This window comes from Carya illinoinensis, chromosome 4 (assembly GCF_018687715.1).
Source record: "Carya illinoinensis cultivar Pawnee chromosome 4, C.illinoinensisPawnee_v1, whole genome shotgun sequence".
Taxonomy (NCBI): Eukaryota; Viridiplantae; Streptophyta; class Magnoliopsida; order Fagales; family Juglandaceae; genus Carya; species Carya illinoinensis.
In genome coordinates this window covers 26,592,187-26,736,365 of record NC_056755.1, presented here as the reverse complement: position 1 = coordinate 26,736,365, position 144,179 = coordinate 26,592,187, and the positions used below count along the sequence as shown (strand labels likewise).

General features: G+C 38.3%; 1 non-coding gene across 1 annotated transcript; it reads left to right on the top strand.

Moving 5' to 3' along the window:
- The first annotated feature begins 14,830 nt into the window (after positions 1 to 14,830).
- LOC122308626 lies at positions 14,831 to 14,938 on the top strand. The gene has a single exon (XR_006242145.1). It is a non-coding gene; the product is annotated as a small nucleolar RNA R71 (small nucleolar RNA).
- Positions 14,939 to 144,179: the final 129,241 nt, after the last annotated feature.

The following is a 144,179-nucleotide window of genomic DNA, read 5'->3' as shown; positions in this document are numbered from 1 at the left end:
TGGTCGTTACCTACAGTGTGGCACAGAACTAGGGTGTGTGGATGATCCCTAGGGGAGATCATGGTGCATGCATAATTGGATCGTTTTCGGATGCGGGCCATTTTTTGGGAAAATGACGAAGTTTGGTTTTGAGGTTTTGATCCATTTTCTGGAAAAATGGTGGTTTAGGCCGTTATCTGGGATAATGGCGAGACTTGGTTTTAAGCGATATGTTTTTGGGCCAAATGGGTTTTTGGCGTGCATGAAAAAATATGGTTTTAGGGGACATGTGCATTGGTTTTTCTTTCATGCATATTGTTTGAGTTTTATATGTTTTTATCTAGTGGTGTTTGGATTTTACTTACCTGCGGCACCATTTTTGGTCCGTAGATTTTGGTGCAGGGTTCAAGGAAGAGGAGGAGGCTGAGCCTAAGGATGCGGCTCCGCCGGAGTTCTGAGTTAAAGTTTAAGCTTAGTTGTTTGGTTTAAAAATATATTTGTGCTTTGTAATATTTTATTATGGATGTTTTGAACAGCTTTGTATTAAATTAAAAAAAAAATTTGGTGCTTAGTTATTGACTTTGCTATCCGCTGCGTGTTTCTCGTGTACATTCGTTGCTTTCACACACACTAGACACTCGTCGTTAGGATGGTGACCCGGGTTGTCATCATCCGGACGTCTCGATTTTCCCGTGTCCGTGCGTGGGGATTTGGGGGCGTCACAAATAATATCACTTTATTATTTATTATGTAAAAATTGATTTCCACTACATTTTGTATGTAAATTTTTTCAGTAGAAATTATAAAAAAAGATTGCAACACCATGCTAGCAATTAGGTGTTTCCTCATTGTCCAATAGTATGCACCCACATAGGTAGTGCAATAGCATCTCTAGTTGCAGCCATTGCCTGTGCCGATGCAGTCAACATGTCAGGAACATGAGATTGTTCATTGCTGTCCTAATCCATACTCATTTTTGGATAATCATTGGGATTGCTAAATGCCATTAATGTTTGATCATTAGGCGTAATGGTCCGGATGAAGTTATGTATCGCACAACATGCGATAATAATATAACATTGCCGAGTTGGATGGTATTCAGGCTTGTTTTTTAAAAGTTGGAAACACCTCTTCAACGCACCAAAATTTCATTCAATGACATTCCAAATGGATGAATGCTGATAATTAAATAGATCTTTATATCCTTGGAAGGTACGATATCCATGACGTTCAGATCTGTAGGATCTGTAGTACCTTACCCTTGGATACGACAACATATATCCCTCCGTGCAAGGGAATGTAGAATTTACCAAATAATAATAACCTGAGAATTCAATAGAACAGTAATCTTTTTATAAATATTGTATATAAAATTACCGCAAATTTTTTAGGTACAAATTAAATAATGTGTAGAAATTATTGTCTTGAGGCCACGGAAAATTGTTCTTTGAACACCTTAACGAATCGATTAAAACCCGAGCATCATGGGTTGTACCCTTCCACCCAATGTATACGAATGTGAATTTCATATTGAAATCACAGACACACAAGACATTCTGGGCAAGCTTCTAATACTGATTTAAATATGCATTAGTTACAGAACTCGGCACAGCTGCGTCGATCATGACCCCATCCATTGCACCATGACATTTCTGCAAATTTTGTTTTAAATTTGCATAAATTCTAAAATCGTGTATTGAAAACATTACGGCATTTGTAGAGTGCATTTTAATCTAAGTAAGTACATAATGTAAGAAACATTTGCCTCGAATATGGATAATATCTGGGATTTCCTTCAATATAAGGGATCACCCCCGTCGTCTGACTTGGTTTAATCACATGGCGTGTAAGGTGACATAATGCACGCATTACTATACACACGTGTCAATTCATAGTTTCAACTGAATGTTGAAATAGATTAGTTGAATTTCGTTGAACCACAACATGTTTGATGGTGTAGCAAAACATTCCCAAGGCTTCCTCAACCGTGACCTCTCAAATCGAATCACGCAAGGCCACATCTCTACGTAACCGATCACATAAGGCCCGGAATGCATATACCTCCATTCAAAACATCTCGAAATAGTTATTAGGATGTCCATTTAAGATTGCGATGATGTACTCCCTTCCAAGCAAGCCAATGTTATGTTGTGGCCTAGGCATATGATGTTGGGCATGGGATTGCTGCTCCTCCATCATCATGTTCAAAAGGGCCACCTCTTCTCCATGCGTTCCATTCTGCCCATATATTTTCATCAAATGTATTTGACACATTACTACTAGAGCCCTCCTCGCTCACCTCGGTGTTTATCTCATCATTCCACTAGCTATCATTTTCCAAGCTGTGCTTTTAAAAATATGTGGTACGTAAATATTTAGAAATTTTAAGTATTTTTAATAATAGGAATAAAAGGAACTCATTTTTGAATTAACTTAGCAAGTACATTTAAAAAAAAAACCACACCAATGTTTGAACTTAAATTAGCCCACATGAAATAAGATTGTTAGAAATCAACATACAACTAATAAAGTTCTAGATAAAATAAAAGTAAAATAAAGTGCCAGATAATTCTATAAATCCAAAGCAAGCCCAATATGTATGGTCAGAGTAGCGACCAGACCCAGTGCAATCTCAGCTCTGGAGTCATGGTCTAGAAGACATTGATCATATTAGGATCCATAAAAGCTTTTGCAGCAAACTGCATACACAAACTGCATGCTCTGGAGTCATGGTCTGGAGGCCTAATATCATACACAAACTACATACACTGTGCAACACTATTATAGCTTGCATCAGACCGTGTATTTGAACCCTCGCCTCTACTGTGCTTTGAACTACATAGGTCAAACATCTTTGCATCCAACTCTGCTCATGCTTTAGAACTGGCGGCAATTATTTTCAAGGCATTGCCAGATCTGGTGAGATTGATGGCCCAGCTACGTCCCTACATCGTCGTTGAGGAAACATCCGCTGCGGTACCCCTACTTGCATTTAGGGAGTGCTCTCGATGTCATCTAGATCAATGGTTGATTCTAATCTAGTGCCAATGCCAGGCACAGGATGCCAGGCCATACCCTCGTATAATTTCCTTGATTCTTGTGTCATTTCATTCCTTGTGTTTTCTCCTGCTCTTATTTCTTGGACCTAATTACTCGTTGGAATAAAACAAGGTTGTATTGCCTTGATCAAGTTCAATTAGTTCTTAAAGAACTTGAGTGGGAAAAATCTTGAGGTAAAAGGCAAGAGTGTGTAAGATCATTATCAGGAAAAAGCCAATTAAGAGTAAAATACAAGTGGAGTGCCATTATTTGAGTATAAAAACATAAGGAAGCGTGTGAGGTCATTTTCCACTAACATTTTTATTTTTTTTTGTGCAGTGCATACGATATCTCATAAAAGTGACTCATCACCAAAGGGGATTGTAGATAACTCATTTGTGTGACATCCCATTTTTACGTGTATTTTCAATGAAGGAGCATTTTAATTTAATTAAAATATTAGTTCTTTTATTTTAAATTATTATATTTAATTGGATTTAGTTAGTTGTGATATTTGTTTTGTGGAGCTTTCTTTATATTAATTATCCTTTTGAATTTAAATTGCTGTGTTATTTAATTTAGTTTGTTTTTTTATTTAAGATTTAGTTCTTAGTTTTACTAGTTATTTATTATATTTTAGTTTGATGTGGTGTTTAAATTAATTTAGTCGTTTTATAGTTTTTAAAATTGTTTTCGTCGAATCAGTTTCTGGACTCCAGAGGTGAGGATTGGACCTCATTTCTTTTCTCCATCTTTTCTTTTTCCTTTCTCTTTTTCTTTTTCTCTTTTCCTTATCTTTTTCCTTTCCTTCTTTTCTTTTTTTCTTCTTTTTCTTTCTTCTTCCCCGTCCGCGCGTTGCATGTCCTCTCTCTCTCCTCTGTCGCCATTTGCTTCTTTAGCCCAGATCACCACCGTCCGGCCACTGTGGCCTACACCACCCACCCAATTCTCTTCCCCTCCAGCCGGTGAACCACCCCACCAAGTTTCACCGCCGAGAGCCCCTCCAAGCCGCACGATTTTTATGCATTTCGCCGCCATTGTTCCACCTCTGGCCACCATCTCTTCACCACTTCATCACCTACCTCTTGCCGTCCTAAACCACCCATTTCTGACCCCAATCCGTTGCCGGAGCAGCTCCCACGAGCTCAACTCCATTTTGCCATTTTTTCACTTCCACCGCCATTTCCACTGTCATCCACAGCCAAATCTCACTTCCATTAGCTTCATAAACATCTCTAGGCCATTCCCCATCAATTTCAAGTCTTGGGTTGTCCCAGTTTGAAAACCCACGGCCACTGTGTATTTTACACTGTTACGTTACTTTTTCTCCACCGTTTGCAACTCCTTGATCCTTCAAAAATTATTATATAGCGCTGTAAGTATTTTCTAAGCTTTCTTTTAGATTAAAATATATATTTGCTTTAACGATAATTTGTGACTGGTTGGTTATTCCAGACTGAGTCCAAGGAGTTAGGGGTCAGATAGATTTCAGGATGGAGCTATTTATATTTGGTTGATGTTGATATTTGTTGGAGATTTTGTGCCTTGATGTTTGCATTGTATAGTGCATACATATTCATGTTTAAAAAGGGAAAACTGTGTTTTCGTGTAGTTGCATGCATGTACATGTGTTTGTAAAAATGAAAACTGGGCTTGTAAGCGAGAAATGATTTATGGTATATGTGAACGTTTGGATTGACTGGTTTGAGTCAGAAGCACGTGTAGGGATGGTGGTAGAATCCCACCTATGGTTCTCACCTACGGTGCACGCGACATAGGGATGGTGGTAAGCAGGGACGGTGGTAGAATCTCGCCTGTAATTCCCGTCTACGGTGCACGCGTAGGGACGGTAGTGAGTAGGGATGGTGGTAGAGTCCCACCTACAGTGCTCTGATGGTTTGGTTTTTGGGCCATTATCGGGGATAATGGCGAGATTATGTTTAAAGGGAATGTTTTGGGCCAAAATGGGATTTTTTGGCGTGCGTGGACAAATGTGGACTTTTGGGATATATGTATATATGGCATCATTTTCATGCATATTGTTGTGGCATGAATGTATTTCCTATCTTGAGGTTTGCTTGGTTTATTACTTACTTGCGGTACCATTTTGAAACTGTAGATTTTGATGCAGAGTTTGAGGAGAAGGACACTGAGCCCGAAAAATATCTTTATGTCAAAAAATATCTCTACTAGCTTTTATGCCTTGTATTTTGGTTTTGAACCAGTATTTGAGATTTGTGATATTTTATTATGTATGTTTTAAACGGGTTTGTATTAAACAAAAATTATAGTAGTTAGTTATAAGACTTTTATCATCCGCTGCGTATTTTTATTGTACACTTGTTGTATGTACACACACTTGGCACTTGGCGATAGGGTGGTGACCCATGTTGTCATCATCCCGACGTCTCGATTTCCATGTGTCCGTACGTGGGATATGGGGGCGTCACAATTTGTATTGCAGGCCATGCAACAATAGTTTGAGCGGTTGAACATGGTGTTAGGGGAAGTAAGGGATATGATAGATCATCGAGATATAGTGAGTAGAATCTACAAGGTGGGAGATATAGGAGGAGACGTGAACATGAGTATGAGAATGAAGGGCATGGTGAGTCTCTTATTGCCAGGCGTGTTCTCAATACACAGATTAAAATAGATGATATGGAGCAGCAGAGAGAGAATATTTTTTTATACTAAATGTCACATCAATAACAAGGTATGTAGTATGATCATTGATAGAGGGAGTTGTGCTAATGTGGCTAGCACTATTTTAGTTGAGAAATTGAATTTACCTACCTTGAAATACCCTAGACCATACAAGTTGCAATGGTTAAATGATTGTGGGGAGGTTATGGATAAGCAAGTGCCAGCTTCTTTTTCAATTGGGAAGTATAAGGATGAGGTGTTGTGTGATGTAGTGCCTATGCATGCTGGCCATATTTTTGTTGGGGAGGCAGTGGTAGTGTGATAGGAGAGTGATCCATGATGGGTTAAGGAACAATCAAACTTGCTCCTTTAACTCCAAGACAGGTCTATGAGGACCAATTGAAATAGAAAAGTGAGGTTACTCAAAAAAGAAAGAGTGACAATGAGAGTGATAAAAAAAGAAAGAGTGAAAAAGAGATTAAGTAAAAAAGAAAGAGTGAAAATGAAAATGAGGGAAAAATGAGAGAGAAGAAATGAGGGTGACGCTGAAACCTTGACTTGGTCTCAAATGTGCTTCCAAGTGTAGAAGTGTCAAGTTGTATCAAGGATAAGTCCAGAATCGTATTCCACAGGGACAATGGGTTATCAAAGCGTATAAGAGATTTGTGAGTAACAAATGAATCAAGTATGAGTGATGAAAATAAAATTCAAATGCAATGCAAAAAGATAATCGAAGTTGAAATTAGAGTTTCTTAAAAAAACAAATTAACGAACACTTGGGTTGGGTATGAGACTCTTTATTTCGGATTCTAGATAATTTTCTCGATTAACAATCCAGTCAAGGCATTGATAAACGGAAGATAAAAGGTTAAGCTCAAGTTTTGCAATATTTTCCTAAGGGATTCTCTACTTTACTAGTCAAACACACATTAACAAACAACTGAAAGAGGCCTTGATAGTTTTCAAGCTTTTGTTGTGCCTTACGTCAACAACAAAACAAGAGTAAGAGCCGCAATCTATTTTCAATTTAAATCCGACTAGTAACATAGTGAAATCAATAATTATCAACAAAATATTGCATCGATCTAGAATCCAAAACAAATCACGTCCCATTCCACAACCCAAGCTTAAGAAATTAGCTACGCATAATATTTCTAGCAATAAAAAGTAATCTAAGTAAACTCATATTAAAAATTAAAGAAAATACTAACATAGAATAAATCTTAAAATGCAAAATAGATGATCTATAAAATACCCAACAGTTCAAACGGTCAAAGCTCAAAGAAATAAAACAAATCAAAACTAAATAAATGAATAAAACTTAAGAAAATTAAATGAAGCTTAACGCTGCCCAAAGGAAATGAAAAGAACAACAAGCCAAATTCACTAACAAACCAAATAAAAGTTTTATCTAATCCAAAGAAAATGAAAAGTAGAGGTTGAAACAGCCGCCACAAGAAACGAAATAAAATAAAAACAAATAAAAACAAGAGAGAGTTCCACCGTCTGAAATGAAAGAAGATTGAAGAAAAATGAATATCTACCAACCAAGAACTTAAACGAACAGAAGACGCCGACTCAAATCTGTTCGTAAAACTTAAACCGTAAAACGTAAGAAAGTAAACTTAAGAACTCTTCTAGAAAAAAAAAACTAAAACTAAAAACAAGTTATGGAAATAAAAACAATCAACCAAAGTCTAGAAAGAAAACCACCGAAAGAAAATAAATTAATCTAGCCGACTTCACTCCAAACGAAAAGAGTAAAGAAGTAAAACTAAGCTACTCCACTGCTACTGCCTCTGTCTAAAAATGAAAAAGAAAGAAAGAAAAATAAATTACTTTGCTGCCTCTAGCTAAACGGAAAAGAAAAGAGATCATCATCTACTATACTGTGCTGTTGAATGTAAACCAAAAGGAAGCTATGAAAATCTGCTGCTAACGTCCAAAACAACAAGCAAGAATGAAAAAAATAAACTAGATACTAGCTGCCTCTCTTAACGAGAAGAAAAGAAATAAATTTCAAGACCACCTACTGCTATGAACGAAAGACTCAAACGAAAAGCGAGAAAAACTTCCAAGCTCAGCTACTGAACTGTCCCTCCTCCCCTCGGTGCTGCTGCTTCTAGCTAAATAAATAGCTGATCCCCTGCTGCTGCTGCTTCCCATTCTTCTCCTGCAATGTGCATGTGCATGGTTCTATTTTTGGTCCAGCACATGATTCCGTTGCTTTCTTGCGTGCTGTCTATGTGGGTTTGTTGCTGCACGTTCATCTGTGAGTTCCAGCATCCTGCTATCTTCAACGTGCTTCCATCTCTCAGCTTCACATGCCAAAAGCTTCCAACACATAACTGATCTGCTGCACGTCCAGCTGCTGCACGTCCGAGTGTTTCCCAGGTGTAGAACCAAAAAGCACTCCAGCATGTGTGAGTTGCTCTGGTCCGAATGATGCTGCATGTGTGCTGTCCATGTGGGTTTCTACTGCTGTACAGCGTGTGTGAGCTGGTGTGAGTGGCTGCTCTTTTTTCTACAACGTGCTGTGTTCCTGCATGTGTGAATTCGAATGCTCTGCTGGTCTGCATGTGTATTGCATGCTGGTTTGCATGTGTGAGCTGGTCCTATGTTTTCTGCATGTGTGCATTTTGAATGATTGCTGTCCGAAGGTTGCTGTCTTTGCACTTTTCTGCATGTGTGAGTCTACTGTAACGTGCTGCCCGAGTGGGTTTGTTGCTGCATGTGTAAGTTCTCTTCTCCTGCTGTAGCAGCTTGTGTGAGCTGGTGTGAGTGGTTGCTGTTCGAATGATCTTCTTTCTGCATGTGTGAGTTGGTGTGATCCGAATGATGTTGCATTTGATCTCTATTAGATGAGATTCCATAAAACCATAATCAATTTCTCTATTTTCTCATAGGTCCCATTCTTTCTTTCCTTCCATAAATGCCCTACGATATATAAATGAAATGATATTATAGTTTAAGTATTTCAAGGGCAAATATGAGACTTTGATGTGCAAAAATATTGGCATCAATTAATTTGACATTCAATATTAGAATTTGATGCATAATTAAGTGTTCAATCCTTATTTGATAAAATAAATCACTCATTTAAACAACTTAATTATGCAATTCTAACCCTTTATCACACCCCCCAACTAGCTTTTTGCTAGACTCTAGCAAATAAAGTGAATGAATTCATGCAAAGGTGAGATTTCCGACTACAATTTCAAAAGAAGTTCGAGAATCACATACCATGAAATAGACTTGTTGAGTTTAAGAACACTGGAGATAGATTAATCTGAATTTTGTATCAACTAAGAGATTTATACACAATTTAGTTAATCAACCAAGGGAATTACATGTAACAAAGCTTGCTTTCTTTCAAGTGCATGGAAATGGGGTTAGAATTCCAAGATCGACTACCAAGAGACATTAACAGTTTCAATCACGACAACCAATCTGAGAAAACCACATGGTCTTACTCTAATTCAAAACCATTGTAGTGGCGGCTTTCACGCTATTACACTTTCAAAGGCGCCTACTTTTTTTTTTTTTGTAAGGACCCCGGTAATAGGCAGCCTTTTCCACTACACAAATGTAATTTTTTTTTTTTTATGTTTTTAGATTTCCTAGTGGGGTAATCGGACCTATGAATGTGCGCCTACCCACACTTTCACAAGTCAGCCCTTACCACTAGTCTACCTAAAGGATTCTTCTCTTTTTTTTTTCTTTTTCTTTTTCTTTTTTTGATCCCTGGCTTGTCCCTATTCTCATTTAATTCATTTCAGATTTCTTCCTAAGCCATTAGGATATGGTTCATTAAAGTCTCAAACAATTGAAATGTAAATCAACCAACAATGACTCAATGTAGTCTTTCTAGGCCTTCCGGGTATGTGTTGTGTGTGTTTTAGCAAAACTTTTAATATCTTTCCCTTGGTTTAACAACTAAATAAAATGGATAAATCCCTCTTTTGACATATACTCTTATTTGCACTACATTCCACATGTTCCATGACCTCAACAAATCTCCTTTTTTTTTTTTTTTTAAGTGGACCAAAATATGTCGAAGGCATGCAAACAGAGAAATAAATTCTCTTCCACCCCCCAACTAGATTGTAGCATTGTCCTCAATGATGCAAGAGAAACAAAAGAATTTATACAAAGAGAGCAGTTAAGGGGCAAAACAACTAAAAGAAGAACCGAAAATTCAAAGAAAAACTGAAGGAAAGAGGAGAAGGAAGTACCTGGATAGCTTTGAAAGGAATGCAGCCAAAATAAAAATAAAAACTGAAGAACAAAAGAAAACAATGAAAAGAAATGGATAGATCAAGAACCATCAATTAGGATCAAGCAAATGTAGAGTAGATTCCTCAGGTGCAAAGTTGGAAATAAAAGGCTTGAGCCTTTGACCATTAACCTTAAAAATGTTACCATTGAGAGGATTCATTATCTCTATAGCACCATGAGGAAAAACAGTTTGTACCACATAAGGCCCACTCCATCGAGACCTTAACTTACCAGGGAACAAGTGTAACCGAGAGTTGTACAATAACACTTTTTGATTAGACTCAAAAGTCTTACGTTGGATGTGTTTTTCATGGAAGTTCTTCATTCTTTCTTTGGATAACTTAGAGTTGTTGTAGGCATCCATCCTCAACTCATCCAACTCAGACAACTGTAATTTTCTCACACAACCAGCTTTATCAATGTTAAAATTGCATTTGCTTAATGGCCCAATACGCTCTATGTTCCAACTCTACAGGCAAATGGCAAGCCTTACCATACACTAGTCTATATGGAGACATGCCCAAAATGGTTTTAAAGGCTGTTCTATAAGCCCACAAGGTATCAGACAATCTCAAAGACCAATCCTTCCTGTTTGGGTTAACTATTTTTTCACGAATGTTTTTAATCTCCCTATTTGCTAGTTCAGCTTGTCCATTGGTTTGAGGATGATAGGGAGTAGAGATTTTGTGATGGATACCATACTTCTTCATTAAGGCCGAGAAATGCTTGTTACAAAAGTGGGTGCCATTATCACTGATTATGGCTTTAGGCATGCCAAACCTTGCAAAAATGTTTTCTTTCAAAAATTTTCAGACAACTTGATGATCATTAGATTTGCAAGGGACTGCCTCAACCCACTTAGAAACATAGTCAACAGCAAGCAAAATATATAAATAGCCATAAGAAGAAGGAAATGGTCCCATAAAATCTATCCCCCAACAATCAAAAATTTCAATCACTAGTATGGGTTGCATAGGCATCATATTTCTCCTAGTGATTCCTCCTAATTTCTGACAAGGTTCACAAGTTTTACAAAAACTAAAGGCATCCTTGAACATGGTTGGCCAATAAAATCCGCTTTGAAGAATTTTGGCCACTGTTTTGTGGGCTGAAAAATGCCCACCAAAAGCTTCCGTATGGCAAAAATTGAAGACACCAGAAATTTCATCATTGGGTACACACTTCCTAATGATTTGATCTAAACAATACTTGAAAAGGTAAGGATCATCATAAAAGAACGATCTCACCTCATGCATGAATTTCCGTATATCTTGAGCGCTCCAATGAGGTGGTGTTTGTCCTGTCACCAAGAAATTTGCTATATCAGCAAACCAAGGCAAATTTTCAACTAAAATAAGATGTTCATCAGGAAAAGAATCAAAAATAGGTATCGGTTGTTTAGTTTTAGCAACTGTGAGCCTAGACAAATGGTCAGCTACCACATTCTCTACTCCTTTCTTGTCCTTGATGATAATATTGAACTCCTGGAGTAAAAGTATCCATCTAATCAACCTTTGTTTTGCATCTTTTTTTGTCAATAAATACTTGAGAGCTGCATGGTCAGTAAAGATGACTATAGGAGAACCAAGAATATATGCACGAAACTTCTCTAAAGCAAATACCACAGCAAGTAATTCTTTTTCAGTAGTAGAATAGTTTTTTTGAGCAAAATTCAAAGTTTTACTTGCATAGTAAATGACATAAGGAAGCTTGTTCCTACGCTGTCCAAGAACAGCTCCTATAGCAAAATCACTTGCATCACACATGATTTCAAAAGAAAGTGACCAATCAGGAGGTTGAAGAATCGGAGCAGTGGTTAGCAAAGTTTTAAGCCAACAAAAAGCTTCTTGACACTCGGGTGTCCAATCAAATTTTACATCATTCATCAATAGCTTACATAGAGGCTTAGAAGTAGAGCTAAAGTCTTTGATAAATCTCCTATAAAAACCCGCATGCCCAAGAAAAGATCTAATGTCTTTTATTGACTTAGGTGTAGGAAGTTTAGAAATCAACTCAATTTTTGCTCTATCTACTTCAAGTCCTCTAGATGAAACAATATGTCCTAGAACAATGCCATGTTGTACCATGAAATGGCACTTCTCCCAATTAAGTAGCAATTGCTTCTCTTCACACCTGGCCAAAACAGCTTGTAAATTGGTTAAACAACTCTCAAATGAATCACCAAATACACAAAAATCATCCATAAACACTTCTAGAGTGTTCTCAATCATGTCATTAAAGATGCTAAGCATGCATCTTTGAAAAGTTGCTGGTGCATTGCATAAACCAAAAGGCATTCTCCTAAAAGCAAAAGTACCAAAAGGACAAGTAAAGGTGGTCTTTTCTTGATCCTCTGGTGCTATTTCTAATTGATAGTAACCAGAGAATCCATCTAAGAAACAATAAAAGGCATGTCCAGCAACTTTTTCTAACACTTGATCAAGAAAAGGCAAAGGAAAATGATCTTTCCTAGTAGCGGCATTCAACTTCCTATAATCTATACACATGCGCCAACCAGTAGGAATCCTCGTAGGAATCGATTCATTTTGTTCATTTTTAACAATGGTAAGCCCGGATTTTTTTGGAACTACATGAATAGGACTTACCCACTTGCTATCCGAAATGGGGTAAATGATACCCACATCAAGCAATTTCAACACCTCACCTTTAACCACTTCCTTCATTGTGGGATTTAACCTTCTTTGCATTTCCTTAGAAGGCTTTGCTTCATCTTCTAAATAAATCCTATGGGTACACTCCAAGGGACTTATACCTTTTATATCAGCCATTGTCCAACCAATAGATTTTTTATGCTTCTTAAGCACATCTAGCAATTTATCTTCTTGTTCACTAGTTAAGTGAGAAGAAATTACCACAGGGAAGGTGCTTTGTGGTCCTAAGAAAGCATACTTCAACTCCAATGGAAAAGGTTTGAAGTCCAAAGTTGGGGATTGCTCCTCCGAAGGCTTGAGGGTTGATGTCAATGGTGGAAGTTGCTCAAATTTTGGCCTCTATGGTGGTGTAACTTGCTGACCTATTGAGGAAACAAGAGATGAGTTAGTAACATTATCAAATATTTTCAAATCTTCTTCAAATTCCTCTAAAGAGTCAATAAGTTGAAAGTAATGTGCAGAATTTTCATCAATGAAATTTTCCAGCAAATTCACTTCATGAACTTCTTCAACTTCTTGCGGTTTGCCTGCAAAGATTAAAAATATTTAGCTCCAATGTCATATTTCCAAAACTCAACTTTAAAACTCCACGTCTACAATTTATGAGTGCATTAGAAGTAGCCAAGAAGGGTCTTCCTAAGATAACAGGTGCTTGGAAAGTAAAATGATTAGTCAATTGCATGTCGAGTACGACAAAGTCTACTGGATAGTAGAATTTGTCTACTTGAACCAAAACATCTTCCACAACACCCCTTGGAATCTTAATAGACCTATCAGCCAACTGCAATGTGATAGAAGTAGATTTCAACTCACCCAATCCAAGCTGAACATAAACATTATAAGGCAATAAGTTCACACTTGAACCTAAGTCTAATAATGCTTGGCCTATTTTTGAGCTCCCTATCATGCAAGCTATGGTAGGGGATCCTGGATCCTTGTATTTGGGAGGAGTGTTGGTTTGGATAATAGCACTAACCTGCTCAGTAAGAAAAGGCTTCTTTTGCACATTCAATTTTCTTTTTACGGTACATAAATCCTTTAAAAATTTAGCATAGTTAGGAATCTATTGAATAGCATCTAACAATGGTATATTAATCCTAACTTGCTTAAAAATTTCAAGAATTTCCGCGTGATGCTTATCTTTGTGCAAAGGGGCTAACCTTTGAGGAAAAGGTGCAAGTGTAGTGCTTGGGACACTTTCAGATTTCAAAGGATCATGTTCCTCATTTTCAGAAGGAGGTTTAGAAGTGTTACCATTCTTTTCTACCTCTTGAGATGGAATGCCAATCACCTTACCACTTCTCAAGGTTGTAATAGCCTTGACTTGCTTGACATTTGAATCTCCTGCCATACTTTGAAATTGCTGGTTTTGGCCTTGGGGATTAGGCTGAGATTGTGCAGGAAACTTCCCTTTCTCTTGAGCACTCATGGTTGTAGTCAACCTTGTGACTGACCCAAGAATCTCAGCAATGCCTTGTGAATTTTGACTGTTGATAGCAGCTTGGCTTTGCATGAATTGCTGAAGATTGGTGGACAGCTATTGGAAGTTGGTGGATAATTGCTGGAAATTGTCTTCAAGGTTCTTTTTCTGGGCTGGGACCATGTGGTTGGCATATTGAGATGGTCCTGGACCTCCTGGGGTAGTGTAGGGTACAATTTGTGAAGGACCAGCTATGTTGGGTGCAGGTAAAGCAGCTTGATCACCTCTCCAACTGAAATTAGGATGATTTCTCCATCCCGAATTGTAGGTGTTGGAATAAGGACCTGAAAAAGATTTAGCAACCATATTAACAACATTAGTTTGGTCCAAAAGAACTTCTTTAAAAGCTGGAATGGTTGGGCAATCATTAGTTGAATGCCCTTGGCCTTCACAAATATTACAGCTCAAGGTAATCTGAGGTACAACTTGTACTTCATCCACTTTCTTCAGTTCTATGGTTTCTAATTTCTTAGAAATCATAGCCAACCTAGCATTCAAATCATCTACTTCTCTCAAATTATATTTCCCACCCCCTGAAATTGTCCTTGAACTTTCCAACCTATCATGAACATCAGATGTATCCCATGATTGTGCATTTTCAGCTAGATAATCAAAATATTCAAAAGTTTCCTCAGGTTCTTGGTTAAAAAATGCTCCATTACACATGGTCTCCACAAATTGTCTCATTTTTTGTTGCAACCCCTCATAAAAAAAACTAATGACCCTCCAATTCTCATATCCATGATGAGGACATGCATTTAAAAGGTCTTTGAATCGTTCCCAACAATGATAAAATGTTTCCACATCCTTTTGGCCAAAATTCATTATCTGTCTTTTCAAGGCATTGGTTCTATGCATGGGAAAAAATTTCTTTAAAATTCAGTTTGCATTTCTTGCCATGTCCCAATGGATCTTGGTCTTAAGGAATTCAACCATGTCTTAGCCTTGTCTTTTAAGGAAAATGGAAACAGTTTTAATCTTATGACCTCATCAGTGCATGTTCTATCCACGAATGTGGAACATACTTCTTCAAACTCTTTGATATGCAAATAGGGGTTTTCAGATTCCATACCATGAAAGTGTGGTAACAATGGAATCATCCCGGGTTGGAAATTAAAAGCATTTGCATTAATAGGTAAAATGACACAATAAGGTGTGCTAGTCCTAACAGGCTGAAGATATTCTCTAAGAGTCCTGTTTGGATTCTCCACTTCCCTATCATGATGCTCATTTTCAGCCATGATGCTGTCAGTGTCTGATGATGATTCTACAGAAGATGATGCAGAGCTAAAAGATGTCAATGATTCTGTCCTAAACAGTCGAGATGTAAGTCTCTAGTCCAACTAGTCATACAAACAAGAGCAGATAATCAAAGACCATGAAAAATAAACAGAGAGAAGGGAGAAAGATTAGATGTCACCCAGGCTGTGAAAAGGTTCACAGCTCCACAACGTCCTCTCAGCAGTTGAGGAATGCTCTAATAAGCACCAGTTGTCCCTGGCAACGGCGCCAAAAACTTGACTCGGTCCCGAATGTGCTTCCAAGTGTAGAAGTGTCAAGTTGTATCAAGGATAAGTCCAGAATCGTATTCCACAGGGACAATGGGTTATCAAAGCGTATAAGAGATTTGTGAGTAACAAATGAATCAAGTATGAGTGATGAAAATAAAATTCAAATGCAATGCAAAAAGATAATCGAAGTTGAAATTAGAGTTTCTTAAAAAAAACAAATTAACGAACACTTGGGTTGGGTATGAGACTCTTTATTTCGGATTCTAGATAATTTTCTCGATTAACAATCCAGTCAAGGCATTGATAAACGGAAGATAAAAGGTTAAGCTCAAGTTTTGTAATATTTTCCTAAGGGATTCTCTACTTTACTAGTCAAATACACATTAACAAACAACTGAGAGAGGCCTTGATAGTTTTCAAGCTTTTGTTGTGCCTTACGTCAACAACAAAACAAGAGTAAGAGCCGCAATCTATTTTCAATTTAAATCCGACTAGTAACATAGTGAAATCAATAATTATCAACAAAATATTGCATCGATCTAGAATTCAAAACAAATCACGTCCCATTCCACAACCCAAGCTTAAGAAATTAGCTACGCATAATATTTTTAGCAATAAAAAGTAATCTAAGTAAACTCATATTAAAAATTAAAGAAAATACTAACATAGAAAAAATCTTAAAATGCAAAATAGATGATCTATAAAATACCCAACAGTTCAAACGGTCAAAGCTCAAAGAAATAAAACAAATCAAAACTAAATAAATGAATAAAACTTAAGAAAATTAAATGAAGCTTAACGCTGCCCAAAGGAAATGAAAAGAACAACAAGCCAAATTCACTAACAAACCAAATAAAAGTTTTATCTAATCCAAAGAAAATGAAAAGTAGAGGTTGAAACAGCCGCCACAAGAAACGAAATAAAATAAAAACAAATAAAAACAAGAGAGAGTTCCACCGTCTGAAATGAAAGAAGATTGAAGAAAAATGAATATCTACCAACCAAGAACTTAAACGAACAGAAGACGCCGACTCAAATCTGTCCGTAAAACGTAAACCGTAAAACGTAAGAAAGTAAACTTAAGAACTCTTCTACCGCCGAATGAGAAAAAAAACTAAAACTAAAAAAATAAGTTATGGAAAAAAAAACAATCAACCAAAGTCTAGAAAGAAAACCACCGAAAGAAAATAAATTAATCTAGCCGACTTCACTCCAAACGAAAAGAGTAAAGAAGTAAAACTAAGCTACTCCACTGCTACTACCTCTGTCTAAAAATGAAAAAGAAAGAAAGAAAAATAAATTACTCTGTTGCCTCTAGCTAAACGGAAAAGAAAAGAGATCATCATCTACTATACTCTGCTGCCGAATGTAAACCAAAAGGAAGCTATGAAAATCTGCTGCTAACGTCCAAAACAACAAGCAAGAATGAAAAAAATAAACTAGATACCAGCCGCCTCTCTTAACGAGAAGAAAAGAAATAAATTTCAAGACCACCTACTGCTATGAACGAAAGACTCAAATGAAAAGCAAGAAAAACTTCCAAGCTCAGCTACTGAACTGTCCCTCCTCCCCTCAGTGCTGCTGCTTCCAGCTAAATAAATAGCTGATCCCTTGCTGCTGCTGCTTCCCATTCTTCTCCTGCAACGTGCATGTGCATGGTTCTATTTTTGGTCCAGCACATGATTCCGTTGCTTTCTTGCGTGCTATCTATGTGGGTTTGTTGCTGCACGTTCATCTGTGAGTTCCAACATCCTGCTGTCTTCAACGTGCTTCCATCTCTCAGCTTCACATGCCAAAAGCTTCCAGCAGCACATAACTGATCTGCTGCATGTCCAGCTGCTGCACGTCTGAGTGTTTCCCAGGTGTAGAACCAAAAAGCACTCCAGCATGTGTGAGTTGCTCTGGTCCGAATGATGCTGCATGTGTGCTGTCCATGTGGGTTTCTGCTGCTGTACAGCGTGTGTGAGCTGGTGTGAGTAGCTGCTCTTTTTTCTGCAACGTGCTGTGTTCCTGCATGTGTGAATCCGAATGCTCTGCTGGTCTGCATGTGTATTGCATGCTGGTCTGCATGTGTGAGCTGGTCCCATGTTTTCTGCATGTGTGCATTTCGAATAAGTGTTGTCCGAAGGCTGCTGTCTTTGCACTTTTCTGCATGTGTGAGTCTACTGTAACGTGCTGCCCAAGTGGGTTTGTTGCTGCATGTGTAAGTTCTCTTCTCCTGCTGTAGCAGCTTGTGTGAGCTGGTGTGAGTGGCTGTTGTCCATGTGGTGCTCGAGTGAGTGGTTGCTGTCCGAATGATCTTCTTTCTGCATGTGTGAGTTGGTGTGATCCGAATGATGTTGCATTTGATCTCTATTAGATGAGATTCCATAAAACCATAATCAATTTCTCTATTTTCTCATAGGTCCCATTCTTTCTTTCCTTCCATAAATGCCCTATAATATATAAATGAAATGATATTATAGTTTAAGTATTTCAAGGGCAAATATGAGACTTTGATGTGCAAAAATATTGGTATCAATTAATTTGACATTCAATATTAGAATTTGATGCATAATTAAGTGTTCAATCCTTATTTGATTAAATAAATCACTCATTTAAACAACTTAATTATGCAATTCTAACCGTTTATCAAACCTCAAGAAAAAAAGAGAGGGAAAAAGGAAAATAGTGAGGTGGCTGAGAGTCAAGAAAAAAGAGTGGAGGCTCGAGAGGAAAAAGAAAGAGAGATTGCAGAGAGAAAAAGAAAAACAAAAGTGAGTTTTTATACAAAAGTAAATTTTAATACTAATCAACTTAACGAATCTTTGCCTAGTGTTGTTATTTCTTTGTTGCAGGGATATGAGGTCATGTTGCCTAGCAATATTCTAAGTGGCTTGTTGACTCACTCAAAAATGAGTAGCACTAAAGCTATCCTAAGTGCAGGAGGATGTCGTGTAATAATTAGGAATAAATTCCTAGATCGTCTCCTCAGGGAAAGTTACTTAGAAATCAAACTCGTTGAAAAAGGTGAAAAACATCACAAAGAGAAAATAAAATGATGGTATGTGCAATGAATGGAAAAGGGTACTAGTCATGGACTAGATTCATGTTTTAGATTTTGATTGTTGGATTGGAATATAAAGGACTAATAAATTAAACTCAGAAATTAGTAAAACCAAATTAAGAATTAAACTAAATTAGAAAGTAATTAACAAAACATGAACTGAAAATTGAAAATGCCCAAAACCAAGATTCTAGAATTCATCTTTGTAATTAAATCACAAATTCTCAAAATAACACATAACAATTGTAATCACTATTAAATGAAAACTTAAGGAAGTGAGAAAAATAAATAACACGAAATAAGTAAACAGAAAATAAATTACCCTAACTTCTAATCTAAACAAATCTCAAAAGTATTCCATAAATTTTAAACTGAAGTTAAATAAAATAGGGAACGAAAAGTCTAAACGAAAACTTCCTTTCACTATTCAATTGAAATTCAGAACAAAAAGGAAACAACTTCTCACGTATCACTCTTGAAAAATAATCTCTAAACCTTTAATGAAAACTCTAGAACAATTCCTCTACTCCCCACGTATGATGTTTCAGAAAAATCAAAAACAAAAACAAAAGCTTAAAACCAAACCTTTCTTGCAATAAATTAAGGTAACACAATTAATTAAAACTTCTAAAACAATTTCTTTTATTGCATGAAACAAAATAGCACACTTGATTAAAACTTCTAAAATAATTTCTTTTTGTTGCATGAAACAAACTAGCAATGAAACAAACTAGCACACTTAATTGAAATTAAGGTATTACACTTAATGAAATAAAATTCTAGAACAATTCTTAATACACTTAAAAACTATAAAACAACAAAACATTGAAGCTAAAAGGAGAAACAAAATTGCCGAAAACAAAAAGGAGCTAATTCTTTCAAGTACATAACAAAGAAATAACAAAAGCAGAAAATTGTAGTTGTGTGTTGTAAGTTGTAGATGTCTAAGTTTGAGTTGTGTCCTTGTTGAGTTCGGACTGCATCCTTTTATAGCCGAACATCTTGGCTAGTTGCATCTCACATTCAATTGGTTTCACACTTCAATCTTGCATTCACACTTAATTGCATTCAATCTTTTATTTAATTTAAACCAAGCAACCAAGTCCAACACGGTTCTTCATGCCTAACTTCATGCCTGACTTGTTGAAAATTCATACACGGTTCTTCTTTGCCTCCAAATCAAATTAACCAGCCGACTTCTCCTATCTCTTCTCTTCAATCTGTTTTTTTCAATTTCAGCACACATCACTCACCCACCTACTGCTTCTCTCTACACGTCCAGCACAACATCTCAGCACAACATCTCTCTCTCAACTCACACTTAAATAATCTGCACCGACACAACCCCTTCCAGCACAACACAACTCCCTACACATCTCCCTCTCTATTTCTGGAAATTGCCCACCGATTGCCTTTTGACAAATGACCAATTCACTCCTTAATTCCATCCCCCTTTACGTAATACATGACCACCGACTACACATTTCAGCCAACACCGACTCACCTATTTAGACTTCTCACTCAAACCTTACTCAAACCAAATCAAACACGGCAGTGCATGCACTTTCTTCAATTTGTTTTTTTTTTCAATTCTGCCGTCCAGCCACTCTCACATATATATATATATATATATCTTTAGATGGCTGCCGCCCTTCCTCCAATCAATTTCATTTCAGCCGAAATCCATCTTCAATTCATCACATGTTCTCTTTCTATCTTCCTTCATTTTGGTGGACAAAGGCTGACTTTTTCAATGTTAAATTTGGTGGAGAGCAGCAGCCTTCTTCTTCCTTCATTTCGGTGGACAGCAGTTGGTGGACAGCAGCAGCCTTGTTCTTCCAATCCATCACATGTTCCTCATCTTAATTTAGCTGCACCAACCGATGTAAGTTAAGCCAAACAAGCAGCCTTCCAATTAATGTATAATTTAGGTGGGTTGGAAATGAGTTGGTGGATTTATTTGAGTGTGAAAAGGGGATCCGTGAGTTTTGAGGGAAATGAGGAATGGGTTGGAAGGCAAGTGGGGGCTAGGCTTTGGAAGTTTGGTGGCTTGTTGGAGGGCAATGGTGGGTTATGGTTTAAGTGAGCATGATGTGGGGTGATTGGTGTGGCCGTGTATGAGGTTAGATGGAGTTGGAAGTGTTTGAATGGTGGGAAAGCTCAAGACAAAGTATGAACAAGGCATGAACATAATGAACCATGGTATGCACGAAAAATGGAGATGGGGATTAAAAAGAAAACACTCAACAACAAAATAACATAAATGAAAAATTAGCTTGAGCAACTTCCATTCAAAGATGGCAAGAAGTGCTTCTATCTTTTGAGGTTCATGGATTGAACCCAAAAGATGGAAAGATAGCTCAAGAAACTTTATGAACATGAAGAACAAGAAAAACAATGGTACAAACGCAAATGATAATGGAAAGCAAGAAAAATTATGGACTAGAATGCACAGTAATCAATAGTTGGTAGAATTCAAGCAGAAATTCATGCTTTTAATCAATTAAAATCACAACTTTGATTTATCCTTATTAATCATTTTTCCATTTAAAACCAATAATAATGTCATGATGAATTTAAAATACATTGATTTTAAATGGCTAAAATATACAATATTTCAGCTCAATCACACCCCCCAACTAGCTTTTTGCTAATCCTTGAGCAAAATAGTGAAAATTAATTGAGATGAATATTGCATAAAGATCGAAATTCAAACAAAAACAATCGAACACAATTCTGAATTCTCACAAAAGTGACATGTTACTACTCAACCCCCAAGGGTTATACCCACCAAGACTATCTCAACAATCTTTCACATAGAATTAAGGCAAATATCTCAGGACTTAAATGTTGTGTGGAGCTAAACTGGTTGTGTGTTCCTCATTACTAGCCATGATTTGTCATAGGATTTTTTTTTTTTTCAATCTTAAGATTAATCATTGTTGATTCTAACTACATCAAAGCCCAAGGGACTAGCAGTTTTCACGCCAGCTCTGTTTTTAAAGGTTGGATACTCAACCCCCAAAGTCTTGGGTAACTGTTTCTAGCCCTTTTTACTTAGGAAAGTTCACTAAGTTGCCTTTATTATTATTATTATTTTTTTTTTCAATCCTTTCTCTTTTCTTTTCTTTTCTTTTTCTTTTTGGCATGGCTCGGTAGTCCTGCAGCTTACTTCTCCAGTATTAAATCAATGAATGGTAAATAAGGAATACTACAAGCGTAAGCATGTGCAAAATGTCCTTCAAAATTTGCCTTTCGTTCTACAAAAATTTTATCAAGTTTCATCTCAATAAGCATAACATCCTGGTGTTTCAAGCCACATATCAACAAAATATGATGCATCAAAAAATCATGCTCTATGTTTAAGCTTGAAAATAAATCTTCACAAATGATCCCGCTCAACTACTCCACCAAGATGCTCAAATTTCACAATTTTTTTTTTTTTTTATATATGTGCACACATGCTACCCCCAACTAGTGAGAGACATAGTCCTCAATGAATCGAACGAAAGAAAACAAAGTGCACAGAACTAAGCAAGCAAAACAAACAATGAACATGAAATATAAAACCAAAGCAAAAGAACAAATAAAATAAATGCAAGTAAAGAAAACTGTAAAGAAGGAAAAGCAACTTAAACCACTTCCCTGGGGTCTTGCACAAGCAAGATCTCATCATGTGGATCAAAGACCTTCAGAAATGACTTTAGACGTTGTCCGTTGACAGTGAAGCTATTACCATTCTTCAGATTGACAATGTCTACCGCGCCATGAGGATGAACAGTCTTTATAATGTACGGCCCACTCCATTGGGATTTCAACTTTCCAGGAAAAATATGCAAGCGAGAGTTGTAAAGAAGAACTTCCTGGCCAAGTGTGAAATGCTTTGGATGAATTTTCTGATCATGCAGAATTTTCATGCGTTCCTTTGCCAGTTGCGCGTTGTCATAAGCATTCCGACGAGCTTCATCTAATTCATTGATCTGCAATTTTCTCAGCCCTAAAGCTTTATCAAGTGACATGTTAACATGTTTTATGGCCCAAAGAGCTCGATGCTGAATGTCAACAGGTAAATGACAAGCTTTACCATAAACTAATCGATAGGGAGACATCCCTAGATTTGTTTTAAAAGCTGTCCTATAAGCCCACAAAGCATCAAGAAGCTTAATCGACCAATCTTTCCTATTAGGATTTACTGTTTTCTCCAGAATGATTTTTATTTCTCTGTTTGCCAATTTATCTTGCCCATTTGTTTGAGGGTGATAAGGGGTAAAAACTCTGTGTGTGATACCATATTTCTTCACAAGTGTAGAAAATGGTTTATTGCAAAAATGAGAACCCCCGTCACTAATGATAACCTTGGGCATGCCAAATCGAGCAAACAAAGATTGTAAAAATTTTAGTACAACATGATGGTCATTGGTTTTGCAAGTGATGGCCTCAACCTACTTTGAAACATAGTCCACAGCCAATAAAATATATGTGTTTCCAAAGGAAACTGGAAAAGGTCCCATGAAGTCTATTCCCCAACAATCAAAGATTTCTAAAGTAAGAATGGGGGAAAGGGGCATCATGTTTCTTTTGCTAATGGCTCCCAACTTTTGACAAGACTCACATGCTTTACAAAAATTGTAAGCGTCCTTAAACATGGAAGGCCAATAAAAACCGCTTTGCAAAATCTTTGCCACTGTTTTATTTGCTGAAAAATGACCACCACATGCACCCGTATGACAAAATCTCAATACTGAAGAAAACTCATCATTAGGAATGCATCTCCGAATCAATTGATCTGAACAATACTTGAAAAGATAAGGGTCATCAAAGTAGAAATGTTTTACCTCAGATAGAAACCGACGCTTATCTTGGGTTGACCATTCAGAAGGCATTCGCTCAGTCACTAGATAATTGACTATATCAGCATACCAGGGAGCTCTATCAACCACAAACAGATGCTCATCCGGGAAACTATCATCAAGAGGAAGGCTGACATTTGAAGAAGGAGATGATGACAATCTAGAGAGGTGGTCAGCTACCACATTTTCAACTCCTTTCTTGTCCTTAATGTTGATGTTGAACTCTTGAAGTAATAGAATCCAGTGAATCAAGCGTGGTTTTGCATCGTTTTTAGCCAACAAATACTTAAGAGCAGAGTGGTCAGTGAAAATAGTAACAGGAGAACCAAGAATATAAGCTCGGAATTTATCAAGTGCAAAAGCCACTGCAAGCAATTCTTTTTCAGTAGTGGTATAATTTTTCTGGGCATCATTCAAGGTTCTACTGGCATAATAAATCACAAAAGGTTTGTTATCCACTCGCTGCCCCAAAACAGCTCCTAAGGCATAGTCACTAGCATCTGTCATAATCTCAAAGAGAAGGTCCCAATGCGGAGGTTGCATAATAGGGGCAGTGGTAAGCGACTTTTTCAAGGTATCAAAAGCTTTTTAGCACTCATCACTCCAAACAAATTCAATATCATTTTGTAAAAGAGTGCACAAAGGTTTTGCAATGGAACTAAACCCTTGAATAAACCGCCTATAAAAGCCAGCATGACCAAGAAAAGAACGAATATCCCTAACTGTCATAGGGATAGGAAGTTTAGATATTAATTCAATCTTTGCCTTGTCAACCTTTATACCCTCAGAAGAAACAATATGCCCTAATACAATGCCCTGAGTAACCATAAATTGGCATTTCTCCCAATTAAGTAAAAGATTTTTTTCCTCACATCTCTGGAGAATACGTGCCAAATTATGCAAACAACTTTCAAAGGATTTTCCAAAAACAGAGAAATCATCCATGAATATTTCACAAATATCATCAATCATGTCAGAAAAAATAGTCATCATACATCTCTGAAAAGTAGCTGGAGCATTACACAAACCAAAAGGCATTCTAGTAAAAGCAAAAGTGCCAAAAGGACAGGTGAAAGTGGTTTTCTCCTGATCCTCTGGTGCTACAGCAATTTGATAATAACCAGAGTAGCCATCCAATAAACAATAATATGCATTACCAGCTACTCTTTCCAAAATTTGATCCAAGAATGGTAAAGGAAAATGATCCTTCCTACTGGCTGAATTAAGTTTTCTATAATGAATGCACATTCTCTAGCCAGTAACCATTCTAGTTGGAATCAACTCATTTTTATCATTTTTTATGACAGTTAAACCAGATTTCTTTGGTACCACTTGAGTTGGTCTCACCCACTTACTGTCTGAGATGGGGTAAATGATACCTACTGCGAGTAGCTTAAGCACTTCCTCTTTCACGACTTCCTTCATGGTAGGATTGAGCCTACGTTGAGCATCACGAACCGGTCTAGCATCGTCTTCAAGATGGATTCTGTGGGTACATACAGCGGCATCAATGCCTTTGATGTCTGCTATTGTCCAACCAATTGCACCTCGATGCTTTCTTAATACTTCAATCAACTAGGCTTCATCCTTCTGATTTAGCTTTGAGGAAATCACCACCGGAAACGTGCCTTCTTCAGGTCCAAGAAATGCATACTTTAAATCTTGAGGAAGCAGTTTCAGTTCCAACTGAGGAACTTCTTCCTCTGAAGATCTAAGTATGTCTGGTGGTGGTAGAGCTTCGAACTAGGGTTTCCATCTTGCTCCCGCAAATTGTACTTCAAGTGGTAAAGATGAATCTGCAAAACAATCAAAAAAATCAAAGTCATCTTCATTGATATGATCAATTTTCTCATCAAGTAAAAATTCAGGTGTCTGAAAAATATAATCATCATCAGAGAAAGGAGAAGTTGAGCAAATAAAATCTGTTGGTGTCAAACTCTCCACAGCATTCAAATCACTTGTGTCATCAAAATGTGCCGGCATCTTGCAAGCGTTGAAAACGTTCAACTCAAGTGCCATGTTCCCAAAGGTAAGCTTCAAAACTCCACTTCTGCAATTGATCAAAGCATTTGATGTAGCTAGAAATGGTCTTCCTAGGATGACAGGAGCTTGATAAATAGTGGAGACCGGCTGCTACATGTCAAGAACCACAAAATCTACTTGGTAGTAGAATTTGTCCACCTGGACCAACACGTCCTCTACAATACCCTTCGGTACCTTAACTGATCTGTCAGCCAACTGTAGCATGATGGAGGTCTTTTTCAGCTCACCCAATCCCAACTGCTCATATACTGAGAACGGTAGCAAGTTCACACTACTCCCCAAATCAAGTAAAGCTCTCCCAATTCGTGATTCACCAATCATAATGAAGATGTTGGGAGAGCCGGGATCTCCAAACTTCTGAGGAGTCTCGCTCAATATCAATGCACTAACTTGCTCCGTTAGGAAATCTTTCTTCTTCACATTCAGCTTCCTCTTCACCGTGCATAAGTCCTTCAAAAATTTTGCATATGAAGGCACTTGTTGTATGGCATCCAAGAGTGGAATATTGATTTTCACTTGCTTGAAAATCTCTTGAATTTCCGTGTGATACTTGTTCTTTTTGCCAGCTGCCAATCTCTGAGGATAGGGTACCACAGGTTGGTATCCCTTACTAGTTTCAGCATCTGCACTCACAGGCTTCTTCAGTTCTGGTCTCGCTACCTCTGGTTCTTTTTCAGCTTCATCCGTCTCTGCTGCATCTTTAGGCGTAGGAGCAATTACCTCTATGTCTATGGTCATCTCAGGTCGGGGAACTTCCTTCCCACTTCTCAAAGTAAGAACAGCTTTTGTTGTCTCAACAACGTCTCTTGAGACATTATGCACTTGATGTTGTTGTTGTCTGTATACTTGAGGATTAGGCTGAGGCTGTGCAGGAAATTTCCCTTTCTCTAGGGTGCTCAAGGTTGTGGTCATCTTATTAACAGTGCCACGCAACTCATTTATGGCCTGAGTATTTTGATTATTTGTGGTGACCTAAATCTGTATGAATTGCTGAAGTGTATTGGCCATCTGTGCCATACTGTCATCTAGAGTCTTCTGGCAGATGATGAAGGCTGAGGACTTTGTGCAGCTACATGAGGCTGAAATCCAGGAGGAGCTACATAAGGATAGCTCTGGGGATTCTGATATGGCGGATACTGGTGCTGAGGAGCACCTTGATTAAATGGCTACTGCTGAGGTGGTGGGGACCGACCAGGCTGATCATTTCTCCATGAGAAATTTGGGTGATTTCTCCACCCCAGATTATATGTGTTGGAGAAAGGTTGATTCTGTGCTCTATTAACCCAGTTAACTGATTGCATTGGCTCAGACCCACTTTCTTGAAATACTGGCATAATTGGGCAGTCTTGGGTCTTATGGTTTGAAACAGCACATATAGAACATGCCTTGCTACTTTCGCAGCCTTTACTTTTTCCATTTCCATGACCTCCATTCTTCTAGTCAATGCAGTTATTCGGGCTTGAACATCAGTGTCTCCTTTAAGCTTATATCTGCCCCCTCCAGAAATAGCCCTCAGTGGCTATGCTGTTAATGGAACTCGATCAGTATGAGTGTTCCATTGTTGTGCGCTCTCAGCAAGGTAGTCAAAAAATGATAATGCTTCATCAGGTTCCTTGCTGAAGAACTCCCCATTGCACATTGTCTGAACAAATTGCTTGCATTCCGGAGTGAGACCAGTGTAAAAATAGCTCACCAGCCTCCAGGATTCAAAACCATGATGTGGACAAATGTTCACCAAATCTTTAAATTTTTCCTAACTAGCCTGAAAGGTCTCATCAGGTCTCTGATTGAATTGGCTGATATGTTCCTGCAAAAATTGAGTTCTCTGTAAAGGAAAAATTTCTGTAAGAATTTACGCTGCATGTCAGACCAACTAGAAATGGAATTAGGTCTCAAAGAGTTAAACCAAATCTTCGCTTTATCCTTTAAAGAGAAAGGCAAGAGAAAGGCAATAAACGAAGTCTAATGAATTCATCAGTAACAACCCTAGTGATAAAAGTAGCACAAGCCAGCTCAAAATCTGTCAAGTGCTGGTAAGGACTCTCAGAATCCATCCCCAGCAACAGCGCCAAAAACTTGACTCACTCAAAAATGAGTAGCACTAAATCTATCCCAAGTGCAGGAGGATGTCGTGTAATAATTAGGAATAAATTCCTAGATCGTCTCCTCAGGGAAAGTTACTTAGAAATCAAACTCGTTGAAAAAGGTGAAAAACTTCAGAAAGAGGAAATAAAATGATGATATGTGCAATGAATGGAAAAGGGTACTAGTCATGGACTAGATTCATGTTTTAGATTTTGATTGTTGGATTGGAATATAAAGGACTAATAAATTAAACTCAGAAATTAATAAAACCAAATTAAGAATTAAACTAAATTAGAAAATAATTAACAAAACATGAACTGAAAATTGAAAATGCCCAAAACCAAGATTCTAGAATTCATCTTTGTAATTAAATCACAAATTCTCAAAATAACACATAACAATTGTAATCACTATTAAATGAAAACTTAAGGAAGTGAGAAAAATAAATAACACGAAATAAGTAAACAGAAAATAAATTACCCTAACTTCTAATCTAAACATATCTCAAAAGTATTCCATAAATTTTAAACTGAAGTTAAATAAAATAGGGAACGAAAAGTCTAAACGAAAACTTCCTTTCACTATTCAATTGAAATTCAAAACAAAAAGGAAACAACTTCTCACGTATCACTCTTGAAAAATAATCTCTAAACCTTTAATGAAAACTCTAGAACAGTTCCTCTACTCCCCACGTATGATGTTTCAGAAAAATCAAAAATAAAAACAAAAGCTTAAAACCAAACCTTTCTTGCAATAAATTAAGGTAACACAATTAATTAAAACTTCTAAAACAATTTCTTTTATTGCATGAAACAAAATAGCACACTTGATTAAAACTTCTAAAATAATTTCTTTTTGTTGCGTGAAACAAACTAGCAATGAAACAAACTAGCACACTTAATTGAAATTAAGGTATTACACTTAATGAAATAAAATTCTAGAATAATTCTTAATACACTTAAAAACTATAAAACAACAAAACATTGAAGCTAAAAGGAGAAACAAAATTGCCGAAAACAAAAAGGAGCTAATTCTTTCAAGTACATAACAAAGAAATAACAAAAGCAGAAAATTGTAGTTGTGTGTTGTAAGTTGTAGATGTCTAAGTTTGAGTTGTGTCCTTGTTGAGTTCGGACTGCATCCTTTTATAGCCGCACATCTTGGCTAGTTGCATCTCACATTCAATTGGTTTCACACTTCAATCTTGCATTCACACTTAATTGCATTCAATCTTTTATTTAATTTAAACCAAGCAACCAAGTCCAACACGGTTCTTCATGCCTAACTTCATGCCTGACTTGTTGAAAATTCATACACGGTTCTTCTTTGCCTCCAAATCAAATTAACCAGCCGACTTCTCCTATCTCTTCTCTTCAATCTGTTGTTTTCAATTTCAGCACACATCACTCACCCACCTACTGCTTCTCTCTACACGTCCAGCACAACATCTCAGCACAACATCTCTCTCTCAACTCACACTTAAATAATCTGCACCGACACAACCCCTTCCAGCACAACACAACTCCCTACACATCTCCCTCTCTATTTCTGGAAATTGCCCACCGATTGCCTTTTGACAAATGACCAATTCACTCCTTAATTCCATCCCCCTTTACGTAATACATGACCACCGACTACACATTTCAGCCAACACCGACTCACCTATTTAGACTTCTCACTCAAACCTTACTCAAACCAAATCAAACACGACAGTGCATGCACTTTCTTCAATTTGTTTTTTTTTTCAATTCTGCCGTCCAGCCACTCTCACATATATATATATATATATCTTTAGATGGCTGCCGCCCTTCCTCCAATCAATTTCATTTCAGCCGAAATCCATCTTCAATTCATCACATGTTCTCTTTCTATCTTCCTTCATTTCGGTGGACAATGGCTGACTTTTTCAATGTTAAATTTGGTGGAGAGCAGCAGCCTTCTTCTTCCTTCATTTCGGTGGACAGCAGTTGGTGGACAGCAGCAGCCTTCTTCTTCCAATCCATCACATGTTCCTCACCTTAATTTAGCTGCACCAACCGATGTAAGTTAAGCCAAACAAGCAGCCTTCCAATTAATGTATAATTTAGGTGGGTTGGAAATGAGTTGGTGGATTTATTTGAGTGTGAAAAGGGGATCCGTGAGTTTTGAGGGAAATGAGGAATGGGTTGGACGGCAAGTGGGGGCTAGGCTTTGGAAGTTTGGTGGCTTGTTGGAGGGCAATGGTGGGTCATGGTTTAAGTGAGCATGATGTGGGGTGATTGGTGTGGCCGTGTATGAGGTTAGATGGAGTTGGGAGTGTTTGAATGGTGGGAAAGCTCAAGACAAAGTATGAACAAGGCGTGAACATAATGAACCATGGTATGCATGAAAAATGGAGATGGAGATTAAAAAGAAAACACTCAACAACAAAATAACATAAATGAAAAATTAGCTTGAGCAACTTCCATTCAAAGATGGCAAGAAGTACTTCTATCTTTTGAGGTTCATGGATTGAACCCAAAAGATGGAAAGATAGCTCAAGAAACTTTATGAACATGAAGAACAAGAAAAACAATGGTACAAACGCAAATGATAATGGAAAGCAAGAAAAATTATGGACTAGAATGCACAGTAATCAATAGTTGGTAGAATTCAAGCAGAAATTCATGCTTTTAATCAATTAAAATCACAACTTTGATTTATCCTTATTAATCATTTTTCCATTTAAAACCAATAATAATGTCATGATGAATTTAAAATACATTGGTTTTAAATAGCTAAAATATACAATATTTCAGCTCAATCACTTGTCACTTATTAGAGGAATAAAGCATTAAATTGATTTTGTGACAACGTTGGAGAATTGACAACATTACCTTTGGCCAAAAGAATTTGTCCTATATACCAAACATAAGTCCTTGATGCACTTGAAAGGACAAGATAAGATGACTAGAATGCACACCAAGTGGGAGGAATGTAATGAGATTTTTCCTCATGCCATCAAATACACACATGGTAAGAAAAATTTTGTGATTGATGCATTATGAAGAACGTATGTCCTTTTCTTTATTTTAGATGCAAAGTTATTAAAATTTGAATATGATAAGGAATTGCATGCTAATGATGATGACGTTGCTAATATGTATGGAATATGTAAGAAATCATTGTTTGTTAAATTCTATAGACTAGATTGGTACTTGTTTAGAGAGAATAGACTTTTTTTTACCTAATAGTTCTATGCGTGAGTTGTTTGTGTATGGAGCACATGGAGGTGTTTTGATGGGTCATTTTGGTATAAAGAGGACTTTAGATGTGTTGCATGACCATTGGTGGGAGTATTATTTGCCATTCATTGAGTTTGCATATAATTGGAGTGATCATTTTGGTTTAAGGAAGACTTTAGATGTGTTTCATGAATGTTTGTGGGAGCATCATTTGCCATTCATTTACTTGTTTCATGAACGTTTGTGGGTGTATCATTTGCCATTTATAGAGTTTGCATATAATAGGACTATGCATACTACTACTTCATATTCTCCGTTTGAAGTTGTTTATGGTTTTAATTCAGTTACTTCTTTAGCTTTGATGCTTTTGCTTGTTGATGATAGGAGTAGCTCGAATAGATTTTTTCAAATTCTTGAGAAAATTAATGACAATTCATATCGAGTGTATCTTCTAGGTAACTATCATGTTTCTGCTATTTTCAAAATTACTGATCTTTTTCCATTTGATGCAGGTGGAGGAGATTCAAGGTCGAATCCTTTTGAGGAGAGGGGTAATGGTAGGCCCCAAAGTAGACTGAGTATTAGAGATCCTTTGCAAGTTTCAGATGGGGAAATCACAAGATTGAGAGCTAAGAAGAGCAAGGAAGCAATGCAAGGATTAGTGAAATTCACTTGAGACGAGTCTAGCAAGAGCCCAATATTCAAGATGTGCTTGAGAGAAGGAGATCTAGTTTTCATCCACATGATACAAGCTATGGCCAATATTCAAGATAAACTTCAGAGAAGGAGATCCAGTTTTCATCCACGTGATACAAGTTATGGAAGACACAACCTAGGATTTATTATTTTAGCTTATTATTATGTTTATTATTTTTTAGGCTTGGATTTGTTGAATATTTTTGGGTTTGAGCATGTTTGGCCTAACTATGTTTTATGTTTTAGGAACTACAGTTTCAAGAGAAGTTTTTAAGGGTAGTTTAGGGATTGTTTCAATTTTTAGTTAGGGTTGAAGGCCTTGTATTTCGCCCAGGGGTATTTTGGAAAAGATTCTTAAATTTTTAGTTTAGGGTTTTATCTTGTTTAGGGAAAGGGTACTGTAGTAAGGCACTATTCACGGTACTGTAGCATGGCACTATTCACCAAGTGTATTTTTGGAAAGGGTTGGTTTTATTTTAGCCTAGGGTTTTGTGAGGGTTTAGTTTAAATACTTCTTAAATACGTAGATGAAAGTTTATGAATTTTGATGAATTTTATTCATTATGAGTTGAGTTTATCTCCTCTTGTTCTTGATTGAACTATTGAATTTATTATAGGTAAATCACAACCTTTTTGGCATTCCTCATTTGTAATCTGGGTTCTTGTGATAGGTTCTTCAATGGGTCTAAATTTTTAGATAATCTAGGTTCTTAAAATGGGTTCATCGACGGGTCTAGGTTTTTCCATTGACTTAATTCTGGATTTCTTGGGTGAGTTTTCAAATTGATTGTGGGTTCAAGGGATTCTAAGTCCGTAGGTTTATATCAATTAGAGGCATTGAGCATCAGATTGATTTTGTGCCTGGAGCTGCTATTCCAAATCGACCTACCTATAGGAGTAATCCAGAGGAGACAAAGGAGCTTCAGAGGCAAGTTAAGGATTTGATGGGTAAGGGGTACGTGAGGGAGAGCATGAGCCCATGTGCAGTACCAGTGCTACTAGTGCCAAAGAAAAATGAGACGTGGAGGATTTGCATTGATTACAGGGTGGTCAACAATATTACGGTAAAGTATCGTCATCCCATTCCTAGATTAGATGATATGCTTGATGAATTGCATGGCTCATATATTTTTAGTAAAATTAATCTTAAAAGTGGGTACCATCAAATTAGAATGAAAGAGGGTGATGAATGCAAAAATGCTTTTAAGACTAAGTATGGGCTTTATGAATGGTTGGTTATGCCATTTGGACTTACAAATGCATCCAGTACTTTCATGAGATTAATGAATCATGTCCTATGTGCATTCATAGGCAAGTTTGTGGTTGTGTACTTTGATTATATCCTAGTGTACAGCAAGGACTTCAATGAACATATGAGCATTTGAGATATGTGTTTGATGTGTTGGATCTAAAAAGTTGTATGCTAATTTCAAGAATTGTACATTTTGCATGGAGAAAGTTATTTTTCTTGGTTATGTTGTTAGTACAAAAGGTATTGAATTGCATGAAGAGAAAGTCAAGGCCATCAAGGAGTGGCCAACGCCAAAGAGCATCTATGAAGTAAGAAGCTTTCATGGCTTAACTAGCTTTTATCGATGTTTTGTTAAAGACTTTAGCACCATTGCTATACCACTCACTCAAATAACTAAAAGGAATGTTGGGTTTCATTGGGGGGCTGACCAAGAGAATGCTTTTGCCACTACTAAAGAAATGTTGTATTTTGCACCTGTGTTAGCATTACTGATTTTAACAAAACTTTTGAGATTGAATGTGATACCTTAGGAGTAGGGATTGGAGCTATTTTGATGCAGGATAGGTGGCCATAGCCTTCTTCAGTGAGAAGCTAAGTGGGGCGTCCTTGAAGTACCCTAGTTATGACAAAGAGCTTTGTTGCGACTAAACTTTGACTCAAATTAATGAATCAAGAATCTCGTGCAGTTTTACCTACAAGTATACAGGTGTTGTAGTATCTTACAGGATCGAATCCACAGGGATTGACTTTTGTGATAAAGAAAATAAATTCAGACAATGAAACGAAATTACTAAAAGAAATGTGCAATCAAATGAAGATTGATAAAATGAATCAAATTAAAATGATAAAATGAATGGAAAAAGACTAAGGTTTCGAGGATCCGTCTAATAATTTATGATATTGTTTTCGATCAATTTACCTCAATTAAACTAGAATAATGATTCCGTTTAATTGGTAGATTTAGCATTTAAGATCGAGAAAAAACAGACGCTTATGATTGAGCGTGAACGATTGATGATTAAAACATTTACAAATCTATTTGAATATCACAGGGATTCCTCAAGCATTCACTGTATTTGGAAATCACAATGAATCAAGACGAGTATATAGATAATCAAATTATCCAAATAAAATCTTTCAATCAATCAAGCTCGCAAAATAGATTTTACGTGGATTCGGAAACAATATTTAAATCATTAAACTTCACTTCTAACCTTAGTATGAAAATTTAGCCAAACATATTCATTACAAACACTATAGAAATCACATAAGCATTCTCCATTAAATAACTAACACAAGAAATACTAAGCAATAACTTAGAAACAACAAAATCTGAAATCCAATTGATACAGAGGAATAAAGCTCACAATAAAACAGAAATTGAAATTAAAAGATATTCATCAAGAAGAAGTTTCAGCCCCACCATATGCCAAGCGAAAAACATGAAGAAGCAAAAAATAAAAAATAAAACTCCAACCACTTCAACTCCACGTTAAACTCAAGCATCAATCATGTTCCTTTCTCCACTCACAAGTCCCCACTCTATTTAATTCCAGCACATGAATTTATTCCAACCAATAAAGACTAAGAAACCGACTTGCTCTCTTCTATTCTCTCATGACTTTCCACTCTTTTTGTTTGCTTAGGACCGACAGATTCAAACTCAGCCAATTCCTATCTCACTTGGTTGAAAATTCTGCACCTATCTCCAATTCTCTCAACTCTCCACCTATCCCTTTCACCCTTTCCTATCTCTTCTCTCTCCCTTCAACCGATTCCCCCCATTCCTCAGCACGTCCAGCATCATATATATATATAGCTGCTGCTAGTCGACCACTCCTCCAATCACAATAATTTATTCCATCAATCACCACCGAATTTCCACTCTTCACTCTCCTTTAATCACGACACCTCACTTTCTTCACACACCAACCTCTACATTACTCTGCTGCCCGAATGTAAAACCAAAAGAAAATCTTGAAAATCTGCTGCTAGCCGAATCAAAAAGAAAGAAGAAAAACTCAAACTCTCCAACTCTTGCTGCCAAACCGAAAGCAAGCAGAAAAATGAAAGACAAAAGTCAAGAAAAACAGCTGCCAACCGAAGACTACTCCTCCTGCTGCTTTTGGTCCATGTTTTCTGCATATTGATTGCTGTTTGTTGTAACTTTTCTGCATGTGTGTTGCATGTTTGACCGAAGGATCTTCTGCTGATCATGTGATTTTTCTGTTCTGCATGTGCATCTGTTTTTTTTCTGAATGGTCTACTGTTGGCTGTCCGAATGATCTGCATGTGTTGAAGATTTTTCTGCAAGTGCTGTCCATGTTCTGCTGGTGCTAGTCCGAATGTTTGGTCTGCTGCGTGGTTGAATTTTCTGCTTTTTGTTCTGCATGTGTTTTTTCTGCTGCATGGTTGAATTTTCTGCATCTGTTTTTCTGCTGCATGGTTGAATTTTCTGCATCTGTTTTTCTGCTGCATGGTTGAATTTTCTGCATCTGTGATGTTGTATGAGTGCTGTCAATGTGTGTTGCATGTTTGACCGAAGGCTGCTGTACATGTGATTTTTTTCCAGCGTGATTGTCTGCTGCTTTGAAGGATTTTTCTGCTGCTGTACATGTGCTGCTGCAAGTGTGAGTTGCTGTCCATGTGATGTGCTTGTCTTGTTTCATGTGAATCAATTGCATTATAAATCTTTTTAAGCACCAAAATACTAGAATGTATCAATTGACTCAAGTAATGTGATCTATTGCATAATTAAGTACTTAAATCATTTTTTATTAAATAATTTGTTCGCTTAAGTAACTTAATCATGCAATTTTAGCGCTTCATCAAGCTTTATGCCCTTATTCGTGCATTAGAGACTTGGCAGCGCTACCTGTGGCCTAGGAAATTTGTAATCCACACTGATCATAAATCCTTAAAGCATCTCAAGGGTCAAGGTAAGTTGAATAAAAGGCATGCTAGATGGATGGAATACTTTGAGACATTTCCCTATGTCATCACTTACAAGCAAGGTAAGGAGAACATTGTTGCTGATGCTTTATCTCGAATGTATGTACTTCTTACTTTTATGAGTGCTAAAATGCTTGGGTTTGAATATGTGAAAGGTATGTATGCCGATGACCTTGACTTTTCTGATGTTTATATGGTATGTGATAAGGCAGCATTTGGTAAGTTTTACTAGCACGATGGTTACTTGTTTAAAGAAAACAAACTGTGTGTGCTTAGTTGTTCTATGCGTGAGTTATTGGTGCATGAGGCACATGGTGGGGGAGTCTTAAAGATTCGTTGCAAGTTCCAAATGGGCCAATTATAAGATCAAGAGCCAAGAAATTCAAGGACGCAATGTAAGGATTGGTGCAATCCACTTGAAATAAAGCTAGCAAAAGCCCAACACTCAAGATGGGCTTGAAGAAGGAGAACCAATTTTGATCAATTTGATACAAGTTATGGAAGAAAGCAATAGTGACTTGAAGGCTTTCAACTTAGTTAATTCATTTAAATGACTTATTTTATTAGTTTAGAATAATTGGGTGGCAAAATTCGTTATTTGAGGGCTGCCAAAATTTGCACCACCTAGGGTTTAAAATTCCTAGGGTTTCTTAAAGTTTGTCAATTCCTTGGAGTGCCGTTTCATTAATTCTCTTTTATTCACGTCAATTTTGTGTGTTTGATTTTCACAATTGAATCAATTGTTTGTGATTAAAAAAAATGAAGAGAAAAATAAAAGAAAGGAAAAGAAAAGAATAGAAAAGAAAAGAATAGAAAAGAAAAGAAAAGAAAAAGAAAGGAAAAGAAAAATTCAAAAAAAAAAATTGATTGAGCCTTATCATCAAAGGGGGCTGAATATATCATTATAGTTGGTATCTTGTTTTGTAATTACTCTTTCCCTCACTTCAATTCCTTGAGTCTTGTGTCATTTTTTTCCTTCCGTGTTTCTCTATTCTTGTTTCTTGACCTAATTACTAGTGGGAATAAAACAAGGTTGAATTATCGGGAAAAAGTCAATTAAGCGTGATACACGAGTGGAGTGCCATATAAAGAAGTGTGTGAGGTTTTTACCACTAACATTCCTTTGTGCAGCGCATTACGATATCTCATACATCACCAAAGGGGATGGCAGACAATTCATACTTTGTGTTGCAGTCCATGCAACAAAAGTTTGAAAGGTTAAATTTGGAATTGGGGCAAGTGAGAGATAGGATGGATCAACGAGGTGCAGTAATTAGAAATCTGAAAGGTAGGCGAGATAGGAGGAGATGTGAGCCTAGTAGGTTTGAGAATGGGTATGAGTATGAAGAGTATGGTGAGAATTGGATCTCCTTCTTTCAAGCTCATCTTGAATGTTGGGCTCTTGCTAGACTCTTCCCAAGTGGATGGCACTAATCATTTCATTGCTTCCTTGCTCTTCTTAGCTCTCAATCTTGTAATTGCCCTATCTGAAACTTGCAAAGGATCTCTAAGGCTCGGTCTACCTTGAGGCTATCATTTAAAGTGATAGCCATTCCAACGCATTTCAATAGAAGGAAAGTCATTCCAACACCCAACTCACTGCCAATTGGCACCTAGGTACACCTCAATATGCATTGCAACTAATCAACCCCTAACCCATGCCTTTCACACCATCTTCTCTAGGGAAATCTCATCAAATGCATCCCTCCTTAACCCACCTAGATCGTTTCTAGCATTGGACTAATTGGCTTGAAGAAACCCTTCTCTTCTTTCAATCCTCCAATCGTAGCCCACAATGCCACATATGCCATACCATTGGTTTTCCTCAAGCCCAAGAAGTGGCACACACCCTTGAGGTTCTCATCTCGCCATTTTTAAGCTTCTAACTGGGGTTAAGGCTATTAATCAACTTACAAGTGATTAGTCATCTCTAAACCTTCTTTTGAGCTTAATTTCCATTTTAATTATTTCTTAACTTTTTTCCACGAACCTTATAACTTTTATTGTTCTTTTTCACCATTCTTAGAGTGAATCTCAAGATTAGACTTGATCCAACAAATTTCAATAGAAGGAAAGTCATTCCAACGCCCAAGTCCCAAACAGAACCTAGGTGCACCTCCATATGCATTACAACTAATCGGCCCTTAACCCATGCCTTTCACACCATTTCTCTTGGCAAATCTCATCAAATGCATCCCTCCTTAACCCTCCTAGATCATTTCCAACAATGGACAAATTGGGTCAAAGAAAAACTTGTTTTCTTTCAATCTTCTAAATGTACCCACATACGCCATACCATTGGTTTCCCTCAAGCTCAAGAAATGGCACACACCCTTGAGGTTCTCATCTGGCCATTGTTAAGCTTGTACTTGGAGATAAGGCCATTAAGTCTTTCTCACCCTTTTTCAGACCTTATAACTTTTATTGTTCTTTTTCATCATTTTTAGAGTGAATTTGAAAATTAATAATAGGAACCCACAGAATTGGAATGCCTTGAACCCACAATCAATTTGAAAACTTACCAAAGAAAGCCAAAATAAAGTCAATGGATGGAGAATCTAGACACGTCGAGAACCCGATTCAAGAACCTAGATATATTAAAACCTAGACTCATTGAAGAACCCAGATTATAGGAAGGAACGCCACAAAGGTTGTGATTTACCTTTGATAAGATGTTGGTGGGCACAAGATGTTTAAATACAATTCAATATTGTCTAACTTGAAGTTGGTGGGCACAAGATGTTTAAATACTCTCCAACAAAAATAACCCTAGGCCAAAAATAAGGACCCTTCCCAAAAATACCCTCAAGTGATGAACAGTGCTTGGCTACAGTGCACGGCTATAGTAACTTAGCCTCATGAAACCCTAGTTCAAAAAAATAAAACATATGTGGGCCAAGCATCCTCAAGCCCAATTATTCTAGACTAATTCCTATAACTAAAATCTCTACCTCTTTTTGTCCATCAATCTATGGATGGCTAGTAGTGAAAAATAAAAAAGCTTAGTACCCAATTTTCCCCTCAAAACGTTCCAAAAGTAGCCAATGAATTTAACATCCCTATTAGAAACAATACTCCTAAGCACACCATGAAGTCGTACTATCTCCCTGAAAAACAAATCAGTTATGTTTATGGCATCATCAATTTTATGACATTGAATGAAATGTGCTACTTTGCTAAATCTATCCACAGCCACATAAATAGAATCTCTACCCCTTTTTTTCCTAGGTAGCCCTAAAACAAAACCCATAGATATGTCTACCAATGCCTCACTAGGAACGAGTAAGGGTGTATACAACCATGTGGCAAAACTTTAGATTTGGCCTTTTCTACATGCAATGTACCTGCCACAAATGAGATTGTCGTCTCTTTTCATCTTAGGCCAAAAGAAATGTTCATACAACAAGTCAATAGATGGAAAATGATACTCCCATGGTTCTCCAAGCCCAAGAAGTGCCACACACCCCAAAGGTTCCCCATCTAGCCATGGTTAAGCTTTTAGCATGAGTTAAGGGCATTATCGACATACACACATGATTAGTCATCTCTAAACCACGTTTGGAGCTTAATTTCTATTCTTATTTCTTTATAACCTTTTTGATGTGAACCTTATTCTTTTAATGGTTGTTTTTCACCATTGTTAGATTGAATTTAAAGATTAGTCTTGATCCAACACATGTCGAAAGAAGCAAAGCCATGACAACGGCCAAGTCAACGCCAATCGGAATGTAGGTGCACCTTCATGTGCATTGCAACAGATCAGCCCCTGGAGAAGTTTCATCATTTACACCTCACCTTAATCCCTCTAGTTTAGTTATAGCTCTACACAAATTGGCAAAAAGAAACTCGACTTTCATTTCATTCTGATAATTCAAGCACTCATATACCATAACATTGGTTTGCCTCAAGCCCAAGAACTCCCACATGCCCCAAAGGTTCCTCATCTAGCCATGGTTAAGCTTTTAGCGTGAGTTAGGGGCTCTAATCGACATACACAAGATTTGTCACGTCCAAACCATGTTTTGAGCATAATTCCCATTCGAACTATTTCTAACCATTTTGATATGGACCATATTATTTTTATTATTTTTTTTCCATCATTGTTAGATTGAATTTGAAGATTAGTCTTTATCCAACATGTGTCAATAGAAGCAAAATCATGTTAGTGTCCAAGTCACCACCAATTGACACCTTGGTGCACCTTTATACGTATTCCAACAAATCGGCCCCTAGCTCACGCCTTTTACACCATTTTTTCAAGGAAAATTTCATCATTTACAGCTCTCCTTAAACCTTCTTCTAGTTGAGTTATTGCATTGGATGAATTGGCAACAATAAATTATATGAACCCGTGGAATTGGATTCCCTTGAACCCACAATCAATTTAAAAACTCACCTAAGAAAGCCAAAATTAAGTCAATTGAATGGAAGAATCTAGACCCATTGAGGAATCCATTTCAAGAACTGAGATTATATTAAAATCTAAACCAGTTGAAGAACCTGTCTCAAGAACCTGGATTACAAAGGAGGAACACCACGATGGTTGTAATTTACATTTGATAAGTTTAAACATTCAATGAAGAACAAGAGAAGATAAACTCAACTCACAATGAGTAAAATTTATCTATTTCTTAAAATTTCATATATTGTTTAAAATGAGGCAATAAGAAGTATTTAAACTAAAACCTAATTAAAAACCCTGGGCTAAAATAAACCCCCATTGATGTGAAACTGCGGGAATGGAATCCATTGAACCCACAATCAATTTGAAAACTCACCCAAGAAAGCCAAAATGAAGTGAATGGATGGAGAATCTAGACCTGTCAAAAACTCATTTCAAGAACCTAGATTATATAAAAATCAAGACTCGTTGAAGAATCCAGATTAGAAGGAGGAACGCCACAATGGTTGTGATTTACTTTTGATAAGTTCAAAAGTTCAACCAAGAACAATAGGGGAAAACTCGACTCACAATAAAAATTCAATATTGTCTAACTTGAAGTTGGCAAGTACAATGCGTGGCTACAGTAACTGAGCCTCTTGACACCCTAGTTCAACAAAATAAAACATATGTGGGCCAAGAATCCTCAAGCCTAATTATTCTAGACTAATTCCTATAACTAATAAAATAAGCCATTTTAATGAAATAAACAAATCCAAGGCCTTAAATCACATAAACATAATAATAGTGTATAATTTATGTTGCACTCTCTATCAGAAACAATACTCCTAGGCACATCATGAAGTTGTACTATCTCCCTGAAAACCAAGTCAATTATGTTTGTGGCATCATCAGTTTTACGACATTGAATGAAATATGCCACTTTGCTAAATCTATCCACAACCACAAAAACAGAATCTCTACCCCTTTCTATCCTAGCAGCCTTAAAACAAAACCCATAGATATGTCTACCAATGCCTCGCTAGGAACAGGTAAGGGTGTGTACAACCCATGTGGCAAAACTTTAGATTTGGCTTTTCCTACATGCAATGTACCTTCCACAAATGCCATTGACGTCTTTTTTCATCTTAGGCCAAAAGAAATGTTCATACAACAAGTCAATAGATGACAAATGATACTCCCATGGTTCCCCATCTAACCATGGTTAAGCTTTTAGCATGAGTTAGGGGCTTTAATCAACATACATAAGATTAGTCACGTCCAAATCATGTTTTTAGCTTAATTCCCAATTTAATTATTTCTAACCATTTTGATATGGACCTTACTATTTTTATTATTTTTTTCCATCATTCTTAGATTGAATTTGAAGATTAGTCTTTATCTTACACATATCAATAGAAGCAAAGTCATGTTAGTGCCCAAGTCACCACCAATCGACACCTTGGTGCACCTTTATACGTATTCCAACATATCGGCCCCTAGCCCATGCCTTTTACACCATTTTCTCCAGTGAAGTTTCATCGTTTACACCTCACCTTACGCCCCCTAGTTCAGTTATAACTCTACACGAATTGGCAAAAAGAAACTTGCCTTTCATTTCATTCTGATAATTCAAGCACTGATCATATACCATAACATTGGTTTGCCTCACTCACTTACATGTTTACACTTGAGTAATGGCACTCCACTCGTGTTTCACTCTTAATTGGCATTTTTCTAATAATGATCTCACACTCTCTTGCCTTTTACCTCAAGAGTTTTCCCACTCAAGTTCTTTACGAACTAATTGAACTCAATCAAGACAATACGACCTTGTTTTATTCCAACTAGTAATTAGGTCCACGAAACAAGAACAAGAGAAAATACGGAAGAAATAAAATGACACGTGAGTCAAAGAATTTATACGATGGAAATAATAATTATGAAACAAGATACCAACTAGAAAGATGTATTCAACCCCTTTAAAGATAAGGCTCAATTAGTGCCAAATCTGTAACAGCCCGCTTGAAATTCAATAGTGAAATTTCTATAGACTTTAGGAACCTTGTGAAAACTCTGTAAGTTTTCACGAATCGACTAATTGCAAAGGTTTTAGTCTGTCAACATAGTCAGTGTAATCACTCACTATGGTGCCAGAAATGTGATTTTAATTGTTTAAGGCACTTAGAAGTTTCATAATATGTAATGGTCTGTGCCACTAGACTCAATTGATTATTTAGGATTTTATGGCTCAATAATCTATTTTCATAATTTCAAGACGAAACGCCTATTCGAAACTGTGAATTTATTTTTGGGGGCACTTCAGGATTGAGTTTTGGTAAACAATTTTCACTGTAGGTTAACATGAATATTTAGCATTTCTCAATACTAAGTTTAGTACGCATTTTTCTGGAGTGAATAGTAAACTCGATAAGCATAGTAAGTACTGTGTTTCCAAAATCATAGTGTGGAATGTCCAAATTAGGTTAGAGAAGTTTTATTTAGACACTTGGTAAGATCTTAACCACACATAGTGAATAGTATTAGACACTTGGCACAAAGAAGAACCATTAGATGGATTTGTGAAGGAAATCAAGGTGTGAGATCATTCCACCTAAGCAAAACTTTTTTTCATCTAATCAACCAAATTGAGCTAGATCAAAGAGGGTTTCAACACTAGTGAAACCCTAAATGGTTGGAATTCAATTGGAACCCCAAAATCTTGGTTGAAACCGAAACCCTAAATGGTTTCCCCAAACCCTAAAGTTGGCATTCAAACCCTTTTTGATCCAATTTCTAGCATTGTGTTTAATCACTTGATTAAATCATTTTCACATGCTATTAATTTCTCAAATTCTTGTTATGACATCATTATTTAACCTTTTAAACCTTGGAAATTTGATTGGGCCAAGAGAAATTGAATTTGGGCTTGATAGCATCTCAAACCCAAACCAAACCCACTTTAAACCCCAAATTGAAGCCCACTTGGTTGAGGCCCACGAAGGCCCACAAATTTGGCCACCTTGGCAAAGCTTCTTGAAGAAGTTTCCTCTCCCACATGGCAGACCATCCACTTCCCTTGGCTACACCCAATAGTGCCTTGATGAGATGGAGAAACACACCTCATCAACCTCCATACCTCACAGCTTCTGCAGGTAGTCCTTTCCCCTCACTATTCTCCACTTTATGTCACATAGCCACCTCCAATCAAGGGTCATTCAAGCTCATATCTTTCCCCTTCAGAAGTCTAGAGTCGTGCAAGATACACTTATTTCCCCTTAATCACTTCTTCACCCTGTTCTTAGAGATAAATCCAAAAGAGCTCTCTCGGGCAGATTTCTGGGTCTTTTTGCATGAAAATTTTCAACCCTTTGTAAGTCTTTTCACACGATGACTCCTTCATAAAATTTGTTCCTATTTGATTATAGTTTTCGTATATATATTATTCGTATCATTACATGGTCATTTGGTCAGTCCAAAGTATTTTTAACCATGGAAAGGTCATTCTGGAGAGTATTTATGTTTTGGAGTTTTTGACCAAACTAATGGACATATCTTGGTCTGAAAATTTTATGGAGTATTTTTAGCACATTTTTATGAGTTTCCATTGAAGTTTTACTGAATGAATAAAGTTTTTTATGATAGATTTTCTTAGATCTAGAAACTTGAAAATTGGAAGTGGAAAACAGTTTTTATTTGGAGAAATTTTGAATATTTCGAGGTTTGATCTTATTCTAAAAGGCTTTGATATTTTTATATGATGATCCTAAGTCTCTTATTTTCATGTTAGAATGTTATTTTGAAGATATTTAGTATTAGTTTCAAAGATATGATTTTTCTATGCAAGTGGATTTCGATTAGGCCTCAGATTTGATGTTTTTGGATTAGATCCATGTTTTATTGAGTTTTAGCCATGTGATTTTGATTTTGATGGTTGGATATTCTTTAGGACACATTTTCAAACCATGTAATGCTTTATTTTGAAGATCTCACCTTCTTAAGCCATTGACCAAGAGATTTATCAAAGCTAGTTGAGGAAAATGTTTATGTTTTTGGCCTAAGTTTAAAACCAAAAACTCCAAGTGTTATTTTGTGATTTTACTGACTTTAGTTTGATGATATAAATCATGGTTGATCTTAGGATGATGTTATGAATATGTTAGAAGTAAGATTTGATTTTTGGAATTCTTGGAAATGTTTTGATTTAGGGTCAAAGCTTGTGATTCAAGTGTTTGGATCTTTTTACAAAATTTTAGCGTTGATTATTAGCTTTTTCTAAATGGATGTTTTAAGTATGGTTTTAAATTTAGGATAGGAAGATCTTTGTTGCAAAATTTTGGGTTAAGAATGAGTTTTGAAGTTGGAAGGAATTGCAACAAAAATCAAGAGAAATGGCCTATGGATGTTTTGACCATAGTGTGTTTTCCATAGTTGTGATTTGTTTTAAATTTTTATGAGTTGATATTTGAGTTTATGACAAAATTTACATGAGGAATGAAAATTTTGAAAATTTTTGGAGTAAGGATGTGAAATCGAGTAAATTTTTGGACTAAATTTTGGAAATTTTTGTAAAGGGCAAAGGCTAGGTATCTTTGAACCAAGAGATTGGGTTTGGATTCACATGCGCAAAGAAAGATTCCTAGCCCATAGACGGACTAAGTTGCATCCTCGAGAAGATGGATCTTTCCAAATTCTTGAGAAAATTAATGACAATGCATATAAAGTAGATCTTCCAGGTGAATATAATGTTTCTGCTACCTTCAATGTTTCTGATCTTTCTCCTTTTGATGTAGGTGAAGATTCGAGGTCGAATCCTTTTAAGGAGAGGGGGAACGATAGGAACCAAGGTGAAGCTATCCTTAAAGATCCTTTGCAAGTTCCAGATGGGCCAATTACATGATCAAGAGCCAAGAAGATCAAGAAAGCAATGCAATGATTGGTGCAATCCACCTAGGATGAAGCTAGGAAGAGCCCAACACTCAAGATGGGCTTGAAGGAAGAAGAACCAGTTTTGATCCACTTGATACAAGCTATGGAAGACATGAATTAGAGATAGGGCCTATTGTTGTTAAGGCTTTCAATTTGTTTAAAGGATTTTTATTATTAGTTTAGAAGAAGTGGGCTTGAGGATACTTGGCCCACATATGTGTTATTTCTAATGGACTTGGGTATTTTTTTTGGGGGGGGGGGGGGGGGGAAGGCCTTGTATTTTGCACAAGGGTTTATTTGGAAAGTTATTGTTTTATGTCTCACTAGGGTTTCAAAAGTTACTGTAGCGCAGCGCACGACACTGTTTACGCTGCAGTACCCGAGGCTTTGTTAACATAGGGTTTTTGGGGATTGACTATTTAAACCACTTGTAGCCTCATTTGAAGGGCAGAATATATGAAATTTTCATTGTGAGTTGAGTTATTTCCTCTTATTCTTCTTGAACTTTTGAACTTGTCAAAGGTAAATCAAAACCTTTGTGGTGTTCCTCCTTTGTAATCTGGGTTCTTGAGATGTGTTCTTCAACGAGTCTAGATTCTCCATCCATAGACCTGAGTTTGGCTTTCTTGGGTTTGTTTTCTAATATTGTTGTTGGGTCTCAAAGCAAGTCGATTGTGGTTCACATAAAAAATAAGGTTGTATTGTCTTGATTAAGTTCAATTAGTTCTTAAAGAACTTGAGTGGGAAAACTCTTGAGGTAAAAAAGGCAAGAGAGTGAGAGATTATTGTAAAAAAAAAAAAAAAAAAAAAAAAGCCAATTATTAAGAGTGAAACGCGAGTGGAGTGCCATTATTCGAGTGTAAAGACGTAAGGGAGTGTCTGAAATCTTTTCCACTAACACTTTTTTTTTGTGCAGCGTGTACGATATCTCATAAAAGTGACACATCACCAAAGGGGATGGCAGATAACTCATTTGTGTTGCAGGCCAGGCAACAATAGTTTGAATGGGTAAACATGATGTTAGGGGAAGTGAGGGATAGGATGGATCAACAAGATGAAATAATTAGAAATTTGCATGGTGGGAGAGATAGGAGGAGACATGAACCTAGAAGAGAACATGAGTATGAAGATGAAGGAGATGGTGAGGATGAGTGTGATGACCCGCTTTCGCTTGTATTTTCGCTGAAAGGGTTGTTTTTATTTTAATTAATATATTAGTTTATTTATTTTAATTTATTGCATTTTAAAATTGGTTTTTAATTTAATTGATGTTGTGTTTTATTTCTTTTAGTTGTTTACGGTTTTTAATCTCATTGCGGCGGTTTAGTGTTGTTTTCCCGAAATGAGGATTAGACCTCATCTTCTTTCCCTACACCTCTTTTCCTTTTTTCCTTTTTCTCTTTTTTCTTCTTTCTTTTTCTTTCTTTTTCTCTTTTTTCTTTCTTTTCTTTTTTTCTTCCCCTTTCCCGCGTCGGCCCCGTCCCTCTCTCTCTCCTCCTCTCTCACGCCGGAGCTCTTCCTGCCCTCGACCTGCCGCTGTCCGGCCACCGTGCGGCTCACCACCCCCACCGGTCGACTCCCCTCCCTCCGGCGCACCTCCCCACCAATTCCCACCCCCATCCGGCCGGCCGTTTGGCCGGAAAACCCCTTTAAAGCCTGCACGGGTTTTGCTCCGATCCGCCGCCGTCGCTCTACCTCCGGCCACCATTTCTTCACCACTTCATCACCGGTCCCTTGCCGTCCTAACCCACCTATTTTCGGCCTCCAACGACCACCGGAACAGATCCCACGAGCTAGCTTTCCTTTTTGGGAAATCCGGCCTCTCTCCGGGGTTTTCGCCGCCACCCACGGCCAACCACCACTTCCAATAGCTTCACAATCATCCCTAGACCATTCCCTATCAATCCCAAGCCCTGGTTTGTCCCCGTTCAAAAGTGGGTATTTCACAACCCACGGCCACAGTGATTTTTCACTATAACGTTGCTTTTTCTCCGTCGTTTGCAACACCGGGTGTTTTCTAAAATTACTGTATAGCGCTGTAAATAATTTCCAAACCCTATTTTCAGATTTAAATATATATTGCTCGTTCAATTATTTTATCTGCTGGTTGGTTGATTCCGGACTGAGTCTGAGGAGTTCGGGGGTCGGATGGATGGAGGACGGAGTTGCTTGTTTAATTGATATATGTTGGTTGTTTATTTCGGTGCATTGATATGGCATTTACATGGTGCATGCACGTGTGTTTTTGTGTAATTGTGAAAAGCCTGTTTATTGGCGTAAGTGGACTTACGGGTGCGTGTGTATCACGACCCCAAACCGGGATGGGGTATTATCTCGGTGGAGCTCCTCTGGTCACTTGGGAGTGGAATAAACTGAGTGATGTCTCCTGGGTTGTCGCTGGGTGACGACGGGAGCGGGGGCTAGGGGTTGCTTGGCTACAAACGTGCCAGGCGCGGAACCGGGCATCGCCCTACGCACCGACTCCGTGACCCTTCGCTGGTGAGGGCTAGAGGATACTTGGCTACGAACATGCGGGGCGTGGAACTGGGTATCGCTCGTTAGGTGTCACATGCGTAGTGGTACTCTGCGGTGTGGCACTGGAGCCAGGGTGTGTGGATGACCCCTAGGGGAGGTCATGGTGCATACGGATAAAATGGTTTTTGGTTTGAGATGGTTATCGAGGCCGAATGTGACTTTTGGCGTGGTTTTTTGGAAAAGATGTGTTTTTGGGCCAAATGGAATTTTTGGCGTGTGTGGAAAAATCATGTTTTATGGGATTTGTACATCGGGCATGCTTCATGCATTTTGTTTGAGTTCTAGTCTTTTTATCTGGAAGTGTTTGGGTTTTACTTACCTGCGGTACCATTTTTGGTTCCGTAGCTTTTGGTGCAGGTTTTGAGGATGAGGAGGAGGAGGCTGAGCCCGAGGATGCGGCTCCGCCCGGTTGCTGATGTTATGCTTTGTTTTTCGTTTAAAGCTATGTTAGTGTTTTGTAATATTTTATGTATGTTTTGAACATCTTGTATTACGTTAAGAAAAATCCTGGTACTTAGTTGTATGACTTTCATTATCCGCTGCGTGTTTCTTCGTGCACATACGTTGCCTTTGCACACACTTGACACTGTCGTTAGGGTGGTGACCCGAGTTGTCACCATCCGGACGTCTCGATTTCTCCGTGTTCGTGCGTGGGGATTTGGGGGCGTCACAGGTGGTATCAGAGCGGTTTGGCTCTGGGTAAAACCACATGTCCCGTAGGCAGTACCAGAATGCTTTTAAAGTTGTGTTTTAAAATTTATGTGAAGTAAAGTTATTTGATTTGTTTTATTTGTTTGAGCTTGTTTGTTTGTTTTTATTTATTTGGTTATGTTTTTGCAAGTTGGTTTCTTTTGTTTTCTGTGATGTGGTGTTGGTCTGTGGTTTTGTTTTTGTTTCCTGAAAGGGGGTCAAAGGTTTTGGTGACAGGAAAAAGAAATGGGGAGACCAAGGAAATCTACTCAGGAGCCACGGGACAATACCTCAAGGGATGACTCCATAGCCGAAGCAATACGGCAGATGACAGAGTTTATGCAGCAGAATATTAGGCCACAACAGGCAGGGCCTTGGCCACAAGGAGGACCTTGGCCACCACAAGGGGGTCCCTGGCCACAACAAGGAGGGCCTTGTCCACAGCAAGGAGGGTTTTGGCCACAACCAGGAGGTCCTTGGCCACATCAGGGAGGGCCTTGGATGTACCCGGGAGGGTCCAGTAGCATGGTACAAGCCGGATGCACCTATGAGCGCTTCCTGGCGCATAGGACTCCACACTTCACTAGAGAAGAGGATCCACTTCAAGCTGGAAAATGGATCAAAGATCTGGAAAGGACATTTGAGGTGTGTGGTTGCACCGAGGCGCAACAGGTACTCTACGCCAGCTATCTCTTGCAAGGCACTGCGTCTGATTGGTGGGATACTAAGAGGGTGATGCTGGAATCAGAATTGGGGTCTTTCGATGCTGTGACCTGGCAGCACTTCAAGAAGGAGTTTAATGACCGCTTCTTCCCCGCAGCGGTAAGGAAGCAAAAGGCAAGAGAGTTCTCAAATCTGGTCCAAGGGGGAGCGACAGTGGAGCAGTACGCCCGGAGATTCATAGAACTTGGGCGATTTGCTCCCCACCTTATCGCCACAGAGGAGATGCGAGCTGATCGCTTTCAGGAGGGTCTACGTCATGACATACGCCGTATGGTGGTCAGCCATCGTATATCCACTTTTCAGGAATTAGTGGATGTGGCCACCCTTGTGGAGCGGGAAAATAATCTGAGTGTGGGCTCCCCTCCAGGGCATAAGAGGCAAAGTTTTGCTGGTGAAGGAAGTAGCTCGGGTTCGCCCCAGAAATTTGTTCAGCGGACCGGGACTCGACCTCAAACGTCCTTAGGTGTCCGTATGGGAGGACGAGTACCAATTTGTGGAGCATGTAATAGAGCTCATGAGGGCGAGTGTCAGATGAGTAGTGGACCCCAGTGTTACCGGTGCGGCCAAGTGGGACATATTGCTCGGGATTGCCCCGTCAGAGTTCAAGGAAGCCGTGGAGGTAGACACGGTAGAAGAACCAACCCGAGACAAGCAGTGCTAGCCCGGGTTTATGCTGTCACACCCGGAGAGGTGGATGATGAGGCGCCAGCGACCCATGATGCTGGAGTAATTACAGGTATGGATTATTTAATTTTAAGTTGGATTTAATTTTTGGTGTATTTGGTTTCTTCTTTGTTTTTTTTGGATTTCATGGGTTGATGTGTTGGTTCAGGAAGAGTTCGTTTGTATGAGTTTTATGCTTGCACTTTGTTTGATTCCGGTGCGTCGCAGTCATTTGTATCTTCCACGTTTGCGCGGGTGTGTAATTTGGTTACGGAACCGTTGCCGAAGTCTATGGTAGTGGCTCTACCCGATGGTGAAATGGTGTGGTGTTCCAAGGTTGCTTTGGGATGCCCATTAAATTTTGAGGGAAGGTTATTGGATGCTGATTTGGTGGTGTTTAAGCTGTTGGGTTTTGATATCATCCTCGGGATGGATTGGCTATACCAATATTCTGCGAGTATTAATTGCATAAGTCAGATAATTAGCTTTCAGCTTCCAGATGATGATTGTCTGGAATTTGCAGGGAGTAAGTTAAAAGAAAAGCCGATAATTATATCGGTGATTCAAGCAAGAAGGGAGATTGCATGGGGAGCGGATGCATTCTTGGTTCAGATGGTGTCCACGCCGTCCGAGGAGAAGTCTTTGGCAGACATTCCAGTTGTGGAAGAATTCCCCGATGTGTTTGTGGACGACTTGCCCGGACTACCCCCTGTGCGGGAAATGGAATTTGTTATAGACTTGGAACCTGGAGCGGTTCCTGTGCATAAAGCTCCTTATCGCATGGCACCGGCTGAATTAAAAGAGTTGAAGACTCAGTTGCAAGAGTTGGTAGGGAAGGGATTTATTCAGCCTAGTACTTCACCGTGGGGTGCACCAGTTTTGTTTGTTAAAAAGAAAGATGGAACCCTCCGTATGTGCATAGATTATCGGGAATTGAATAAGGTGACCATCAAAAATAAATATCCTCTCCCACAGATAGATGATTTATTTCATCAGCATCAAGGAGCAGCCGTGTTCTCTAAAATTGATCTAAGGTCGGGATACTACCAGCTGAGGATCAGAGACAAGGATGTGCCTAAAACTGCCTTCAGGTCGAGGTATGGACATTATGAATTTAAGGTGATGCCGTTTGGGTTAGCTAATGCCCCTGCTGCTTTCATGGATTTAATTAATCGAGTATTTCGACCTTATCTGGATTCATTTGTGGTAGTATTCATCGATAATATTCTGATTTATTCCCGAGATGTTGAAGAGCATGTGTATCATCTTCGTCTGGTACTTGGGAAATTGAGAGAACACCAATTGTACGCCAAGCTCAGCAAGTGTGAATTCTGGTTGGAAGAAGTTAAATTTCTTGGGCATGTAATTTCCCGAGACGGAGTGGCTGTTGATCCTAGTAAGGTAGAAGCCATTTTGTCATGGCAGCGCCCGACTACAGTGCACAAGATCCGGAGTTTCTTGGGGTTGGCCGGGTACTACCGAAGATTTGTGGAGGGATTTGCTCGCTTATCTGGACCTCTCACAGCTTTGACTCGGAAGAATACAGAATTTGTTTGGTCAGATAAGTGTGAGAGAAGCTTCCAAGAATTAAAGAACAGGTTGACGACGGCACCAGTGTTAGCGCTCCCAGAACCGCATAAGCCTTTCGTAGTCTTTAGTGATGCGTCTAAGTTTGGTTTGGGTTGTGTCCTTATGCAGGAAGGGCGGGTTGTTGCCTATGCATCTCGTCAGCTAAAGGACCACGAGAAGAATTATCTGACGCACGATCTAGAATTGGCTGCGATTGTTTTTGCTCTCAAGATCTGGCGGCACTTCTTGTATGGGGAAGCTTGTGAGGTATTTACTGATCACAAGAGCTTGAAGCATTTGTTTTCCCAGAAAAATCTGAATATGAGGCAGAGGCGATGGCTGGAGCTAATCAGTGACTATCAGTGTGAGATCAAGTACCATCCGGGTAAGGCTAATATAGTTGCTGATGCTTTGAGCCAGAAGTCACACTTGGAGGATGAAGCCGAGCCGTCAGAATTGGATTCGTTGCTTTGTGGGATGAGAAGGCTCCTTATAGAGAGTTCGCAGCAAGGAGAGATTTTATCTTCAGTTCTTGATATTTGGGTAACTGATTTTGAAGAATTGAAGACTCTCCAAAGGAAGGATCCGAAGCTGCTGAACATCAGGAAAAAAGTCAGAAAATCTCGAGGGCCGTTGCATTATAGCATGGATAACGATGGGATACTTCGGTTCCAAGATCGCAGAGTGGTCCCTAAAGACTCAGAATTTAAAGAACGGATCATGGCGGAAGCTCATGCGGCCCCTTATTCAGTTCATCCCGGCAGCACAAAGATGTATCGGGACTTGAAGAAAAATTACTGGTGGGATGGAATGAAGAAGGATATTGCCTTGTGTGTTGAGAAATGCCACACATGCCGTCAAGTGAAGGCCGAGCATCAGAGACCTGCAGGTATGCTCCAACCCCTCCCTATTCCTGAGTGGAAATGGGATGACATCACGATGGACTTTGTAGTGGGTTTGCCGAGAACGCCTAGTGGGAAAAATTCTGTTTGGGTGATTGTTGACCGGTTAACGAAGAGTGCTCATTTTCTGCCTGTTAATAATACCGACTCTTTGGGTAAGTTGACCAGCTTGTATGTCAAGGAGATAGTGCGGCTACACGGCATATCAAAGAGTATAGTGTCGGATCAAGACCCGAGGTTCACGTCGCAGTTTTGGAAGAGTTTGCAGGCAGCTTTGGGTACTAAGTTGAAGTTCAGTACTGCATATCACCCGCAGACAGACGGCCAGTCAGAGCGCACCATTCAGACCCTTGAAGACATGTTGCGAGCATGTGTCATGGAATTTCAAGGGAGTTAGGAAAACCATTTGCCGCTCATCGAGTTTGCATATAATAACAGCTTCCATGCGACCATTCAGATGGCTCCCTATGAAGCTCTTTATGGGAGAAAGTGCAGGTCGCCCTTGTGTTGGGATGAAGTCAGGGAGAGTAGGATAATTGGACCCGAAATAATTCAAGAGATGCAAAGCCAAGTCCGGATCATCAGAGATAAAATGGCGGCAGCTCAGAGTCGCCAGAAAAGTTACGCTGATACCAGGAAGAGAGAGTTGTCTTTTGAAGTTGGTGATTGAGTTTATCTCAAAGTCTCTCCCATGAGAGGTGTTAAGCGTTTTGGTAAGAAGAGGAAGTTGGAACTGAGGTATGTCGGCCCTTTTCAGATTCTGGAGAAGGTAGGGTCCGTCGCCTATAGAGTTGCCTTGCCCAGATATTTTGGGGATATTCATGATGTCTTCCATGTATCATATCTGAAGAAGAGCTTTGGACAGCAAGAGCCACGCTTCGTCGACCCAGCGGGTATTCAGTTGCAACCAGATCTCACTTATGAAGTTGTTCCGTCACAGATCATGGATTGGAAGGAGCAACAGTTGAGGTCCAAGATGATACCTTTGGTTAAGGTGGCTTGGGGAGATCCGTTAGCACAAGACTTCTCTTGGGAGCGAGCAGCAGACATGAGGGAGCAGTACCCGTACTTGTTTGAAGGATGAAGGTATGTATCTTAATCTTGGTCACAGTTGGTTTATGTGCTTTTATGTGGCTTGCTTTAAGTTGGTGGTTGATCTTGCAAATTTCGAGGACGAAATTTGTTTTTAAGGGGGGGAGGATGTGATGACCCGCTTTCGCTTGTATTTTCGCTAAAATGGTTGTTTTTATTTTAATTAATATATTATTTTATTTATTTTAATTTATTGCGTTTTAAAATTGGTTTTTAATTTAATTGATGTTGTGTTTTATTTCTTTTAGTTGTTTACGATTTTTAATCTCATTGCGGCGGTTTAGTGTTGTTTTCCCAGAATGAGGATTAGACCTCATCTTCTTTCCCTACACCTCTTTTCCTTTTTTCCTTTTCCTTTTTCCTTTTTCTCTTTTTTCTTCTTTCTTTTTCTTTCTTTTTCTCTTTTTTCTTTCTTTTCTTTTTTTTCTTCCCCTTTCCCGCGTCGGCCCCGTCCCTCTCTCTCTCCTCCTCTCTCACGCCGGAGCTCTTCCTGCCCTCGACCTGCCGTCGTCCGGCCACCATGCGGCTCACCGCCCCCACCGATCGACTCCCCTCCCTCCGGCGCACCTCCCCACCAATTCCCCCCCCAATCCGGCCGGCCGTTTGGCCGGAAAACCCCTTTAAAGCCTGCACGGGTTTTGCTCCGATCCGCCGCCATCGCTCTACCTCCGGCCACCATTTCTTCACCACTTCATCACCGGTCCCTTGCCGTCCTAACCCACCTATTTTCGGCCTCCAACGACCACCGGAACAGCTCCCACGAGCTAGCTTTCCTTTTTGGGAAATCCGGCCTCTCTCCGGCGTTTTAGCCGCCACCCACGGCCAACCACCACTTCCAATAGCTTCATAATCATCCCTAGACCATTCCCTATCAATCCCAAGCCCTGGTTTGTCCCCGTTCAAAAGTGGGTATTTCACAACCCACGACCACAGTGATTTTTCACTGTAACGTTGCTCTTTCTCCGCCGTTTGCAACACCGGGTGTTTTCTAAAATTACCGTATAGCGCTGTAAGTAATTTCCAAACCCTATTTTCAGATTTAAATATATATTGCTCGTTCAATTATTTTATCTGCTGGTTGGTTGATTCCGGACTGAGTCCGAGGAGTTCGGGGGTCGGATGGATGGAGGACGGAGTTGCTTGTTTGATTGATATATGTTGGTTGTTTATTTCAGTGCATTGATATGGCATTTACATGGTGCATGCACGTGTGTTTTTGTGTAATTGTGAAAAGCCTGTTTATTGGCATAAGTGGACTTACGGGTGCGTGTGTATCACGACCCCAAGCCGGGATGGGGTATTATCTCGGTGGAGCTCCTTTGGTCACTCGGGAGCGGAATAAACTGAGTGATGTCCCCTGGGTTGTCGCTGGACGACGACGGGAGCGGGGGCTAGGGATTGCTTGGCTACGAACGTGCCAGGCGTGGAACCGAGCATCGCCCTACGCACCGACTCCGTGGCCCTTCGCTGGTGAGGGCTAGAGGATGCTTGGCTACGAACACGCGGGGCGTGGAACTGGGTATCGCTCGTTAGGTGTCACATGCGTAATGGTACTCTGCGGTGTGGCAGTGGAGCCAGGGTGTGTGGATGACCCCTAGGGGAGGTCATGGTGCATACGGATAAAATGGTTTTTGGTTTGAGATGGTTATTGAGGCCGAATGTGACTTTTGGCGTGGGTTTTTGGAAAAGATGTGTTTTTGGGCCAAATGGGATTTTTGGCGTGTGTGGAAAAATCATGTTTTATGGGATTTGTGCATCGGGCATGCTTCATGCATTTTGTTTGTGTTCTATGTCTTTTTATCTGGTAGTGTTTGGGTTTTACATACCTGCGGTACCATTTTTGGTTCCGTAGCTTTTGGTGCAGGTTTTGAGGATGAGGAGAAGGAGGCTGAGCCCGAGGATGCGGCTCCGCCGGGTTGCTGATGTTATGCTTTGTTTTTGCTTTAAAGCTATGTTAGTGTTTTGTAATATTTTATGTATGTTTTGAACAGCTTGTATTACGTTAAGAAAAATTCTGGTACTTAATTGTATGACTTTCGTTATCCGCTGCGTGTTTCTTCGTGTACATACGTTGCCTTTGCATACACTTGGCACCCGTCGTTAGGGTGGTGACCCGGGTTGTCACCATCCGGACGTCTCGATTTTCCCGTGTTCGTGCTTGGGAATTTGGGGGCGTCACAATGAGGAAGACCTAATGTCTAAAGTTGGGATGGGTAGGCATAGAGGAGTAAGGCGTGAAAGAGGAATTAGGGGAAACGGGGTCATGATGGAGTAGATAGGGACCTTGAGAGCATCAAAATGAAAATACCATCTTTCCAAGGTAGAACTGACCCTGAAGCTTATTTAGAGTGGGAGAAGAAGATAGAGTTGATTTTTTATTGTCATAACTATTTAGAGGAGAAGAAAGTGAAGTTGGTAGTAATTGAGTTCACTGATTACGCTATTATTTGGTGGGATCAATTAGTGACCAATAGGAGGAGGAATTATGAGAGGCCTGTTGAGACATGGGGAGAGTTGAAAGCTCTCATGAGGTGGAGATTTGTACCTAGCCACTACTATATGGACCGCTACCAGAAATTACAAAATCTTACACAGGGGTCTTGGAGTGTGGAGGACTACCATAAGGAGATGGAGGTCGCTATGATACAGGCGAATGTAGAGGAGGATAGGGAGGCCACTATGGCAAGAGTTTTGCGTGGTTTGAATAGGGAGATAGCCAATGTGGTTGAGTTGCAACATTATGTGGAAATAGAAGACATGGTGCACATGGCTATGAAGGTGGAGAGGCAATTAAAGAGAAAAGGGACATCAAGGTACACTTTGGTTTCCAGCACTCCTTGGAAACCAAAGTGGGAGAAAGATGATCGAGCTGTAACAAAAGCAAAGACCGAACCACCTAAAGGAAAAGATGAAGGAACTAGCAACAAACCCAAGGTAGCATCCCAACCTTCTAGAAATAGAGATATTACATGCTTTAAGTGTTTGGGTTCAAGGCACAATGCTTCCCAATGTCCAAACAAACGAGTGATGATTATGCGTGGCAATGGGGAAATGATGACTGCAAGTGAGGATAATAGTGATGAGATGCCCAAGTTGGAGGATGCTAGTGATGATGAAGGAGTAGAATACCCCGTAACAGGTGAGTCCCTTGTTGTCAGGTGTTCTCTCAACACAAAAATTAAGATGGATGATGCAGAGCAACAGATGGAGAACATTTTCCATACTAGATTCCATATCAATAGCAAGGTATGTAGTATGATCATATATGGGGGGAGTTGTACTAATGTTGCTAGCACTACTTTAGTTGACAAATTGAATTTACCTACCTTGAAACACCCTAAACCATACAAGTTACAGTAGTTGAATGATCGTGGGGAGGTTAGGGTGAATAAACAAGTGCTAGTTTTTTTTTCAATTGAGAACTACAAGGATGATGTGCTTTGTGATGTAGTACCTATGCATGTTTGCCATATTTTGTTAGGAAGGCCGTGGCGGTATGATAGGAGGGTAATCCATGATGGGGTCAAGAACATGTACAACTTTGTAAAGGATGGAAAAACAATCAAGCTTGCTCCTGTAACAATGAAACAGAATGATGGGCCCCAAGGTGGACCAAGTCGTAAAGATCCTTTGCAAGTTTTAGAATGGGCAATTACAAGATCAAGAGCTAGGAAGATGAAGAAAGCTATGCAAGGATTGGTGAAATCCACTTGAGACGTGTTTAGCAAGAGCCCAACATTCAAGATGGGCTTGAGAGGAGGAGATCTAGTTTTCATCCATGTGATACACTACAAAAGACACGACTTGGGCTTATTATTATTGAAGGCTTTGGACTTATTTATTTCACTAAAAGAGCTTATTTTATTAGTTTAGAATAAGTGGGCTTGAGGATGTCAGCCCACACATATGTCTTATTTCTAATGAACTAAGATTTTTGGGAAGGCCTTGTATTTTGGCCAAGGGCATATTTGAAAAGTTATTATTTAAAGTAAACTAGGGTTTTGGGGATTTTATTTAAACCACTTGTAGCCTCATTTGAGAGGAAAAGACATTTTTTATTGAATTTTCATTGTGAGTGAGTTTTTCTCCTCTTGTTCTTAATTGAACTCTTGAACTTATCAAAGGTAAATCACAACCTTTGTGGCATTCCTCCTTGTAATTTGGGTTCTTGAAACGAGATTTCATTGGGTCTAGATTTTAATATAATCTAGGTTCTTGAAACGAGATCTCAACGGGTCTAAATTCTCCATCCATAGACTTGAGTTTGGCATTCTTGGGATTGTTTTTCCAATATTGTTGTTGGGTCTCAAAGCGAGTCGATTGGGGTTCACATTATTTGGTCATCAGAGCAAGGTTTCCAATCAGGTCTGATTCTATCTTTTTAATTATTGTATTGTTAATTCCAGGGCTTCGATGTTCTAGAATTGCCAAAAAAAAAAAAAAAGCACAAAAATTCGTTTTTCCTAGGGCTGCCAAAATTTGCACCATCTAGGGTTTGAAATTTCTAGGGTTTCATTGATTCCCTTCCATTTCTTTGTCAATTTGGATGTGTTTGAATTCAATTGTTTGATTATCACAATTGAATATTCCTATTTGTGGTTGAATTGTTGAGAAGAGAAAAGAAAAGAAAAGAAAGACTGAAAGGGAAAGAAAAGAAAAGAAAAGAAAGGAAAAGAAAAGAAAGGAAAAGGAAAAGGAAAAAAAAAAGGAAAAGAAAATTTGAAAAAAAAAAAAAAAAGAGAAAGAAACTGATTTGGGGTATAGTTGTTTGAAATACTTTGTCATATGAAATTGATTTGGCATTGATTGAGCATTATCTTTAAAGGGGTAGAATACATCTTTCTAGTTGGTATCTTGTCTTATAGTTACCCTTCCATTCCAATAATTTCCTTGATTCCCTTGTCATTTTATTCCTTCCATATTTCCCTTGTTCTTGTTTCTAGAACCTAATTATTAGTTGGGATAAAACAAGGTTGTATTGTCTTGATTTAGTTCAATTAGTTTTGAAAGAACTTGAGTGGGAAAACTCTTGAGGTAAAAGGCAAGAGAGTGTGAGATCATTATTGGAAAAAAGCTAATTAAGAGTGAAACAAGAGTGGAGTGCCATTATTTGAGTGTAAACATGTGAGGGAGAGCGTGTGAGGTCTTTTTCCACTAACATTGTTTTTTGTGCAGTACATACGATATCTCATTAAAGTGACTCATAACCAAAGGGGATGTCAGACAATTCATTCTTTTTGTTGCAGTCCATGCAACAAAAGTTTGAAATGTTAAATTTGAAGTTGGGGGAAGTGATGGATAAGATGGAACAAAACAATGTGCATTGATTAGAAATTTGCAAAGTGGGAGAGATAGGAGGAGACGTGAGCCTAGTATTGAGAATAGGTACAATAAAAATGAAGAGTATGATGAGTTTCTTGTTGTTAGGTGTGCTCCCAATACAAAATTTAAGATGGATGGTATAGAGCAGCAAAGAGATAACATTTTTCATACTAGATGCCACATCAACAACAAGGTATGTAGTAACAACAAGGTATGTAGTATGATTATTGATGGAGGGAGTTGTACTAATGTTGCTAGCACTACTTTAGTTGAGAAATTGAATTTACCTACTTTGAAACACCTTAGACCATACAAGTTGCAGTGGTTGAATGATTGTGGGGAGGTTAGGATAAATAAGCAAGTACTAGTTTCTTTTTCAATTGGGAGGTACAAGGATGAGGTACTTTGTGATGTAGTGCCTATGCGTGCTGGCCATATTTTGTTGGGAAGGCCATGGCAGTGTGATAGGAGAGTGATCTATGATGGGTTTAGGAACGTGTACAGTTTTGAAAATGATGGAAAAACAATCAAACTTGCTCCTTTAACTCCAACACAGGTCAATGAGGACCAACTGAAGTTGAAAAGTGAGGTTGATCAAAAAAGAAAGAGTGAAAGTAATATTGAGAAAAAAAGAAATAGTGCGGCCAAAACCTCAAGAGAAGGAGAGAGTGAAAAGAACAAAGAGAGTGAAGAAAAAATAGAGACTGAAAAGAAAACAGAGAGTGAAAAAAAAAATAGAGAGTGAAAAGAATAAAGAAACTGAAGAAAAGAGAGAGAGTGAAAAGAAAAAAGAGAGTGAAAAGGAAAAAGAGAGTGAAAGAAAAAAAGAGAGTGAAAAGAAAAATGAGATTGAAAAGAAAAGCAATAGTGAAGAAAGTAAGAGAAAAACAAAGAGAGAAGTGAGTTTTTATGCTAAGTCGAATTTTACTACTAATGGATTTAATGAATCTTTGCCTAGTATTCTTATCTCTTTGTTGCAGGGATATGAGGTCATGATTCCTAGCGGTATGTTTAGTGGAGTACTGTTCATGCTACAGTACCCGCGGCTCACTTAGGGTTTTGGGGATTTTATTTAAACCACTTGTAGCCTCATTTGAGAGGAAAAGACATTTTTTATTGAATTTTCATTGTGAGTGAGTTTTTCTCCTCTTGTTCTTAATTGAACTCTTGAACTTATCAAAGGTAAATCACAACCTTTGTGGCGTCCTCCTTGTAATTTTGGTTCTTGAGACGGGATTTCATTGGGTCTAGATTTTAATATAATCTAGGTTCTTGAAACGAGATCTCAACGGGTCTAAATTCTCCATCCATAGACTTGAGTTTGGCGTTCTTGAAATTGTTTTTCCAATATTGTTGTTGGGTCTCAAAGCGAGTCGATTGGGGTTCACATTACAAGTCCATGAGGACCAATTATTGTTGAAAAGTAAGGTTGATCAAAAAAGAAAGAGTGAAAGTGAGGTTGATCAAAAATGAATGAGAGAAAGTGAGATTGATCAGAAAAGAAAGAGTGAAATTGAGGTTGATAAACAAAGAAAGAGAGAAATTGAGATTGATAAAAAAAAGAGAGTAAAAGTGAGGTTGAGCGAAAAAGAAAGAGTGGGAATGAGATTGAGGAAGAAAAAAATAGTGAGACCGAAAAAGAGAGAGAGAGAGAGAAAAGAAATGAGGGTGAGGTTGAAACCTCAAGAAAAAAAGAGAGTGAAAAGAAAAGCAAGAGTGAAGAAAGTGAAAGAAAAACAAAGGGACAAGTGAGTTTTTATGCTAAGGAAAATTTTACTACTAACGAACTTGACAAACCTTTGCCTAGTGATAGAGCATGATTCCTATTAGAGAGATAGAGCATTACATTAATTTTGTGCCCGGTACGACAATCCCTACCCGACTTTTCTTTGAAGAACATGAGTCCTTGACACACTTGAAAGGACAAGGTAAGTTGAATAGAATGCATGCCAAGTGAGTGCAATTCATTGAGACGTTTCCTTATGTAATCAAGTACACACAAGGTAAGGAAAATTTTGTGGTTGATGTTTTAGCAGGAAGGTATGTCTTTGTCATCATTATAGATGCAAAGTTATTGAGACTTGAATATGATAAGAACTTGTTTGTTAATGATGATGGCTTGGCTAGTGTGTATGGAGTATGTGAGAAAGTATCGTTTTCTCATTTATATAGACTAGATTGGTACTTGTTTAGAGAGAAAAGACTTTTTGTGCCTGGATGTGGTTTGTTGGGACATTTTGATATAAAGAGGACTGTAGATGTGTTGCATGACCATTGGTGGGAGTACTACTTGCCATTCATTAAGTTTGCATATAGTTGGAGTGGTCACTTTGGTATAAAGAATATTTTAGGCATATTGCATGAATATTGGTTGGAGTATTGTTTCCCATTCATTGAGTTTGCATATAGTTAGAGTGGTCACTTTGGTGTAAAGAAGAGTTTAGGCGTATTGAATGAATGCTTTTGGGAGTACGGTTTGCCATTCATTGAGGTCTCATATAATTGGAGTGGTCATTTTGGTGTAAGGAAGACTTTAGATGTGTTTCATGAACGTATGAATGTTTGTGAGGATATCATTTTTCATTCATTGAACTGTTGCATGAAACGTTTGCGAGAGTATCATTTGTCATTATTAGATTTTGCATATGATAAGACCATGCATACTACTATTTCTCATTCATCTTTTGAAGCTGTTTTTGGCTTTAATCCACTTATTCCTTTTGATTTAATGCATTTACCTGTTGATGACAGAAGTAGCTTGGATGGACATTTCCAAATTCTTAATAAAATTAATGATACTTCTTATCTAGTGAATCTTCCAGATAAGTATCATGTGCTAGCTATTTTCAATGTTACTGATCTATTTCGCTTTGATCCAGGTGGAGATTTGAGGTTGAATCCTTTTGAGGAGAGGGGGAATGATCGACCCCAAGGTGGACCAAGTCTTAAGGATCAATTACAAGATTAAGAGCCACGAAGATCAAGGAAGCAATGCAAGAATTGATGTAATCAAATTGGGATGAAGCTAGCAGGAGCCCAAGCTATGGAAGAAGAAGATCTAGTTTTGATCCACTTGATCTAAGCTATGGAAGACACGACTTGAGCCTATTGTTATTGAAAGCCATGAACTTATTTATTTTATTAAAAGTGCTTATTTTATTAGTCATAGGAATTAATCTAGAATAATTGGGCTTGGGGGATGTCCAGCCCACACGTCTTATTTATAATGAACTAGGGTTTTTGGGAAAGTCTCGTATTTTGGCCAAGGGCTTATTTGGAAAGTATTATATTATTTGAACTAGGGTTTTTTAAGTACTGTAGCGCGGCACTGTTTATGCTACAGTCTGCAGCACTATTCATTTAGGATTTTGGGGATTGTTTATTTAAACTACTTGTAGCCTCATTTGAGAAGTTTAGACATTATTGAAATTGATGAATTTTATTCATTGTGAGTTGAGTTTATCTCCTCTTGTTCTTGATTGAACATTTGAACTTATCAAAGGTAAATCACAACTTTTGTGGCATTCCTCCTTTGTAATCTGGGTTCTTGAGATGGGTTATTCAACGAGTCTAGATTTTCATATAATCTAGGTTCTTGAAACAATTTCTCATCGGGTCTAGATTCCTCCATCCAATAGACTTGATATTGGCTTTCTTGGATTTGTTTTTCCAATATTGTTATTGGGTCTCAAAACGAGTCGATTGGGGTTTACATCATCAAGTTCACATTCATGTCATGTTATGTTCATATACATGTTATGTTCAAGTTCACGTTCATGTTATGTTATGTTCACGTTCACACTATATCTCAAGTTCACATTTATGTCATGTTATGCTCAGGTTTATGTTAAGTTCAAGTTAATGTTATGTTTCAAGTTCACGTTCATATTATGTTGCTAGTCCATGTTATGTTTAAGTTTAAGTTCATGTCATGTCAAGTAAAGTTCAGTTCAGGTTATGTCAGTTATGCCATGCCATATGTCAAGTTATTCTATGCTTACTTATGACTTTAATTATGTATTCATACTTTTACGGTCATGTATGCATCATTAACCTGTGTGAGAGTTTCCAGTTAACTCTTCAGCCCCTAGCTCATGCCTTTTATATGATTTTCTCAAGTGAAATATCATCAAATGCATCCCACCTAAACCCTTCCAGCTCATTCCTAGCAATGGATGAATTAGCCCCAAACAAACCCGTCTAATTTCATTCTTCCAATCAGCACAAATAAGCCCTACCATCAGTTTCACTCAAGCCCAAGAAGTGTCACATGTCCTTCAGGATCACAACCTGCCATTGTTAAGGTTTTAACTTAAGTTGATGGCATTAACAAACTTACAAGTGATTAGTCATCTCTAAACGATGTTTTGAGCTTAATTTTCTTATTATTCATTCTCACCTTTTTTATATGGACCTTATTACTTGTATTGCTGTTTTTCATCATTCATAGAGTGAATTAGTGGATTAGAATTGATCCAACACATTTCAATAGACGGAATATCATTCCAAAGCTCAACTCAACGCCAATCCCCACATAGGTGCATCTGCATATGCATTGCAACTAATCAGCCCAAAGCCCATGCCTCTTAAACCGTTTTTTCTCAAGGGAAATTCATCAAATCCATCCCTCATTAACACTCCTAGTTCATTTCAAGCATTGGACGAATTGGCTCGAAGAAACCCATCTTTTCTTTCATCCTTCCAATTGTAGCACACATACGCCAAGCCATTGGTTTTCCTCAAGCCCAGGATGTGCCACACGGCTGTAAGGTTCTCATTCCACCATTGTTGGGCTTCTGAATAAAGTTAAGGGTATTAATAAACTCACAAGTGATTAGTCATCACAAAACCTTTTTTTCAACATAATTTCCCTTTTAATTCTATCTCACATTTTTTAAATGGGCCTTACAAATTTAATTGTTGTTTTTCATCATTCCTAGAGTGAATTTGAAGATTAGACTTGATCCAACACATTTCAACAAAAGGAATGTCAATGGAACACGCATGTCAGAGCCAATCGCCACATAGGCGTACCTCCATGTGCATTGCAACTAATCGGCCCATAGCCCACATCCTTTATACCATTTTCGCAAGGGAAATCACATCAAATCCATCCAAGATTAACCTTTATAGCTCATTTGTAGCATTGGACGAATTGGCTCGAAGAAACCTATCTTTCCTATCATTGTTCCAATTGTAGCCCACATACACCATGCCATCGGTTTCCCTCAAGCCCAAGAAGGGCCACATGCCCCACAGGTTCTCATCTCACCATGGTTGAGTTTCTGACTTGAGTTAAGGGTATTAATCAACTTTAAAGTGATTAGTCATCTCTAAACCGTGTTTTGGGCTTAATTTCATTTTTAATTCTTCGTCAACTTATATAAGTGGACCTCACAACTTCTATTCTTGTTCTTCATCATTCGTAGAGTGAATTATTGGATTAGAATTTATCCAAGTCCCCCCCAATCACCACCATGGTGCACCTGCATGTGCACTGCAAATAATCGGCCCAAAGCCCATGCCTTTTAAACCATTTTCTCATGGGAAATCTCATCAAATCCATCCCTCCTTAACCCTCGTAGTTCATTTCAAGCACTAGATGAATTGGCTCGAAGAAACCCGTCTTTTCGTTCATTCTTCCAATCGTAGTCCACATAAGCCCTACCATCGGTTTCCCTCAAGCCCAAGATGGGCCACATGCCTTTCAGGATCACAACCTACCATTGTTAAGGTTTTAACTTGAGTTGACGGCATTAATAAACTTACAAGTGATTAGTCATCTCTAAACCATGTTTTGAGCTTAATTTTCTTATTAATTCATTCTCACCTTTTTATGTGGACCTTATTACTTTTATTGTTGCTTTTCATCATTCATAGAGTGAATTACTGGATTAGAATTGATCCAACACATTTCAATAGATGGAATGTCGTTCCAAAGCCCAAGTCAACGCCAATCACCACCTTGGTGCACCTCCATGTGCATTGCAACTAATCGGCCCCTAGCCCACGCCCTTTACACCATTTTCTCAAGGGAAATCTCATCAAATCCGTCCAAGATTAACCCTCATAGCTCATTTCTGGCATTGGATGAATTGGCTCGAATAAACCTGTCTTTTCAATCATTGTTCCAATTATAGCCCACATGCACCATTCCATCAGTTTCCCTAAAGCTCAAAAAGTGCCACATGCCCCACCGGTTCTTATCCCGCCATGGTTGAGCTTCTAACTTGACTTACGGGCATTAATCAACTTACAGGTGATTAGTCATCTCAAAACCATGTTTTGACCTTACAACTTCTATTCTTGTTCTTCATCATTCTTAGAGTGAATTAAGGGATTAGAATTGATCCACAACATTTCCATTGAAGGAATGTCATTCCAACGCCCAAGTGCCCGCCAATCGCCAACTTGGTGCACCTTCATGTGCATTGCAACTAATCAGCCCCTAACCCACGCCTTTAAACGATTTTCTCAAGTGAAATCTCTCATCAAATGCATCCCACCTTAACCCTTCTAGCTCATTACTAGCAATGGATGAATTGGCCCAGAACAAACCTGCCTTTTCTTTCATTCTTTGAATCGTAGCCCACATAAGCCCAACCATTGGTTTCCCTCAAGCCCAAGAAGTGCCACATGCCCTTCAGGATCGCAACCTGCCATTGTTATGATTTTAAATTGAGTTGAGGGCTGATGAGTGTGCGAAAGTGCACTCTATATACCCTATTATTGGACTAAAATGCTAAAATGTGAATAGAAATCATAGGAATTAATGTGTATTCTTAAATTGAATTTCTATTTACGTTGGGATACTCCTAAGCAGTTTTTTTATGTCTAATTTCAGAGTTTATAAAAGAGCAAGTCAAGCCCAGTCAAATTCAAAGGAGGACATTCATGGGGTTTAAGAGTAATTTGGAAGGAAAGAAAAAGAAAAAAATCACAAAATGAAACCACAAGAAGTCCAAGTCCGAAATTCGCTAGGAGATAGTCTGGACATACTTTAGTCTTTTGACTTTATATTTTTAATCATATATCGGATTGATACGATTCTTGATGCATTGGAAAGCTATCTTAAAGTGCTATAACTTTGTCTCTAACAAGGATTTCCAAATTCGAACTCCTGAAGGCTGTACGTGGCTGCCAAGATAAGTCCTAAAATTTAGGCGATTTGTTTATGCGGAAATCAAGAGGACATTAGGGTTTCTTTCTTACCCTATATAAGCATATCATTAGCATGAAATGGAGAGGAGGAAGAGGCACAAGAGGCAAATCTGAAGAGAGGAGAAAATCACTTCCATAGCCACCGTTCGCTTCAGTTTTCTTAGGAGATTTTTGTTGTCCATTATATTTATGGGTAACTGAATTCTCAAGTAGGGTTAGGGATGAACTTGCACATTAGATGGTATTTCTAATTTATTTTTAATTCATGTATTTGATTTTCAATTGCTAAAACTCTTTTGTTTTATCATTCTCAATTCATCGTTGATGTTTTCTTCTCCGAATAATCATAGAATTTATTGTGTTTATGGATTCAGTCATGCTTTTTCTATTGAATGGATTAGTTCTTTGATTATGTTTGGATCAATTATTTATCTATATTGATTTAGTTTTTTGCTGCAATATCGCTTCCTAAGTATATTGTCGTCATTGGATTTTATCAATAGAGGTAGTAATTCACGTTTTTTAAAAGTGGTGAATGTTTTTTCAAAGGGTTACATTTGATTTAAGTCTGGTTTATAAATCTATACCTTCCGATTGGGAATTGCGGGAATTGAGTTCCTAATTGAGTTATCCAATGAATTAAGAATAATTAAAATACCAGATTTGTGCAAGGGATTCCCGACGCTCTACTGTTTGTCAAATTTGAGTACTTTTTCTGTTAATCACTTTGCTTCACTTGAATTTACATTTAAAATTAATCTTTGTTCTCTATTACTTATTTAATATTTTTTCTTTAGTTTCTTTGTTCCTCTTGCTATTCTTTTAATTTGTCTCTCTGTAGAATCGACACCCCAAAGCTGTGCTACAACTACCGCATTATTCTTTGGGCGTAATCAAATTTCGGCGCTGTTAGAAGAATTGTGAGATAGTTTTTCTTTTCAACAGTTTGTAAAGGCGGTAACTTCGTTCCCTATTTTAGCTTGCTGCATCTTTTTTTTATTATTTTCTTTTTCTTTTTGTAGTTTTTTTTAGTGTTGGGTTTTTCTCTACCTTGCATGCATAGGTATAGAGACGCCTTGGGTCGGTTTGCTTGTAGACCTATGTTAGAGTCAGAGTTTAATTTTTCTAATCATTTGTTTGATAATTCTTCTAATTCTGAGAAAATGAGTGAACACGAAGATCAACCCACTAGGACCCTTCAGGATTACCTCCACCCTACACGTACAGCCACACCATCATGCATCATGTTTCCAGCTAATATTCGCCAATTGGATTTTAAAACAGGGATGATACAGTTACTCCCTACTTTTCATGGCTTGGAAAATGAAAATCCATATGTACACATTAGGGAGTTTGAGGAAGTAGTTGCGACTTTTCATAGTCAAAATGCAACTGATGACATTGTGAGACTTAAGTTCTTTCCTTTCTCTTTGAAAGATAGAGCTAAGAGTTGGTTATACTCATTGAGACCACGATCTATTGGGTCATGGAATGAGATGACTCAGGTCTTCTTTAATAAATACTTTCCCCAACATAAGACCAATGCTTTAAAAAGGCAAATCTCCACCTTTGTACAAAAGGATAGTGAGACTTTGTATCAGTCTTGGGAGAGATTTAAGAAGCTATTAAGTATGTGTACTCACCATGGATATGAGAATTGGTGCTTAGTGAGCTATTTTTATGAGGGACTTACACCTAGAGAGCATCAATTTGTGGAGATGATGTGTAATGGTGAGTTCTTACAGAAAGATCCTGATGAGGCCATAGAATACCTCAATGAGTTTGCTGAAAAAGCTCACACTTAGACTGGACCTAGTGCTACTGAGAGCACAAATAGGTCACGACCTGCAGGAAACCTAAATGGTGGTGGAATTTACCATCTCAGGGAAGAAGATAACGTAAAAGCTAAGGTTGAGATGCTCACTAGAGAGCTAGAGGCGTTGAAGACTAAGGACTTAAAGCCAACACACGTAGCTAATCATGCAGAGTCTTTTGGACCATGTTTTGTGTGTGGTGGGGTAGATCACCTTGTCCAAGAGTGTCCCACATTGGCTGAGATGAGAGGAATGTATGAGGAACAATGTAATGCCTTAGGTATGTACAAGAAGCCTTTTACACATTTCTCTGACACCTATAATCCGGGGTGGCGTAATCACCCCAATTTTAGCTGGAAGTCTGAAAACCAGCCGCCTGCACAACCCCCTAGATCATATCCTACACCATATCATGCACCTTCATCTTCTAGGAGCCCCTTAGAAGATACTTTACATGCTTTTATTGAGGCACAAGGTAAGACTAACCAAAAGTTTGAATCTTTGATTACGCAGGTTGTTGAAGAAAATAAGGAGATAAAAAGCCAAGTGGCCAAATTGATGAGCTCCTTGAGTATGAATGAGTGAGGTAAGTTTCCTTCTCAAGCTCAATCCGTACCCCATGGTCAACACATGGCACAAGAGAATTTGAAGGATGCAAATGCCATTGTGACACGAAGTGGTACGTCATTACACATCCCAACAACGAACAAATCAGAGGATGTGGAAGAGGATCAAAGCAATAGTGGTGCCAAGCTACCCAAAGAAGCCGAGGTAATAAAGAGCCCAGTTAAGGTACCATTTCCTCAAGCTTTAAAACTGAATAAGCGAACTTTGGATCCTAACAATGAAATCTTGGAGAATCTCAAGTAGGTAAAATTAACCTCCCTCTTTTGCATGTTATTAAACAAGTTCCTACTTACACAAAAGTTCTTAAAGATTTGTGTACAGTCAAGAGGAAGCACCATGTTAAGAAGACAACATTTTTGACAGAGCAAGTTAGTGCTCTAATTGAGCAGCGGATTCCTCCCAAGTACAAGGATCCTGGTTGCCCAACCATTGCATGCAGCATTGGAAATCATGAGTTTGGGCAAGCTTTGCTAGATTTAGGAGCTAGCGTGAATCTAATGCCATATTCTATTTATTTGCAGTTGGGGTTGGGAGAAATCAAACCAACCACTGTGGTATTACAATTGGCTGACCGTTCAGTCAAAGTACCCCGGGGTGTGGTAAAGGATGTTCTAATTCAAATTGATAAATTTTATTATCCTGTTGATTTCCTAATCCTTGACACTAGCTCTGTTGTTGATACTACTTCTAAAATTCCTGTGATTTTAGGTAGGCCTTTCCTTGCCACTGCTAATGCTCTTATTAATTAAAGGAATGGGCTCATGAAGCTTTCTTTTGGAAACCTGACTCTCGAGGTGAATATCTTCCATATTGCAAGACAGCCAGAAGATGATGACGAGAGCCACTAGACATACATGATTGACTCACTCATAGAAAAGGGAGTTTCTATAGCTCATGATTTTGACCCCCTTGAGTATTTTCTTGTTAATTCTGAGTTTGATTCTATCAGTAATCCATCTGATGTAGTTGATATTTGTACTATCTTTGATAGGACTCAGGATTATGGCACTCGGGCCTGGCAACCAAAGTTTGAGGAGTTGCCTGAGAGAGAGGAAAAGCAAATTCCTTCAAGTGTGGAAGCACCCAAAGTTGAACTGAAACCTCTGCCTAAGGGTTTAAAGCATGTTTCCTTGGTCCAGGTGATACTTTTTCTGTTATTATCTCATCTGAATTGTCTGAGTCTCAAGGTGAGAAATTAATTCTGATCCTAAGTGAGCATAAGTCAGCCTTAGGTTGGAGCATTGCTGATATAAAAGGTGTTAGTCTCCTGCTCTGTTCTCATAAAATTAATTTGGAGGAAGGAACTAGCCCTCGTAGAGACCCCCAGCGTAGGCTTAATCCTACTATGAAAGAAGTGGTGAAAAATGAAGTGTTGAAACTATTAGATGCAGGAATCATATATCCTATTGCTTACGTGATTGATTCTCCTATTATTATTTTTATAGATCATGCAGCTCTTAAGTACCTTCTTACAAAGAAGGATGCTAAGGCACAATTAATGCGATGGATTTTACTTTTGCAGGAATTTGACATCACCATCAAAGACAAGAAAGGAGTGGAGAACGGAGTGGTTGACCATCTCTCGATGCTCACATTTGAGGACACCTCTGACCACCTGCCAATCGGGGATGATTTTTCTGATGAGCATTTACTATCTATTACTTCTCCACCATGGTTTGCTCATATTGTGAATTATTTGGCTGCAGGTGAGATAGCGGTGGATTGGAGCGCTCAGGACAAGAGGAAGTTCATAACTGAGGTACGTAATATCTATTGGGATGATCCTTTTCTTTTCAAATACTGTCTGACCAAATTTTAAGATGTTACATCCCTGATGAAGAGATTGCTAGCATCTTGAAATTTTGTCACTCTCAAGCTTGTGGGGGCCACTTTTCAATGAAGAAAATCGCTGAAAAAATTCTGCAGTGTGGATTTTATTGGCCCACCATATTTAAGGATGCAAACATCAATTGTCGCTCATGTGAAAAGTGTCAAAAGTTAGGAGTTATATCCCGTCGTAATATGATGCCCTTAAACCCAATTTTAGTGATTGAAATTTTTGATTGTTTGGTTATTGATTTTATGGGACCATTTCCTCCTTCTTTTGGATATTAATATATTATTGTGGTAGTAGGTTATGTGTCAAAATGGGTAGAGGCAGCAGCTTGCAGGAGCAATGATAATAGGACGGTAATTAAATTTCTCAAAGAGTTGATTGAGCTGAAATATTGCATATTTTAGCTATTTAAAACCAATGTATTTTAAATTCATCATGACATTATTATTGGTTTTAGATGGAAAAATAGTTAATAAGCATAAATACGAGTTGTGATTTTTAATTGATTAATATCATGTTTATGCTTAATTTTATAACTATAATTTAATTGGACAATATTTCCTCACATATATAGTTTATTTGTGATAATCTATTTTTCTTTTAATTTATTTTTTGAGTGTTATTTTTATCTACTTATTTTCAGCTTGAATAAAATTCACATGGGAGATGACTTTTCTTCTAATTTCCATTCAAGAGCCTCTTTTGAAGCCATTTCACTGGTTGTGTGTGTCCATCTGCGTGTGTGCGCACGTGTGTACTAGCGTGTGCCGTGTTACTTTCAAGTAAATCAATGCCCGATAAGAAAAAGAAATATTCGTGTACTATGCAGGTAGAGCATACTGAAAAGTCACCTTACTAATAAGGGCTTAATTTGTTCGTAAGTCTAAATATGGAACAGTTCCATAACTATGGTCAGAACAAGAGCCTTTGCATACCTGTGAAGAAATTCAGTGACACTTGACCGTGAAAGCTGTTGAAAGGGACTCATGGAATAAATAAAGATAATGGACACATGAAAAGCACATTATGAAATAAAAAGAAAAGAAGCCAGCCGAGAGCAGCCGAGATCAACATTTACTGCTGTTAAAGTATTCATCATAGTGGACGACAAACTGGAAAGGGACATTAAAGAGAAAAGAGTCTCAACTTGGACGGGATAGCTGGCAGCAGGTGTTCGGTTGGACTGGACACAGCAGAGCAGATCATGCAGACCATTCGGACATAGCACATGCAGTGGACACATGTTTTGACAGCTTGCACATGCAGAACACAAGCATCATCCGGACCAGTACACACATGCACATGCAGCTAGACAAACAACAACACAACTCACTCGGACAACATTCATACAAACACAGTTGCAGAAAAATCACATGTGCAACAACCAGCTCACTCAACACATTCGGACAATTCCACTCACACCATGGGCCACATGCAGCACTCAACAAAGCAATCATTCTGCAGCACTCACACATAAAAGCAGCTGATGATTACGGCTAGGGGATGATTATGGCTTAAAGAAAAGAAGATGGTAATCGGCTGAAGTGTTGATTGATTCCCTTGAGTTGCTTTCCATTTCTCTTTCATTTGAGTGGAGAGGGACGGTTGGCTTTGCTTTGCTTTGATAAAGTGGAGAGAGTTTCTTGTTTGGACGGAGTGAGTGGAGAGAGTGGGGTTCTTGCTTTACTTTGAGACCTCTTGCTAGCTTTTGCTTTTGGATGGTGCAGCCGAGATTGGAGGGCTTGAGTGGAGACCGAATGATGATTCCCTTGAGTGGAGAGGGACGGCTGGTGGTGCTTGGGTGGAGCTTGCTTTTTCTTTGATGATGGACTTCTTGCTTTACTTTTGAGTGGGGAGACCGAATGATGCTTACCTTGAGTGGAGAGGGACGGCTGGGTGGTATTCTTGTTGGGGTTGGCTTTGCTTTGAATACGGAGGCACAAATGAGTTGAAGGTGTGCTGTTTTTTTATTCATGCGGATGGATAGTCCTTCGGAGGGGAGTAGAGGGTATTAATTTTGGTTGGGGCAGCAGGTGCTGGGGACTTCCACTTGAGCTGGAGTGAGACCAGCTGGGGGGATAGCAGTAGGAGTTTTTAGTTTGAAGTTTTTTTTGTTTTCTCGGGAGGGGTGGTAGCTTAGTTGAAGTCTTGGCTTTCTTATTTTGTTTTCGTTCAAACCTTGAGGCGGGCAGTTTATTTTGAGTTGTTTTCTTTTTGTTTTCTGTTTTCAAGTGGCAGCAGCAGAATTTTGTTCTTAGCTTTGGTTATGTTTTCTTTTCGTTCTTGTTAGTTTAAAGTTTAAGAGATGGCTGGAATTTATTTTCTGTTACCTTTACCTTTTCGTTTACGTTGCTTATTGTAGTTTTTATACTTGTTCCTTTATCTTTCGTCCGGTTAATATTAGTTTTCATCTCATTTGAATACGTTCTCACAGATTTTAATATGGCTTTGTTAAGATTAATTTTTGTTGTTAGAAACATCATGTGTAGCTAAATTCTAAAACTTGGGTTGTGGAATGAGACTTAATTTATTTTAGGTTCTAGATCGATGCAATATTTTATGGTTGAATGTTGATTTCACTAAGTTACTAGTTGGATTTAAATTGAAAATAGATTGAAGCTCTTGCTCTTGTTTTGTTGTTGACGTAAGGCACAACAAAAGCTTGAATATTATCAAGGCTTCTCTCGTTTGTTTGTTAATGAGTGTTCGGCTAGTAAAATAGAAAATCCCTTAGGAAAATATTGCAAAAACTTGAGCTTAACCTTTTTATCTTCCGATTATCAATGCCTTGATTGGGTTGTTAATCGAGAAAATTATCTAGAATCCAAAATAAAGAAAGTCCCAAACCCAACCCAAGTGTTCGTTAATTTGTTTTCTTTTAGAAACTCTAATTTCAATTTCGATTATCTTTTTGCATTGCATTTTAATTAATTTGTTAGTCATTTACATTTCAATCCGACAATCAAACATCTAAAAAATATGAATCTAGTCCATGACTAGTAAACTCTTCCATCCATTGTACATATCATCCTCTTGTTTTCTCTTTGTGAAGTTTTTCACATTTTTCAACAAGTTTAATTTTAAGTAACTTTCCCTGTGGATTCGATCCTGTAAGATACTACAACACCTGTATACTTGCAGGTAAAACTGCACTAGATTTTTGATTCATTAATTTGAGTCAAAGTTCAGTCGCAACAAGAGTGTTATCTCAATTTGGTACACCACGTGCTATCATTAGTGATCGAGGTACACATTTTTGCAACCGTTCTTTTGAGGCTTTGATGAAAAAATATGGGGTGGTACATAAGATCTCTACTGCCTACCACCCCCAGACAAGTGGACAAGTAGAACTTGCAAACAGGGAAATTAAGCAAATTTTAGAAAAAACAGTCAACCCAGATCGCAAAGATTGGTCTTTAAGACTAGTTGATGTGCTTTGGGCCTACCGTACAGCTTTCAAAACTCCCTTAGGCATGTCACCTTATAGGCTTGTTTTTGAGAAGCCTTGCCATTTACCTGTGGAGCTCGAGCATTGAGCTTATTGGGCCATCAAGCATTTCAATTTTGACATGAGAGAAGTAGGTAAGCTTGGAAAATTTCAGTTGATCGAGTTAGAGGAGTTGAGAAATGATGCTTATGAGAACTCTAGAATCTATAAGGCTAAAATGAAAGCGTTTCATGATAAAAATATTTTGAGAAAAACGTTTAAGCCTACTGATCGAGTGTTTTTATATGATTGTAGACTCCATAAGCACCCAGGAAAACTTCGGTCTAGGTGGACTGGCCCTGTTTTTAGTAAGGAATGTTTTTGTAAATGGGGCAGTAGAAATAAAAGATCCTAAGGATGGTCGGATCTTTAAAGTAAATGGTCAACGCCTTAAAGTATTAATTGATAGGCAAGTTTCGGAAGTGGAATACATTCCACTTGTGGATCCAGTCTATCAACCTTGACCACACCACCCAGGTATGTTTTTCTTTATTTATTTTGTTTTGCTTTGTTTTATTTTTGTTTTCTCTTATTTTCTTTCTTTTCCTTTTTGTTTGTGGTTGTTTTCTTTGTTTTTGATTGCAAGATAATTTCATTTCATCATTTCAGGTTACCATCTTTGGTGCTTAGCGAGATACCATCATCACTCATTGGGTGTATTCTACCATTTTCAGTTACTCCCCATTCAATTTTGATTCTTAAACATTGAGGACAATGTTTCATTTAAGTTGGGGGGTGGTGGTGCAAATTCAGTATTTAAAATGCTTGTTGGAACTTTGTGGCATATTTTCATGTATCAATTTTTTTTTTTAATTTGCATCACACGTGCATCATTTTCACATGTGTACTCATTCTCATTCATAGCCACATTCATGAATTCACCAAACCCACCATAATCATTTTTGCTGAAGCATTCACAGAACCCTTAATGCACTTATCCAAGTTTTGTGGTAAGATGGTAGTTTGACTCATGTAGCTAGAGAACTCTTTTGCTTAAGTATTCATGTGAGTTTGGAGAAGATTAAGAGTCTACAAATTCAGTAAATTGTGGTAAGCGTTCATTGATCTGTTGAATTGGGCACTTCTTTTGAGAATATCATTACATGGTTTGTGGTACAATGGTGGATATAATTGGGATATGACGAAGGTCAACTTAGGATTAACGTTTGAGCCTTTCAAGCTATCCCTTTCCATCATAGACCCCTAGTAGCCAACTTTGAGCCAACTTAGGATATCATCCATGCCTCTCCACATTGGAGTATAACCTATACACTAATTTTCTTACCCTTTTTACTTCCAAGTGTATAGTAGGTGTAGAATTTGTATTTTCTTTCTTTTATTTTATCATTTTCAATTTAAAAGAAAAAGAAGAAGAAGAAGACGACAAAAAAAAAAAGAAAAGAGTACAAGTTGCAAAGCGTTCAATTGAGTGAGTTCCAAAAAAAAAGGTAGAAATGGAAAGAATACAAAAGTTGCATGTGTTTGTCCATCAAATTGTTGAAAAGAAAAAGAAGAGGAAGAAGAAGGAAAAACATTATTATTTGATGATCTGAAAAGTTGGAGAGTACATCAAGGGAGAAGTGTGGTCTATTGAGATATTTTAGTCTTATGACTTTATCTTTTTACTCACATATCGAATTGATATGATTCTTGATGCATTAGAATGCTATCTTAAAGGGCTGTAACTTCGTCTCTAATAAGGATTTCCAAATTAGAAATCCTGAAGGGCGTATGTGGCTGCCAAGATAAGTCCTAAAATTTAGGCATTTTTTTTATGCGAAAATTAAGAGGACATTAGGATTCTTTTCCTACCCTATATTAGCATATCATTACCACGAAATAGAGAGGTGGAGGAGGCACAAGAGGCAGATCTGAAGAGAGGAGAAAATCACTTCCATGGCCACCGTTCGCTTCAGTTTTCTCTGGAGATTTTTGTTGTCTAGTATATTTATGGGTAACTAAATTCTCAAGTAAGGTTAGGGATGAACTTGCACATTAGATGGTATTTTTAATTTATGTATTTGATTTTCAATTGCTTGATTTTCAATTGCTAAAACTCTTTTGTTTTATCATTCTCAATTCATTGTTGATGTTTTATTCTTCAAATAATCATAGAATTTATTCTGTTTATGTATTAAGTCATGCTTTTCCTATTGAATGGATTAGTTCTTTGATTATATTTGGATCAATTATTTATCTATATTGATTTATTTTTTTGCTGCAATATCGCTCTCTAAGTATATTGTCGTCATTGGATTTTCTCCATAGGGGTAGTAATTTACGTATTTTAAAAGTGGTGAATGATTTTTCAAAGGGTTAAATTTGATTTAATTTTGGTTTATAAATCTATACCTTCTGATTGGAAATTTCAAGAATTGAGTTCCTAATTGAGTTATCCAATAAATTAAGAATAATTAAAATACCGAATTTGTGCAAGGGATTTCCGACGCTCTACTGTTCGTCAAATTTGAGTACTTTTTCCATTAATCACTTTGCTTCACTTTAATTTACATTTAAAATTAATCTTTGTTCTCCATTACTTATTAAATATTTTTCTTTAGTTTCTTTGTTCCTCTTGCTATTCTTTTAATTTGTCTCCCTGTGGAATCGACACTCCAAAGCTGTGCTACAAGTACCGCGTTATTCTTTGGGCATAATCAGAACCTTAATACTTTTATGGTTGTTTTTCGTCATTCATAGAGTTAATTAGTGGATTAGAATTAATCCAACACATTTCAATAGATGGAATATCGTTCCGAAGCCCAACTCAACGCCAATCCCTACATAGTGCACTTGCATGTGCATTGCAACTAATCAGCCCAAGGCCCACACCTCTTAAACCATTTTTTCAAGGGAAATCTCATCACATCCATCCCTCATTAACACTCCTAGTTTATTTCAAGCATTGGACGAATTGGCTCGAAGAAACCCGTCTTTTCAAGAATTGTAGCACACATACGCCAAAGCATTGGTTTTCCTTGAGCCTAGGATGTGCCACACTGCCCTAAGGTTCTCATTCCACCATTGTTAGGCTTCTGAATAAAGTTAAGGGCATTAATCAACTCACAAGTGATTAGTCATCACAAAACCTTGTTTGGAACGTAATTTCGCTTTTAATTCTATCTCACCTTTCTTAAATGGGCCTTACAAATTTAATTGTTGTTTTTCATCATTCCTAGAGTGAATTTGAATATTAGACTTGATCCAACATATTTCAACAACAGGAATGTCAATGGAACACACAAGTCACAACCAATCGCCACCTAGGCGCAGCTCCATGTGCATTGCAACTAATCGGCCCATAGCCCACACCCTTTACACTATTTTCTCAAGGGAAATCTCATCAAATCCATCCAAGATTAACATTCATAGCTCATTCGTAGCATTGGATGAATTGGCTCAAAGAAACCTGTCATCAACTTTCAAGTGATTAGTCATCTCTAAACCATGTTTTGGGCTTAATTTACTTTTTAATTCTTTGTCAACTTATATATGTGGACCTGACAACTTCTATTCTTATTCTTCATCATTCTTAGAGTGATTTAGTGGATTAGAATTGATCCAAGTCCCCGCCAATCACCACCTTGGTGCACCTGCATGTGAATTGCAAATAATCGGCCCAAAGCCCACACCTTGTAAACCATTTTCTCATGGGAAATCTCATCAAATCCATCCCTCCTTAACACTCGTTGTTCACTTCAAGCACTGGACGAATTGGCTAGAAGAAACCCGTCTTTTATTTCATTCTTCCAATCGTAAACCCACATAAGTCCTACCATCGGTTTCTCTCAAGCCCAAGATGGGCCACATGCCCTGCATGATCACAACCTGCCATTGCTAAGGTTTTATCTCGAGTTAACGGCATTAATAAACTTACAAGTGAATAGCCATCTCTAAACCATATTTTGAGCTTAACTTTCTTAGTAATTCATTCTCACCTTTTTATATGGACGTTATTACTTTTATTGTTGCTTTTCATGATTCATAGGGTGAATTAGTGGATTAGAATCGATCCAACACATTTCAATAGATGGAATGTCGTTCCAAAGCCCAAGTCAATGCCAATCACCACCTTGCTGCACCTCCATGTGCATTGCAACTAATTGGCCCCTAGCCCACGCCCTTTACACCATTTTCTCAAGGGGAAATCTCATCAAATCCATCCAAGATTAACCCTCATAGCTGATTTCTAGCACTGGACGAATTGGCTTGAATAAACCTGTCTTTTCAATCATTGTTCCAATTGTAGCCCACATACACCATACCATCAGTTTCCTTGAAGCTCAAGAACTGCCACATGCCCCATCGGTTCTCATCTCACCATGGTTGAGCTTCTAACTTGACTTAAGGGCATTAATCAACTTAAAAGTAATTAGTCAACTCAAAACCACGTTTTGAGCTTAATTTCATTTTTAATTCTTTCTCAACTTATACATGTTGACCTTACAACTTCTATTCTCTTTCTTCATCATTCTAATAGTGAACTAGTGGATTAGAATTGATCCACAACATTTCCATTGATGGAATGTCATTCTAATGCCCAAGTCCCTGCCAATCGCCGACTTGGTGCACCTCCATGTGCATTGCAACTAATCGGCCCCTAACCCACGTCTTTTATACAATTTTCTCAAGTGAAATCTCATCAAATGCATCCCACCTTAACCCTTCTAGCTCATTACTAGCAATGGACGAATTGGCCCGAACAAACCTGCCTTTTCTTTCATTCTTTGAATCGTAGCCCACATAAGCCCTACCATCGGTTTCCCTAAAGCCCAAGAAGTGCCACATGCCCTTCAAGATCCCAACCTACCATTGTTAAGTTTTTAAATTGAGTTGACGGCACTAACAAACTTACAAGTGATTAGTATTCTCTCAAATTTGTTTTGAGCCTAATTTTCTTATTAATCCATGCTCACATTTTTGTTTTGGACCTTGTTACTTTTATTGTTGTTTTTCCTCATTCATAGAGTGAATTAGTTGATTAGAATTGATCCAACACATTTCAATTGATGGAACGACATTCCAAGGCCCAAGTCAACGCCAATCACCACCTTGGTGCGCCTGTTTGTGCATTGCAACTAATCGGCCCAAAGCCCACGCCCTTTACACCATTTTCTCAAGGAAAATCTCATCAAATCCATCCAAAATTAACCCACATAGCTCATTTGTAGCATTGGATGAATTGTTCCAATTGTAGCCCACATACACCATGCACCATACCATCGGTTTCCCTCAAGCCAAAGAAGGATCACATGCCCCACAGGTTCTCATCTTGCCATGGTTGAGCTTCTAATTTGAGTTAAGGGCATTAACCAACTTACAAGTAATTAGTCACCTGAAAATCATGTTCTGGACTTTATTTCCTTTTTAATTCTCTCTTGAGTTTTTTTATATGGGCCTTGACTCGTGGTCGAATGTGCTTCCAAGTGTAGAAGTGTCAAGTTGTATCAAGGATAAGTCCAGGATCGTATTCCACAGGGACAATGGGTTATCAAAGCGAATAAGAGATTTGTGAGTAACAAATGAATCAAGTATGAGAGATGAAAATAAAATCCAAATGCAATGCAAGAAGATAATTGAAGTTGAAATTAGAGTTTCTAAAACAAACAAATTAACGAACACTTGGGTTGGGTATGAGACTCTCTTTATTTCGGATTCTAGATAATTTTCTCGATTAACAATCCAGTCAAGGCATTGATAAACGGAAGATAAAAAGTTATGCTCAAGCTTTGCAATATTTTTTTCTAAGGGATTCTCTACTTTACTAGCCAAATATACATTAACAATCAATCGAGAGAACCCGTGATAATTTTAAAGCTTTTGTTGTGCTTTACGTCAACAACAAAACAAGAGCAAGAGCCACAATCTACTTTCAATTCAAATCCGACTAGTAATATAGAGTAATTATCATTTATCGACAAAATATTGCACTACACTAGAATCCAAAACAAATCAAGCTTCATTCCACAACCCAAGTTTCAAAAATTAGCTACACATGATAATTCTAACAACAAAGATTAGTCTAAGTAAAGCCATAACAAAAACTGAGAAGAAATAAAAATAAATAAATAAAACCACAAGCTCCATGCCGACTCAACTAAGAACTTAGGAAAGAAAACTGGGCAACTAAAAAAATAATAAAACTGAAAATGAGTCCTCTAAAATAACAACTGAAAAACACTACAACCTAAAGCAAAAAAATGAAACCAGCGCCGCAAGGCCACCGTCTCCCCTGCGTCTCTAAAGGAACGAAAATGTGAAAAAAAAAGAAAATAGCCAAAAGAACAATGAAACCCGAGAGGAAGAGTGGGCCTTCCGTCCGTCTGAAATCTTAAATGAAAGACTAGTAAAATAATAAAAACGAGAGAGTTCTGAAAAAAAAAAAAAAAAGAAACTAAAACAGAAAATTCCTGAAAAAAGGAAACGAAAAAGTAAGTAAATTAAATGCTGAACTGAACGGAAAGAAAGAAGACTGGTGCTGAACGAAATAAAGAAAAAAAAATAAGCAATTGCTAAACGAAAAGAAAAGTAAAAGAAGACTGGTTCTCAACGAAAAGAAACGACTAAGCAAAACTGAACTCTCCAAATGCTGAAAATGAAAAGTAAAGTCAATGAAAACTTAATGCACTCTAACGTAAACGACAGAAAAAAAGAAACAGCAAGAAAATTAACTGTAGCCTAGCGTCTGAAAACAAAAGAAAGAAAATAACATGAAGCACTCTACTCCAGTCTGCTACTAAACAAAAAGAAAGAAAAAGAAAGGTCTCCTCTGCTGTAGTCGACTCCCCCCCCCCCCCTCGACCGAACATGAAATGAAGCAGCAAGAAAGATAAATAAACTGCCCAGCATTCTGCTATAGCCGAATGTTTCTACGTGAAAACAGAGTGTAAAAACTATCTGCTGCTGTCTTCAACGTGCTGCCTCAGAGATGCCAGCATGATCTTCTGTCAAAGTTGAGGGTCAGCTGCTTCTTCTTTTTTTTTTTCTTCTGCTGACCTGCTACATGTGTGCTATCCACTGCATGTCTGCATGTGCTGGTTTGTTTGAGTGCTGTCCGAATGATGCTACATGTGTGCTGTCCATGTGGTCTTCTTTCTTTTGCTGTAGTAGCCGTTCCTCTGCTGCTCAATGTGATATGCTCCAGCATGCCGAGTGTGTGCTGTCCATGTGGTGCCCGAGTGAGTGTTCTGCTGCTTTTAGCATGTGTGAGTTTGTCCGAATGCTTTCTGCACTTTTCTGCATGTGTGCATGTGTTGGTCTGCATGTTTGCATTTTCTGCATGTGTGCTATGTGAGTCCACTGCATGGTCCGAATGATTACATGTAATGCCATGAAGTTCTCCCGTCCTTCCATTCCTCATATTTATTTTGGTCATGAAGCAGTATTGCTTAAGGAAGAAACGCAGCACTAAAGGCGGTTGATGATATAGCACCATATGTTGTAATGGTGATGATATCCCTACATGCAATGTACGTATTGTATTATTGTGAAGGAAGATCAATCTTTTGCCAAGTACTAAATTTAAAAGTGAAAATCAATTAATTTCTTATAATTTCTAGCAACCTAGCATAAATAAAACTACGCACAAAATCAGTATCATGCTTTTATCTAAGAGGAGGTGCAGTAATGATCTTACTATTTGGCCAGAGGAACATGCATGCAGATTAGTAGCTAGAAAACACTTCGATTCACTTCCATACACTTTGTGGCAGACTTCTAGACTTCAATATTAGAATTTGATGCATAATTAAGTGTTCAATCTTTATTTGATAAAATAAATCACTCATTTAAACAACTTAATTATGCAATTCTAACCCTTTATCACACCCCCCAACTAGCTTTTTGCTAGACTCTAGCAAATAAAGTGAATGAATTCATGCAAAGGTGAGATTTCCAACTACAATTTCAAAAGAAGTTCGAGAATCACATGCCATGAAATAGACTTGTTGAGTTTAAGAACATTGGAGATAGATTAATCTGAATTTTGTATCAACTAAGAGATTTATACACAATTTAGTTAATCAACCAAGGGAATTACATGTAACAAAGCTTGCTTTCTTTCAAGTGCATAGAAATGGGGTTAGAATTCCAAGATTGACTACCAAGAGACATTAACAGTTTCAATCACAACAACCAATCTGAGAAAACCACATGGTCTTACTCTAATTCAAAACCATTGTAGTGGCGGCTTTCACGCTATTACACTTTGAAAAGCACTTACTTTTTTTTTTTGTAAGGACCCTGGTAATAGGCAGCCTTTTCCACTACATAGATGTAATTTATGTTTTTAGATTTCCTAGTGGGGGAATCGGACCTATGAATGTGCGCCTACCCACACTTTCACAAGTCAGCCCTTACCACTAGTCTACCTAAAGCATTTTTTTTTTGATCCCTGGCTTGTCCCTTTTCTCATTTAATTCATTTCAATTTTCTTCCTAAGCCATTAGGATATGGTTCATTAGAGTCTCAAACAATTGAAGTGTAAATCAACCAACAATGACTCAATGTAGTCTTTCTAGGCCTTCCGGGTATGTGTTGTGTGTGTTTTAGCAAAACTTTTAACATCTTTCCCTTGGTTTAACAACTAAATAAAATGGATAAATCCCTCTTTTGACATATACTCTTATTTGCACTACATTCCACATGTTCCATGACCTCAATAATCTTTTTTCTTTTTTTTTTTTAACTTTCCAGCATGTAAAATTCAAGAATGGTGAATTTAATCTGCTTTCAACTCATTACTAGCACTCCCCAAGGTGGACCAACAAAAGAGTAAGGCATGCAAACAGAAAAATAAATTCTCTTCCACCCCCCAACTAGATTGTAGCATTGTCCTCAATGGTGCAAGAGAAACGAAAGAATTTACACAAAGAGAGCAGTTAAGGGGCAAAACAACTAAAAGAAGAATAAAAAATTCAAAGAAAAACTGAAGGAAAGAGGAAAAGGAAGTACCTGGATAGCTTTGAAAAGAATGCAGCCAAAATAAAAGATAAAAACTGAAGAACAAAACAAAACAATGAAAAGAAATGGATAGATCAAGAACCATTAATTAGGATCAAGCAAATGTAGAGTAGATTCCTCAGGTGCAAAGTCAAAAATAAAAGGCTTGAGCCTTTGACCATTAACCTTAAAAATGTTACCATTGAGAGGATTCATTATCTCTATAGCACCATGAGGAAAAACAGTTTGTACCACATAAGGCCCACTCCATCGAGACCTTAACTTACCAGGGAACAAGTGTAACCGAGAGTTGTACAATAACACTTTTTGATTAGGCTCAAAAGTCTTACGTTGGATGTGTTTGTCAGGGAAATTCTTCATTCTTTCTTTGGACAACTTAGAGTTATTGTAGGCATCCTTCCTCAACTCATCCAACTCAGACAACTGCAATTTTCTCACACAACCAGCTTTATCAATGTTAAAATTGCATTGCTTAATGGCCCAATACGCTCTATGTTCCAACTCTACAGGAAAATGGCAAGCCTTACCATACACTAGTCTATATGGAGACATGCCCAAAATGGTTAACTGTTTTTTCAAGAATGTTTTTAATCTCCCTATTTGTTAGTTCAGCTTGTTCATTGGTTTGAGGATGATAGGGAGTAGAGATTTTATGATGGATACCATACTTCTTCATTAAGGTCGAGAAATGCTTGTTACAAAAATGGGTGCCATTATCACTGATTATGGCTTTAGGCATGCCAAACCTTGCACAAATGTTTTCTTTCAAAAATTTTAAAACAACTTGATGATCATTAGATTTGCAAGGGACTGCCTCAACCCACTTAGAAACATAGTCAACAGCAAGCAAAATGTATAAATAGCCATAAGAAGAAGGAAATGGTCCCATAAAATCTATCCCCCAACAATCAAAAATTTCAATCACTAGTATGGGTTGCATAGGCATCATATTTCTCCTAGTGATTCCTCCTAATTTCTGACAAGGTTCACAAGTTTTACAAAAACTAAAGGCATCCTTGAACATGGTTGGCCAATAAAATCCGCTTTGAAGAATTTTGGCCATTGTTTTGTGGGCTGAAAAATGCCCACCACAAGCTTCCGTATGGCAAAAATTTAAGACACCAGAAATTTCGTCATTGGGCACACACTTCCTAATGATTTGATCTGAACAATACTTGAAAAGGTAAGGATCATCATAGAAGAACGATCTCACCTCATGCATGAATTTTCGTGTATCTTGAGCGCTCCAATGAGGTGGTGTTTGTCCTGTCACCAAGAAATTTACTATATCAGCAAACCAAGGCAAATTTTCAACTAACATAAGATGTTCATCAGGAAAAGAATCAAGAACAGGTGTCGGTTGTTCAGTTTCAGCAACTGTGAGCCTAGACAGATGGTCGGCTACCACATTCTCTACTCCTTTCTTGTCCTTGATGATAATATTGAACTCCTAGAGTAAAAGTATCCATCTAATCAACCTTGGTTTTGCATCTTTCTTTGTCAATAAATACTTGAGAGCTGCATGGTCAGTAAAGATGACTATAGGAGAACCAAGAATATATGCACGAAACTTCTCTAAAGCAAATACCACAGCCAGTAATTCTTTTTCAGTAGTAGAATAATTTTTTTGAGCAAAATTCAAAATTTTACTTGCATAGTAAATGACATAAGGAAGTTTGTTCCTACGCTGTCCAAGAACAGCTCCTATAGTAAAATCACTTGCATCACACATGATTTCAAAAGAAAGTGACCAATCAGGAGGTTGAAGAATAGGAGCAGTGGTTAGCAAAGTTTTAAGCCGACAAAAAGCTTCTTGACACTCAGGTGTCCAATCAAATTTTACATCATTCATCAATAGCTTACATAGAGGCTTAGAAGTAGAGCTAAAGTCTTTGATAAATCTCCTATAAAAACCTGCATGCCCAAGAAAAGATCTAATGTCTTTTATTGACTTAGGTATAGGAAGTTTAGAAATCAACTCAATTTTTACTCTATCTACTTCAAGTCCTCTAGATGAAACAATATGTCCCAGAACAATGCCCTGTTTTACCATGAAATGGCACTTCTTCCAATTTAGTAGCAATTGCTTCTCTTCACACCTGGCCAAAACAGCATGTAAATTGGTTAAACAACTCTCAAATGAATCACCAAATACAGAAAAATCATCCATAAACACTTCTAGAGTGTTTTCAATCATGTCACTAAAGATGCTAAGCATGCATCTTTGAAAAGTTGCTGGTGCATTGCATAAACCAAAAGGCATTCTCCTAAAAGCAAAAGTACCAAAAGGACAAGTAAAGGTGGTCTTTTCTTGATCCTCTGGTGCTATTTCTAATTGATAGTAACCGGAGAATCCATCTAAGAAACAATAAAAGGCATGTCCAGCAACTTTTTCTAACACTTGATCAATAAAAGGCAAAGGAAAATGATCTTTCCTAGTGGCGGCATTCAACTTCCTATAATCTATACACATGCGCCAACCAGTAGGAATCCTCATAGGAATCGATTCATTTTGTTCATTTTTAACAATGGTAAGCCCGGATTTTTTTGGAACTACATGAATGGGACTTACCCACTTGCTATCCGAGATAGGGTAAATGATACCCACATCAAGCAATTTCAACACCTCACCTTTAACCACTTCCTTCATTGTGGGATTCAACCTTCTTTGCATTTTCCTAGAAGGCTTTGCATCATCTTCTAAATAAATCCTATGGGTACACTCCAAGGGACTTATACCTTTTATATCAGCCATTGTCCATCCAATAGACTTTTTATGCTTCTTAAGGACCTCTAGCAATTTATCTTCTTGTTCCCTAGTTAAGTGAGAAGAAATTACCACAGGGAAGGTGCTTTGTGGTCCTAAGAAAGCATACGTTAACTCCAATGGAAGAGGTTTGAAGTCCAAAGTTGGAGATTGCTCCTCCGAAGGCTTGAGGGTTGATGTCAATGGTGGAAGTTGCTCAAATTTTGGCCTCCATGGTGGTGTAACTTGCTGACCTATTGAGGAAACAAAAGATGAGTCATTAACATTATCAAATATTTTCAAATCTTCTTCAAATTCTTCTAAAGAATCAATAAGTTGAAAGTAATGTGTAGAATTTTCATCAATGAAATTTTCCAGCAAATTCACTTCATGAAATTCTTCAACTTCTTGCGGTTGCCTGCAAAGATTAAAAATATTTAGCTCCAAGGTCATATTTCCAAAACTCAACTTTAAAACTCCACTTCTACAATTTATGAGTGCATTAGAAGTAGCCAAGAAGGGTCTTCCTAAGATAACAGGTGCTTGGAAAGTAGAATGATTAGTCAATTGCATGTCGAGTACGACAAAGTCTACTGGATAGTAGAATTTGTCTACTTGAACCAAAACATCTTCCACAACACCCCTTGGAATCTTTATAGACCTATTAGCCAACTGCAATGTGATAGAAGTAGATTTCAACTCACCAAATCCAAGCTGAACATAAACATTATAAGGCAATAAGTTCACACTTGAACCTAAGTCTAATAATGCTTGGCCTATTTTTGAGCTCCCTATCATGCAAGCTATGGTAGGGGATCTTGGGTCCTTGTATTTGGGAGGAGTGTTTGTTTGGATAATAGCACTAACCTGCTCAGTAAGAAAAGCTTTCTTTTGCACATTCAATTTTCTTTTTACGGTACATAAATCCTTTAAAAATTTAGCATAGGTAGGAATCTATTGAATAGCATATAACAATGGTATATTAATCCTAACTTGCTTAAAAATTTCAAGAATTTCCGCGTGATGCTTATCTTTGTGCAAAGGGGCTAACATTTGAGGAAAAGGTGCAAGTGTAGTGCTTGGGACACTTTCAGATTTCAAAGGATCATGTGCTTCATTTTCAGAAGGAGGTTTAGAAGTGTTACCATTCTTTTCTACCTCTTGAGCTGGAATGCCAATCACCTTACCTCTTCTCAAGGTTGTAATAGCCTTGACTTGCTTGACATTTGAATCTCCTGCCACATTTTGAAATTGGTTGTTTTGGCCTTGGGGATTAGGCTGAGATTGTGCAGGGAACTTCCCTTTCTCTTGAGCACTCATGGTTGTAGTCAACCTTGTGACTGACCCTCGAATCTCAGCAATGGCTTGTGAATTTTGACTATTGATAGCAGCTTGGCTTTGCATGAATTGCTGAAAATTGGTGGACAGCTGCTGGAAATTGGTGGATAATTGCTGGAAATTGTCTTCAAGGTTCTTTTTCTGGGCTGGAACCATGTGGTTGGCATACTAAGATGGTCCTGGACCTCTTGGGGTAGTGTAGGGTACAATTTGTGAAGGACCAGCTATGTTGGGTGCAGGTAAAGCAGCTTGATCACCTCTCCAACTGAAATTAGGGTGATTTCTCCATCCCGAATTGTAGGTGTTGGAATAAGGACCTGAAAAAGATTTAGCAACCATATTAACAGCATTAGATTGATCCAAGAGAACTTCTTTGAAGGCAGGAATGGTTGGACAATCATTAGTTGAATGCCCTTGGCCTTCACAAATATTACAGCTCAAGGTAATCTGAGGTACAGCTTGTACTTCATTCACTTTCTTTAGTTCTATGGTTTCTAATTTCTTAGAAATCATAGCCAACCTAGCATTCAAATCATCTACTTCTCTCAGATTATATTTCCCACCCCCTAAAATTGTCCTTGAACTTTCCGACCTATCATGAACATCAAATGTATCCCATGATTGTGCATTTTCAGCTAGATAATCAAAATATTCAAAGGCTTCCTCGGGTTCTTTGTTAAAAAATGCTCCATTACACATGGTCTCCACAAATTGTCTCATTTTTTGTTGCAACCCCTCATAAAAAAACCTAATGACCCTCCAATTCTCATATCCATGATGAGGACATGCATTTAAAAGGTCTTTGAATCGTTACCAACAATGATAAAATGTCTCCACATCCTTTTGCCCAAAATTAATGATCTGTCTCTTCAAAGCATTAGTTCTATGCATGGGAAAAAATTTCTTTAAAAATTCAGTTTGCATTTCTTGCCAAGTCCCAATGGATCTTGGTCTTAAGGAATTCAACCATGTCTTAGCCTTGTCTTTTAAGGAAAATGGAAACAGTTTCAATCTTATGACTTCATCAGTGCATGTTCTATCCATGAATGTGGAACAAACTTCTTCAAACTCTTTGATATGCAAATAGGGGTTTTCAGATTCCATACCATGAAAGTGTGGTAACAGTGGAATCATCCCAGGTTTGAAATTAAAAGCATTTGCATTAATAGGCAAAATGATGCAAGAAGGTGTGCTAGTCCTAACAGGCTGAAGATACTCTCTAAGAGTCCTGTTTGGATTCTCCACTTCCCTATCATGATGCTCATTTTCAGCCATGATGTTATCAGTGTCTGATGATGATTCTACAGAAGATGATGCAGAGCTAAAAGATGTCAATGATTGTGTCCTAAACAGTTGAGATGTATGGTCTCTAGTCCAACTAGTCAAACAAACAAGAGCAGATAATGAAAGACCATGAAAAGTAAACAAAGAGAAGGAAAAAAAAAATTAGATATCACCCAAGCTGTGAAAAGGTTCACAGCTCCACAACGTCCTCTCAGCAGTAGAGGAATGCTCTAATAAGCACCAGTTGTCCCCGGCAACGGCGCCAAAAACTTGACTCATGGTCGAATGTGCTTCCAAGTGTAGAAGTGTCAAGTTGTATCAAGGATAAGTCCAGGATCGTATTCCACAGGGACAATGGGTTATCAAAACGAATAAGAGATTTGTGAGTAACAAATGAATCAAGTATGAGAGATGAAAATAAAATCCAAATGCAATGCAAGAAGATAATTGAAGTTGAAATTAGAGTTTCTAAAACAAACAAATTAACGAACACTTGGGTTGGGTATGAAACTCTCTTTATTTCGGATTCTAGATAATTTTCTCGATTAACAATCCAGTCAAGGCATTGATAAATGGAAGATAAAAAGTTATGCTCAAGTTTTGCAATATTTTTTTCTAAGGGATTCTCTACTTTACTAGCCAAATATACATTAACAATCAATCGAGAGAAGCCTTGATAATTTTCAAGTTTTTGTTGTGCCTTACGTCAACAACAAAACAAGAGCAAGAGCCACAATCTACTTTCAATTCAAATCCGACTAGTAATATAGAGTAATCATCATTTATCGACAAAATATTGCACTATACTAGAATCCAAAACAAATCAAGCTTCATTCCACAACCCAAGTTTCAAAAATTAGCTACACATGATAATTCTAACAACAAAGATTAGTCTAAGTAAAGCGATAACAAAAACTGAGAAGAAATAAAAATAAATAAATAAAACCACAAGCTCCACGCCGACTCAACTAAGAACTTAGGAAAGAAAACTGGGCAACTAAAAAAATAATAAAACTGAAAATGAGTCCTCTGAAATAACAACTGAAAAACACTACAACCTAAAGCAAAAAAATGAAACCAGCGCCGCAAGGCCACCGTCTCCCCTGCGTCTCTAAAGGAACGAAAATGTGAAAAAAAAAAGAAAACAGCCAAAAGAACAATGAAACTCGAGAGGAAGAGAGGGCCTTCCGTCCGTCTGAAATCTTAAACTAAAGACTAGTAAAATAATAAAAACGAGAGAGTTCTGAATGAAACTAAAACAGAAACTAAAACAGAAAATTCCTAAAAAAATGGAAACGAAAAAGTAAGTAAATTAAATGCTGAACTGAACGGAAAGAAAGAAGACTGGTGCTGAATGAAATAAAGAAAAAAAAATAAGCAATTGCTAAACGAAAAGAAAAGTAAAAGAAGACTGGTTCTCAACGAAAAGAAATGACTAAGCAAAACTGAACTCTCCAAATGCTGAAAATGAAAAGTAAAGTCAATGAAAACTTAATGCACTCTAACGTAAATGACAGAAAAAAAAGAAACAGCAAGAAAATTAACTGCAGCCTAGCGTCTGAAAACAAAAGAAAGAAAATAACATGAAGCACTCTACTCCGGTCTACTAAACAAAAAGAAAGAAAAAGAAAGGTCTCCTCTGCTGTAGTCGACTCCCCCCCCCCCCCCGAACGAACATGAAATGAAGCAGCAAGAAAGATAAATAAACTGCCCAGCATTCTGCTGTAGCCGAATGTTTCTACGTGAAAATAGAGTGTAAAAACTATCTGCTGCTGTCTTCAACGTGCTGCCTCATAGATGCCAGCGTGATCTTCTGTCAAAGTTGAGGGTCAGCTGCTTCTTCTTTTTTTCTTCTGCTGACCTGCTGCATGTGTGCTGTCCACTGCATGTCTGCATGTGCTAGTTTGTTTGAGTGCTGTCCGAATGATGCTACATGTGTGCTGTCCATGTGGTCTTCTTTCTTTTGCTGTAGTAGCCGTTCCTCTGCTGCTCAATGTGATATGCTCCAGCATGCCGAGTGTGTGCTGTCCATGTGGTGCCCGAGTGAGTGTTCTGCTGCTTTTAGCATGTGTGAGTTTGTCCGAATGCTTTCTGCACTTTTCTGCATGTGTGCATTTGTTGGTCTGCATGTTTGCATTTTCTACATGTGTGCTGTGTGAGTCCACTGTATGGTCCGAATGATTACATGTAATGCCATGAAGTTCTCCTGTCCTTCCATTCCTCATATTTATTTTGGTCATGAAGCAGTATTGCTTAAGGAAGAAACGCAGCACTAAAGGCGGTTGATGATATAGCACCATATGTTGTAATGGTGATGATATCCCTACATGCAATGTACGTATTGTATTATTGTGAAGGAAGATCAATTTTTTGCCAAGTACTAAATTTAAAAGTGAAAATCAATTAATTTCTTATAATTTCTAGCAACCTGGCATAAATAAAACTACGCACAAAATCAGTATCATGCTTTTATGTGAGAGGAGATGCAGTAATGATCTTACTATTTGGCCAGAGGAACATGCATGCAGATTAGTAGCTAGAAAACACTTCGATTCACTTCCATACACTTTGTGGCAGACTTCCAGACTTCAATATTAGAATTTGATGCATAATTAAGTGTTCAATCTTTATTTGATAAAATAAATCACTCATTTAAACAACTTAATTATGCAATTCTAACCCTTTATCAGGCCTTACAAATTTTGTTGTTGTTTCTCATCATTCTTAGCATGAATTTGAACATTTCAACGGAAGGAATGTCATTGTAACGCAGAAGTCACAGCCAATCGCCACCTGGCACACCTCCATCCGCACTACAACTGATTGTCCCCTAGCCCACGACGTTTACACCATTTTCTCATGGAAAATCTCATCAAATCCGTCCATGATTAACCCTTATAGCTCATTTCTAGCATTGGACAAATTGGCTCAAAGAAAGCTATCTTTTCTATCACTGTTCCAATTGTAGGCCCCATTCACCATGCAATCGGTTTCCCTCAAGCCCAAGAAGTGCCACATGCCCCACACGTTCTCAAGTTTAGGGTATTAATCAACTTACAAGTCATTAGTCAACTCTAAACCACGTTTTGAGGTTAATTTCCTTTTTAATTTTTTCTCTACTTATATATGTGGACCTTACGACTTCCATTCTTATTCTTCATCATTCTTAGAGTGAATTAGTGGATTATAATTCATCCAAGTCCCCACCAATCACCACCTTGGTGCACCTGCATGTGCATTGCAAATAATCGGCCCAAATCCCATGCCTTTTAAACCGTTTTCTCGTGGGGAAATGTCATCAAATCCATCCCTCCTTAACACTCGTAGTTCACTTCAAGCAGTGGATGAATTGGCTCGAAGAAACCCATCTTTTCTTTTATTCTTCCAATCGTGGCCCACATAAGCCCTACCATCAGTTTCCCTCAAGCCCAAGATGGGCCACATGCCCTTCATGATCATAACCTGCCATTGCTAAGGTTTTATCTCGAGTTGATGGCATTAAAAAACTTACAAGTGATTAGTCATCTCTAAACCATGTTTTAAGCTTAATTTTCTTATTAATTCATCCGTACCTTTTTATATGGACCTTATTACTTTTATTGTTGCTTTTCATCATTGATAGAGTGAATTAGTGGATTAGAATTGATCCAACACATTTCAATAGATGGAATGTCGTTCCAAAGCCCAAGTCAACACCAATCACCACCTTGGTGCACCTCCATGTGCTTTGTAACTAATCGGCCCCTAGTCCATGCCCCTTACACCATTTTCTCAAGGGAAATCTCATCAAATCCATCCAAGATTAACCCTCATAGCTCATTCTAGCACTAGACGAATTGGCTCGAAAAAACCTGTCTTTTCAATCATTGTTCCAATTGTAGCCCACATACACCATACAATCGGTTTCCCTCAAGCTCAAGAAGTGCCACATGCCCCATCGGTTCTCATCCCGCCATGGTTGAGCTTCTAACTTGACTTAAGGGCATTAATCAACTTACAAGTGATTAGTCATCTCAAAACCATGTTTTGAGCTTAATTTCATCTTTAATTCTTTCTCAACTTATACATGTGGACCTCACAACTTCTATTCTTGTTCTTCATCATCCTTAGAGTGAACTAGTGGATTAGAATTGATCCACAACATTTCCATTGAAGAAATGTCATTCCATCGCCCAAGTCTCCGCCAATCGCCACCTTGGTGCACCTCCATGTGCATTGCAACTAATCGGCTCCCAACCCAAGCCTTTTATGCGATTTTCTTGAGTGAAATCTCATCAAATGCATCCCACCTTAACCCTTCAAGCTCATTCTAGCAATGGATGAATTGGCCCCGAAGAAACCTGCCTTTTCTTTCATTGTTCGGATCGTAGCCCACATAAGCCCTACCATCGGTTTCCCTCAAGCCCAAGAAGTGCCACATGCCCTTCAGGATCACAACCTACCATTGTTAAGTTTTTAAATTGAGTTGGCGGCACTAAGAAACTTAGAAGTGATTAGTCACTGCCATTGTTAAGTTTTTAAATTGAGTTGATGGCACTAAGAAACTTAGAAGTGATTAGTCATCTCTCTCAACTATGTTTTGAGCTTAATTTTCTTATTAATTCATGCTCACCTTTTTGTTTTGGACCTTATTATTTTTATTGTTGTTTTTCCTCATTCATAGAGTGAATTAGTGGATTAGAATTGATCCAACACATTTCAACAGATGGAACTATGTTCCAAGGCCCAAGTCAACGCCAATCACCACCTTGGTGCACCTGCATGTGCTTTGCAACTAATCAGCCCAAAGCCCACACCCTTTACACCATTTTCTCAAGGGAAATCTCATCAAATCCATCCAAAATTAACCCATATAGATCATTTGTAGCATTGAACGAATTGGCTCAAAGAAACCTGTCTTTTCTATCATTGTTCCAATTGTAGCCCACATACACCATACACCATACCATCGGTTTACCTCAAGCCAAAGAAGGATCACATGCCCCACAGGTTCTCATCTCGCCATGGTTGTGCTTCTAACTTGAGTTAAGGGCATTAATCATCTTACAAGTAATTAGTCATCTAAAATCCATGTTTTGAACTTTATTTTCTTTTTAATTCTTTCTCAAGTTTTTTATATGCGCCTTAAAAATTTTGTTGTTGTTTTTCATCATTCTTAGCGTGAATTTGAACATTTCAACAGAAGGAATGTCATTGTAACGCAGAAGTCACAGCCAATCGCCTCTTAGGGCGCACCTCCATGCGCACTACAACTAATTGGCCCCTAGCTTACGACCTTTACACCATTTTCTCATGGAAAATCTCATCAAACTCATCCATGATTAACCCTTATAGCTCATTTCTAGCATTGGAAGAATTGGCTCGAAGAAACCTATCTTTTCTACCATTGTTTCAATTGTAGCCCCCATTCAGCATACAATCGGTTTCTCTCAAGCCCAAGAAGTGCAACATGCCCACATGTTCTCATCTCGCCATGGTTGAGCTTCTAACTTGAGTTGAGGGTATTAATCAACTTACAAGTCATTAGTCATCTCTAAACCATGTTTTGAGGTTAATTTCCTTTTTAATTCTTTCTCAACTTATATATGTGGACCTTACAACTTCTGTTCTTGTTCTTCATCATTCTAAGAGTGAATTAGTGGATCAGAATTGATCCACGACATTTCCGTTGAAGGAATGTCATTCCAACACCCAAGTCCCCGCCAATCGCCACCTTGGTGCACATCCCCATGTGCATTGCAACTAATCAGCCCCTAACCCATGCCTTTTATATGATTTTCTCAATTGAAATCTCATCAAATTCATCCCACCTTAGCCCTTCTAGCTCATTACTAGCAATGGACGAATTGGCCCCGAACAAACCCACCTTTTCTTTCATTCTTCCAATCGTAGCCCACATAAGCCCTACCATTGGTTTCCCTCAAGCCCAAGAAGTGCCACGTCCGTTAGGATCACAACCTGCCATTGTTAAGGTTTTAACTTAAGTTGACGGCATTAACAAACTTACAAGTGATTAGTCATCTCTAAACCGTGTTTTGAGCTTAACTTTCTTAGTAATTCATTCTCACCTTTTTATATGGACCTTATTACTTTTATTGTTGTTTTTCATCATTCATAGAGTGAATTAGTGGATTAGAATTGATCAAACACATTTCAATAGATGGAATGTCATTCCAAAGCCCCAGTCAACATCAATCACCACCTTGGTGCACCTCCATGTGCATTGCAACTAATCGGCCCCTAGCCCACGCCCTTTACACCATTTTCTCAAGGGAAATCTCATCAAATCCATCCAAGATTAACCCTCATAGCTCATTTCTAGCACTGGACGAATTGGCTCGAATAAACCTGTCTTTTCAATCATTGTTCCAATTGTAGCCCACGTACACCAATCCTGAAAAATGTTCTCTCTTTGCTGCTCTATATCATCCATCTTAAATTCTGTATTGGGAACACGCCTAACAACAAGAGACTCACCATACTCTGACTCGCCATATTCTTCATTCTTAGCGTACATATTCTAAATACTAGGCTCACGTCTCCTCCCATCTCTCTCACTTTGCAAATTTATAATCAATGCACCTTATTGTTCCATCTTATCCCTCACTTCCCCCAACTTCAAATTTAGGCTTTCAAACTTTTGTTACATGCTGCACAAAAAAGAATGTTAGTGAAAAAAAGACCTCACACGCTCCCTTACGTGTTTACACTCGAATAATGGCACTCCACTCGTGTATCACTCTTAATTGACTTTTTCCCGATAATGATCTCACACTCTCTTGCCTTTTACCTCAAGAGTTTTCCCACTCAAGTTCTTTAAGAACTAATTGAACTCAATTAAGACAATACAACCTTGTTTTGTTCCAACTGGCAATTAGGTCCAAGAAACAAAGAACAAGAGAAATATGGAAGGAACAAAATGACACAAGACTCAAGGTATTTATACGAGGGAAAGAGTAATTACAAAATAAGATAACAACTAGAATGAGGTAACAAGAGGTAATTCAGCCCCTTTAAGGACAAGACCCAATCAACAAATTTCTTTCTTTCTCTTTTTTTGTAACTATGTATCAACCATTGAATATGCTACCTTTACTTTCCTTCTTAATCTTTTTTTTTTTTCAAATTTTCTTTTCTTTTCTTTTACTTTCCTTTCTTTTCTTTCCTTTTGCTTTCCTTTCCTTTCTTTTCTCAACAATTCAACCACAAACAGAAATATTCAATTGTGATAATCAAATAATTGAATTCAACCACATACAAATTGACAAGAAAATAGAAGGGAATCAATGAAACCCTAGAAATTTCAAACCCTAGATGGTGAAAATTTTGGCAGCCCTAGAAAAAACGAATTTCTAAATCTTTTTTTTTCTTTTTTGGCAACCCTTGAACATTGAAGCCCTAGAATTAACAATACAATAAATAAAAGATAGAATCAGACCTGATTGGAAACCTGGTTCTGAATACCAAATGATGTGAACTCCAATCGACTCGCTTTGAGACCCAACAACAATATTGGAAAACCAAATCCAAGAAAGCCAATGTCAAGTCTATTGGATGGAGGAATCTAGACCCGATGAGAAATCGTTTCAAGAACCTAGATTATATGAAAATGTAGACTCGTTGAAGACCTATCTCAAAAACCCAGATTACAAAGGAGGAACGCCACAAAGGTTGTGATTTACCTTTGATAAGTTCAAACGTTCAATTAAGAACAAGATGAGATAAAATCAACTCATAATGAATAAAATTCATCAATTTCAATAATATCTTTTTTTTCTCAAATGAGGCTATAAGTGGTTTAAATAACAATCCCCAAAACCCTAAGTGAGCCGCAGCTACAGTACTTCTAAAACCCTAGTTCACTTTAATTAATAACTTTCCAAATATGCCCTTGGCCAAAATATAAGGCCTCCCCAAAAACTTAGTTCATTAGAAATAAGACATATGTGTGGGCTGACATCCTCAAGCCCACTTATTCTAAACTAATAAGATAAGCTCTTTTAATGAAATAAATAAGTCCAAAGCCTTCAATAACAATAAGCACAAGTCGTGTCTTGATGAGTGTGCAAAAGTGCACTCTAAATACCCTATTATTGGACTAAAATGATAAAATGTGAATAGAAATCATAGGAATTAATGTGTATTCTTTAATTGAATTTCTATTTACGTTGGGATACTCCTAAACAGTTTTTTTTATATTTAATTTCAGAGTTTATAAAAGAGCAAGTCAAGCCCAGTCAAATTCAAAGGAGGACATTCATGGGGTTTGAGAGCAATTTGGAAGAAAAGAAAAAGAAAAAAATCACAAAATGAAACCACAAGAAGTCCAAGTATGAAATTCGCTAGGAGACAGTCTGGACATACTTTAGGCTTTTGACTGTATCTTTTTACTCACACATCGGATTGATGTGATTATTGATGCATTGGAAAGCTATCTTAAAGGGCTATAACTTTGTCTCAAATAATGATTTTCAAATTTGAACTCCTGAAGGCCGTACATGGCTGCCAAGATGAGTCCTAACATTTAGGCGATTTTTTTATGCGGAAATTAAAAGGACATTAGGGTTTCTTTCCTACCCTATATAATTATATCATTAGCATGAAATGGAGAGGAGGAGGCACAAGAGGCAGATCTGAAGAGAGGAGAAAATCACTTCCATGGCCACCGTTCGCTTCAGTTTTCTCTGGAGATTTTTGTTGTCCAGTATATTTATGGGTAACTAAATTCTCAAGTAGGGTTAGGGATGAACTTGCACATTAGATGGTATTTCTAATTTATTTTTAATTCATGTATTTTATTTTCAATTGCTAAAAATCTTTTGTTTTATCACTCTCAATTCATCGTTGATATTTTCTTCTCCGAATAATCATAGAATTTATTCTGTTTATGGATTCAGTCATGCTTTTTCTATTGAATGGATTAGTTCTTTGATTATGTTTAGATCAATTATTTATCTATATTGATTTAGTTTTTTTGCTACAATATCGCTCCCTGAGTATATTGTCGTCTTTGGATTTTCTCAATAGGGGTAATAATTTACGTATTTTAAAAGTGGTGGATGATTTTTCAAAGGGTTAAATTTGATTTAATTTTGGTTTATGAATTTATACCTTCCGATTGGGAATTTCTTAAATTGAGTTCCTAATTGAGTTATCCAATGAATTAAGAATAATTAAAATACCATATTTGTGCAAGGGATTCCTGACGCTCTACTATTCTTCAAATTTGAGTACTTTTTTCGTTAATCACATTGCTTCACTTAAATTTATATTTAAAATTAATATTTTTTCTCCATTACTTATTTAATATTTTTCTTTAGTTTCTTTGTTCCTTTTGCTTTTCTTTTAATTTGTCTCCCTGTGGAATCGACACCCCAAATCTGTGCTACAAATACTGCATTATTCTTTGGGCGTAATCATGTCTTCCATAGCTTGGATAAAGTGGATCAAAATTGGTTCTCCTTCTTTCAAGCCCATCGTGAGTGTTGGGCTCTTGCTAACTTCATCCCAATTGGATTGTACTAATTCTTGTATTGCTCCCTTGATCTTCATAGTCCTTAATCTTATAATTGATTCTCAAGACTTGGTCCGCCTTGGGTCACTACCTGGCTCTGATACCAAATGATGCGATTCCCATCGACTCGCTTTTAGACCCAACAACAATATTGGAAAACCAAACCCAAGAAAGCCAATATCAAGTCTATTGGATGGAGGAATCTAGACCCAATGAGAAATCGTTTCAAGAACCTAGATTATATTAAAATCTAGACCCGTTGAAGAACCCGTCTCAAGAACCCAGATTACAAAGGAGGAACACCACAAATGTTGTGATTTACCTTTGAAAAGTTCAAACTTTCAATCAATAACAAGATGAGATAAACTCAACTCACAATGAATAAAATTCATCAATTTTAATAATGTCTTTTTTTTTCTCAAATGGGGCTACAAGTGGTTTAAATAACAATCTCCAAAACCCTAAGTAAGCCGCGGGTACTGTAGAGTGAACAATGCCCGGGCTATAGTAATTCTAAAACTCTAGTTCACTTTAATTAATAACTTTCCAAATATACCCTTGGCCAAAATAAAAGGCCTTCCCAAAAACCTAGTTCATTAGAAATAAGACATACGTGCTGGCTGACATCCTCAAGCCCATTTATTCTAAACTAATAAGATAAACTCTTTTAATGAAATAAATAAGTTCAAGGCCTTCAATAATAATAAGCCCAAGTCGTGTCTTCCATAGCTTGGATCAAGTGGATGAAAATTGGTTCTCCTTCTTTCAAGCCCATCATGAATGTTGGGCTCTTGCTAGCTTCATCCCAATCGGATTGCAGAAATTCTTGCATTGCTCCCTTGATCTTCATAGCTCTTAATCTTGTAATTGATTCTTAAGACTTGGTCCGCCTTGGAACCCATCACCTACCATCGGTTTCCCTCAAACCCAAGAAGTGGCACATGTCCTTCAGGATCACAAGTTGCCATTGCTAAGGTTTTAACTTAAGTTGACGGCATTAACAAACTTACAAGTGATTAGTCATCTCTAGATGATGTTTTGAGCTTAATTTTCTTATTAATTCATTCTCATCTTTTTTAGACAAACCTTATTACTTTTATTATTGTTTTTCATTATTCATCAAGTGAATTAGTGGATTATAATTGATCTAACACATTTCAATAGGTGGAATATCGTTCCAAAGCCCAAGTCAACTCCAATCCCCACATAGGTGTACCTGCATGTGCATTGCAACAAATCAGCCTAAAGCCCACGCCTCTTAAACCATTTTCTCAAGGGAAATCTCATCACATCCATCCCTCATTAACACTCCATGAATTGTAGCACACATACGCAGAACCATTGTTTTTCCTCGAGCCTTGGATGTGCCACACGGCCCTAAGGTTCTCATTCCACCATTGTTAGCCTTCTGAATAAAGTTAAGGGCATTAATCAACTCACAAGTAATTAGTCATCATAAAACCTTGTTTTGAGCATAATTTCCCTTTCAATTCTATCTCACCCTTTTTAAATGGGCCTTACAAATTTAATTGTTGTTTTTCATCCTTCCTAGAGTGAATTTGAAGATTAGACTTGATCCAACACATTTCAACAAAAGGAATGTCAATGGAACACAAAAGTCACAGCCAATCGACACCTAGGCCCATAGCCCACACCCTTTACACCATTTTCTCAAGGGAAATCTCATCAAATCCATCCAAGATTAACCCTCATAGCTCATTTCTAGCACTGGATGAATTGGCTTGAATAAATGTATCTTTTCAATCATTGTTCCAATTGTAGCCCACATACACCATACCATCGGTTTCCCTCAAGCACAGGAAGTGCCACATGCCCCATCAGTTCTCATCCCGCCATGGTTGACCTTCTAACTTGACTTAAGGGCATTAATCAACTTACAAGTGATTAGTCATCTCAAAACCATGTTTTGAGCTTAATTTCATTTTTAATTCTTTCTCAACTTATATATGTGGACCTTAGAACTTCTACTCTTGTTCTTCATCATTCTTAGAGTGAACTAGTGGATTAGAATTGATCCACAACATTTCCATTGAAAGAATGTCATTCCAACGCCCAAGTCCCCGCCAATCGCCAACTTGATGCACCTCCATGTGCATTGCAACTAATCGGACCCTTACAAGTGATTAGTCATCTCTAAATGATGTTATGAGCTTAATTTTCTTATTAATTCATTCTCACCTTTTTTATACAGACCGTATTACTTTTATTGTTATTTTTCAGCATTCATAGAGTGAATTAGTGGATTAGAATTGATCCAACAAATTTCAATAGATGGAATATCGTTCCAAAGACCAAGTCAACGCCAATCCAAATGTAGGTGCACCTGCATGTGCATTGCAATTATGATGCCCAAACTCCATGCCTCTTAAACCATTTCTCAAGGGAAATCTCATCACATCCATCCCTCATTAACACTCCTAGTTCATTTCAAGCTATTGACGAATTGGCTCAAAGAAACCCATCTTTTCTTGAATTGTAGCGCACATACGCCAAACCATTGGTTTTCCTCAAGCCTAGGATGTGCCACACAGCCCTAAGGTTCTCATTCCACCATTGTTAGGCTTCTGAATAAAGTTAAGGGCATTAATCAACTCACATGTGATTAGACATCACAAAACCTTGGTTTGAACATAATTTCCCTTTTAAGTCTATCTCACCTTTTTTAAATGGGCCTTACAATTTTAATTGTTGCTTTTCATCCTTCCTAGAGTGAATTTGAAGATTAGACTTGATCCAACGCATTTCAACAAAAGGAATGTCAATGGAACACACAAGTCATAGCCACTCGCCACCTAGGCGCACCTCCATGTGCATTGCAACTAATCGGCCCATAGCCCACACCCTTTACATCATTTTCTCAAGGGAAATCTCATCAAATCCATCCAAGATTAACCCTCGAAGCTCTTTTGTAGCATTGGACGAATTGGTTTGAAGAAACCTATCTATTCAATCATTATCCCAATTGTAGCCCACATACACCATGCCATCGGTTTCCCTCCAGCCCAAGAAGTGCCACATGCCTCACACGTTCTCATGTCACCACGGTTGAGCTTATGACTTGAGTTAAGGGTATTAATCAACTTTCAAGTGATTAGTCATCTCTAAACCATGTTTTGGGCTTAATTTCCTTTTTAATTCTTTGTCAACTTATATACGTGGACCTTAAAACTTCTATTCTTGTTCTTCATCATTCTTTGAGTGAATTAGTGGATTGGAATTGATCCAAGTCCCCGCCAACCACCACCTTGGTGCACCTGCATGTGCTTTGCAAATAATCGGCCCAAAGCCCATGCCTTATAAACCATTTTCTCAAGGGAAATCTCATCAAATCCATCCCTCCTTAACACTCGTAGTTCACTTCAAGCACTGGATGAATTGGCTGGAAGGAACCCATCTTTTCTTTCATTCTTTCAATCGTAGCCCACATAAGCCCTACCAACGATTTCCCTCAAGCCCAAGATGGGCCACATGCCCTTCATGATCACAGCCTGCCATTGCTAAGGTTTTATCTCGAGTTGATGGCAGTAATAAACTTACAAGTAATTAGTCATCTCTAAACCATGTTTTGAGCTTAATTTTCTTATTAATTCATTCTCACCTTTTTATATGGACCTTATTACTTTTATTGTTGCTTTTCATCATTCATAGACTGAATTAGTGGATTAGAATTGATCCAACACATTTCAATAGATGGAATGTCATTCCAAAGCCCAAGTCAACGCCAATCACCACCTTGGTGCACCTCCATGTGCATTGCAACTAATCGGCCCCTAGCCCAGACCCTTTACACCATTTTCTCAAGGAAAATCTCATCAAATCCGTCCAAGATTAACCCTCATAGCTCATTTCTAGCACTAGACGAATTGGCTCGAACAAACCTGTCTTTTCAATCATTGTTCCAATTGTAACCCACATACACCATACCATCGGTTTCCCTCAAGCTCATGAAGTGCCACATGCCCCATCGGTTCTCATCCCGCCATGGTTGAGCTTCTAACTTGACTTAAGGGTATTAATCAACTTACAAGTGATTAGTCATCTCAAAACCATGTTTTGAGCTTAATTTCATTTTTAATTCTTTCTCAACTTATATATGTGGACCTTACAATTTCTATTCTTGTTCTTCATCATTCTTAGAGTGAACTAGTGGATTAGAATTGATCCACAACATTTCCATTGAAGGAATGTCATTCCAATGCCCAAGTCCCTGCCCAATCGCCAACTTGGTGCACCTCCATGTGCATTGCAACAAATCAGCCCCTAACCCATGCCTTTTATACGATTTTCTCAAGTGAAATCTCATCAAATGCATCCCACCTTCACCCTTCTAGCTCATTACTAACAATGGACGAATTGGCCCCAAACAAACCTGCCTTTTGTTTCATTCTTCAAATCGTAACCCACATAAGCCCTACCATCGGTTTCCCTCAACCCAAGAAGTGCCACATGCCCTTCAGGATCACAACCTGCCATTGTTAAGTTTTTAAATTGAGTTGACGGCACTAACAAACTTACAAGTGATTAGTCATCTCTCAACTATGTTTTGAGTTTAATTTTCTTATTAATTAAAAGGACCTTATTACTTTTATTGTTGTTTTTCCTCATTCATAGAGTGAATTAGTGGATTAGAATTGATCCAACACATTTCAATAGATGGAACGACGTTCCAAGGCCCAAGTCAACGCCAAACACCACCTTGGTGCACCTACATGTGCATTGCAACTAATCAGCCCAAAGCCCGAGCCCTTTACACCATTTTCTCAAGGGAAATCTCATCAAATCCATCCAAAATTAACCCACATAACTCATTTGTAGCATTGGATGAATTGGCTCGAAGAAACCTGTCTTTTCTATCATTGTTCCAATTGTAGCCCACATACACCATACCATCGGTTTCCCTCAAGCCAAAGAAGGATCACACGCTCCACAGGTTCTCATCTCACCATGGTTGAGCTTCTAACTTGAGTTACGGGCATTAATCAACTTATAGGTAATTAGTCATCTAAAAACCATGTTCTGAACTTTATTTCCTTTTTAATTCTTTCTCGAGTTTTTTATATGGGCCTTAAAAATTTTGTTGTTGTTTTTCATCATTCTTACCGTGAATTTGAACATTTCAACGGACGGAATGTCATTATATGTGGCGCCCCCAACTCCCACATACGGACACGTGAAAATCAAGGCATTGGGATGATGACAACATGGGTCACACATCCCATCGCCAAGTGGCAAGCGTGTGTACATGCAACAAGTGTACAATAAAATCACGCTGCAGATAATAAAAGTCTTGTAACTAAGTATCAGAATTTTTGTTTAAAAAAAAACTCGTTTAAAGCACACATAATAAAATATTACAAGTCTCAAATATTGTTTCAAAACTAAATTACAAGACATTAAAACTAATAGAGATAATTTTTAACATAAAAGACTCCAAGTCAATACTCTGGTGAAGCCGCCTCGTCGGGCTCAGCCTCTTTCTCCTCAACATCTGCATTAAAATCTACGGTACCAAAATGGTGTTGCAGGTAAGTAATAATCCAAACATCACAAGATAAAAAAATATGTTAAACTCAACAATATGCCTGAAAGAATGCCAAATGCACATGTCCCATAAATCCAGATTTTTGCACGCACGCCAAAAGTCCCATTTGGCCCCAAAAACAATTCCTTTCCAACTCACGCCAAAAGTCACATTTGGCCCAAAACCAAATTCAATTCAATATCCAATTTATTCAAATGCACCATGACCTCCCCTAGGGGTCATCCGCACACCCTAGCTCCCATCGTCACACCACGGATAACGACCATGCGTGCGACTACATAACTAGCGATGCCTAGTTTCGCGCCCTGCATGTACGTAGCCAAGCATCCTCTAGCCCCCGCTAGCAGAGGGACCACAGAGTCTGTACGAGAGTGTTTACCATCACGCCCAGCAACAACACAAGGGACGTCACTCAGTATATTACGCTCCCGAGTGACCAGAGGAGCTCCATCGAGATAATACCCCATCTCGGCTTGGGGTCGTGATACACACGCACCCGAGAATCCATTGACACTGATAAAACCAGTTTTTCTCAGTCTAATACATGCACATGAATGCACCATGCAATGGACACCTCAATACACAATTTATCCAACAAAACTCAGCATCAACAACAACCAAACAACTCCGTCCTCAATCCATCCGACCCCCGACTCCTCGGACTCAGTCCGGTATAACCAACCAGTCAATGAATTTATTGTAAAAGTAATAATATATTTAAATCTAAAATAGAGTTTGGAAAATACTTACAGCGCTATATAATAATTTTTGAAGGATCAAGAGGTTGCAAACGGTGAAGAAAAGCAACGTAACAATGTAAAATACACTGTGGCCGTGGGTTGTAAAATACCCACTTTTGAATGGGGACAAACCAAGACTTGGGATTGATAGGGAATGGCCTAGAGGTGTTTACGAAACTAGTGGAACTGAGAATGGGCTGTGGGTGGCGGAGCAAATGGAGGTGGAAGCGAAAAATGGCAAAAACGAAGTTGAGCTCGTAGGGGCTGCTCCGGTAATGGATCAGAGCTGGAAATAAGTGGTTTAGGATGGCAAGAGGTAGGTGATGATGTGGTGAAGAGGTGGTGGCTAGAGGTGGAACGACAACGGCGAAATGGCCCAAAACCCGTGCGGCTTGGAGCAGTTCGTGGCGGCTAACGGTGGCTCAGATGGAGGTGAAACTTGGTGGGGAGGTGTGCCAGCTGGAGGGGAAGATTTCTGGGTGGGTGGTATTGTACACGTTACCGGCGAACGGCGGCACTGGGCAGAGGAAGAAAACGGTGATAAGGAGAGGAGAGAGAGACTCGTGCAGGAAGGGGAGAACCGGATGAGAAATAAAAAGAAAAGAGAAAAAGAAACGATGGGGAAAAGAAATGAGGTCCAATCCTCACCTTTGGAGTCCAGAAACCGATCCGATGAAAACAACTTTAAAAGCTATAAAATGAATAAAATAATTTAAACACCACATCAAGCTAAAATATAATAAATAACTAGTAAATACTAACAGCATAAATTTTAAATCCAAAAATAAACTAAAATAAATTACACAGCAAATTAAACTCAAAATGATAATTAATATAAGAAAGCTGTATAAAATAAATTTCACAACTACGTAAATCCAATTAAAATATGTAATTTAAAATAAAAGAACCAATATTTTAATTAAATTAAAATACTCATTCAGTAAAAGTATACGTAAAAACAGGGTATTACATTGTAAAGCAAAAGTCACAGCCAATCGCCACCTAGGCGCACCTCCATGCGCACTACAACTAATTAGCCCCTAGCCCACTACCTTTACACCATTTTCTCATGGGACATCTCATCAAATCCGTCCGTGATTAACTGATGTGAACCCCAATCGACTCGCCTTGAGACCCAACAACAATATTGGAAAAACAAACCCAAGAACGCCAAACTCAAGTCTATGGATAGAGAATTTAGACCCTTTGAGATCTCATTTCAAGAACCTAGATTATATTAAAATCTAGACCCAATGAAATCCTGTCTTAAGAACCCAAATTACAAGGAGGAACGCTACAAAGGTTATGATTTACCTTTGATAAGTTCAAGAGTTTAATTAAGAACAAGAGGAGAAAACTCACTCACAATGAAAATTCAATAAAAATTGTCTTACCCTCTCAAATGAGGTTACAAGTGGTTTAAATAAAATCCCCAAAACCCTAAGTGAGCCACGGTACTGTAGCATGAACAGTGCTCGGGCTACAGTACTTCTAAAAGCCTAGTTTTCTTTAAATAATAACTTTCCAAATATGCCCTTGGCCAAAATGCAAGGCCTTCCCAAAAACCCTAGTTCATTAGAAATAAGACATATATGTGGGCTGACATCCTCAAGCCCAATTATTCTAAACTAATAAAATAAGCTCTTTTAATGAAATAAATAAGTCCAAAGCCTTCAATAACAATAAGCCCAAGTCGTGTCTTTTGTAGTGTATCACGTGGATGAAAACTAGATCTCCTCCTCTCAAGCCCATCTTGAATGTTGGGCTCTTGCTAAACACGTGTCAAGTGGATTTCACCAATCCTTGCATAGCTTTCTTCATCTTCCTAACTCTTGATCTTGTAATTGCCCATTCTGAAACTTGCAAAGGATCTTTATGACTTGGTCCACCTTGGTCCCCATCAATGTGGGTTACAATTGGAACAATGATAGAAAAGACAGGTTTCTTCGAGCCAATTTGTCAAATGCCACAAATAAGCTATGTGCATTCGAGCCAATTTTGGATGGATTTGATGAAATTTCCCTTGAGAAAATGATGTAAAGGGCATGGGCTTTGGGCCGATTAGTTGCAATGCACATGCAGGTGCACCAAGGTGGTGATTGGCGTTGACTTCAGCCTTGGAACGTCGTTCCATCTATTAAAATGTGTTGGATCAATTCTAGTCCACTAATTCACTCTATGAATGAGGAAAAACAACAATAAGAGTAATAAGGTCCAATACAAAAAGGTGAGCATGAATTAATAAGAAATTAAGCCGAAGACATAGCTGAGAGATGACTAATCACTTGAAAGTTTGTTAGTGCCGTCAAGTCAAATTAAAAACATAACAATCGTAGGTTGTGATCCTGAAGGGAATGTCACACTTTTTGGGCTTGAAGGAAACTGATGGTAGGGCTTATGTGGGCTACGATTAGAAGAATGAAAGAAAAGGCAGGTTTGTTCGAGGCCAATTCGTCCATTGCTAGTAATGAACTAGAAGGGTTAATTTGGGATGCATTTGATGAGATTTCACTTCAAAAAATTGTATAAAAGGCATGGGTTAGGGGCCGATTAGTTGCAATCCACATGGAGGTGCACCAAGGTGCTGATTGGCGTTGACTTGGGCTTTGGAACGACATTCCATCTATTGAAATGTGTTGGATCAATTCTCATCCACTAATTCACTCTATGAATGATGAAAAGCAACAATAAAAGTAATAAGGTCTATATAAAAAGGTGAGAATGAATTAATAAGAAAATTAAGCTCAAAACATAGTTGAGATATGACTAATCACTTGTAAGTTTGTTTGTGCCATCAACGCAATTTAAAAACTTAGAAAAGGCAGGTTGGATCCTAAAGGGTGTGTGGCACTTCTTGGGCTTGAGGGAAATCGATGGTAGGGCTTATGTTGGATACGATTCGAAGAATGAAAGAAAAGGCAGGTTTGTTCGGGGCCAATTTGTCCATTGCTAGTAATGAGCTAGTAGGGTTAAGGTGGCATGCATTTGATGAGATTTCACTTGAGAAAATCATATAAAAGGTGTGGGTTGGGGGCCGATTAGTTGCAACGCACACGAAGGTGCACCAAGTAGGCGATTGGTGGGGACTTGGGCATTGGAATGACATTCCCTCAATGGAATTGTTGTGGATCAATTCTAATCCACTAGTTCAATCTAAGAATGATGAAGAACAAGAATAGAAGTTATAAGGTCCACATATATAAGTTGAGAAAGAATTAAAAATGAAATTAAGCTCAAAACATGGTTTTGAGATGACTAATCACTTGTAAGTTGATTAATGCCCTTAAGTCAAGTTAGAAGCTCAACCATGGCGGGATGAGAACCGATGGGGCATGTGACACTTCTTGAGCTTGAGGTAAACCGATGGTATGGTGTATGTAGCCTACAATTGGAACAATGATTGAAAAGATAGGTTCATTCGAGCCAATTCGTCCAGTGCTAGAAATGAGCCATGAGGGTTAATCTTGGACGGATTTGATGAGATTTCCCTTGAGAAATTGGTGTAAAGGGCGTGGGCTAGGGGCCGATTAGTTGCAATGCACTTGGAGGTGCACCAAGGTGGTGATTGATGTTGACTTGGGCTTTGGAACGACATTCCATCTATTGAAATGTGTTGGATCAATTCTAATCAAATAATTTACTCTATGAATGATGAAAAGCAACAATAAAAGTACTAAGGTCCATATAAAATGGTGAGAATGTATTACTTAGAAAATTATGTTCAAAACAAGGTTTTGTGATGACTAATCACTTGTAAGTTTATTAATGCCGTCAACTCGAGATAAAACCTTAGCAATGGTAGGTTGTGATCATGAAGGGGATGTGGCCCATCTTGGGCTTGAGAGAAACCGATGGTAGGGCATATGTGGGCTACGATTGGAAGAATGAAAGAAAAGATGGGTTTCTTCGAGCCAATTCGTCCAGTGCTTGAAGTGAACTACGAGTGTTGAGGAGGGATAGATTTGATGATATTTCCCATGAGAAAATGGTTTAAAAGGCATGGACTTTGGACCGATTATTTGCAATGCACATGCACGTGCACCAAGGTGATGATTGGTGGGGACTTGGATCAATTCTAATCAACTAATTCACTCAAAGAATGATGAAGAACAAGAATAGAATTGTAAGGTCCACATATATAAGTTGACAAAGAATTAAAAAAGGAAATTAAGCCTAAAACATGGTTTAGAGATGACTAATCACTTGAAAGTTGATTAATACCCTTAACTCAAGTTAGAAGCTCAACCATGGTAAGATGAGAACCTGTTGAGCATGTGGCACTTCTTGGGCTTGAGGGAAACCGATGGCATGGTGTATGTGGGTTACAATTGGAACAATGATAGAAAAGACAGGTTTCTTTGAACCAATTCATCCAATGCTACAAACAAGCTATGAGGGTCAATCTTGGATGGATTTGATGAGATTTCCTTTGAGGAAATGGTGTAAAGGGTGTGGGCTATGGGGCGATTAGTTGCAATGCACATGGAGGTGCACCTAGGTGGCGATTGGCTGTTACTTGTGTGCTCCATTGACGTTCCTTTTGTTGAAATGTGTTGGATCAAGTCTAATCTTCAAATTCACTCTAGGAATGATGAAAAACAATAATTAAATTTGTAAAGCCCATTTTAAAAAGGTTAGATAGAATTAAAAGGGAAATTATGTTTGAAACAAGGTTTTGTGATGACTAATCACTTGTGAGTTGATTAATGCCGTTAACTTTATTCAGAAGCCTAGCAATGGTGGAATGAGAGAACCTTAGGGTGGTGTGACACATCCTAGGCTAGAGGAAAACCAATGGTTTGGCATATGTGCACTACAATTCATGGAAAGACGGGTTTCTTCAAGCCAATTCATCCAATGCTTGAAATGAACTAGGAGTGTTAATGGGGGATGGATGTGATGAGATTTCCCTTGAGAAATGGTTTAAGAGGCATGGGCTTTGGGCTGATTAGTTGCAATGCACATGCAAGTGCACCTATGTAGAGATTGGCGTTGACTTGGGCTTTGGAACGATATTCCATCTAAAAAAATGTGTTGGATCAATTCTAATCCACTAATTCACTCTATGAATGATGAAAAACAACAATAAAAGTAATAAGGTCCGTATAAAAAGGGTTAGAATGAATTAATAAAAGAATTAAGCTCAAACATTGTTTAGAGATGACTAATTACTTGTAAGTTTGTTAATGCCATCAACTTAAGTTAAAACCTTAACGATCATAGGTCGTGATCCTGAAGGACATGTGGCACTTCTTGGGCTTGAGGGAAACCGATGGTAGGGCTTATTTGGGCTACGATTGGAAGAATGAAAGAAAAGGCAGGTTTGCTCGGGGCCAATTCGTCCATTGCAAGAAATTAGCTAGAAGGGTTAAGGTGGGATGCATTTGATGAGATTTCACTTGAGAAAATCATACAAAAGGCCCGGGGCTGATTAGTCGCAATGCACATGAATGTGCACCAAGGTGGCAATTGGCGGGGACTTGGGCGTTGGAATGGCATTCCTTCAACAGAAATGTCGTGGAACAATTCTCATCCGCTAGTTCACTCTTAGAGTGATTCAGAACAAGAATAGAAGTTGTAAGGTCCACATATATAAGTTGAGAAAGAATTAAAAAGGAAATTAACCTCAACACATGGTTTAGAGGTGACTAATGACTTGTAAGTCGATTAATACCCTAAACTCAAGTTAGAAGCTCAACCATGGCGAAATGAGAACATGTGGCACTTCTTGGGCTTGAGGGAAACCGATTGTATGGCGAATTGGGGCTAGAATTGAAACAGTGATAGAAAAGATAGGTGTCTTAGAACAACTCATCCAATGCTAGAAATGAGCTATAAAGGTTAATCATGGATGGATTTGATGAGATTTCCCATGAGAAAATGGTGTAAAGGTCGTGGGGTAGGGGCCAATTAGTTGTAGTGTGCATGGAGGTGTGCCTAGGTGACAATTTGCTGTACTTCTGCGTTACAATGACATTCCTTCCGTTGAAATGTTCAAATTCACGCTAAGAATGATGAAAAACAACAACAAAATTTGTAAGGCCCATATAAAAAAGCTCGAGAAAGAATTAAAAAGGAAATAAAGTTTAGAATATGGTTTTTAGATGACTAATTACTTGTAAGTTGATTACTGCCCTTAACTCAAGTTAGAAGCTCAACCATGGCGAGATGAGAACCCGTGGGGCATGTGATCCTTCTTTGGCTTGAGGGAAACTGATGGTATGGTGTATGGTGTGTAAGGGGGCTACGATTGGAACAATGATAGAAAAGACAGGTTTCTTCAAGCCAATTCGTCCAATGCTACAAATGAGCTATGTGGGTTAATTTTGGATGGATTTGATGAGATTTTCCTTGAGCAAATGGTGTAAAGGGCTTGGATTTTGGGCCAGTTAGTTGCAATGCACATGCAGGTGCACCAAGGTGGTGATTGGCATTGACCTGGGCGAATGTCATTCCATCTATTGAAATGTATTTGCTCAATTCTAATCCACTAATTCACTCTATGAATGAGGAAAAACAACAATAAAAGTAATAAGGTCCAAAACAAAAAGGTGAGCATGAGTTAATAAGAAAATTAAGCTCAAAAGATAGTTGAGAGATAACTAATCACTATAAGTTTGTTAGTGCCGTCAACTCAATTTAAAAACTTAACAGTGGTAGGTTGTGATCCTGAAGGGCATGTGGCACTTCTTGGGCTTGAGGGAAACCGATGGTAGGGCTTATGTGGGCTATGATTCGAAGAATGAAAGAAAAGGCAGGTTTGTTTGAGGCCAATTCATCCATTGCTAGTAATGAACTAGAAGGGTTAAGTTGGGATGCATTTGATGAGATTTCACTTGAGAAAATCGTATAAAAGGCTTGGGTTAGGGGCCGATTAGTTGCAATGCACGTGCAAGTGCACCAAGTTGGTGATTGGCGGGGACTTGGGTGTTGGAATGACTTTCCTTCACTGGAAATGTTGTGGGTCAATTCTAATCCACTAGTTCGATCTAAGCATGATGAAGAACAAGAATAGAAGTTGTAAGGTCCAAATATATAAGTTGAGAAAGAATTAAAAATGAAATTAACGATCAAAACATGGTTTTGAGATAACTAATCACTTGTAAGTTGAATAATGCCCTTAACTCAAGTTAGAAGCACAACCATTGCGGGATGAGAACCGATGGGGCATGTGGCACTTCTTGAGCTTGAGGGAAACCGATGGTATGGTGTATGTGGGCTACAATTGGAACAATGATTGAAAGGACGAGTTCATTCGAGCCAATTCGTCCAATGCTAGAAATGAGCTATGAGGGTTAATCTTGAACGGATTTGATGAGATTTCCCTTGAAAAAATGGTGTAAAGGGCGTGGGCTAGGGGCCGATTAGTTGCAATGCACATGGAGGTGCACCAAGGTGGTGATTGGCGTTGATTTGGGCTTTGGAACGACATTTCATCTATTGAAATGTGTTGGATCAATTCTCATCCACTAATTCACTCTATGAATGATGAAAAGTAACAATAAAAGTAATAAGGTCCATATAAAAAGGTGAGAATGAATTAATAAGAAAATTAAGCTCAAAATATGGTTGAGAGATGACTAATCACTTGGAATTTTGTTAGTGCCATCAACTCAATTGGAAAACTTAAAAATGGCTGGTTGTGATCCTAAAGGGTGTGTGGTGCTTCTTGGGCTTGAGGGAAACCGATGGTAGGGCTTATGTTGGCTACGATTAGTAGAATGATAGAAAAGGTAGGTTCGTTTGGGGCTGATTCGTCCATTGCTAGTAATGAGCTAGAAGGGTTAAGGTGGGTTGCATTTGATGAGATTTCACATGAGAAAATCATATAAAAGGCGTGGGTTGGGGGCCGATTAGTTACAATGCACATGGAGGTACACCAAGTTGGTGATTGGCGGGGACTTGGGCGTTGGAATGACATTCCCTCAATGGAATTGTTGTGGATCAATTCTAATGCACTAGTTCACTCTGAGAATGATGAAGAACAAGAATAGAAGTTGTAAGGTCCACGTATATAAGTTGAGAAAGAATTAAAAATGAAATTAAGCTCAAAATATGGTTTTGAGATGACTAATCACTTGTAAGTTGATTAATGCCCTTAAGTCAAGTTAGAAGTTCAACCATGGCGGGATGAGAACCGATGGGGCGTGTGGCACTTCTTGAGCTTGAGGGAAACCGATGATATGGTGTATGCGGGGTATAATTGGATCGATGATTGAAAAGACACGTTCATTCGAGCCAATTTGTCCAGTGCTAAAAATGAGCTATGAGGGTTAATCTTGGACGGATTTGATGAGATTTCCCTTGAGAAAAGGGTGTAAAGGGCGTGGGCTAGGGGCCGATTAGTCGCAATGCAAATGGAGGTGCACCAAGGTAGTGATTGGCGTTGACTTGGGCTTTGGAACGACATTCCATCTATTGAAACATGTTGGATCAATTCTAATCAACTAATTTTCTCCATGAATAATGAAAAGCAACAATAAAAGTAATAAGGTCCATATAAAAAGGTGAGAATGAATTACTAAGAAAATTATGTTCAAAACAAGGTTTTGTAATGACTAATCACTTGTAAGTTTATTAGTGCTGTCAACTCGAGATAAAACCTTAGCAATGGCAGGTTGTGATCATGAAGGTCATGTGGCCCAGCTTCGGCTTGAGGGAAACCGATGGTAGGGCTTATGTGGGCAACAATTGGAAGAATGAAAGAAAAGATGCGTTTCTTCGAACCAATTCATAGAGTGCTTGAAGTGAACTATGAGTGTTAAGGAGGGATGGATTTGATGAGATTTCCCATGAGAAAATGGTTTAAAAGGCATGGGCTTTGGGCCGATTATTTGCAATGCACGTGCAGGTGCACCAATGTGGTGATTGGTGGGGACTTGGATCAATTCTAATCCACTAATTCACTCAAAGAAGAACAATAATAGAAGTTGTAAGGTCCACATATATAAGTTGGCAAAGAATTAAAAAGGAAATTAAGCTTAAAACATGGTTTAGATATGACTAATCACTTGAAAGTTGATTAATACCCTTAACTCAAGTTCGAAGCTCAACCATGGCAAGACGAAAACCTGTGGGGCACGTGGCACTTGTTGGGCTTCAGGGAAACCGATGGCATGGTGTATGTGGGCTACAATTGGAACAATGATAGAAAAGACAGGTTTCTTTGAACCGATTCGTCCAATGCTACAAAAATGAGCTATGAGGGTTAATCTAGGATGGATTTGATGAGATTTCCCTTGAGAAAATGCTGTAAAGGGTGTGGGCTATTGGGCGATTAGTTGCAATGCACCTGGAGGTGCGCCTAGGTGGCGATTGGTTGTGACTTGTGTGTTCCATTGACATTCCTTTTGTTGAAATGTGTTGGATCAAGTTTTATCTTCAAATTCACCCTAGGAAGGATGAAAAACAACAGTTAAAAGGGAAATTATGTTCAAACCAAGGTTTTGTGATGACTAATCACTTGTGAGTTGATTAATGCCCTTAATGTTATTCAGAAGCCTAACAGTGGTGGAATGAGAGAACCTTAGGGCGGTGTGGCACATCCTAGGCTCGAGGAAAACCAATGGTTTGGCGTATGTGCGCTACAATTCATGAAAATATGGCTTCCTTCGAGCCAATTCGTCCAATGCTTGAAATGAAATAGGAGTGTTAATGAGGGATGGATGTGATGAGATTTCCCTTGAGAAATGGTTTAAGAGGCATGGGCTTTGGGCTGATTAGTTGCAATGCACATGAAGGTGCACCTACGTGGGGATTGGCGTTGACTTGGGCTTTGGAACGATATTCCATCTATTGAAATGTGTTGGATCAATTCTAATCCACTAATTCACTCTATGAATGATGAAAAACAACAATAAAAGTAATAAAGTCCATATAAAAAAGGTGAGAATGAGTTAATAAGACAATTAAGCTCAAAACATCGTTTAGAGATGACTAATCACTTGTAAGTTTGTTAATGCCATCAACTTAAGTTAAAACGTTAACAATGGCAGGTTGTGATCTTGAAGGACATGCGGCACTTCTTGGGCTTGAGGGAAATCGATGGTAGGGCTTATGTGGGCTACGATTGGAAGAATGAAAGAAAAGGCAGATTTGTTCGGGGTCAATTCGTCCATTGCTAGTAATGAGCTAGAAGGGTTAAGGTGGGATGCATTTGATGAGATTTCACTTGAGAAAATCATATAAAAGGCCCTAGACTGATTAGTTGCAATGCACATGGATGTGCACCAAGGTGGGGACTGGCGGGGACTTGGGCGTTGGAATGGCATTCCTTCAACGGAAATGTCTTGGGTCAATTCTCATCCACTAATTCATTCTTAGAATGATGAAGAACAAGAACAGAAGTTGTAAGGTCCACAATTATAGGTTGAGAAAGAATTAAAAAGGAAATTAACCTCAAAACATGGTTTAGAGATGACTAAGGACTTGTAAGTTAATTAATACCCTCAACTCAAGTTAGAAGCTCAACCATGGCGAGATGAGAACATGTGGGGCACGTGGCACTTCTTGGGCTTGAGGGAAGCCGATTGTAAGGTGAATGGGGGCTAGAATTGGAACAGTGATAGAAAAGATAGGTTTCTTCGAGCCAATTCGTCCAATGCTAGAAATGAGCTATAAGGGTTGGACGGATTTGATGAGATTTCCCATGAGAAAATGGTGTAAAGGTCGTGGGATAGGGGCCAATTAGTTATAGTGCGTATGGAGGTGCGCCTAGGTGGCGATTGGCTGTGACTTCTGCGTTACAATGACATTCCTTCCCTTGAAATGTTCAAATTCATGCTAAGAATGATGGAAAACAGCAACAAAATTTGTAAGGCCCGTGCAAAAAACTCAAGAAAGAATTAAAAAGGAAATAAAGTTCAGAACATGGTTTTGAGATGACTAATTACTTGTATGTTGATTAATGCCCTTAACTCAAGTTAGAAGCTCAACCATGGCGAGATGAGAACCTATGGGGCATGTGATCCTTCTTTGGTTTGAGGGAAACTGTTGGTATGGTGTATGGTGTATGTGGGCTACAATTGGAACAATGATAGAAAAGACGGGTTTCTTTGAGCCAATTCGTCCATGCTACAAATGAGCTACGTGGGTTAATTTTGGATGGATTTGATGAGATTTCCCTTGAGAAAATGGAGTAAAGCGCATGGTCTTTGGGCCGATTAGTTGCGATGCACATGCAGGTGCACCAAGGTCGTGATTGGCATTGACTTGGGCCTTGGAACGTTGTTCCATCTATTGAAATGTGTTGTATCAATTATAATCCACTAATTCACTCTATGAATGCAGAAAAACAACAATAAAAGTAATAAGGTCGAAAACAAAAAGGTGAGCATGAATTAATAAGAAAATTAAGCTCAAAACATAGTTGAGAGATGACTAATCACTTGTAAGTTTGTTTGTGCCGTCAATTCAATTTACAAAGTTAACGATGGTTGGGCTTATGTGGGCTATGATTCGAAGAATGATAGAAATGGCAGGTTTGTTTGGGGCCAATTCGTCCATTGCTAGTAATGAGCTAGAGGGGTTAAGGTAGGATGCATCTGACGAGATTTCACTTGAGAGAATTGTAGAAAAGGCATGGGTTGGGGGCCGATTAGTTGCAATGCACATGGAGGTGCACCAAGTTGGCGATTGGCGGGGACTTGGGCGTTGGAATGACATTCCTTCAATGGAAATGTTGTTGATCAATTCTAATCCACTAGTTCACTCTAAGAATGATGAAGAACAAGACTAGAAGTTGAAAGGTCCACATATATAAGTTGAGAAAGAATTAAAAATGAAATTAAGCTCAAAACATGGTTTTGAAATGCCTAATCACTTCTAAGTCAAGTTAGGAGCTCAACCATGGCGGGATGAGAACCGATGGGGCATGTGGCACTTCTTGAGCTTGAGGGAAACTAATCGTATGGTGTATGTGGGCTACAATTGGAACAATGATTGAAAAGACAGGTTCATTTGAGCCAATTTGTCTAGTGCTAGAAATGAACTATGAGGGTTAATCTTGGACATATTTGATGAGATTTCCCTTGAGAAAATGGTTTAAAGGGCGTGGGCTAGGGGCCAATTAGTTGCAATGCACATGGAGGTGCACCAAGGTGGTGATTGGCGTTGACTTGGGCTTTGGAACGACATTCCATCTATTGAAATGTGTTGCATCAATTCTAATCCACTAATTAACTCTATGAATGATGAAAAGCAACAATAAAAGTAATAAGGTCCATATAAAAAGGTGAGAATGAATTACTAAGAAAATTAAGCTCAAAACATCGTTAAAACCTTAACAATGGCAAGTTGTGATCCTGAAGGACATGTCGCACTTTTTGGGCTTGAGGGAAATCAATGGTAGGGCTTATGTGGGCTACGATTGGAAGAATGAAAGAAAAGGCGGGTTTGTTCGTGGCCAATTTGTCCATTGCTAGTAATGAGTTAGAAAGGTTAAGGTGGGATGCATTTGTTGAGATTTCACTTGAGAAAATCATATAAAAGGCTCGGGACTAATTAGTTGCAATGCACATGGATGTGCACCAAGGTGGCGATTGGCGGGGACTTGGGCGTTGGAATGGCATTCCTTCAACGGAAATACCTTTGATCAATTCTCATCCACTAATTCACTCTTAGAATGATGAAGAACAAGAATAGAAGTTGTAAGGTCCACATATATGTTGAGAAAGAATTAAAAAGGAAATTAACCTCAAAACATGGTTTAGAGATGACTAATGACTTGTAAGTTGATTAATACCCTCAACTCAAGTTAGAAGCTCAACCATGGCGAGATGAGAACATGTGGGGCATGTGGCACTTCTTGGGCTTGAGGGAAACCGATTGTAAGGTGAATGGGGGCTAGAATTGGAACAATAATAGAAAAGATAGGTTTCTTCGAGCCAATTCGTCCAATGCTAGAAATGAGCTATAACGGTTTATCATGGATGGATTTGATGAGATTTCCCATGAGAAAATGGTGTAAAGGTCGTGGGCTAGGGGCCAATTAGTTGTAGTGCGCATAAAGGTGCGCCTAGGTGGTAATTGGCTGTGACTTCTGCATTACAATGACATTCCTTCCATTGAAATGTTCAAATTCACGTTAAGAATGATGAAAAACAACAACAAGATTTGTAAGGCCCATATAAAAAACTCGAGAAAGAATTAAAAAGGAAATAAAGTTGAGAACATGGTTTTTTGATGACTAATTACTTGTAAGTTGATCAATGCCCTTAACTCAAGTTAGAAGCTTAACCATGGTGAGATGAGAACCTGTGGGGCATGTGATCCTTTTTTGGCTTGAGGGAAACCGCTGGTATGGTGTATGGTGTACGTGGGCTACAATTGGAACAATGATAGAAAAGACAGGTTCTTCGAGCCAATTCATCCAATTCTACAAATGAGCTATGTGGGTTAATTTTGGATGGATTTGATGAGATTTCCCTTGAGAAAATGGTGTAAAGGGCATGGGCTTTGGGCCGATTAGTTGCAATGCACATGCAGGTGCACCAAGGTGGTGATTGGCGGGGACTTGGGATCAATTCTAATCCACTAATTCACTCAAAGAATGATGAAGAACAAGAATAGAAGTTGTAAGGTCCACATATATAAGGTGACAAAGAATTGAAAAGGAAATTAAGCTTAAAACATGGTTTAGAGATGACTAATCTCTTGAAAGTTGATTAATACCCTTAACTCAAGTTAGAAGGTCAACCATGGCGAGATGAGAACCTGTGGGGCATGTGGCACTTCTTGAGCTTGAGGGAAACTGATGGCATGGTGTATGTGGGCTACAATTGGAACAATGATAGAAAAGATAGGTTTCTTCGAACCAATTCGTCCAATGCTACAAACGAGCTATGAGGGTTAATCTTCGATGGATTTAATGAGATTTCTGTTACGCCTAAACTTTGACTCAAATTAATGAACCAAAAATTTAGTGCAGTTTTACCTGCAGGTATACAGGTGTTGTAGTATCTTACAGGATCGAATCCACAGGGATTGACTTTTGTGATAAAGAAAATAAATTCAGACGATGAAACGAAATTACTAAAAGAAATGTACAATCGAATATAAAGATGAAGGCTTGTAAAATAAATGAATCAAACTAAAATGATAAAATGAATTGATATAGAAAAAGACTAAGGTTTCGAGGATCCATCTAATAATTTATGATATTGTTTCCGATCGATTTACTTCAATTAAACTAGAATAATGATTCCATTTAATTGGAAGATTTAGCATTTAAGATCAAGAAAAAATAGTCGCTTATAATTAAGCATGAATGATTGATGATTAAAACATTTACAAATCTATTTGAATATCACAGGGATTCCTCAAGCATTCATTGTATTCGGAAATCACAATGAATCAAGATAAATATATAGATAATCAAAATATCCAATAATAAAATCTTTCAATCGATCAAGCTCGTAGAATAAATTTTACGTGGATCCGAAAATAATATTTAAATCATTAAACTTTACCTCTAACCTTAGTATGAAAATTTAGCCAAACATATTCATTACAAGTACTATAGAAATCACATAAATATTCTTCATTAGAAAACTAAAATAAAACAATTTAGAAACAACAAAATTTGGAATCCAGTTGATGCCGAAAGAATAAAATCTATGCTGTCATTGAACTGTAGAAAATAGAAATGAAACCAGTAGATTGGACGAAAACTCCCCTTCAACTCCCTCTCTCCACCAACTTCTCTTCAATGAATACTCAAGAAAAAAAACCAAAGGAAATCAAGCACCGACTTCCTCAACTCCCTCTTTCCAACTCTACTTTTTTTTTTTTTTTTTTTTTTTATTTCACGTCTCAACTCTAACGTCCCTCTCTACTCCAACCGACTTTCTCCAAGAAAAATCAACTCAAGCACCCACCGACACCTCTCTCAATTCCAAGCACTGACCGACTCTCCTCCCAGCAAAATAAAACAGCCGACTCTCTCTTTTAATCAATCAAGCACAGCTCACTCCCTACGTACCTACTGCACCGACTTCCTGCAAAAGTTTACACTAATCCCAGCTGACCGACTCCCCTCTCTACTTCCCTTTACAATCAACCAAAATAAACCCCAGCCAATTAAATTACTCCAGCTGATTCCCTTCAACCCCAGAAAAATCATGCACCGACTCACTCCTTTATGAGCACGACACAACTCCTTCTCTACTCACCCTCTCTACCTCTCTACTCACCCGTTCACTCTCTCTCTCCCACGTTAATACTTTCTGGGCACAATAAAACTCCAACACGACACCTCTCCTACAAGAGAATTAAAGCTGCCCAGTAAAATAAATTCCCTCACGTCCAACCAAGTCAAGCAAGGCTCCTCTCACTCCCTACACGTCTCCCTCTCTACTCACCCTCTCTACCTCTCTTCTCCCCCCTTCTTCCGTCCAGCAATATATATATATATATAGCTGCCTCAAGTCAGTGCCAAACTCCTTCCTCCAATCCCAATTCATTCCAGCCGACTTCTCATAAACAATCACTACCAACTGTGTCCCTCTCCACAACTCAAGCACGACACCTATCTTCAATGAATTCCCACCGAAAATTCTCTTTAATCCCCTTCAATCACGGCACCTCTCCTGCAAATCAATCCCCTTTAGCCGATTTTCCTCCCCTTTCCGTTTTCTTTCTTTTCATACCAACCGATTAATAAAATCAACTCATGCACCAACTGAAGTCATCAACTTTATTTGATTATGCTTGAATATCAACTACCATATTTTCAGCATCGGAGGATTAAGCACTTCCAATCTGCTTTAGCTGCACCAACCAAAACTATCAACAAGCTACCACCTCTTACGTTCACACTCCACCAAAAATCTTCATCTTTTCTTTTTTTAGCTGCTGAAGTACACCGCTTCCTTCATGTGAATTTTATTTGAGCTGAAAATAAGAGATAAAAATAGCACTCAAATACAAATAAAGAAAACTAGATTATAAAAAAAATAGATTATATATGTGAGGAAATATTATCCATTTTTTTTTTTTGAAATAGACTTCATTCCATCCAATGAAACCAAAGTTACAACTGTGACTAATCAATACAAGAAAATCCAGATTACTAGCCAAACTGCTCAACTGTGAGGGGCTCCTCTGCCCATAAATTTCTTTATGGCGAACATTGTCTTAACTTCTATATACTCTCAATTGACAACAGTGTTGTCAATTGAGAAAACGCTTTGTTAAAAAACAGAACTGAAACGACCTCTCTTCCAAAAAGAGAGGTACTAACACGCTCCACTCTCCCTAGGAGGAGGAGTACAAACACTCACCTTCCTCCAAAGGAGGAGTGAGACAGCCACCCACCTTCCTCAAAAGAGGAGTAAGACTTCACTACTATGGACCTCAAGTCCAATAGCCTATTTCTTATTATTATAAAGTAAAGCAAATAAAGCACCTAAAAACAAAATACATGATCTAGTCTAAAATAAAACATATGGGCCCAGTCTAAGCACATGGACCCATTAGACAACTAAGCCCACGGACCATGTCTGATTGCAAGAGGGATCTAGGGTTTCATCATAAACTTTGCCACCGCCTCTCCTTCTTCAAACAGGCTCAGCAGCGCATGGACACCGGCATCCACAGACGGTTCACTGGAGCTGCATTTTGGCAAGGGCACCGGCTTCAACACATCCACGAGACAACCTTTTCCACACCTATCCCTCACGCAAGTCACCCCCCCGACCGAGATCCCATACCACCCAGCAAACGCATGTCGCCACCTATCCCTCACGCAGCCACCGTGGGGTTGCCGTGTGCTAGGCAGGCCAGCCACACCTACAGCCAAAGCATTTCCAAGAAAACTACTCTGTTATATGCTCTGTTTTAAGCTCTGGAACCAGAGCGTTTTCAAGATATAAATCATAGTTATAAAATCATAGTTTTTCCAATTAAATCATAGTTATAAAATTAAGCATAAACATGATATTAATCAATTAAAAATCACAACTCGTATTTATGCTTATTAACCATTTTTCCATCTAAAACCAATAATAGTGTCACGAAGAATTTAAAATACATTGGTTTTAAATAGCTAAACTATGCAATATTTCAGCTCAATCAATTTCCCTTGAGAAAATGGTGTAAAGGGTGAGGGCTATGGGCCGATTAGTTGCAATGCACGTGGAAGGGCGCCTAGGTGGCGATTGGCTATGACTTGTGTGTTCCATTGACATTCCTTTTGTTGAAATGTGTTGGATCAAGTCTAATCTTCAAATTCACTCTAGGAAGGATAAAAAGCAACAATTAAATTTGTAAGGCCCATTTAAAAAAGGTGAGATAGAATTAAAAGGGAAATTATGTTGAAAACAAGGTTTTGTGATGACTAATCACTTGTGAGTTGATTAATGCCCTTAACTTTATTCAGAAGCCTAACAATGGTGGAATGAGAACCTTAGGGCAGTGTGGCACATCCTAGGCTCGAGAAAAACCAATGGTTTGGCGTATGTGAGCTACAATTCATGAAAAGACGGGTTTCTCCGAGCCAATTCGTCCAATGCTTGAAATGAACTAGGAGTGTTAATGAGGGATGGATGTGATGAGATTTCCCTTAAGAAATGATTTAAGAGGCATGGGCTTTAGGCCGATTAGTTGCAATGCACATGCAGGTGCACCAAGGTGGTGATTGGTGTTGACTTGGGCCTTGGAACGTCGTTCCATCTATTGAAATGTGTTGATTAATTCTAATCCACTAATTCACTCTATGAATGATGAAAAGCAACAATAAAAGTAATAAGGTCCATATAAAAAGGTGAGAATGAATTACTAAGAAAATTAAGCTCAAAACATGCTTAGAGATGACTAATGTGACGCCCCCAAATCCCTATGCACGAACACGGGAAAATCGAGACGTCCGGATGATGACATCACGGGTTACCACCCTATCGACGTGTGCCAAGTGTGTGTATAAGCAACAAATTGTGCACGAAGAAACACGCAGCGGATAGCAAGGTCATATAACTAAGTACCAGAATTTTTCTTAGTTTAATACAAAACTGTTAAAAATATACATATTAAAATATTAGAAAACACAAATATTATTTCAAAGCCAAATACAAAACATAAACTCCACTCAGAACTCCAGCGGCGCCGCATCCTCGGGCTCAGCCTCCTCCTCCTCTTCCTTGATCTCTGCACCAAATCTACGGTACCAGAAATGGTGCCGCAGGTAAGTAAAATTCAAACACCACTAGATAAAAACATATAAAACTCAAACAATATGCATGAAAGAAAAGCCAATGCACATGTGCCGTAAAACCTCATTTTTCCACGCACGCCAAAACCCGTTTGGCCCAAAAGCATAACCCTTAAAAAACAGTCCTCGCCATTATCCCAGATAATGGCCCAAATCAATAAACCACCATGTTCCCAAAGGTAAGTTTCACAACTCCACTTCTGCAATTGATCAAAGCATTTGATGTAGCTAGAAATGGTCTTCCTAGGATGACAGGAGCTTGGTAAATAGTGGAGACCGGCTGCTGTATGTTAAGAACCACAAAATCTATTGGGTAGTAGAATTTGATCACCTGGACCAACACGTCTTCTACAATACCCCTCGGTACCTTAACTGATCTCTCAGCCAGCTGTAGCATGATGGAGGTCTTTTTCAGCTCACCCAATCCCTGAGGATAGGGTACCACAGGTTGGTATCCCTTACTAGTTTTAGCATTTGCACTCACAGGCTTCTTCTGTTCTGGTCTCGCTACCTCTGGTTCTTTTTCAGCTTCATCCGTCTCTGCTGCATCTTTAGGCATAGGAGCAATTACCTCTGTGTCTATGGTCATCTCAGGTCTGGGAACTTCCTTCCCACTTCTCAAGGTAAGAACAGCTTTTGCTGTCTCAACAACGTCTCCTGAGACATTATGCACTTGATGTTGTTGTTGTCTGTATACTTGAGGATTAGGTTGAGGCTGTGCAGGAAATTTCCCTTTCTCTAGGGTGCTCAAGGTTGTGCTCATTTTATTAACAGTGCCAGGCAACTCATTTATGGCCTGAGTATTTTGATTATTTGTGGTGGCCTGAATGAATTGCTGAAGTGTAATGGCCATCTGTGCCATACTGTCATCTAGAGTCTTCTTGGCAGATGATGAAAGCTGAGGACTTTGTGCAGCTACATGAGGCTGAAATCCAGGAGGAGCTACGTAAGGATAGCTCTGAGGATTCTGATATGGCGGATACTGGTGCTGAGGAGCACCTTGATTAAATGGTTGCTGCTGAGGTGGTGGGGACCAACCAGGCTGATCATTTCTCCATGAGAAATTTGGGTGATTTCTCCACCCCGGAATATATGTGTTGGAGAAAGGCTGATTCTGTGCTCGATTGACCCAGTTGGTTGTTGTATTGGCTCAGACCCACCTTCTTGAAATACTGGCATGACATGATACATCAATCTAATATGGTAGAGATGAGTGGTTGATGCAAATGAGATGAGTCACCAGAGATAATATGGTAAGGAAAAATAAAATAAAATAACAAGTTTAAATTTAAGTTAAACAACTTATCCCCGGCAACGGCGCCAAAAACTTGACTCACTCAAAAATGAGTAGCACTAATGCTATCCCAAGTGCAGGAGGATGTCGTGTAATAATTAGGAATAAATTCCTAGATCGTCTCCTCAGGGAAAAGTTGCTTAAAATTACACTTGTTGAAAAAATGTGAAAAACTTCATAAAGAGAAAATAATATGATGGTATATGCAATGGATGAAATAGGGTACTAGTCATGGACTAGATTCATGTCTGTTGAATTTTTTTTTTGTTTGTTGGATTGGAATGTAAAGGACTTATAAATTAAACTCAGAAATTAATAAAACTAAATTAAGCATTAAACTAAATTAGAAAGTAATCGACAAAACATGAACGGAAAATTTAAAATGCCCAAAACTAAGATTCTAGAATTCATCTTTGTAATTAAATTACGAATTAAAATAACATATAACAGTTGTAATTACTATTAAATGAAAACTTAAAGAAATAAGAAAAATAAATAACACGAAATAAGTAAACAGAAACTTAAAAGTATTCTATAAACTTTAAACTGAAGTTAAACAAAATAGGGAATGAAAAATCTAAACGAAAACGTCCTTTTACGATTCGATTGAAATTCGAAACGAAAAGGAACAATTTCTTACGTATAAAAACTCTAGAACAATTCCTCTGCTCTTCACGTATGATATTCAGAAAAATCAAAAACAAAAACAAAAGATTAAAATCAAATCTTTCTTGCAATAAATTAAGGTAACACAATTAATTTAGAACTTCTAAAACAATTCCTTTTATTGTATGAAACAAACTAGTAATGAAACAAACTAGAAATGAAACAAACTAGAGATGAAACAAACTAGTAACTTAATGGAAATTAAGGTATTACACTAAATGAAATACAATTCTAGAACAAATATTAATGCACTAAAAAAAATGCTAAAACAACAAAGCTTTGAAACTTAAAAGGAGAAACAAAATTTCTTAAAACAAAAAGGAGCTAATTCTTTCAAGTAAATAGCAGAAAATTGTGTGTTGACAAGTGTTTTTCTAAGATTGAGTTGTCCTCAATTGTACTCAATTGTACTCTAAAATGTTCTCCCCTTAAGCTTCGGTGTGCACCTCCTTTTATAGCCAAAAATCTTGGCTACTTCATCTCTCATTCAATTGGTTTTGCATTCACACCCAACAACCAAATCTTCAATCTTGCTTTCACACTCATTTTCGGCCTTGCATTCCTCTTTCTTTATTTTGTGTCTTGCATTGCATTCCTCTTTCTTTTGCCGTGTCTTCCATTGTTTTCCTCTTCAATTATTTTATTCAATTGGTTTAGTAATTCAAACCAAACAACAACGTCCAACATGCCTAACTTCTTATTCAACTCTTGCCTAACTCTTGCCTAACTCCTTGTTCGGTTTCTTCATTGCCGACTTCCTCAATTTGTTTCTTCAATTTGTTATTCAATTTCAGCACATGTTCCTTCATTAACCTACTGCTTTGACCGGTCCAAATTCCCTCACAATTCATTCCAGCACATGTTCCTTCACTCACCCACACGGCTCCTTCCTTTGATTGCAAAGTCAAGCACGGCTTCTTCCTTTGATTGCAAACTCAAGCAGCCGACTTCTTCCCTTTACAATCAACCAAAACAAATCCTATCCAATTAAATTATTCCAGCTTTCAACCCCAGAAAAATCAGCACATGTTTCTCTATTTTTTTCTTCTCATTTCGGTGAACAAAGCTGAATTTTTCTTCCTTCATTTTGGTTGGTTACAGCAGCTCTTTTTATTGCACCAATTCATCACATGTTCCTCATTTCGGTGGAGACCAATTGGTGGACAGCAGCTGCCTTCTTCTTCATATAGTTTCGGTGGACACAAAAACTTCTTGTTGGATTTGATTAAACTTGGTCTCTTGAAGCTCTAAGCCTATATTCATCACCATATATGCTTGGATCCATGATATCTTCATTAAATCACCTTTTTTTGTTGTAGAACAAAGGTCTGGAATAGGCATTGCATGAACAAATGGAAATGAAAAGTAGAGAATTAATAGAAGACAAAGACATAACCAAACATGCAAGATAAACAAAATAGACATATATTTGAAGTATGTGAACTCATAACTCATGCACAAAGAGCAAAAATATGTGTCCAATGAACTGTGATCACGAAAATGAAGACATGTGAAGCCATTCCAATATCGATCTAGTTCAGTTTATTTTGTTTCTCAATTCTAGAGGAAAAGATCAGAATGCACAGTAATCAATAGTTTGTAGAATTCAAGCATAAATTCATGCTTTTAATCAATTAAAATCACAACTTTGATTTATTCATTTTAACCATTTTTCTATTTAAAACCAATAATAATGTCATGATGAATTTAAAATACATTGGTTTTAAATAGCTCAAATGTGCAATATTTCAGCTCAATCAATTAGTTGCAATGCACGTGGAAGGGCGCCTAGGTGGCGATTGGCTATGACTTGTGTGTTCCATTGACATTCCTTTTGTTGAAATGTGTTGGATCAAGTCTAATCTTCAAATTCACTCTAGGAAGGATAAAAAGCAACAATTAAATTTGTAAGGCCCATTTAAAAAAGGTGAGATAGAATTAAAAGGGAAATTATGTTGAAAACAAGGTTTTGTGATGACTAATCACTTGTGAGTTGATTAATGCCCTTAACTTTATTCAGAAGCCTAACAATGGTGGAATCAGAACCTTAGGTCAGTGTGGCACATCCTAGGCTCGAGAAAAACCAATGGTTTGGCGTATGTGAGCTACAATTCATGAAAAGACGGGTTTCTCCGAGCCAATTCGTCCAATGCTTGAAATGAACTAGGAGTGTTAATGAGGAATGGATGTGATGAGATTTCCCTTAAGAAATGATTTAAGAGGCATGGGCTTTAGGCCGATTAGTTGCAATGCACATGCACGTGCACCAAGGTGGTGATTGGTGTTGACTTGGGCCTTGGAACGTCGTTCCATCTATTGAAATGTGTTGATTAATTCTAATCCACTAATTCACTCTATGAATGATGAAAAGCAACAATAAAAGTAATAAGGTCCATATAAAAAGGTGAGAATGAATTACTAAGAAAATTAAGCTCAAAACATGCTTAGAGATGACTAATGTGACGCCCCCAAATCCCTATGCATGAACACGGGGAAATCGAGACGTCCGGATGATGACATCACGGGTTACCACTCTATCGACGTGTGCCAAGTGTGTGTATAAGCAACAAATTGTGCACGAAGAAACACGCAGCGGATAGCAAGGTCATATAACTAAGTACCAGAATTTTTCTTAGTTTAATACAAAACTGTTAAAAATATACATATTAAAATATTACAAAACACAAATATTATTTCAAAGCCAAATACAAAACATAAACTCCACTCAGAACTCCGGCGGAGCCGCATCCTCGGGCTCAGCCTCCTCCTCCTCTTCCTTGATCTCTGCACCAAATCTACGGTACCAGAAATGGTGCCGCAGGTAAGTAAAATTCAAACACAACTAGATAAAAACATATAAAACTCAAACAATATACATGAAAGAAAAGCCAATGCACATGTCCCGTAAAACCTCATTTTTCCACGCACGCCAAAACCCGTTTGGCCCAAAAACATAACCCTTAAAAAACAGTCCTCGCCATTATCCCAGATAATGGCCCAAATCAATAAACCACCATTTTCCCAGAAAATGGATCACAAAGCCTCAACACATCCTCGTCATTTTTTCCAGAAAATGGCCCGTATCCGAAAACCATAAAAACAATCCAATTATGCACGCACCATGATCTCCCCTAGGGATCATCCGCACACTCTGGCTCTGTGCCACAGCACAGGTAATGACTATGCGTGTGACACCTAAAAGAGCGATGCCCAGACTTGCGCCCAGCGCGTCCCTGGCCAGGCCATCCTCTAGTCCCCGCCACTCTAGGGACCACGGAGTCGACACGACAGAGTTACCGTATCGTGCGATCCGGTCGTCGCCCTGCAACAACCTAGGGGATGTCACTCAGTATTATCCACTCCCGAGTGACCAGAGGAGCTCCATCGAAATAATAACCCATCCCGGCTTGGGCTCGTGAGGCACACGCACCCGAATTCCATTTACGCCAACAAATCACGATTTTCTCAATTAAAATAAAATGCACATGAATGCAATATGTAAAGCACGTCTCATGGAACAAATAACCAACCAATCACAAACAACCAAAACCAAGCACTCCGTCCTCAATCCATCCGACCCCCGAACTCCTCGGACTCAGTCCGGAATCAACCAACCAGTAGATAAATATTTATTGTAAGAGAAAACTATATTTAAATATAAAATTAGGGTTTGAAAAATACTTACAGCGCTATACGGTATTTTTCAAAAGCTCGCGACGTTGCAAACGACGGAGGAAAAGCAACGTAACAGTGTAATTTACACTATAGTCGTAGGTAATAAATTACCCACTTTCGAATGGGGACAAACCAAGGCACGAAATTGATAGGAATGGTCTTGAGATGTTTATGAAGCTAAAGGAAACGAGTTTGGCCGTGGGTGGTGGTGGAAATGGCGGTGGAAGCGGAAAAATCCCAAATCGGAGTTGAGCTCGTGGGAGCTGCTCCGGCAAAGGATCGAGGCTGGAAATGGGTGGGTTAGGTTGGCAAGTGGTGGGGGAAGAAGCCGTGAAGAGATGGTGGCCGGAGGTGGTGGCTTAGAGGAGCTCGTGGTGGCTAACGGTGGCTTGGATGGAGGTGAAACATGGTGGGGATGTTCACCGGTGAGAGGGGAAGAAAACTGGGTGGGTGGTTTAGGCCACGCCGCCGGCGAGCGGCGGTACTGGGCTGAGAAAGCAACCGGCAACAGAGGGAGAAAAACAGGGTTGGTGCCGTGACTTCCAGCCGTGCGTGGCAGCTAACGGCTGGTCCGATGGCTCTGAAAATTGGTGGGGATGATCTCTGGTGGGAGGGGAAGAGAATGGTGGGGGTGGTGCACTACACGGCGGTCGGACGATGGAGAACCGGGCGGTCAAAGGGGCGGCGACGGAAAGAGGGAAGGAGGGCTGTCCGGTACGCGGGAGAGAAGGAGGAAGAAAGAAGAAGAAGAAGAAAAGAAAAAGAAGGAAAAAGAAAAGGAAAAGAAAAGAGAAAAAAGAAAAAGGGAAAAAGAAAAGATGAAGGAAAGAAATGAGGTCCAGTCCTCACTTCCGGAAACCAAAGACCGATATGCCGAAAACGATACTAAAAATTGTAAAATGACTAAAATAAATTAAACACCACACAAATAAATTAAAACCAATTTAAAATATAATAATTTAAAATAAATAAACCAATATATTAACTAAATTAAAAACAACCTTTCAGTGAAAATACACGCAAAAGTAGGTCATCACATCCTCCCTCCCTTTTCTGGCAAGATCAAACACCAGCGCCAAAAAGATACAGGATACAACTCTGAACATAACTGAGAGATACATATCATCGACAACTCCCAACAAATCCAATGGTTATTATCTTCACACTATAAATTACTAATATCAACGACGTCTCTACTTTACCTTCCAAACTTTCATCCCATTCCAACTTTGGTAACCTAATAGCCACTTCCAAAGTTAACCATCCATAAACCAAATTGCACGACCAAATGATTAATCTCCCATTAAAACTTCGAATCACTACTAATTCTTCAAAATCAACACAAAATTTGAACTTCTAAGAATCTCCAAAAATCATGCTTTCGCGCGCACTCTGATAACTCACCAAAATACATAAAGGCTATATCCTCAAAAATTTATATCATGAAGTACAAGCTCAATCAACACCTAATCACAAGAAAACCTTTACCACATTTCCATAGAGAATCATGTACTTTCAAAAACCACAAATCTCCACTCATTTCTTAGTTGGCCATCGCTGCCCTAACGAAAACCAACATTCCGCAAAAATACATCCAATGATTGATGACGGAAACTAGTACTAATCAACTTCCAGGCCCCAATTTGAAAACAAATAACATCATCCCAAAATACACCTGTCTCTTTTAAAGATAAGGAACATCTCCAAAAGGCCCAAGTCCTTCCCAGCCAACCAACGAAAGCACCTATAACCTCTATCCGATATCCCACACTTCAAGCTCATTACCTATATTTTGAATAACATCTAATCTTGCAATAACTCACTCACTATAAACTACCACTGACTTCACCTAGACATAATCGAAACGCTCTTTGTAACTCACCCACCTACTTGTACTCTCAAAATCTCTAGTTTGAACACAACTAATTCCTTCAATAGCACTACACAAATAAATCTCAAGACAGGCCATACTGTTTAAATCTTCAATCAATCAAAAACTATTAAACAACACTCATGGATCCTAATGCTTTATTATTTCATACTTATGATTATGCTACCCACTGTTGATGCACAAGTTTCAACTTCCAAGATTTATTACTTCATACACCACACATGGTGACCTAACGATCTCTTTTCAAGTTAAATAACCGTATCCCTAATTCTCCCAACTGGATACTTGATCTCCAAAGAAAATTATAGCCTCACCAATTTAAATTCCTATGACTTCGAGTCGCAATTAATTCTCAAGATAAACACAACAGTCATTTTAAACCATCATCCCAATGGGTAACCCACTTCAACTGCATATTCCGTTCAACTTACCAAACAACTCAAAGCCAAAATCTCTTGAATTTAATATTACCACACAGATTCCTCTTCAACTCCTACCAAGCCAAAACTAGATGAGAGTAGGACCAGCACTCCCCAAAATCCATACACACTTACCATTACTACTCATCAATCTCATGTACTCTTAGCCAACACCACAAATCATTCAAACGTACAAGTGATCCATCATCACATTTCCATCACCTGGACTTATATCCTCAACTCAACAAGAATCATTCCTGAATCTACTCAACTTATATCCTTAAATCAATAACTAGCCATTGCTTAAAGTTTGGTACCGAGAATGACCTTAAACCTGCTAAGAATCCATTCCCAAAAGTCTACGGATCATATAGCCTCAAATTCAATCATATTCAATACCAACACCAAAATCTACTATTTCCAACACCCTGATGGACCTATATCTTTTGAATCGATAGAATCATTTCCTAAAATCTACTACTACAACCTCGAGTTAATGATAATCAATCCTCAAAGAATTATACGAACTAGATCATTACCTCTAATCCTCAAAGGAATCTCCTCTAGAAAAAATTATCATATCAATAACTCAACTCCAATCAACCCCATTTTAATGGTTACAAACTAATCACCCACTGGAGTAGATCAAGCTACAACACTAAATCTGTAAAACTAAGAACTCAATTCGTATTATCAATCAGTCCTTCAACTCTGCAATTCTAAAACCTTAAATCAAATAAGAATCATCTTCCGAAACTTCTAAGATCAAGGAACTTACATCCAACAAAAGAAAAAATTGACTCCTGAAACTTTCAAATTCTAAAACATTAATAGAAAATAAATCATTTTTTGAAATTCTCAAGATTGGCGGCTTTAATCCAAAACATTCACCTTAAAAGCTTGTAAAATCTAAAGCCCCAATTGCCACCAAATTATTCATCCGAATCACGAAATCTAAAACTCAAAATTTAATTATTCCCCCCCAAAGCTTGTCGAACCTAACACCTTAATTACCATAAACTTATTTTCCTAAAATCTATAAGGTCCCAAACTTTAAAGCTTTGCTGAAACTTCATAAAATCTAACATCGAAATTTGTTGAACTTACAACCTACTACGTTATAGACCATTTTCATAAACTCCACGGAACCAAAGAACTCAATTATTCTACTTCCCTAAAAGATCACCCCGATCATGCCATTCTCTCCAAACCTCGATAATATAAAAAAAAAAACAAACCACACAAGGCGTTCATCACTAAAAATTAGATTAGCCCCTACCTGCCATGACTCCAGCATTCTGAGTCTCCGTAACCTCGCCTCCAATCAAGAGTCACTGCGTATATTTGAACCCGAGCTAAATTTGCCTCTGGTTAGTTCTACCACTGCGACAAGCTCCACAGCTTCCTTGAACTCTAATGGGGCACCCACGAGAGAAATGTCCCACTTGGTCACATCGGTAATAATGGGTTCCAACACTTAGCCGACACTCACCCTCATGAGCTCTATTACATTTGCCACAAACTGGAACTCGGTCTCCCATACGCACACCGGGGGCTACCAACGATCGGATTCCTATCCTCTGCATAAACTTTTGTGGCAATCCAGAACTGCTTCCTTTACCATCAATGTTCAACCTCTTCTGACCTAGAGGGGTGTCCACACTCAAACTAACCTCACGCTCTGCTAGAGTGGCCAAATCCACTAAATCCTGAAAAGTTGTAATCCGGTGGCAAACTACCATTTTGCATAAATCTGGTCACAAACCTTACATAAAACTCCCTTAAACACATCCTTAAAGTTTGCTGAATGAACACTCTCCTATCCTATACCCTCGTTACATAAATTCTACAAAACCTTGACCTCAATCATCTTAAGTGACTTAAAGCTAATTCCTCTCCTCATTGCTATGTGAGTTCCCGCTGTTGTGCCTAAACTTTGACTCAAATTAATGAACCAAAAATTTAGTGCAGTTTTACCTGCAAGTATACAAGTGTTGTAGTATCTTACAGGATTGAATCCACAGGGATTGACTTTTGTGATAAAGGAAACAAATTCAGACAATGAAATGAAATTACTAAAAGAAACGTGCAATCAAATGAAGATTGATAAAATATCTGAATCAAACTAAAATGATAAAATGAATTGATATGGAGAAAGACTAAGGTTTCGAGGATCCGTCTAATAATTTATGATATTGTTTCCGATCGATTTACTTCAATTAAACTAGAATAATGATTCCGTTTAATTGGAAGATCTAGCATTTAAGATCAAGAAAAATAGTCGCTTATGATTGAGCGTGAACAATTGATGATTAAAACATTTACAAATCTATTTGAATACCACAGGGATTCCTCAAGCATTCACTGTATTCGGAAATTACAATGAATCAAGACGAGTATATAGATAATCAAAATATCCAATAATAAAATCTTTCAATTGATCAAGCTCGCAAAATAAATTTTACGTGGATTCGGAAACAATATTTAAATCATTAAACTTCACCTCTAACCTTAGTATAGAAATTTAGCAAATCATATTTATTATAAGTGCTATAGAAATCACATAAATATTCTTCATAAAAGAAAACTAAAATGAAACACAAGAAATACTAGACAAGAATTTAGAATTAACAACTGAAAACTTAGAAAACAGAACAAAAAAATAGTCTTCAAACGATAGAGAGATTTCCGTCCGTCTAAACAATGAAAATGCAAAGAGAGAGCTGCCACCGAAGGTCTGGACGAGAAATGCCTCTCACCGACACTACCCTTTTTCAATTCCAGCCCAACTCAATTCCAGCACAAGACTCACACGTTTCTCTCTATTTCCCACCGACTCCCTCTCTAATCATGCACAAACTGACTATCACTCCTGAATAATTAATCCCAGCCGACTACTCCACTCTCTCTACACGTCTTTCCAGCTCCAAACTCATGCACCGATACCTCAAATCAAACTTGACTTCAGCCAATTAAATTTCTTCACATTTACCCCTGCCTTCTTTCACTTCCAGAATTTCTTTCACTCACCTGCAGCTCACTTTTCAGTAAAATACAAAGACACCTCTCATCACTTTCCAGCACAACACTAAGGCACCTCACTTTCTTCCACTCACAAGTCTCAACTCTATTTAATTCCAACACATGAATTTATTCCAACCAATAAAAACTAAGAAACCGACTTGCTCTCCCACTAAGAAACCGACTTCCTCTTTTTTTTCTCCTCCTCCCTCCTTTCTTTCTTCTGAACTTACCTCTTTTTATAGCAACAATAAATAGCCGAACAACCCCATTCACATTCAATCGGTTTCTTGCATTCACATGTTCTCTCAATTCCAGCTGATCGACTGCACACTTTCAGCACAACATATTAACATTACACGTCTCTCTCTAATCTTGCACCCACCGGTTGCCTTTCTTCTTTCAACTTTTGCACCCACCGATTTTCCTCTTCACTTCCCTTCAATCACGGCCACCTCTCTTTCTTTACACACCTACACGTCTCCCTTGATTGAAAAATTAAACACGGCACTTCTCTACTCACCCACTCTCCTATCTCTTCTCTCCGTCCACTTTAGCTGCACCAACCTTCTTTCTTTTTTTATTTATTATTTTTTAGCCCACATGCCTTCACGTTTCAGCTCCCTTTTTAGACTTTAATGTTGCACCTCCAAAAATTCTCAAGCCTCTGTGAGTTTCGTTCAACCATGAAGATCACATGCATCTTGAATAATCAAAGGAAGAAAATAACCACTGATTCTTCATTTTGTGTCTTCTTTTTCAGCTGCTAAGTACGTCCTTCCTTCCTCTCAATTAGTATGCATTTTTGATCAAAAGTTCCAACCGGATCTCATTTGAATTTTATTTAAACTGAAAATAAGAAGAAAGAAATAACACTCAAAAATAAATTATCAAAAACAGACTATATATGTGAGGAAATATTGTCCCATTAAATCATAGTTATAAAATTAAGCATAAACATAATATCAATCAATTAAAAATCACAACTCGTATTTATGCTTATTAACTATTTTTCCATCTAAAACCAATAATAGTGTCATGAAGAATTTAAAATACATTGGTTTTAAATAGCTGAAACATGCAATATTTCAGCTCAATCACCCGCCTTACAAAGATTGCCTAAACCATGACATTCCCTTCAGACCTCAACATCATACAAGCAAACCACATCACTAAAAATTCAAGCCTACTACACTAAATGTTCTTGCCTAATAATAGTATCCTCGATTATACCGCCTTCCTGCCACAACACAGCCTTTGACCCCCTTTAAGAAAAACAAATAAAACCAACAACATAAAACCAAAAACCCAAACCAAACCACATAACAAGAAAACAAAAAACAAAAAAAAGAAACCAGCATGCAATAACACAACTAAATAAATACATACAAGCAAACAAGCTCAAACAAATAAAACAATTAAAACATGTTCAAAAGCAACTTTACTTAAAATAAATTTTAAAACACAACTTTAAAAACATTCTAGTACTACCTACAGGACATGTGGTTTTACCCATAGCCAAACCGCTCTGATATCACCTGTGACGCCCCCAAATCCCCACGCACGAACACGAGAAAATCGAGACATCCGGATGATGACATTGCGGGTCACCACTCTATCGACGTGTGCCAAGTGTGTGTATAAGCAACAATTGTGCACGAAAAAACATGCAGCGAATAGCAAGGTCATATAACTAAGTACCAAAATTTTTCTTAGTTTAATACAAAAATGTTCAAAACATACATATTAAAATATTACAAAATACAAATATTATTTCAAAGCCAAATACAAAACATAAACTCCACTCAGAACTCCGGCGGAGCCGCATCCTCGGCTTTAGCCTCCTCCTCCTCTTCCTCGATCTCTGCACCAAAATCTACGGTACCATAAATGGTGCCACAAGTAAGTAAAATCCAAAAACCACTAGATAAAAACGTATAAAACTCAAACAATATGCATGAAAAAAGAGCCAATGCACATGTCCCACAAAACCTCATTTTTCCACGCACGCCAAAACCCGTTTGGCCCAAAAACATAACCCTTAAAAACCAATCCTCGCCATTATCCCAGATAATGGCCCAAATCAATAAACCACAATTTTTCCAGAAAATGGATCACAAAGCCTTAACACATCCTCGCCATTTTCCCAGAAAATGGCCCGTATCCGAAAACCATAAAAATAATCCAATTATGCATGCACCATGATCTCCCCTAGGGATCATCTGCACACTCTGGCTCTGTGCCACACCACAGGTAACGACTACGCCTGTGACACCTAAACGAGCGATGCCCAGACTCGCACCCAGTGCGTCCCTGGCTAGGCCATCCTCTAGTCCCCGCCACTTTAGGGACCACGGAGTCGACACAACAGAGTTACCGTATCGTGCGATCCGGTCGTCGCCCTACAACAACCCAGGGGATGTCACTCAGTATTATCCACTCCCGAGTGACCAGAGGAGCTCCACCCAGATAATAACCCATCCCGGCTTGGGCTCGTGAGGCACACGCACCCGAAATCCATTTATGCCAACAAATCACGATTTTCTCAATTAAAATAAAATGCACATGAATGCAATATGTAAAGCATGCCTTATGGAACAAATAACCAACCAATCACAAACAACCAAAACCAAGCACTCCGTCCTCAATCCATCCGACCCTCGAACTCCTCGGACTCAATCCGAAATCAACCAATCAGCAGATAAATATTTATTGTAAGAGAAAACTATATTTAAATCTAAAAGTAGGGTTTGGAAAATACTTACAGCGCTATACGGTATTTTTTGAAAGCTCGCGGCATTGCAAACGGCGGAGGAAAAGCAACGTAACAGTGTAATTTACACTGTAGCCGTGGGTAATAAATTACCCACTTTCGAACGGGGACAAACCAAGGCACGAAATTGATAGGGAATGGTCTTAAGATGTTTATGAAGCTAAAGGAAACAAGTTTTGGCCATGGGTGGTGGTGGAAATGACGGTGGAAGCGGAAAAAGCCCAAATCAGAGTTGAGCTTGTGGGAGCTGCTCCGGCAATGGATTGAGGCTGGAAACGGGTGGGTTAGGTCGGCAAGAGGTGGGGAAATAAGCTGTGAAGAGATGGTGGCCGGAGGTGGTGCGATGGAACGAAAATCGATGAAAATCCGTGTGGCTTAGAGGAGCTCGTGGTGGCTAACAGTGGCTCGGATGGAGGTGAAACTTGGTGCGGAAGTTCACCGGTGAGAGGGGAAGAAAACTGGGTGGGTGGTTTTGGCCACACCACCGGCGAGCGGTGGTTCTGGGCTGCGAAAGCAACCTGCGACAGGGCGGAAAAACAGGGCTGGTGCTGTGACTTTCGGCCGTGCGTGGCGGCTAACGGCTGGTCTGATGGCTCTGAAAATTTGTGGGGATGATCTCTGGTGGGAGGGGAAGAGAATGGTGGCGGTGGTGCACTGCACGACGCCCGGACAGCGGAGAACCGGGCGGTCAAAGGGGTGGCGACGGAAAGAGGGAAAGAGGGTTGTTTCGGGAGAGAAGGAGGAAGAAAGAAGAAGAAGAAGAAAGGAAAAAGAAGGAAAAAGAAAAAGAAAAGAAAAGAGAAAAAGAAAAAGGGAAAAAGAAAAGATGAGGGAAAGAAATGAGGTCCAGTCCTCACTTCCGGAAACCAAAAACCGATCAACCGAGAACGATACTAAAAACCGTAAAATGACTAAAATAAATTAAACATCACACAAATAAATTAAAACCAATTTAAAATACAATAATTTAAAATAAATAAACCAATACATTAATTAAATTAAAAACAACCTTTCAATGAAAATACACGCAAAAGCGGGTCATCACAACTAATCACTGGTAAGTTTATTAATGTCGTCAACTCAAGATAAAACCTTAGCAATGGCAGGTTGTGATCATGAAGGGCATGTGGCCCATCTTGGGCTTGAGGGAAACCGATGGTAGAGCTTATGTGGGCTACGATTGGAAGAATGAAAGAAAAGACGGGTTTCTTCGAGACAATTCGTCGGTGCTTGAAGTGAACTATGAGTGTAATGAACCGATGGATTTGATGAGATTTCCCATGAGAAAATGGTTTAAAAGGCATGGGCTTTGGGCCGATTATTTGTAATACACATGTAGGTGCACCAAGGTGGTGATTGGCGAGGACTTGGATCAATTCTAATCCACTAATTCACTCAAAGAATGATGAAGAACAAGAATAGAAGTTGTAAGGTCCACATATATAAGTTGACAAAGAATTATAAAGGAAATTAAGCCCAAAACATGGTTTAGAGATGACTAATCACTTGAAAGTTGATTAATAACCTTAACCCAAGTTAGTAGCTCAACCATGGTGAGATGAGAACCTGTGGGACATGTGGCACTTCTTGGGCTTGAGGGAAACCGATGGCATGGGGTATGTGGGCTACAATTGGAACAATGATAGAAAAGATAGGTTTCTTCGAACCAATTCGTCCAATGCTACAAAGGAGCTATGAGGGTTAATCTTGGACGGATTTGATGAGATTTTCCTTGAGAAAATGGTGTAAAGAGTGTGGGTCATGGGCCGATTAGTTGCAATGCACATGGAGGTGATCCTAGGTGGCGACTGGCTGTGACTTGTGTGTTCCATTGACATTCCTTTTGTTGAAATGTGTTGGATCAAGTCTAATCTTCAAATTCATTCTAGGAAGGATGAAAAACAACAATTAAATTTGTAAGGCCCATTTAAAAAAGGGGAGATAGAATTAAAAGGGAAATTATGTTCAAAACAAGGTTTTGTGATGACTAATCACTTGTGAGTTGATTAATGCCCTTAACTTTATTCAGAAGCCTAACAATGGTGGAATGAGAATGTTAGGGCCGTGTGGCACATCCTAGGCTCGAGGAAAACCAATGGTTTGGCATATGTGAGCTACAATTAATGAAAAGACAGGTTTCTTCGAGCCAATTCGTCCAATGCTACAAATCAGCTACGTGGGTTAATTTTGGATGGATTTGATGAGATTTCCATTGAGAAAATGTTGTAAAGGGCTCAAGCTTTGGGCCGATTAGTTGCAATGCACTTGCAGGTGCAATAGATAAAAGATAGAATTACACCTGATTGGAAACCTTGCTCTGATTACCAAATGATGTGAACCCCAATAGACTTGCTTTGAGACCCAACAACAATACTGGAAAAACAACCCCAAGAAAGCCAAACCCAGGTATATGGATGGAGAATCTAGAACCGATGAGAACTCATTCAAAGAACCTAGATTATATCAAAATCTAGACCCATTGAAGAACCCGTCTCAAGAACCTAGATTACAAAGGAAGAACGTCACAAAGGTTTTGATTTACCTTTGATAAGTTCAGAAGATCAAGAAGAACAAAAGGAGATAACTCAACTCCCAATGACAATTCCATATAGTCTACCTCTCAAATGAGGTTACAAGTGGTTTAAATAGACAATCCCCAAAAACCCTAAGTAAACAATGCGTCGGGTAATGTAGCGTGAACAGTGCCATACGCCGCGCTAGAGTAACTTCTGAAACCCTAGTGAAACATAAAAGTATAACTTTTCAAATAAACCCTTGGCCAAAAATACAAGGCCTTCCCAAAAATAACCCTAGTCCATTAGAAATAAGACATACGTGGGCCAAGCATCCTCAAGCCCACTTCTTCTAAACTAATAATAAAATACCGTTAAACAAATTGAAAGTCTTAACAACAATAGGCCCAATCTTTAAGTCATGTCTTCCATAGCTTGTATCAAGTGGATCAAAACTGGTTCTTTTTCCTTCAAGCCCATCTTGAGTGTTGGGCTTTTCCTAGCTTCATCCCAAGTGGATTGCACCAATCCCTGCATTGCTTCCTTAATCTTCTTGGCTCTTGATCTTGTAATTGGCCCATCTGGAATTTGCAAGGGTCTTTAAGGATAGCTCCACCTTGGTTCCCATCATTCCCCCTCTCCTCAAAAGGATTCGACCTCGAATCTTCACCTACATCAAAAGGAGAAAGATCAGAAACATTGAAGGTAGCAGAAACATTATATTCACTTGGAAGGTCCACTCTATATGCATTGTCATGAATTTTCTCAAGAATTTGGAAAGGTCCATCTCCTCGAGGATGCAACTTAGTCCGTCTATGGGCTGGGAATCTTTCTTTGTGCATGTGAACCCAAACCCAATCTCCTGGTTCAAAGATGACACGTCGTCGCCCTTTATTGGCTTGGGAAGCAACCCTTTCATTCTTTTGGGCAATTTGAAGCCGTACCCTCTCATGAAGTGACTTCACCAACTCCGCCTTCTTTTGTCCATCTAAGCTACTCCTACCATCAATAGGTAAAGGCATCAAATCTAAAGGAGTAAGTGGATTAAAACCATAAACAATTTCAAAAGGAGAGTATGAAGTAGTAGTATGCATGGTCCTATTATATGCAAACTCTATAAATGGCAAACAATCCTCCCAAGTCTTTAAATTCTTATAAACAACAGTGCGTAAAAGTTGAGTTAAAGTCCTATTAACTACTTCAGTCTGACCATCAGTCTGTGGGTGACAAGTAGTGGAAAATAAGAGTTTAGTACCTAATTTTCCCCACAACACCTTCCAAAAGTAGCTAAGAAATTTAACATCCCTATCAGAGACAATGCTCCTGGGCACACCATGGAGTCGCACTATCTCCCTAAAAAACAAGTCAGCTATGCTTGTGGCATCATCTGTTTTATGGCATGGAATGAAATGTGCCATCTTGCTAAATCTATCCACAACCACAAAAATAGAATCTCTACCCCTTTTCGTCCTAGGCAGCCCCAAAACAAAGTTCATAGATATGTCTACCTGATTACGCCCAAAGAATAACGCGGTAGTTGTAGCACAGCTTTGGGGTGTTGATTCCACAGGGAGACAAATTAAAAGAACAGCAAGAGGAATAAAGAAACTAAAGAAAAATATTAAATAAGTAATAGAGAACAAAGATTAATTTTAAATGTAAATTAAAGTGAAGCAAAGTGATTAACAGAAAAAGTACTCAAATTTGACAAACAGTAGAGCGTCGGGAATCCCTTGCACAAATCTGGTATTTTAATTATTCTTAATTCATTGGATAACTCAATTAGGAACTCAATTATCGCAATTCCCAATCGGAAGGTATAGATTTATAAACCAGACTTAAATAAAATGTAACCCTTTGAAAAAATATTCACCACTTTTAAAAACGTGAATTACTACCCCTATTGATAAAATCCAATGACGACAATATACTCAGGAAGCGATATTGCAGCAAAAAAACTAAATCAATATAGATAAATAATTGATCCAAACATAATCAAAGAACTAATCCATTCAATAGAAAAAGCATGACTGAATCCATAAACAGAATAAATTCTATGATTATTTGGAGAAGAAAACACCAACGATGAATTGAGAATGATAAAACAAAAGAGTTTTAGAAATTGAAAATCAAATACATGAATTAAGAATAAATTAGAAATACCATCTAATGTGCAAGTTCATCTCTAACCCTACTAGAGAATTTAGTTACCCATAAATATACTGGACAACAAAAATCTCCAGATAAAACTGAAGCGAACGGTGGCCATGGAAGTGATTTTCTCCTCTCTTCAGATCTGCCTCTTATACCTCTTCCTCCCCCCATTTCATGCTAATGATATGCTTATATAGGGTAAGAAATAAACCCTAATATCCTCTTGATTTCCGCATAAAAAAATCGCCTAAATTTTAGGACTTATTTTGGCAGCCATGTATACCCTTCAGAAGTTCGAATTTGGAAATTCTTATTAGAGACAAAGTTATAGCCCTTTAAGATATCTATCTAATGCATCAAGAATCTCATCAATCCGATATGTGAGTAAAAAGATACAGTCAAAAGAATAAAAGTATGTCCAGACTATCCCTAGCGAATTTCGGACTTGGACTTTTTGTGGTCTCATTTTGTATTTTTTTTCCTTTTCTTTTCTTCAAAATTGCTCTCAAACCCCATGAATGTCCTCCTTTGAATTTGACTGGGCTTGACTTGCTCTTTTATAAACTCTAAAATTAGACGTAAAAAAACTGCTTTGGAGTATCCCAAGGTAAATAGAAATTCAATTTAAGAATACACATTAATTCCTATGATTTCTATTCATATTTTAGCATTTTAGTCCAATAATAGGGTATATAGAGTGCACTTTCGCACACTCATCACACCCCCCAACTTACTCATTGCTAGTCCCTAACAATTTTCATGTCAAAACAACGAAAGAGACAAAAGAAAATCACACATAAAGGCCATCAAGTCACACTTTCCAGATTCACATATCAAAACAATCTAAGGAATCCAATAACCCATCAAGATCAATCCACCTATAGCAATTCACAGAGTGTGTGTGTGTTGTCCAAGCCATAACCATCGTACCACTAACCTTGACACATGCAACATCAAGAACATCTTAAGGAAAAGGTTCAACTCCATAACTCACGGGTATAATAGTGTTTCGTGTAAAGGCTCTCTCTATAGAGTTGACAATGGGTGTATACACACTCTCATGGAAAATTAGGCAATTATGTACAAGCAACAAGCAAACATTGATCTTATGATAGGAACACTAACAAATGAGACTTCCATCAATCTTTCCAACAGCTCACTTAGGATCAGAATGGTCAACACAAAAGGTTGTAATGTGGCTTGGTTTTGGGGTTATATAAATAAAAAAAAGGATGAAAGGGATTAAAAACTTCCAAGTACATACAAAGGGAATTTTATTAAATATCTCAATAGACCAAACTTCTCACTTGATATACTCTCCAACTTTTTTCAGATCATCAAATAATAATGCTTTTCCTTCTTCTTCCTCTTTTTTTTTTCAACAATTTGATGGACAAACACATGCCACTTTTGTATTCTTTCCATCTCTAACAACTTCTTCTCTTTTTTTTTTTTTTTTGGAGCTCACTCAATTGAACACTTTGCAACTTGTACTCTTCTCTTTTTTCTGTCGTCTTCTTCTTCTTCTTAATTGAAAATGATAAAATTAAAGAAAGAAAATACAAATTCCACACCTAGTATACACTTGGAAGTAAAAAGGGTAAGAAAACCTGTGTATAGGTTATACTCCAATGTGGAGAGGCATGGATGATATGAGCATATGAAAAGAAAAAGCTACAAGTGTTTATTGGCTCAAAGTTGGCTACTAGGGGTCTATAATGGAAAGGGATAGCTTGAAAGGCTCAAACGTTAATCCTAAGTTGACCTTCGTCATATCCCAAGTATATCCACCATTGTACCGCAAACCATGTAATGATATTCTCAAAAGAAGTGCCCAATTCAACAGATCAATGAACGCTTATCACAATTTACTGCATTTATATGCTCTCAATGCTCTCCAAACTCACATGAATACTTAAGCAAAAGAGTTCTCTAGCTACATGTGTCAAACCACCATCTTACCACAAAACTTGGATAAGTGCATTAAGGATTCTGTGAATGTTTCAGCAAAAAATGATTTGGTGGGTTTGGTGAATTCACGAAGATGGCTATGAATGAGAATGAGTACACATGTGAAAATGATGCATGTGTGATGCAAATAAAAAAAAATTGACACAGGAAAATATGCCACAGAGTTCCAACAAGCATTTTAAATACTGAATTTGCACCCCCACCCCCCAACTTAAATGAAACATTGTCCTCAATGTTTAAGAATCAAAATTGAATGGGGAGTAACTGAAAATGGTAGAATACACCTGATGAGTGACGTGGGTAGCTCCCTAAACACCAAAGATGGTAATCTGAAATGACGAAATGAAACTATCCTGCAATCAAAAACAAAGAAAACAACAACAAACAAAAAGGAAAAGAAAGAAAATAAGAAAAAACAAAAACAAAACAAAGCAAAACAAAATAAATAAAGAAACACATACCTTGGTGCTGTGGTCAAGGTTGATAGACTGGATCCACAAGTGGAATGTCTTCCACTTCCGGAACTTGCCTATCAATTAATATTTTAAGGCGTTGACCATTTACTTTAGAGATCTGACCATCTTTAGGACCTTCTATTTCTACCGCCCCATTTACAAAAACATTCCTTACTAAAAAGGGGCCAGTCCACCTAGACCGAAGTTTTCCTAGGTGCTTATAGAGTCTAGAATCATATAAAAACACTAGATCATTAAGCTTAAACGTTTTTCTCAAAGTATTTTTATCATGAAACGCTTTCATTTTAGCCTTATAGATTCTAGAGCTCTCATAAGCATCATTTCTCAACTCCTCTAACTCGGTCAATTGAAATTTTCTAAGCTTACCTGTTTCTCCCATATCAAAATTGAAATGCTTAATGGCCCAATAAGCTCGATGCTCGAGCTCCACAGGTAAGTGGCAAGGCTTCCCAAAAACAAGCCTATAAGGTGGCATACCTAAGGGAGTTTTGAAAGCTGTACGATAGGCCCAAAGCGCATCAACTAGTCTTAAAGACCAATCTTTGCGATCTGGATTGACCGTTTTTTCTAAAATGTGCTTAATTTCCCTATTTGCAAGCTCTACCTGTCCACTTGTCTGGGGGTGGTAGGCAATAGAGATCTTATGTACCACCCCATATTTTTTCATCAAAACCTCAAAAGAACGGTTGCAAAAATGTGCACCTCGATCACTAATGATAGCACGTGGTGTACCAAATCGAGATAACACATTCTCTTTGAGAAATTTGATTACCGTCCTATTATCATTGCTCCTGCAACCTGCTGCCTCTACCAATTTTGACACATAATCTACTGTCACAATAATATATTGATATCCAAAAGAAGGAGGAAATGGTCCCATAAAATCAATGCCCCAACAATCAAAAATTTCAATCACTAAACTTGGGTTTAAGGGCATCATATTACGACGAGATATAACTCCTAACTTTTGACACTTTTCACATGAGCGACAATAGATTTTTGCATCCTTAAATATGGTGGGTCAATAAAATCCACACTGCAGAATTTTTGCAGCGTTTTTCTTCATTGAAAAGTGGCCCCCACAAGCTTGAGAGTGACAAAATTCCAAGACGCTAGCAATCTCTTCATCAGGGATGCAACGCCTTAAAATTTGGTCAGGGCAGTATTTGAAAAGAAAAGGATCATCCCAATAGAAATTACGTACCTCAGTTATGAACTTCCTCTTGTCTTGAGCGCTCCAATCCACCGGTATCTCACCTGCAGCCAAATAATTCACAATGTGAGCAAACCATGGTAGAGAAGTAATAGATAGTAAATGCTTATCAGGAAAATCATCCCTAATTGGTAGGGGTCAAAGGTGTCCTCAAATGTGAGCCTCGAGAGATGGTCAGCCACTACGTTCTCCACTCCTTTCTTGTCTTTGATGGTGATGTCAAATTCCTGCAAAAGTAAAATCCATCGTATTAATCGTGCCTTAGCATCCTTCTTTGTAAGAAGGAACTTAAGGGCTG